This window comes from Protopterus annectens, chromosome 3.part0 (assembly GCF_019279795.1).
Source record: "Protopterus annectens isolate FY-2018-M chromosome 3.part0, PAN1.0, whole genome shotgun sequence".
Taxonomy (NCBI): Eukaryota; Metazoa; Chordata; order Ceratodontiformes; family Protopteridae; genus Protopterus; species Protopterus annectens.
The window spans coordinates 1,628,768,913-1,628,913,091 of NC_056731.1; positions in this window are offsets into that span (position 1 = coordinate 1,628,768,913).

A 144,179-nucleotide genomic window follows, 5' to 3' on the forward strand; every position below is an offset into this window, starting at 1 on the left:
CAAATATATCAAATTCTTATCATCACATGTAGCTAGAAAATGTGGTTCGAACTTAAAAGTTAGAGTGGGATGTTCAAATAATTGATCAGTCGTGATCATAATACATATACTGCATTTCATGCAGGGAAATGTATCTAATCTCTTGTCATTGTGGGCTCTAGATCTCTTATTTAAGCTAGATGGTTCAATGCATAATAACCTACTTAGATTTTTGCTGTTGCGATAAGTAAACGAAGGTGTAGGCCCTACTAGCTCTGCTATCCATGAATCTGTTAAAAGAATATGCCAATTCCTGAAAAAAACATCTCTAACGTGTTTTATATCACTGGTATATCTCAAGTTGAGTCTTACTATGGAATCGTCAAAAGTTCTTCTAGTGTACCTAGAGTGTTTGTTAGCATTGATACTTCTGCTTTCTGCTGCTCTGTCATATAAAATATTTTCTTTAATGTCATGTACCTTCACTGGGTCATAACTCCTGTTAATAAAACAGTCTTCCAAGAATTTACCCTGTTTGTAATTCATCATCTGTTTTACACAGTCTTCTAATTCTAATAAACTGACTTTTGACTATGCTGTCAAAAACAAACCTGGGGTGCATGCTATTATACTGGAGTAGTGTATTCCTCCAACATTCTTTCCTAAAAATAGTCGTTTCAATGATATGTCATACACCCTTGGAAATAGATATATCTAAAAAATCTATACTGTGAAGTGAATGGTTAACTGTAAATTTTAAAAAATCTGTGGTGGATTCCAAATACTGAACAAAGGAAAGGAGTTCATCTATGCTGCCATGCCAAAACAAAAGTACATCATCCACAAACCTTTTATAAAGACCGATTTTCTTAAAGCAGTCATGAGTAAAAAGAAAAGTCCTCTCCCAGTGTAACATTACTAAATTAGCATAAGTGTTGGCACAGGGGGTGCCCATGGCTACCCCCCACTGCTGTAAATATAACTTGTCTCTGAACATAAAAACGTTATTTGTAAGTACTAGCTCCATAATTGCACATAGCAGAGTTTCTTCACTTGTATTAAACTTGTGACTACTATTTATAACAAGCCTTAGAGCTTCTAATCCGAACGTGTTCGGTATAGAAGTAAACAAATTCTTCACATCTAGAGTCACAAAAACATACTCTTCAGTTATATCTTTGGAGAAATTGTCCAAACACTCTAAAAGTTCATACGTATCTTTCAAAATTGAGCCAGTTTCAGAGACCAAAGGTCTGAGTTTCTTCTCTAAAAATACAGATAGTGTTTCAGTAACCCATCCCTTGCCTACCACAATGGGTCTCATGGGAGGTGGAAAAAGGCCCTTGTGTATTTTAGGTAAGCCTTTAATATAGGGTATTCTGGGCTTCTCTATGAAAAAATACTGATATAGATTGTAATCTATCTGCCTACACATTACATAGTCATACAATTCTTGATGCACTGTATAAACAACCTTCTCAAATTCTGCATAATTAATTGGTTTGTAAGTGGCAGTTTCATTCAACAATTCTAGCATGCCATTAATGTAAACATCAGTATCTAGTAGAACTATGGCTCCTCCTTTATCAGCTGATTTTACAATTAAATCACCAGCTCGTTTCAAAGAATAAATACTGTCCCATTCTTTAGTATATGTGTTAAAAAACATCGCAGTGTGTTTATAGTCATAGTAATACTTGTAAAGTTCTCCTTCACAAATCTTTAAAAAACATTCCGCAACAGGCGGCGGTGCTGGCGTGAACACACTCTTCTTTTTAAAAACAGTGTTCACAGTATTCTTGGCAGAGTTATCAGTTCTGTTATTCTTAGTGAAAAACAATTTCAAGGATACATTGCGAATAAAAAGTCTCAAGTCTGTAAGAACTTTAGATAGATTACTGACCTTTGCAGGAATGTAATTGAGACCATGATTCAATAAATCGTTGTCTGTTTGTGTCAATGTGTAGTTAGAGAGATTGACTACTAGACTGCTCCATCCCTCATACGTCCTCTCCGGTCCTGTTGTTCCCCTGAATACTTCCTCTTTGCCCTCCCTCTGCTGTCGGACCTGCCTCTCATGACATGCTGATTGTGCACTGGAAGCAGTAAAAAACCCTCTATATTGCTTTGGGCTATCTTTGGTTTAGCTCCTGAATTTAACGTGGTAGAGCGTTGTAAGGCCAACTGATTAGGTGGTGGTGTATTGTCGGTTTCTTGTGTAGAGGAAAAAGCAACTCCTGCTGATGACGTGGAGGTACTCAATATTGTAGCTGATGGAATTAAAGGGGAAATGTCTTGTCTACTTGAAAGAGCATCGCGTGTATGAATGTTAGTTGAAGACACTGAGTCATTGTCCCTGTTATCTCTATGTCTGGGCCAATCGAAAACTTGGCTATTGGTAAAGTCAAAGTAGTCTCGTTGCAACTTGCGCAACTTAATCTGTTGTAATCTCTCCCCATAGGAAGAGGTCTGATTAAGTATAATATCAAGACGTTGTTCAAACATAGCCCATTTAAACTTTGAAATGATGTCATTGTATAAGGTTTCTGCTTTACTGTTAAGTTCATTCTCCATTGGAGTGAAGTAGTCTATTAGTAGCCTCATATAGTTGTAACTCAACTCAAGATTCATCTGCTGCCACCTTTTTAATAAGTCCGGGTGGCTGTTGCCATAGGTGGGCATGCAGAGAACCCTCATGCCCCTCGGCACGACTTTAAAATGTAGACACGCCTCTAAGTGTCTTCTCTGCCAGGTAAACCTTTGTAGTTTATAGAGCATATTTTCCAATTCTTTCAAAGACACGTTAAAATCATGTACATTTTCATTATTAGTATTAATGTTGTTTAAACCTGTTGTAGAGAGTTCCATCGATAAAAAAGGATTGTCTCTCTTATCCATAAGTGTCTCCCATCTCCTCTTTAGGTCTGTTTTCTCTGGTACGTAGTCTAACTCAACTGTAGTGTTATCCATCGTGTGGAAACAGCGACAAAAATAAGGCAATAAAACCAATGAAAACACAAAGTCGCTGTTACCCAAAGGTCTGCTCCAAAAAAACATGAAAAATAGCTGAATGAAGTAAAACACTGGAGTCTGACCACCACAATATGATTGTGGTGACCAGAACCAAATGATTTATTTCGGACAAGCGCTTTCACGTGTATCAAACACGCTTCTTCAGATCCTTAACAAATACATTCAAACAAGCTATACATATATATATGCTGAGTGACTTTTCTTTAATTAAACAATATAATCAAGCAATCAAACAATTTAAAACAATTTAAAGCAAAAACGACATTAAAACAAGACAAAACAAGACATTGTGTTGCACAGCGAGTTTGTGTGAAAGCATAACGTGGAACATCATAAAAAGCATCATGAAAAAGCTCATAGCTATGACTTGTAAATAAAACTATTTGTTTAATATAGACCAATGTAAAATAATATATGTATGATAATTCCAAGACCTGTGCGTAAAACCATATATCTTGGTCACTTAACATGAAAGCTACTGAGGCTTGCGGAAAAATTCACAAAGCACCAGTGCTGGCAGGTTATTCTTCATAAACACAATGTATCCAATAAAATGATCAGATAATGTATGTATGAACTAAAATAATATGTCTCATGCCAGTATAAAAAATCTGTAAAGCCTGGCGCTTGAAGAATGTAACCGTTGAAATAAAATGTCAACGATCATAAAATATAAAATGTTGAGACAGATATTGATATAAATATTGTGTAAAAACATATATCTTTAAAACCTCTTCAAACAGGAAGAACGATCTTCTCATTCTCCAATAAATAAAGTGCTTGTGCATATGGATAATGTGAAACGCAGCTGAAATAATACAAACAGTTAAAAATATGTATAAGTTAAAACTATATAAGTTAAAAATGAATTCGGAGCACATGATCCACTATATAATAGATGTTCCGTTGAATACGAACAAAAATGAAATAAGTATCTGGACAACAGACTACAGACACAAGCATTAATAAACATAAATATTAATAAATATGAAGGGAGCAGCAATGCAGAGCCATGAAAAATCAATATCAAAATATATATAAAAATGTATAAAATATGCAACATTACTCACATTGTGAAATAATGTATAAACATATTGATACCTAACAAATATGTGTATAAAAATACTCGTACTGTGTAGATGTGAATATATGTATAAAAACATGCTTGTATAAAATAACTATGAAAATAGCTATAAAAATCAGGACCTCAACATGATCTCCATAAATAAATAAATAGATAAATTAATCAATAAGGATGAACAGAAGTAACACAATCAACTAAGTGAGAAAATCCTTGTATTAGTCGACAAAATGTGATAAATGAATGAAATGTGTGAATATGTAAATGATCTGATGAAAATGTAAATGCAAGACGCAGATGCTCAAATCACTGTGAAATAAATATATATCTACATACATAAGCTGTATTACTAGCATCATATTAAATATCAAAGCACTCTTACGTGGAATGAAGGTAAAAATAAAATAAAATAATAAAAAAAAATGAAACTAAAGAATATGTGCATATCCAACACAAAAAGCAATTGATGTTCTATACTTAATGAAGATAGGTGAGCCACTATCATTGTTCACCAGAACATGCTTGACAATTAAAGGCACGCTACTGTTGAGGTGTCCTAACAGAAAGTATATTGTGCATTCAATATTATCACAATAAACCTTCATTTAGCACTGCGTGCTTTCAGTGGAGCCCTTACACTCACGTACTGATTTAAACCTGGGTCATATTGGGCCTTGAGCTTGAAAATCCAGGAAAGCTCAACTTGCTCTAGATCATTAAAAATGTCTCCCTCTCTAGTACAGGGTGTAACGACCTGTAGGACTCTGAAAACAAAGGAATGTCCTAAATTGTTCATGATATGTTTCGCCAAGGCGTTTTTAATGTCACATTTCTTAATATCATGGACGTGTTCCTGTATCCTTTCCTTCAGGGTCCTGGTTGTCATTCCTACATAAAAGGCTCTGCATGTTTGGCAGGTAGCCAAATATATCAAATTCTTATCATCACATGTAGCTAGAAAATGTGGTTCGAACTTAAAAGTTAGAGTGGGATGTTCAAATAATTGATCAGTCGTGATCATAATACATATACTGCATTTCATGCAGGGAAATGTATCTAATCTCTTGTCATTGTGGGCTCTAGATCTCTTATTTAAGCTAGATGGTTCAATGCATAATAACCTACTTAGATTTTTGCTGTTGCGATAAGTAAACGAAGGTGTAGGCCCTACTAGCTCTGCTATCCATGAATCTGTTAAAAGAATATGCCAATTCCTGAAAAAAACATCTCTAACGTGTTTTATATCACTGGTATATCTCAAGTTGAGTCTTACTATGGAATCGTCAAAAGTTCTTCTAGTGTACCTAGAGTGTTTGTTAGCATTGATACTTCTGCTTTCTGCTGCTCTGTCATATAAAATATTTTCTTTAATGTCATGTACCTTCACTGGGTCATAACTCCTGTTAATAAAACAGTCTTCCAAGAATTTACCCTGTTTGCGTAATTCATCATCTGTTTTACACAGTCTTCTAATTCTAATAAACTGACTTTTGACTATGCTGTCAAAAACAAACCTGGGGTGCATGCTATTATACTGGAGTAGTGTATTCCTCCAACATTCTTTCCTAAAAATAGTCGTTTCAATGATATGTCATACACCCTTGGAAATAGATATATCTAAAAAATCTATACTGTGAAGTGAATGGTTAACTGTAAATTTTAAAAAATCTGTGGTGGATTCCAAATACTGAACAAAGGAAAGGAGTTCATCTATGCTGCCATGCCAAAACAAAAGTACATCATCCACAAACCTTTTATAAAGACCGATTTTCTTAAAGCAGTCATGAGTAAAAAGAAAAGTCCTCTCCCAGTGTAACATTACTAAATTAGCATAAGTGTTGGCACAGGGGGTGCCCATGGCTACCCCCCACTGCTGTAAATATAACTTGTCACTGAACATAAAAACGTTATTTGTAAGTACTAGCTCCATAATTGCACATAGCAGAGTTTCTTCACTTGTATTAAACTTGTGACTACTATTTATAACAAGCCTTAGAGCTTCTAATCCGAACGTGTTCGATATTCTTGTTTTTCTTTGAACAGATACCTGGTATAATTTCTTACAAATGCTTCATATCCTCCCTTATATGTTCCCTTTCTATCTGTACATAAACTTCTTTTATGTTTGCTTTTGAAATGTACCCACCATTCTGTCCAGCATTCACTAATAAAGGCCTCATTGTAAAGTACTCTGTCCATAATCATATAATATTTTGATTCAAGTTTTCATTATCTACTATTTTTCCTGTCAGTTGCCTAATACCATCCTCTTTATTGGATATCTTCTGACATTATATAATCTATTTTTGTGCTTAATGGCAATGTAATATATATAGATACTATTGCTATATATAGATACTATTACTATTCAATAGACTTCAACAGAAATAGCACCCTGGCTAACTAATAATACTAGGCATAAAATCATTATTAGAAATAAATCTTGGTCTAAATGGCGAACCACTAAAAATCTAACTGACCGCCAAAACTTTAGAGAGCTTAGAAACAACACTAAAAGAGCTATCCTAACAGACAAAAAGAACTATTACCTTCAGCTACAGCATATCACTAATAAAGAACCTAAAAAATTCTGGGCCAGTATTAACAATCTTCTATCTCCAGGTCACTCCATTTCACCTAATCCCCAGAACTCTAACCCAGATAACCCTACACAAACAGCGAATGACTTCAACTTGTTCTTCACGAATACTATCAAAACACTTGCTAGTCATCTATCTCCTGACACATCTAAACTACTTCCACCTATATCGAATCCACCTCCTTCCCTCCACTTACAACCTGTCTCTACCTCCTTCATCACATCACTGCTCCAGAAATTAAAACCTACCACTCCCTCTGCAGACAAACTGCCTGCAGAATTCCTGCAGGTAGGTGCCAAAGCCTTAACCTACCCTATTTCCATCCTAATTAATAGATCTATAAAGGAAGGCATCTTCCCCTCTATCTGGAAGATATCTCATATCATCCCACTACATAAAGGGGGAAGCCCTAATGATTTTTCCAATTTTCGACCAATAGCTCTCCTCTCACCACTCGCAAAAATCATGGAAAAATGTATTCATAAACAAATACTAAATCACCTTCTTAACAACAACCTACTCTCTAACTGTCAGCATGGTTTCAGACCCTCACACAGTACCACTACAGCTTTACTCTCCTTCACTGACTCCATTAACACTAACCGTAACAACAACTACTTATCATCCTCAGTCTTCATCGACCTATCCAAAGCTTTTGATATGGTGAATCACAAACTTTTACTACATATCCTAAAATATCTTGCTCTTGACCATCTAGCCTTATCCTGGTTTGAATCTTACCTAGAAAATCGTCAGCAGGCAGTACTTTGGAAAAACTCACTTTCAAATCTTCTACCTATTTCCATAGGCGTACCCCAAGGCTCTATCCTAGGCCCTTTACTATTTTCAATTTTTATTAATGACCTTCAATCTGCTATTCCTTATGCTACCTGTATTCAATCATGAGCGATTCTACTATAATCTGTACTGCTAACTCTCTAACAGAACTTCAGTCACGTACTCAAAATGCTTTTAAAACTGTAGAACAATGGTTCTCTGACCGCTGTCTACTCCTTAACCCTAAGAAAACCAAATTGTTACTTTTTTCACCTACTCGCAAATTGACTCCACCACACTTTACTCTTACGTCCTCTGACAGAACACTCATTTCTCCTGACTTGACCACAAAACTATTAGGAATAACTATTGATAATAACCTCAACTTCGACTCTCACATCAACAACACCATAAAATTAGTAAATAAAAAAATAGGATCCCTTTACAGAATCAAACCTTTCCTAACACCTACAGCAAGATCCATCATTGCTAGGTCTCACCTAATTTCTACTCTTCTCTATGCTTGTCCCATTTACACTAATCTTTCCAAAACAACATGAAGAAACTAGAAACATCCTATCATAACATAGCTCGATTTGCTGTAGGATCTCCTTTTCGAACTCATCACTGCCAGAACCTAAAAGAATTAGGCTGGACTGAACTTCCTAACCAACTTGTTCTTCAACAAATCTTAATAGCTTATAAGATTCTATATCAGCCAACCAACACACCAATGCTCTCTAGCCTTATTTCTCCATACAAAAACCTGAAACAACTTCGCTCTTCTAACAAACTCCTGATTAATATTAGCAAACCTAACAATCATGCAGGTGACTGTTTATTCTCCAACTCTGTTGGAAAAACATGGAATAAACTACCCTCTGATATCACTTCTTTAACCTCTTTCCAACTTTTTAAAAATCAACTAAAAATTCATCTCAATAAACACTGGCTTTGCTCCCGCACTAATCCAGACTAATGCTCACTCAGAAAAAAAAAAAAAAAAATTTCTTATCTTATTTATCTTTTTAAATCATCTGTTTAAATTGCTATGTTTCTCATGTAACATTTTTTATGCCTTTTGTGAATTTGTACAACTTATGGAGCTTTTCTCCCCGGGCCTCTACTGAAAATGGACATATATCCAGTTGGACTAGCCCGGTCAACAAATGTAAAATAAATAAATAAATAAAAATATGTAAGCTCTTTCTTTACTCACCCATAACTGCCAACACTTCAACAATTCAGGTGTCTTTTTAACATCCTGTAACATCTTTTATTTCTGATCTCATAACTAGAAAGACAAACTATCAGTTACAGTTATAATCATATTGATCATAATGTAAGGTTTAATATAATCAAACAGTCGCTTCCTATTTTTCATTGAGGTGTGAGCATAAATGACACGATTGACTTTAAGGACCTTGTACCATTTTTGCACAGGTGTGGGCATATCTTCTGATGGACTAACACTTGCAGATCAACAACAATGTAAAGTCAGCCTGTTAGTTATGAATAATGGATGTGATATCATGCCATGTAACATAGAAGCCATGGAAATGGTAAGGCAAAAATACGTCTTATCATTTTTATAGATTATTGTTAGTAATGGCCAACTCTATATAGGGCCTGCTGCCTTCCTATATTCCGCACCATAGTCTAATAGTATAAAATGAATGACATTTAAGAAAAATATCGAAAAGAGGACATATGCTAACCATCCTTCCCCCCTAAAACTTAAACCAAAAAATAATGAAGCCAATGGTAGATGGCAATGTCATTAACAGTTTTATATAATTTACAACACTTGTTGTGAGAATGGGGTCAGGGGGAGCAGAAGCCTCTTTGATAGATACATTTAGTATTCTTTTACTAGCTTAACAAAAAATATATATAGCAGGAAAATATTTTGAATATGGGGCTGTACTCATTGTTTATACATATTCATAAAAATGTCATGACTGTAGGCGGGATCCATACTATTTATCTAACGACCGTTTCACCAAAAGTTAAATGGCTGAGCACACTTTTGCGAAAGTGCTTTTCAACGAAAAAGCACTTTTGTGACAGTGTGCTAAAAAAAAAAAAAAAAAAAAAAAAAAAAAGATAAATACATGGGGAAATGGCTGTTGCTGAGATTGTAACACAGTGGGGATAAAGGAATATTCCCTTTTTCACACTGTAGTGTGATATCGGAGTGAGAATATAAAAGTAGGGGGGTGTGGTGGCCCCACAAGTGCAGGGAGCTTGCACCCCTGCATAAACGTGAGAACTGTGGGTTTTTTTTTTAATTTTGTTGTTTATTAATTTTTTTGAACACTTTAGTGAAAGCGCTTTTTCGGTGAAAAGCACTTTCGCTAAAGTGCGTTCGGTCATTTACATTTCATGGATATGTGATTTTGTGCAATAGTCCTAGATCCCTGTGGGCATACCTCTCAACTGTTAAGATTTTCACAGAATGTCCAGATTTTTGCCTCTAATTTTTGGTTTGTTTCTCATAAAATTTCTGCTTTTTTGGCAAATCTCTGCAATGATCCAAGGACTGAAGTCACTAAATAATGACATACATTTACATTTCAGACTTTATATCCTTCAGAAAATGGATGCAATCTCAAATCCTATTACTCTAGCAACTTTCTAAGTTTATAAGTGCAATATTTAACATTTGTCCCTATTTTTGGACTCCCACCTCCCATTATTTCAGGCGTTGTCCAGATTTTTTGCAGTAACAAGTTGAGAGGTTTTACTATGGGTGTAACAAAGGAAGAATCCATCCATGAGGAGAGAGTATGGCAGGATTTTGTGGCGCCTCGACTATACAAGTTAACTAAGAAGTGTGAACTCTGCTTCTGCACCATTACAGTGATACAGAAAGCTATATTGTTGCTATTAGCATATCAAAATTTTCTGTAAATATCGAGCTGTTGATTCTTCTTCCTTTTTTGAATAAGAGCCTTATATAGACCTAACTTGTAATCAATAATAGTAATGCTTAATCTAATGAATAATCTGATGGCTTGAAATGGACTGCTTACAGATAGGAATGGGACTGATATTTTTCACTCCTGATAAATTTGTCCAGATCAGCATGAATACTTGTGTTCTCTTTTTTCTTTGAATAATTGTGGAGAAGACTGCTAATTTAATAATGTACTCAATAATATTTTAGGATTTGTAAGATAATGCAGTATCGTATCCTCTCTTACAAAGGAGAAGTGAGTTTTATTTTTCTTTACCATGTAGAGAAGTTCCTGAGACCCCCCCAAAAGTTCAGAAATATTCAACCAGTGGTGTATCCACCATGACAATTAGATACACGACTAAAATATAATATTTTAATATTTTAACTGCTTTATTTTTATTTTACAATTAAGATGGATTACTAGGTAATTTGGTCAGGATCTGTGTATATTACAATGAAAAAATAGAGTTTTAATTATTTTTTTTATGATGCTGATGCTAAAGGTGTCATGCTGTTTGATGTCTGTTTTATGCATATTTCAGTTGCATTTCTGGTCTTTCACATTAACAGGTATTATGAAAGGGCAGACATTTAGAATTATTCTGAAATAATCCCTAAATTAAGATGCATTGTGGTTCTACTGTTGCCTCAGTAATTTATTTCTAATAAATCCTGTTTATAATATGGAGCATATTACAACGTACAGGTTCTTTGCTTTTAAATAAATGACTATGGTTTATTGTGTTTCTTAAGACCCTTAGAGCAGTGTACTAGAGGAAGGACTTTACGTATGTTAGCTGTTCTTACTTTTTCTTTTCTTTTGTCTTCTAGCTAGCAAGTAGTGTAAGATTGTATGCATCTTAGTTTCATATATACAATACTATAACCTATCATTATCATGTGAAACATTTCCAAGTTTTAAGTAATTATATAATGATCAGGGAATCACAGTTATGCAATATAATCAATTACACATTTACTCATTTTTATAAGACATTTCACATTTCTACAGATCATCAGTGCTGGTGGTCATACTTTTGTTTTTTGTTTATTTATTTTTTGCCTTGTTTTTTTTTTTTTTTTTTTGTCTACTCATACCCAGTTTGGGCTGAAGAATAACGTTTTTTTCTAACAACATTAACTAGATTTTTGAACTGTGTCAGTTATGTGATTTCAGAAAAAGTATAGTCTACTCTGTTAGTCTGCCATTTTACTTCCATAGAATGTATTATACTCATACAGCAAGTAGTTAAGACTTCCTAGCTTGAATTATATTTAGTTTTTTTCATTACAATCATTATTTTAAGCTAGAAATGATACATGGATCTACCTTACCTCTTCATATTATTACTGGCCTTCACTCAACTAGTGATTGCTCACAACCTCAACCATACCCTTGACCCAATTGTCCAAGCCCAGCCTATCTTCCCCAGCAGTACACTCTAAATAGATTCCTCCATTCAGGAGACAAGCACCTACTCAGTGTAATTAGATCCAGCAACCTAGCAGGGAACTCTGTATTCTCAAGTCACATCTCAAAATTATGGAACTCCATCCTGCTCATAATAAGACAACAAAAAACAAATTTCAGCTCTTTAAAAATCAGCTAAATAACATATGACGGATAACTTTTCCTGCTCATGTACCATCCCTGGCTGAAACTTCCATATAGCCTCTCCCTATCTATATCAGGATAAAGTAAAAATGTCTGTGCATAAATATCTCCACTCCCTTTATTAAAAATCACCTCTCAAGACATTGTTAAAGATTTTTCTACCAGGATGCAAGAAGAAATGTACTGCAATGTTTTGTGCTTAATCTTTTTTTAACTATTGTTTAGACTAATGTTTAGAAATTCTTCTAATCTGTAAATAGTCTGAAATGTTTATTATTTTATATAATTTAGACCCAAGTTAAACCCATTCACTGTATCATTTCCAACTTTACAGTTTTCAACCTATGTCTATCATCATCATCATCATCATCATCATCATCATCAACCCCACTTTTCCCATGATCTCCATGGAGTCGGGGTGTTTCATCAAATGTCACCACCTATTGCAAGTCAAAGCAACTCTTCTACATTCTTCAAAAGAAATGCCTGACTGTTGTAAGTATTCTGTTTCATAACCCATCCATCTCTGTACAGGACATTCTCATTTATTCTTTTCTTCCTTCTGACTTTCCCAAATCTTCTTAACCAAATTATGCTCTGCTTTCCTATGCATGTGCCTGAACTACCATACTCTGTTCTATTTGACCTTCTCTGCAATTGGAGCTACTTCGGCTCCTGCTCTGATGTCATCATTTCTTCATATGTCCCACACTGTGTAACCAGTTTATCTCGGGCACTTCATCTGTATCACATCCACCATCCTCATCTGCTTTGCCTTCACTACCCAATTTCTGTACCATACAGTAGTACTAGTCATACCACTGTTTTATATACCTTATTTTTCAGCTTCTTTGGCATTCTTCTGTTCCATTCTTCCCCTGACCCTGACATTCTTTGCCAGTTGACTAAAACCCCACTGATTCTAGCTTTGACATCTTCATTCAGACTTCCCTTCTCCCCAACCACCACTTCCAGAATGAAACTGATAACCTGTTCCACTACTTTTCCTTCTGTCTTAGTTTTTAGCTTCTTCTGATTTCAGTGGCAACTGTTTTGTCTATATTCAGCTTCTTCCCATGTGCCTTCAGTTTTAGTTTCCATTCCACCATCATTTCCTTTTTTTAAAAACAACTTTATTGAATTTCAAATAAAAGAAATATCTTCATAATATGTTCACAAATATTTCAATTTGAATAAGTTAAAAACAAACTATGATGAACAAACATAACTAAACTATTTACAAAGACCTTCACAAATGTACATCAAATAAATATTGGTAAACATCATTGAATTTCTGGATTAATAGATTATTTTCCTAGTAAATTATGTAACTTATTCCACATATTATAAGAAGATGTATTCCTGAAATATCTTGCTTTAATGGTCAATAGTTCCAAATGACAGACTTCAATAAGAAGATTTTTAAATTCTTGGAAAGAGGGAGAAGTGTCATATTTCCAATTTCTTGTTATAATTTTCCTGGCAATGGCCAATATAGACCAAATAATAAGATATTTAATTTCCCTAATACATTCAGGTATCGGTCTGTTAAATAGAACAATAGATTTAGAAAGTGTAAAATTATCTGAAAATAAAGCTTGTAAAAAGATATTAATATCTTCCCAGTACTTTTTTAAGGCTATGCAATCAAAAAACATGTGTAACCAGTTAGCTGTCATTTAATTTCTACATCTCCAACATGTATTATTCTTGTTGTTAAATGTAGTTATAGTATAAGAAGTTAAAAATATCTATGCATATATTTCCATGTAAAGAGTCTCCATTTAATTGATGAAGTGGTCATATTAGCGAATTCTAATATGATTTGTTTGTCTTGGTCATTAGGAAGATAATTATTTGTAGTAAAAAAATAATTCCAATAACTCTCAGGATAGGAATCTGCATAATTTCTAGTTACTTTATATATGTATGACAGTTTATTTTTAATAGGAGCTTTATGTTGTGCGGATAGTATCAAATAATGAACAAGTTTAGGTATTGACTTTTTTATTGTAGGAGACATTAGATCAAATTTATTTGAAATATATTGTCTACAGGCATGTATGTCTAACCATAAATGTGTGTTTATTCCAAATTCAGCTGTCAAATAATCAATTGATTTTAATTAATCTGTTTCCACCATTTGATACCAGTATATTAAATTATTTTCCTTAAAGAATGACATTTGTGTATAATCAGAAGAGAAAATAACTCCTTCAGTAAAAGCTATAGGAAAAAGGAGAAAAAACAAGCCTTGTATACCGAGGATTTATATATATAATTTCTAAATGTTTTTAAGAGACGTAGTATATAATTGGATTTATGCACAAGAGGACTATACAAAGAAAAATAAACTTTTAATAACCAGATGAATGAATTATTCACAATAGATAATTTTTGGCAATTAGGGAAGTTATATGAATCACAAGATAATATTTCTAGGATTTTTTTCTATTTACAGTGCATTCTACATCTTTAAGAAGAGTCATAGACTTTATCACAGATGAAACTGAATATAGTTCCAAATTAGGCAAACCTATACCTCCATTAGCCCAATCTCTCATGTGATAAGATAATGCTATTCTGGGTTTATTTGGAAGCCATAACAATTTTTGAATTATTGGGTTGAATTTTTTTAATTATAGCCTTTGGCGGGAGGTAAAGATATTGACTGTATATTATATAGTATTTTAGGAAGTAAAATCATTTTTATAATTGAAAGTTTTTCTTCTATAGCAAAGGGGAGCTTTTTCCACTTACTTATAATATCTAATGTATTTATGCTATTATTATAGCTTTGCTGAATAATATCTTTGATATTAGTGATTAATGATATTCCCAAATATATTATTTGATCATCCTGTGATAAATATTTTATGTATTTATCATCAAATTTGCAATTTTTTGGATAAATAGGGATAATTTTTGTTTTATTATTGTTGAAAGTTAATCCAGACTTTTTAAAACATTTTTTCCATAGTGTTAAAAAGTGTTGAAATAGATGTATTATTTCCCCCTAAAGTTATATCATCTGTGAACAATTGTATTTTGGAAGACACATTAGAAGTTAACTCAAAACCTTCAATTTATCTATCCGTTCTAATTAAATTAGCCCAAGGTTCCATTATTAATGTAAAGAGAAGAGGGGAAAAGGTGCAGTCTTTTTTAGTTCCCTTGGTTATTGGTATTTTTTTTTTAAATACTAGTACCAATTTTAATATAAGCTTGGCTACTATTATATAGATATGCAATGAGATTTATGAAGTTATTTGAGAAATTTAAGTATTTTATTAATATGAATAGATAGTTCCAATTAACTGAATCAAAGGCACAGTTTATATCAAGACTTATTAATGTTAAGCTTTTGTTTAGGTTTTTGGCAGAGTCAATCAAAGTTATTGTTCTTTTTATATCATATGTATTTCTATTTACAATAAAACATGTCTGGTCAGCATCTACTAGAGCTGGAAGAAATGTTTTAGCCTATCTGCATATATGGACATAAACATTTTATAATCAATGTTTAGTAAAGAAATCGGCCTGAATGAAGAAAATGTTGTAGGATCTTTATTAGATTTCACTACAGGAGATACAAAAGTATATTTCCAAGAAGGTGGAGTAGTAATATTATTTTGAGAGATAATAGAAACTCTATGAAGTAAATTTAAAGCTGTTTTGGGCCAAATGTTATAAATTTACAGGATAATACCATCATTACCAAGTGTTTTATTTTGTTTTAGTTAACTAATTTGGTTTTGTAGATCAATAAAAGATATAAGTTTGTCTATAATGCTAGATTGTTCTTCTGCTAATCTATTTTTGGTGTATTTAGTGATGAAAGCTTTGATCTCTTCTTTTGTATCAATGACCATAGAATGCTGATTGATACTGAGAAAAAAAATCTCTAAATTCTATTATAATACTTTGTAGATCAGATACCATCTTTTTTAGGAGATAAAATGTCATTAATATGGCTAAGCTTAGTAAGTCTTTTGGTTTTATTGGCCAAAATATTAAGATGTCTGGGATTGTTAAAGAAGATTATAAATTTAAATATTTCTAAACTAATCCTAGTTTTATGATTTAAAATCTCCAGGTATTTATTACTTAATGAGATAATTTATTTTTCCTTTTAATTTTGTATCTTTATCTCCTCTATTGTTAAGTTTTAAGTTATCTAATTTAAATTGTATGTTTTGTAATTCTTTATCCCAAAGTTTCTTTTCCTTATTGTGCCAGACAATATTTAAAGTCTTTACATTTTGTAATATATGTAGGGATTCTCTTAATTTGAATATTATTGGTTGTGTTTATTAATAATTCAAAGGAAATGGAGTTGTGATCTATTAAGGGACAATAGATGACCTTTGTTTTAGATAAGTTGTCAGTTCTTTAGAAATAAAAACTATGTATATTCTAGAGTGGATATTATGTCTATGAAAATAGAAAGTAAAAAATAATGAATTTGAATCAGCACAATCATTAATATCTTTCAAAAGATATATGTCAATAAAATATTTTAACAATTTAGCAGATGCTGTAATGCTTCTTTACCCTCAGTATTGGTGTCTTTACTGTTTAATATACAGTTAAATTTCCCTGCTAGTATAATGTTGCCTTTAGATAAATGGACTATCTGATTTAAATGTTCTTTATCTGTATTCATCTCAATTTCTGGTAACCAACAAATATTTATAAGTGTGTATATTTTTGTTTAATTCAATTGTAACAGAGCAAAACATTCCTTTATCATCTTTATAGACTTATATTATCTTAGGGAGAGGCATTGCATTGTTCCATAATATAGCCACACCTCTTTTCTTTTGAGAATGTTCTAAGATTGATATCACAGTATATGACTTGGTAGTAAGTTTGGTAATATCTTTTATTATTAAATGTGTTTCTTACAGAAAAATTAGATGTGACTTATGTAGTTTAAGATATTTATTCAGGCTTCCCCTCTTGCAAGGGCTATGTAATCCATTAATACTGATTCAGAACCTTTTAAAAGAAACATATAAGATTATTCCTATGAGTTGAATATACATTGACCAATAATCTTTTAGTGGGAATAACATGCAAGGAATTATTCCATCATGTACTAAACAATTAGTAGGAAAAAGTAGTTTAAATGATGTCCATCTAGTAGTATTTTTTAAATATAAAGACAGCGTGAACATCCAAAAAGTATGTAATGAACAATGAACGTATAAAAGTGTAGAACTGAAATCACCCACACCCTTTCTGGAGTTAAAAACTTCTAATTTTTAACATTTACTACCCACATTAACCACTTTTCTAATAGCAACAGTTATTCATCTACTGCCTTTTTTCCTTTCCATTTTTTTAAACAATTAAAAAAAAGTTCTTATCAACTATGTATTAGGCTAAACTACCAGAAAACTAAGTTCAAGTGTAGAGATCTCATTCTGATTATCTCTCAAAATATTTAAAGAACTACATCAATGATTTTATGAGACATATTATTTCACATTGAAATCAAGAAAATAGGTAAGCTCAGTAAATAATATATCAATAGTATATCATTATGCAAGGCAATCTTAGTCATTCATATCAATTAAATGTATGTGCATGAATGCTCATGTGCGTGCGTGTGAAGAGGTTGTCTGAAATACAAATATTAATATTCGCTTTGCGAGAAAACATATCTAAATCAATTCTTGTCTTAAAAGAAATAAAAAAATAAATATCCAAGCAGTTTTTAAATCTCCATTGAATAATTAAGATTGATAGAAACAGAATCACTGCATGTCTGAGACTTGTGAGCAGAAACAAAGCCCTACAAATCCTATTCCTTGCCTAGATTCCCATTGCATACAACAGGCTTTACATATGAAGACTAAATATGTAAATGTTTTTTCCAAAATTGTACAGAGTAAGTAGTGCTGCAGTTGTAAATATAGTATATACCAAGGAACTTGTTGCTTAAGCATCATACTGCTGAAGTATGCCAAGCTCTAAATTCTTAAAGCAAAACATTCAATTAATACCAGATACCTCCTTGCAAGGGGATTCAATACATAAATAACATTTATATATTATTCTGAATATTCATTGCAATGAACCCTCAACAAAACTTTAGCACATGTCTAGAGAAATGGTATAAAATACAATGAATTGCTCTTTCAACTATTTAAATTAGATCAGATAGGATTTCATCGAATGAGAAGTCAAGTATCATACAATCAAATGTATGCCATATTATGTCCTGTCATTCACTAAGGATTAAAGATTGTGAGTTTTAGCTCAGATTCAGTATTGTTTATGTTTTATATAACAAGTTACTGTTAATAGGTATCTGATTTCCTGTGCAGCATTCTGAGCTTTTATTTAATATTTTTAGTTATTTTACTCATCTGCTCTTCAGTGTCTGTGTAACTTTCATTAAGTAATCTGTTTTTCCCCTTTTTTCAAAAATATGTTGGTATATTTGCTACTCTAAAGTGTAGATACATGTTTAATTTACCATTGTCATCACAGACTCAATTATGGATGAAAGGATCCATAATGGTTCATTCACTTATTCATTAAATAAATAGCTAAAGTAAGAATTTAGATTTGTAGCTGTAAATTTGACTTAAACATTTTTCAGTCATTCCAATATATAGAATTTCACTTAAGTGTTCCTATGAGCCAAACATGAACACACAAACACACACTTACTCATAGTATACACACAACAGACATGCTGAGTTTAAGTGCAATTCCAGTGAAAATATTAAAAAAGGCTTCACTGCAATCAAGACTTTTCTTCACATTAGATGTAATCTGCTTAAACATCTTAGGCCACATGTGCTCCCCCCACCCTCCAAACCTGAATAGTACTTTTGCTGAGTTTAAGTGCAATTCCAGGGAAAATATTAAAAATGCTTCACTGCAATCAAGACTTTTCTTCATATTAGAAGTAATGTATGTCTTAACTTTCAACATAAAGACTTACCCCTGGATTTTCAAAAGCTTGTACGGAGTGCATGATTACTGTTAGATGAAAATTTGCCGATATGGCGGCCGAGCGATCCACATATGTGCATGTCTGACGTGTGCGTGCACTGCAGCACTAGTGCTGCACGGCCCCAGCCCCCATATGCAAATCACCCCATTTGCAGGTGAAAACCATGCAAATGAGGTAAATTTGCCATCCAAGAAGCAGGAAACAGGGCGTGCAGGACTAGTGTAATATGCAGAAATGTACTCGGTTAGTAACCAAGTACGGTACTGCAAACTCCAAAGCAGAGCTATGACAGCTCCAAATAAAGGCTGCATAACACTGAGGAAGCATGCCAATGGCCAAGTAGAAGGACATTGGCATTACAAACAATGCCAAATGTACAAAATACAACTTCTGTGATATGTCCGCCAATCACGTCCATAGAAGCATAGGGCAGCAGCGCTCAAACGGGACCGGTGGGGAAACATGAAAAAACAGTCTAACTAAAATCAGTATTCCACTATGCAAGTCAATGGCAGGCAAAAGACAACCTGGCCAGTGAGCAGTGGTTGCTAAGTGGGGAGGCACAGTGTGACACATGTAACTATGCATTAGCAGGCAATTCTATGCAAATGAGGGGAAGGATAGTGAATCACAGTTTTCCCCAGCATGTGAGGCAGGTCCCAACAGTGTACGAGTATGAATAGCTGAGTGCAAGACTAGGAGGTAGGTGACATCATGTGTGGGAGTGTCAGGCATACTGTCAGCAGACTGGAGCCCTGTGGCTCAGGGTTGCATCCAGCTTAGCACAGCAAAGCCAGGAGGTATGTCTAAACCTGCCCAGAATGTACGACACAGTGTAAGCAGGTGTGCACCCTGTGCAACGGGATCTACAGGAAGATAAAGGAACTGAACCCAGAAAATAGCAGCAGTGTGCACATTGCAGTACACCGATTGTGTGGCGCACCCCTGGGATGAATCGGAAGGGAAAGCAGCAGTAGGAAGTTAATCAAGGGGTACTAGGTTCACTGCCAGGTGAAACGGATCAGAACCAGCCAATTACACAGGCAGCAGACCCACACCCTACACCACCGATGTAAACAAGTGGGGAAATTTTAACACTCACAACAACAAAATGTTAGGGGCTGCAATAGCTATCATACAACTTGTGGAAGAAGCTGAGGGTGGCGAGGATGGGAATGCTGCTGACCAACCCACAGTGAGGAGATGGAGAAGAGTGTACAGACCCAGGGTGACCTACCAAGGGCTACATGAGCTGAAGATAGTGGAGTGCTGTAGGGTGAACAGGGACCTCCTACAGCAGATTGTTAAGCTGTGCCAGCCACGCCTGACACACAGAACTAACAGAGGGGAACCCATCCCAGTGAAAATGAAGGTATATGTAGGCCTAAGAATACTAGCTACAGGTATCTTCCAAAGGCCAAATGGGGATATGATGGGGATCTCACAGGCATCAGCATCCAGAGTACTCCATCAGTTCCTGGATGCCATGGCAGCATATGTCGGTGAGCACGTATATTTCACCCTCACCCATGAGGCATTGGCCAACAGTATGCGTCTCTTCCACCAAATAGCAGAATACCCTGAGGTAGTCGGTGCAATAGACTGCATGTGGGAGGTGTGCACATCCCAGATGCAGTCCATGTCATGGACAAAGGAACACAGACATGGCAAGCGATGCACAGCAATGCCCACACACAGTAGTCACCCAGGTGACTGGATGGGGATAAAATACCCGCCTGTGTGGGCAAATGCAGATACTACATCCCTGAGCCACAATGCAGACCATCGTCATGTGGCCTGATGCCAAGGTACACCCATTGCCTAGCCATGGACAGCCATATGGCGCAGTTGAACATCACACACCTGTGCAGACATTGATGCCAAGGTACACCCATTGCCTAGCCATGGACAGCCATATGGCGCAGTTGAACATCACACACCTGTGCAGACATGCACACATGCATGTCAGTAGTGGCACCCTGTGTGTTTGTGTGTGTGTTGCATGCTGCAGATGTTCACAGCCACACTCCCTACAACCCCATGGGCATACTGCAGCATGCTGTCTGATGTCAGACACCTACCCATACCCTTCGCCCATACAGCCCCCATATGACCTGTGTGGTGCCTGGGATACCTGCACAGTGATGTGATGTGGCAATCCCACAACCAATGAGTTGTACACCTGGCCCTGCCATGTGTGACAATGTGTGTGTGTCTTTGTTAGAGTGTGGCTATGTTGACGCTGGCACATGTTCATGCTGACAGGCACGTGTATGTCACCTACCATACAGCTACCGTATCCTTGTTGCAGATGTCACTTACCATCAAATATATGTTCTGAGTGCTCCACAACAGGTAACCCATGTGGCGCATCGCAGCAAACTGTGCTAGCACTACATAGTCGTCAGGGGTTTGATACCCTGTGCTGCTAGGTGTGTGACACAACCATGCCTCAGTTTTACCCTCCCATCCCTCCCTGACATGTATTAGCCTCTGTCTGCATCCCCCACCCCCTCTCAGGTGGACGTGGAGACCTACACCTGCTTTGCTTAGGCAGCAGCATGTGTAATGTAAATAATGCTCATGACCAGCTGATGGCCTCTGCATGAATCGCAGCCCTCCCCTAGATGATTGCATGTGAAACAGCTGTGGTAACAGCCCCATCTCCAATTGTATGGAAACACACTCTAATACCCAGCAACATCATGGTGGTGTTTGCCCTTGTCACCCACTGTGAGCAGGAACTAGATCTGTTGTGTGCCAAACAGCATCTCAAATGGAATGCGGTGTACCTCTAACAACATACACTGTGGAAACAGTGCATCAAATGGGAGGTGGATGTGCCTGACCTGACTACAGCCTGTAAGTGCCGCTATACTGCATTTGGAGTAATGTTGCTTTCATAGTGTTTGTGTGGCTATGGCTGATGTACATGTCTCAGTGCCTGCCATGTCAGTTCCATGTTGATGGGGAATCTCCATCTGCAGGGTCATCTGCAGCCTGAGCAGTGTTGTGTCCGTGGCTGCATGTGTCATCCATGGAGCATCTAGCTGTCAACTGCTGAAGGTAGTGTGAGGATTGCAGTCATTAGATGGAGAAAGCTGTGGTAGTCACAGACGTCATATCCCTCAAAGGACATATGTTGCAACAACCCTGTAACAACAGTAAATGTCTGTGGTCATCACAGCAACATGCCAATATTGGCCTTGTGTATGTGCTCCCAGCCACACCTCTGTCAACCTTTGTACATATGTCATGCATGAAGTGGTGCATATGTGCTGTACACCATACTGTGTGGCATCATATCTGAGAACAAGCCACGGATATATCTGACTACTACACATGTTATGTACAGTAGGGGTTACATTATATTACATTACCTGCACATTCTGAGAATGTTCATACAGTACTGAGGTCTGTGTACCTATGGTGAATGTTGACTGTGTGTGTAGTGTTGATATGTACCTTAACCTGTGTACAGACTGTGGTAGATGATATTGTTCTAGTTCCCCTACTTTCAGATGTTACATGCTGCCCCACTGTATGGTACTAGAGTGGCGTATATGTTTGTAGGGCCATAAACACATGTATACCATACCACATTCAGCCACCAGACCAAACTGTGTAGCAAGCCAGTATATGTAGGACAATCTATGAGTGGCACATATGAGGATGGTGTTGAACACATAGTCCATATACTGTCATACCATGCTAGCTAACCATATGTGGCTGTGGCTGTGTTCACATTGGTTGTGGATATGCACTGTCACAGAGGTGTATCCTACCCTGTGCTGTGACATGCCTGTGGAGCCTGCTGTATATGCAGGTACATGTGCATTCCCCCTTGGGAGGTGTAGGCCAGTGTTGAGCCAGTCTGCCTGCAGCCTGCACAGTGCATTGTGACATGCCTAGCAGCTGAGTGTACCTACCCAGTGGGATGTCATGTGCAGATACTAGCCAGATGTCCCTCTGCTGGACCTCCCCTAACAGTCATGTATGTCAGACAGGGCAGTGAGATGCAGTGCAGATGTATGATAACACCTATTGTGTAGTAAGTGGCCATGACACCCCTGTACCAGTGGTCATACCATTACAGGCCAGGCAGGAGTGTGTGAATGCATGACCTATGGTGGACATTATATACCTGTCGTCATGTGTTATACCCATCTACATGGCCATCCACATCCATATTTTGAGGCATGGTACACATGTGTAGCACTAAGGGTGTATGTATATACCTCTGGAATGTACAGACTGTGTCAGACCCCCATATATATTGGCCAATATCTCTGCTGCAGTCCACAGTGGCATTACATGCTAGTAGCAGTACTGTACACTGATGTCATTTGGATGTAGTTCAGTAAACAATGGCACACATGTTATGAGCAGATGTGACCTGCCACACACACAATATCTGTGAAGACAATCCCAATGACAGTAGCAATAGCCTACTAGTATACCTGTTAGAGATGCCTGACAACCCCTGCAACTATGACATTGGGAACATACGTGCTGGGGTTGGCCTACACTTCATGTCCAGGAACTATGGTGGGAATATATGTACATTTACATATCCAGATAGACAGATATATGATTACATATGTGTACTACATCCATTTAACACTGTCATGGCAACCACGCACTATTGATCCCCACATCATGTGTGTGCGTGGTCTCATTACATCTCCTGTGTGATGGGCATCCATCCCGTGAGTGGGAAGCAGTGCTACTAACAGCATGCAGCAATACCCCATACAGGAGAACCGGCACACACAGGGCAGCCACATATTTGTAGGAGGATCAGGAAGTACAGACAGACTGCAAGTGAAGTTGTGTTATGCATTGTACAGTACTGGTGTTACAGGGTGTGGGTGTACATACTAGTTTGCCATGGAATGCAGTCCGTCTGCATAGCACACAACTGTGGGCCTATCCTCATGCTGGCCAGAGCTGTGCCTATCATGTCTGGTCTGTCACTCATACAGGTCTTGTGTCATATAATACACTGGCAGTGTGTGTGTTGTGTGTTACCGGTACCTGACTACATCCATGGCTGTCCAAACCAGCAATTCCCTAACTAAGGGTATGTTACAGACTATCCTGTAACACCTGCACCTTGCGTAGTGTATGGCAATAGTTGTCCACATATGTGCCTGTATTCCAGCCTCTGTGCACACATGTCATGTTGTTGGTGGTTGATCCATAGTGGGCTGGGAGTATAACACACTGCCATGTCTGCCATCAGTCCACTGCCATTGTAACCCCCACACATATGGTGGGGCTGGGGCCATATATGTGTAAGTGCCACCTACACAATATATGTGTGCCCTCATGCACTGCAGAGCCCAGTGTATGTAACAGTGGTATATGGCCCTGTATAATTGAGTCTAGGGGGGAGCATCAGAAAAGACCTAGGATGCTACAAAATGTGGGGTTATCAGGGCTGAGCTGCCTTAAGGTATCTGGATGTACAGTACCACATTCTTCACCTATATATAAATATATATATACATTACTATCATGGATCCAGGTACTGCAGGACTACTGCCCCCTGCCATACAAACTGTTCTGTGTGTTGGTGTGCATGTGATGGTGTCAGTTATACCAAGTTATGTAGCAGTTACAACCCATGTGGTAATAAGACGTCCATACCACCTACTGTGTTTGTACAGTGTGTAGATAAAGGCTGCTGAACTACACACCTGGAGTACATACTGTCAATTGTTAGGAATCCTGTGGCCCAGTGTGTCTTTCCTATTGTACAATGTGAATGGCTTGGCCTGGACAGCAACAGCTGTGAACCTTTCCAACCTAGTGTATGAGTGTAACTGGTCCACTGTAGCATCACTCCATTGATATAGTTGTCAGTGTCTGAACAGCTATATAGCATGGCATGTAGAACTGTAGTACTACACCATGACAGGTTACCATGTCAGCAAACCTGTGGGTGTTGTTTCACCTATGACTCCTCTGTGGGTGTATGTTGCAGGCAACGATTGTCATTTGTATGGGTGGCACATACAATGTCTAGTCATTCAGGAGTCAACTGTAGGCATAGTGGCTGTTCTATATTGTGTGCACCTACCGCTTATGTTTCATACTGTACATATAACTGCATGTGTATGTGTAGTCACATGTATATGTATATATATATATATATATATATATATATATATATATATATATATAAAATTATGTATATGTATACCTGTATCTGCATATTTGTGTCTGTGAATCTGAAGCCTGTTAATGTTGATGGCATCCACATAATACATTCCACTTGGGAGCCAGAACGTACTACATGATATGTTACCAATGACAGCCTGACATTATACAGGTAGGATGTAGTACAGGTAACACTGTGTGCCCATGTTGCCACTGGCCCTGGTTATCGGATCACCAACACTTGGTAGTGTACTGCAGGGTGGACGTGTTTGGCTGGGGGGGATGCCTATTCATATGACTCATATGGTGTGTAGTGCCTCTCAACCCCATTAACGTAACATGTAGCCTGTTACACTCCACTCCCTAACAGCTACATGTGTCTTGCAGTACCAGCACAACAGTGTTGCACCAATGGGACGGTAGGCATGGGAATCCCATTGAGGTCTGCCATGTGTGTGTATATGTGCATGTGTGCATATCTGTAGGGTACACTGGTGCACGTCCACATACTCCTATTATAATACTCATTGCCACATAGTAGTACGGATATTGTTGTTGTCACCCATAGGTGTGGCAATGCAACACCCTACTATGCCTGTGGCATGTGCATCACATGCATATCCCTGTGGTACCACTGTTGTGATATGCAATGGGTTGTTTTTGCATTATGGTCACTGAGTGAAAGTGGGTATGTCAGAATATCTAGATGGGTTCTAGTATATACAATATCTAGTGGAGTATGTGGGTGCTGTGTACACTGTCTTTACACCATGGTACACCTGGTATATGGCCCATGTACCACTATCTGGTGGCCAATGTCACCATCACCCATACAGGTAACAGATAACAGAATACAGCCCAGTTACAAATGTGCTGTGTGCAGCCTACCTGTAACACATTGGGCACATGGACTAGTTAGTTAGCAACTATACAACCAGATCTCTAAGATGTGTGTCTACCCATTATGTGTCGGTCAATGTGTATATGATGGTATGACACACTATGTATTCACCATATACAAAAATTACATTCCCCATTACCATATTGTATGTGTCTGTGGATGGTCTGCATGTAGCACTTGACCTGGTACACACCTCACCCTACAGATGGTGTCATGTGGGCAATGACAGTCACACAGTTTAGTAGCACTACATACCCAGGTTGGGGTCTAGACACAGTGTTGCCAAGTCAGGATGTGTGTGTATGTGGATGGGTTGACATAAGGGTGCAGATTATACCTGTACCAGCAGGCCACCAGTCACATTTGCACAGCCAATAGCTGTTATACATACCTGTGGCATGTGTGCAACTGTACACCACATATGTCACGGCCATGGTGTCACCACACTGACATACCCCTGTGGAATATGACTGCGGACCATCTTCCTGCTGACACATGTATGCCTACAGCACAAATGGATGACAGTATGGGGATATCAATTGGTGTTACCAACAGCTGAGATGCATCCTAGCTGCATGGCTGCACTACTTGACATGTATGCAGTACACATTACCCCTGACTACATTCTACACTGCAGTACATTGCGGCACTCTATCACAGTCACTGTGTGCATCAGAACCATGTTAGCCTGTCCATGCATCGATGTTATGGATGACAGGGATGTGGCATAGATATCATCATATGCACAGGGTGTGTGAATGTCATCCACTGCTGCATGGCTACTACCTGACATGTATGCAGTACAGATTACCCGTGATTACATTCTACACTGCAGTACATTGCAGCACTCTATCACAGTCACCATGTGCATCAGAACCTTGTCAGCCTGTCCATGCATCAATGTTATGGATGGCAGGGATGTGGCACAGGTATCATCATATGCACAGGGTGTGTGAATGTCATCCACTGCTGCATGGCTACACTACCTGACATGTATGAAGTACACATTATCCCTGACTACATTCTACACTGCAGTACATTGTGGCACTCTATCACAGTCACTGTGTGCATCAGAACTATGTTAGCCTGTCCCTGCATCAATGTTGTGGATGGCAGGGATGTGGCACAGGTATCATCATATGCAAAAGCGTGTGTGAATGTCATCCACTGCTGTTTGGCTGCACTACCTGACATGTATGCAGTACACATTACCCCTGACTACATTCTACACTGCAGAAATTTGCGGCACTCTATCACAATCACCGTGTGCATCAGAACCATGTTAGCCTGTCCCTGCATCGATGTTATGGATGGCAGAGATTTGGCACAGGTATCATCATATGCACAGGGTGTGTGAATGTCATCCCAGCTGCATGGCTACACTACCTGACATGTATGCTGCACACATTACCCCTGACTACATTCTACACTGCGGTACATTGCTGCACCCCATTACACTCACTGTGTGCATCAGAACCTTGTTAGCCTGTGCATGCATCAATGTTATGGATGATAGGGATGTGGCACAGGTATCATCATATGCACAGGGTGTGTTGCAGGTGTGCCAGTGGTCGAGGGAGGTCCAAACATGTGTCACTATGTGTGTGGATGAGGGGTGTGGTTCCTTGATTGGGGTGTGGTGATGTGGTGTATGCCAGTATGGGGACACCCTAGGTGTGGTTGCATAGTGTGTGGGTATGCATGCACACAGTTCCACCATGTGGCTGCCCCACATGGGTAATGTTGGACAGCTGCAGACCATACCTGGCAGGGTGTGCAGTCAGTGTAGGTGTGGGGTGTGTGTGTGTGGGTATGCATGCACACAGTTCCGCCATGTGGCTGCCCCACACAGGTAATGTTGGACAGTTGCAGACCATACCTGGCAGGGTGTGCAGTTCAGTGACTTCAGCCATGGACACCCCAGCTGTGCCTGCCCAGGTTTCCATGGGCACGTGCAGGTACAGACCTTGAGGTGCTACTCTCCCCTGATGATGACATATGTCCGCTGGAACCATGTCCCACCTGGGCCTGGCCAGGGCCATGTGCACATGGCCTGCTGTGATGTGGTGTGGACAGCAGCCCCTGTGGTGTGCTGGGGCTGGTACTGCCACTATGGTAGTGACTGTGCATCCTGGCACATCCACATTGACTGCCAGCTGCTGGTGTCTCTGGCCTACATCCATGCTGACATCGCACCACTCCCACCACACGTTCTAGCACAGACATACTACGGTCAAGGAGGCCAACCATCTCACCCCACCATCTATTCATGACCTCAGTATATTCACAGAAGGCAACAGCGAGTTCATGGAGATTGCCACTTACAGCTGTGAAAGCAGACCTCTGCAGCCTCAGGACCTGTTTGGAGTAGATTTCCATACATGCCTGTGCCTCCATTATGGCCTGAAACATGCTCCTGGTGGTACCAGTTGTGGCGCCTCTGCCAGGGACAGTATGACCTGCGGTCCACCCATGAGCACCATGGCACATCTGCCAATGTGGTGGCTTTCCAGACATCTGGTTATGGTGGCTGTGACCCAACACAGTTGGCATGGACACCACAATTTCCTGGCCATTGCCATCAAGCGCCAACTGTCCCTTTGCTATGGCCGCATGTAATGGGGTTTGTAGGGGCACTGTAACTGTGTGGGGGCTTGGAGTGGCTAGGAAGGTGATGACACATGTTGGCACAGTGTCTGCCTCTGACAACCCCACCTGTGCCTCACCTGTACCTTCATCATCATCGGTGTCTGTAGGGACACCTATCTCAATATGCATGCAGGAAGGACCCTGATCCACCTCGCCACCTGTGGGGGAAACAAATACACACGTTAAGACCTGTACAGCAGTGCCTAACATTACACATACTCACACACACTCATACTGACAGCCACCTTACTACCTCACCTTTCCTGAATTTGCAGACAGTCCCACAGTCAGTTACATATGTTCCCCTTCCTGCATGGCACTTGCTAATATACACGCATCACTACAACCCATTAACATATCATCCCTCTCCATGCCTACACGTGTGGTTACCACACCTGGCCTGTTACTCCATCGCCTCCCTGACCTGAGTGGAGTAGGTTGTACATGGCCTCACAGCTGTCACCCTGTATTACCCTGTATATGGGCAGTAATGGTGTACGAGGCCCCTATATGGTTGGGGCTTCTACATTCACTACATATGTCACACACCAGAGCCTTATACTACAGTCTTGCTCAGTCCATGCAACATCTGCTGCACAAGCATCCCATCATGTGGATGACAGTACTACCTGGATACACTCACTGATGTGCTGTGGCAATTCCCCATTGCATTCTTAGTGCTGCATATGTGGGTAGCCGGTTACCTGTCTGCTGCTGGCAATATGATGTGTATACCTGGTATGTACTGCACCTCCCAATGCATGCTCCATGATACAGACCTTGTTATGCTATCAGCTGTCCTGTGTTCACATACCTGACAGGTTGTCCTGGTGTCAAATGTCTCACTCCATGTACAGCACAATCCCAAGGGGAAGTACTGTCATGTGGTCATTCCCACTATCGCCTGTGCATACATGGACACACACACACACACACACACACACACACACACACACACACACACACACACACACACACAACATGCATCATCCACACTCCACTAGATTGCACTTACAAACACAACCGAGTTACACACACAGACCCCACACTCCTACATGTGGAGTTGCACAACATTTGTACACACAGTCCTTCCATTCACCTTCTGACAACATGCATTACACATGGAGCTCAACAGCATGCAGTGCAACTAGCAACTATAGTGACATCATGCTAGCTGCAGTATACACGTGTGTGAGGCATGGGCTTTGTTGGTAGGTGATGGCCCCTCCCTGTGTTAACACTGCACCCATGTGCAAAGTGTTACTGTGGATTGTTCTGCACCCTGCCTTGTACTGTGCACCATACCTTGCAAGTGTAGAAACCATTGATGCATTTGTAGTACTGTGTTGGTTATGTCAGCTCCAATGCTCACAGCCCCTGTGTGTTGTAGCAACACATACCTGGGATGGTATGTGAACAGCTATCAGTTGTGGATGCCTGATATCTGCATTACAGATCACAACATCAGCAATGCATGTATGATCAGTACATGACTATTACACTGACAACCAGCTGACCTTATCATGCTGTGAGGGGTGCCCTACACATGTCCCAGACCTCTGCATGGTTGCAAGGTCTACTCATGTGCACATCCCTTGGAGTGCACACACTGCTGTGACGAGTGCTGTGGAGTCAGAGTTACATCTGCAATGTTTACTTAACCTGCTTGTGTGCAGCTGCAGCCATGGTGGTGTTGAGTCACACATGTCCATAATGTAGGCCGTGTGTCCTGCCACATGTCGCATCCCTGTGGACACATTGCACATTGACAGGATGTCAGTTATCTTGCATGTGTCTGTTGTACCCTTCAGATACCCCAGCATGGTCTCTACTGTGATGCAGTGCATTTCTCAGCAATAAAATGTGAACATGTACAGCATGCAGTATGGGTAGTTGTGTTAGACGTGTGCATGGGGGATAGCCCATAGCTATTACATGCCCAGTTTATCATCATGCATGAACATTAACCATACTCACTGGCTATGGGCTGCTGCTGTGGTTGTATCCTGGAGGGACCTACATAGGAGTGCAAGAAAGCTGATGTCAGTGGCCACAGCTGTAGCATTCATAACAGGTGAGTGCAGCATTATGTTACATCAACAGTAGAATTGCACAGTATTACAGCTTCTACACAACAGTTTATTACTACTACACAGCAGCAGACAAAGTATATGAAATCTCAGTTTTGCATGATGTACCTGTACAGCTGCAGATGCATACATGAGTGGTGTACCGATGTGCCCTGGGGCCTTACCTGCACGCTCCTCAGCTGATGTTTCATTGGTACCCACCTCCAAGATGTGTCCTGCCAGGTGTTGATGTTGCAGGCAGACAGGTGCCACTAGGCTGTTGAGAAGCTCCTCCACATGGGTAAGGGGCAGATGGGAGGGTTGCCCCCCCATTGCAAGGTGGTCCCCCTTTATGGCAGCTGCACGCCGACATACATGGCAAAGCAGGTCGGTACAATGATGCCGGACCTGCTCATAGCTGTGGTTATGCAGTCTGACATCATTGACCCTGTGGACTAGCTCATTCCACAGGGCGGTCCTCTCCTGCTGGTCATGGGCTGTCTGGCCAAAAAGAAGTATGTAGTGCTATACCAGGTGGTCCATGATGATAGCCATTTCTGTAGCGCTGTACGCAGGAAGGCGACTATGTGACATGATTCCTGAAAGACATAAATATGGAAACAGGTCTGAGCCACTCATACAACAGGGTTACCATAGTTCTTAATACACATATATGTCTCCCCCCCCACCATATCAGCTACAACAATATGTTCACAGACTGCAGTTATATCAGCTGCTTACCTGCCATTGGGACATATGTTGTATTGTACCAAGCTTTGTGCTACGTGTATGTGCCATGCTTTGTGCTATGTGTTTGTAGCCATGCTCCCTGTGGGGACACTTATCTTTGCTGGCCTGTTACAGACTATTTCACCTGCATGCCATTGTCATTGCCACTATATATATATGTGTATAAATATACATCTATGTACATATATGTGTAGATATATGTTGTACTTTGTTGATATACCTATGTCTATATGAATGTCTGTATCTGTACACATACACATCACATTCCGTATCACACAGATATGTGGAGTGCATACAGACATCCGGTCTGCATTCTGTAACTGTCTTTCATTCACAGCTGCACTGTTCTGCCTTGCTGCAAAACAGACAGGTGCCACATGTGAACACAGCCTAACATTAGGGTGGTAACTATGGTGTGAGATTGCTGGTGCACCTATTACACACCTATGGCATTTGTGCATGCTACATTGCACATTCACATGACTGTCCTGCAAGTGGTGTGCACTGACACACATGTGTCTATCAAGACGGCCGTACATCCACCAAAAGCTATTCTCCACACTAACATAACATACACAGATATTATGGCTGACATCTTTGTCATTCATTGCTGATCTGCACAGTTGGCGGGTATGTCCCACTGCTTACAGGGACAGACAATATTGTCCAGAGCAGTTATTCAGCAGGACATCATTACAAGGACAACTACAGATGTCACATATCAAAACTTCTACATCATACATCCTATTAATCTATACCACATACTACATTAAATTACATGCAGTTGTGTTTTACATACCTTTTAGTGTTTGGACGGGTGTGACGCCTTCCCGGTTGTGGCCTGTAGTACTGTATTCCCCACTGTGTAAGTTCCGTGGTATATGTTTGTTTTCTATTTCCTTTTTTAATTTTTGTTGGTTTCCTCTTTTTTTTCTCTCTCTCTCCCTCTCCAGTAGAGCGAATGAGTTGGTTTGAATGGATTTCAGCATGGCTTTTGTAGGTGATGCACATGATCAGGTAATGGGCTCTGCACCAATCAGTGTGGTTGCTGACTGCATGCAGCCTGCTGTGTAGTGATTCTGTTAACCATTGTCATGGCAACCCAGTACTATAAAATGCTTACTCATGTGGGCATTGTCCCTTCACCTTTCCAGTATGGAGGACATCCTTCCTGTATGTGGGCAGCAGTGTTACAGATGACAGGTTGCAGTACCTGTTACAGTGGGGCTTGCAGACACAGGGCAACTACACAATCTTAGGTTGTTCCAGACCTACAGACAGAGTGAGTGGTGTTGCTATGTGCTTTGTATATTGCTGGTCTTGCAGTGTTTGCATGTACATAGTAGTTTAGGATGGAATGCAGTCTGTCTGCATAGCTTTCAGCAGTGGGCCTATCCACATGATGGCCAGTGGATTGTCTGTTTGCTCTTGCCTGTGCACCACACAGGGCTTGTCCTAGATATATCCCTGGCAATCTGTCCGTTGCATGCTATCAGCACATGGCTACTTCCACTTCTCTTCCTGATGTGTTATTTCTGCAAAAGGGTATGTTGCATCAAATCCTGTAACACCAGAAATGTGCAAGGTGTGTAACAACAATATTACGAGTATGGCCCTGTGTTCCTGCCTCTGTCCTCCACATATATGGCTGGCTTTGTCCTGCTGTGATACGGTTAGGGGTTGTTCGGTATTGGCCTATTATAATATACTGCTGGCATTCCTGCTATCATCCCATTCATATCATGGACTCCCACGACATTTGTAGGTCAGGGTCCATACATGTGACAGATACATAGACATTATCACAGGTAATTAATGTCCCCCTAGGCCTTGACTACAGGGTGTAACTGACGGTTGTTGAACTACATCTATTATTGCTTATTGTTACCTATCTTGATGGCAAATCCTTTGTCCACAGTTGTGCGAATTGACAGGCCTGTCCTGGACAGCATAGTATGTTATGTATCTGCACTGTCTGCATCTACTTTTCTGTGTGGCCCTTGCACTCCTCACTGATTACGTAAGTGCAGGTCTATGTGCTGTCGGTAATGGCATACATTATTGTAAAATACACCATTACAAGTTGTCTGTGTATACATATCTGTGTGTTGTCTCATGTCCTTTGAATAGTGAGTGGGCTATGTGTAATTCCATACTCCTGTTCAAGTGTAAATGTCATTTAGTAGGTTATACAGCAAAATTATTTTGTTATACCAATTTCACATGGGAAATAGAATGCGGTGGAGTGGGACCCAAACTGAGAATGTGTGTGCGGTAGGCGGATGCTCTGCCCACTACACTACTGCAGCTCTGCATAATTTGTATATTTCTACCTTAATGTCATACCCATGCTCCCTTTCCCCGGCCCCTGAGCTCCATGTACACAGCATCCATCCATTCTGTAGCTGCTAGCCCTGCCATACCACACCTCCACACATTACTCTCTGCACTTCTCGGTATTCCTCCATATTACTGTCCCATTGCAACCTTCTGCAAGCTCTTCATCAGTTTATTCCACATACACTTGAGCCTTCCCTTCATCCACCTCTGATACTGGTGGAAACATTACTGTGACCCATGACGTCTGGTGCGTCCTGGCAGGGATGGACCTGTTGTTGTGTCACGAGTACACTTTGCTGGTCTACAGTGTTTCTCCCACTGGTAGCATCCTGCCAGGGTTTTCAATTGCAGTGGTTTGTTCACACACCAGACCAGCCTCATCTCCCGCTTCCATGGATGAAACATGCCCCCACGCCGTGGCCCATTTTCCATTCCCCTCTTCAGTATTATACGAGACTACTGTTCTCACAGTATGCGTGGACAGGCACTGTTCACTGCTACTCATAGACTGCTTTGAATACTGTGACTGAGCACTGTGCACATGTTTGCTGGTATTAATGTACATACTTACACACATTTCTTATACTGTTGACTGACTGTGCCGAATGATATGTTTGTGATAACAGCAGCTGATTGTATATCTGCCATGCCTTTGTGGTAACTCACTTGGACTATAGTGTGCAGGGGGGAACCTGGGAATGCTGATTATGTTGTTACTGGCCACGATGAGGGCTGTGGGCTACAGCATGCCTAAGGCACTGCGGGGGAATTGTAGGAAGATATGTGCTGTTGTACGCTAGGCTCAGACCTGCTGACCTCCGGTTATGACTTCTTATACTGGTTGGCCTCCACATTGCTTAACCAGTGTGGGCATTGCTTACTGCCGCCCACACAGGCATACTCCCACTTGCTGCTGCATACCCCCATGCTACTTCATGTACATGTCGGTATTATACATGCTTAAGTGAGGTGTACATGTCAGGTATGACTGTTCATGAAGGTCAGTGTAAGGTTAAGTGGAATTCCAGTTTAGCATTTCTGGTTAGGCTACACTCAGGTATTTGGGTTAGGTTTAGTTATGCCATACCTGTGTTGTAGAGTAGATGTGAATAGTAAAGGTGTAGGCGATTAGGTGGAGGGGGGGCATTTTATCTGTATAGTAGGCCATTCAACTGATTGATGAGGGCGTGGTAGTGCAGGTTTGCAGGGTGTTGGGATATGTACGCAAGGCAGGACAGGAAGCGTCAGTGTCAGTAGTTGGTGTAGGGGTCTGGAGTGTTGGGGAGTGGCGGACTTCACCAGGTGGTGATCTAAGTGTGCTTGGGTTTTCCCTTCATGTGTTATTTACATGTGTAGTCTTGGACAGCTGCGGTAATATACCTGGGTTGAGGGGTTCCAGATTCTGCCAATATATTTGCATGGAGGGTGTCACCTACCTGTAACTGTGAACATTATTACGAATGCATCAGGGGTGGATAGGTAAGTGGTGTTATTGGGCCAGACAGAAGGACTGATAGTGGGGACATGTCCAGGGATGTGCAGGACAGCTGACAGAAAGGTCCACAGCTGGCCATTTCTTCTACAGTGACAGCTGTGTATATACCCTGCATTTGGGGGTAGGTCTGGACAATCACACCCCTGGGTGGGGGTGAGGACAGCAACATAGCTCTCAACCAATCAGAGACAAATCTCAACAGAATCAGGGACTAATCCTCAAATAATCAGGGACAATCAGGGACATTTTTTAAATATTTGTACTATTAACCTGAAACATTTGCAGAATATGAGAATGTGGATTAATATAGATTTTTTGATGTAAAAGTCTATAACTATGAATTACTATCATTATTTATTAAGGGCAATTGACCACCTTTTCTTCAGCAGTCACCAGTTCTAAGAGTGATTAAGAGGGACAGACCTACAATCGGAGTCTACACCAGGGATGTCCCTGAAGATCACGGACTGTTGAGAGGTCTGGACAGCAATAATACCTTGTGATGCCAATTAGTTCGGCTTACATGCCTACAGTGGGGTGTTGCAACCATGTGTTCTTTGGTGTCATTTAATGGGTTTGCAATGACACATCTGGTTATACCATCCTTTGCCATGTAAACTAGACTTTGCTGCAGTGGAACTCATACTGGGCGTGGCTGCTAGTTAGGCATCGGCTCTGCCCAATGGACACTATTGCTTACATCCCTGGGGTGGTCCACATAGAACTGTTCCAGCCAACACCTGCACAGCTAGGCCCATAATTTCATACCCATAGTTCCCAAACTGCACATCCTCTTCAGCAGTCTTCCTTACTCCGGGTGCAGGTTGGGTCTAAACACACCACTACACATTGCCCACTCTCCACTTCTTGGAAATCATCGCATAAGTTGTCTCGCCCCATGGGTCATCAGGGTTCCCCAACCTTGTAGTCCGGGAACATGCATGCCCTGCCGTAGGTTATCCGTGTAATGGCTGAAAGCCCGAATAGCCATAATATTTTGGGTTGTCCCGCAAGGGACATTCTTGTCTTTGTTTCAAGATTAGACGTGGCGGGTCTCTCCCACTGGTGGTATCCTGCCTGTAGTCTTGAAGCAGTGGTTTGTTTACTTTTATTGTGTGTTTGTATGTTTCACCTGTCTAGCTGGGGGGGGGGGTTGATCCTACATGTTACACGTTTGTTGATTGAGCCCCTCACCCCCATTGGCACGGCCTGTGAACATATGTAATTCTTAACTGCTGTATCATATCCTAGCTATATATATGTCCATAATTACACACATACACACATACACATTTATATATATATATATATATATATATATATATATATATATATATATATATATATAGATCTACATATATTTATATATATATATATATATATATATATATATATATATATATATATATATATATATATATATATATAGATATATAGATATATATATATTGCTGTACATATATATCTAATGGCATATGGATGTATGGGTGTCTGCAGATGTATATATCTATATGTGGGTATTTATATATATGTCTGTCTATGTATGTATGCATTTGTACCACAGTGAGGGAGAGGTATATCTCCATGCAGTTATGGGTATATATATATATATATATATATATATATATATATATATATATATATATATGTATACACACACACACACACACACACACACACACACACACACACACACACACACACACACACACACACCTCTACATATTTACATCTACATCTGGTTATACCATTCTTTGCCATGTAAAATAGACTGTGCTGCATTGGGACTCGTAGCGGGAGTGGCTGCCCATTGGGTGGCGGCTCTGCCCAGTGAACACTATTGCTTACATCCTTGGGGCAGTCCGAATAGACCCACTCCAGAAAACACCTGCATGCCTAGACCCATAAATACATACCCATAGTTCCCCCAACCACACCTCTTCTATAGCACTCATCCTTACTCTGGGTGCAAGTCGGGTCTAAACACACCACTACACACTGCCCACTCTCCACTTCACGGGACCCATCTCATACATTGTCTCGACCTATGGGTCATCTGGCTTTCCCACCCTTGTAGTCCGGGTATGTACACGCCCCATCTTGATAGGTAATCACATAGGCTTCCTCCTATAACAAGACAATTTTTGGGGTGTCTTGCAAGGGATGTCTCTGTTCTAAGATTAGACTTCTCGGGTCCACTGTGCCCCCCCCCCAGTTGTATCCTGCCTGTGGTCTGGGAGGAAGTGGATTGTTTACATTGTTTGTGGGTTTGTTTGTATATTTCCTCTGTCTGGCTGGGGGGGGGGCTCATGCTATGTGTTACATGTTTCTTGCTTGGGGCCCGCACCTCCATTGGCATGGCCTGTGAACATATGTCATTTTTAAGCGCTGTATCTTATCATAGCTATATATCTGTGTATATACACACACACACACACACACACACACACACACACACACACACACACACACACATACACACACACACACACACACACACACACACACACACACACACACACACACACACACACACACACACACACACACACACATATATATATATATATATATATATATATATATATATATATATATATTGCTGTATATATATCTAACGACATGTAGATGTATGGGTGTCTGCATATGTATATATGTATATGTGGGTATTTATTTATATGTCTATCTATGTATGTATACATTTGTACTACAGAGAGGGGGAGATATATATCTATTTAGTTATGGGTATTTATACTAACACATATACCTCTAAGTCATTAGCTACACATCCGGTAATGTTGACTGGTATTGCTGGATACTGTATTTCGTGTGCATACCGGCCAACCTTGTGTGCCACATATGCTTTGTGATACCTACATCTAAATCCATTGGTGTACACAGATTCACACGTGACATCTATTGTTAGTACCAGGATTACATTTGTCCCATGCAGGACAACCCAAATATTGGGTATTCAACCTTTGTCTACACCCAGGGTTACATAGCTACCCCAGCTATGTGAATGGTCTCCGGCGTGTGCCACACCTAGGATACTTGGGTCAGGACATCATACGGTATTGGTCCCAAGTGGGGGGGGGCAATGTGTGGAGGTGTGGTAGCTACAGGCCGGTAATCAGGGTAGGGGTGGTGGCTACGTGTGTGCTGCGGGTGGGGGGAAGCACAACTGTGGGTTATGCATGTATGGGTTGGGGAAGGCCTGGGTTGGATGGGCCTGTACTGCTCAGTCCGCCTAGTGGGTGGGGGAGAGAGCTATGTGATGTTGACATGTGCCACATAACAGAAGGCTGATTTACAATAGATGTACAATACTATGAGCTTGGTAGTGTATTGTAGGGCGGACGTGTTTGGCTGGGTGGGGGTATGCAAATTCGTTTGTGATGTATATTGTTTGGGGCCTCTCAGGCCCATTGACGGTGCATGTGGACATATATGTTTCTGTTCATCTACCATTGGTATCTACAGATGTCTGGCCATATATACCTCTGTGGGTATGTATAGTTGCTTACATATGTCTAACTTTGTTGGAATATACCTACAGGTACATATATCTGCATACATATATCACAATGTGTATATGTGGACATATAGATGTTGACATATATATGTGTAGTTGTCAGCATTTGCATGTATATCTGTTCATATATTTGTATATATATGTATATATCTCTGGATATCTATATACATATATATATATATATATATATATATATATATATATATATATATATATATGTGACTGCATCTATAGATATGTTGTATCCGTTTAGATAGTGATATATTTGCAGACACACGCCCATCTAGCTGTAGGTATACATTCTCTGTACTGTTGCATGACTGGGCTGGGATTATGTTTCTGACAACATACAATTTCTGTATATCTGGCATGGCTTAGTGGTAAATCATTTCATGTATGTTGTGCATGGTCCTAGGTTCCGGACTTCCAGAGGCTGTTTGTTTTGTTGCTGGGCAGAACACTGGCCATTGGATACGGTGTGCTTAAGGCACTTTCAAGTGGTTGTAACTGGGTTTGCACAGAAGTAAGCACTACTGACTTCCTGTCACAGTGTCTTACATGCAGTTAGCTTCTCCTTTGCTTAATCTGTGGCAGCGGTGCTTCAACATGCCCAAACACACTTGCACACGCTTATTAGTGCTTACATATGCTTACTACTGCTTATCTGTGCTTACGTCTGCTTACTGCTGACTTATTCAGTATGGTACTGACTCTTCACATGTGCATTTTATGCAGTACTCCAGTTCACATTTAAATGTTAGGTTATACAGCAATAAAATGTAAATAAATGTTCGTATATGGATTTCACATGGAAAATGGTATGTGATGCAGTGGGACTCAAACTAGGAATGCCTGCTCGTTAGGCAGATGCTCTGACCACTACACTATTGCTGTGCTGCTTAATTTGCATATATCTTCCTTGTTATCCTCTTCAGCCTTTTAAGCTGCTTTAACCATAGGTAAGCAATGGGCAAACCCACACACCTACGGTTAGCTGTACTTGGAGTTTTAAAATTAATTACAGGGGTTACTTCTTTTTATTTTTATGTCCTGTTGCTGTTGTACACATGGGGGACTGTTGGTGGGGATATGTGGACACCTATGTGCAGTCTCGCTCATTTATGTACAGTTTCTGCTGTTCTACTTTGCAGGGGCGTGTTTATTCTGAGACCTCTGCTCTCAGACACGATCCCTGCACTCGTCCACACTCCATGTATGATTACAAGGTCAGGCAGTGCTCCTTCATTAATATGCTTGGCGCACTGCCGTCCTCCTCCTAAATGGCCGCTTCTGTGCAGGACTAGACTAGTCCTGCATGGAAGATTAGTGAATCCGGGGGACAGTGATATTGTCTTTATATACTGAAGTTGTTTTGGTGTTTAAAGCATGCATACTTGCAGAGGCCTGTCTAGCTAGCCCAGTTTTCCTAACTCCAATCCTGTAAGACCCCATTTCAGACACTAGTTGATGACACACTGCTGGATACTGTACCACTCTCTGAGTTACAAGCCAACATTTTTATTTTTTATCGACGGCTTTTACATCCAGCTGTGCCTTTTTCCTCAGTTTCATCTGTGACCAGTCAATATTAGACTGCACTACCCCAGAATTAAGTAACACCAGAAATAATTAACTTGTGCTAGTTTTAATTCCCCCTTTGAACTGTACTGCCATTTACTTAACTGCAGTTCATCTATTCTATTGGTACTCTCGCCATATCACTTACTGCAGTTTGAGTCACTTGATTGATTGTTTTTGTTTGAATTGCCCATCCTCCAGAATCTGGCTGAGAGACCTGTCAATCACTCCCACAGGACTCCTCTTGCAATTAAGTCCCTCCCCTCCCCCACCACTAGGAATGCATAGGACAGAAGTTATATAAGGGCCTGATAACAACGGCACCATCTTTAAAACACACTAATACTTCTCTTCTGCAGTCATCTCCCCTCTCTGTGAAGTGTGCTCACTGTCAGTTTAGTGTTCTTTTTCTGTTTTTTGCAACAACTGATACCACTGTACTCTGGAATAATATTACAGCCATTTTGATTGAATTAATAACTGATTGTATGTAGACAGTTTTTAGAATGTAGTACTGGTGTTTTATTTGTTTTTGCTGTAGCCATTCTTTTGAAGTAATAACTGACTTTATGAAGGCAGCTGCTAGACTGTATTTTACAGCTTTTTATTGTTTATTTCTAACAGTAGGTTTTCTGCTTGATAAATTCTATATGCAAGAGTGCATTTTTTCTAGTTAGGCAGCTAGGACTTAACTTCAAAGCTACAAGTACTTTATTTAGAAATGGTTGTGGCCTTGTACTGTGTATGAATACAGTAGAAACAGTTATTTACTGCATTCTAGTATAATTGCATTTCTATGTTTTGGTACTCACTTTCTGTCTGTTCTTTCTCCCTGTAACTACTTACTTAACCTGTTCCTACCCCCAGCTGTCTGTTCTCTCACTAGCCTGTTAGCTGACTTATTCTCTGGCTACCATCTACCCCCCCCCACATACCCTTCCTGCCTGCTACTAACAGACTGTAATCCTCTATGCCTTGTAAACCTGTAGTCTCCTAATTATTTTTTTTCTCCATTACAGCTGCTTAAACATCTTAGACCGCAGGTGCACTCCCCCCCTCCAAACTTGAATAGTACTATTGCTGAGTTTAAGTGCAATTCTAGGGAAAATATTTAAAAGACTTCACTGCAATCAAGACTTTTTTTCATGTTAGAGGCAATGTATGTCTTAACTTTCAACATAAAGAGTGTTATTGCCTTTAAATACTGAAGTTTTTTGTTGTTTAAAGCATGCACACTTGCAGAGGCCTGTCTAGCTAGCCCAGTTTTCCTAACTCCAATCCTGTAATACCCCATTTCAGGCACTAGTTAATGACACACTGCTGGATCCTATACCTTTCTATGAGTTACAAGCCAAAATTTATTTTTATCTACGTCTTTTACATCCAACTGTGCCTTTTCCCCCAGTTTCATCTGTGACCAGTCAATATTAGACTATTTTTGTATGGCAATAGCTATCCACTTCCAAACTAAACTGCAATACCCCAGAATTAAGTAACACCAGAAATAATTAACTTGTGCTAGTTTTAGTTCCCCCCTTGAACTGTACTGCCATTTATTTAACTGCAATTTTCTATTCTGTTGGTACTCTCTCCATATCACTTACCTGCAGTTTGAGTCAATTGATTGTTTTTGGTTGAATTGCCAATCCTCCCGAATCTGGCTGAGAGATCTGTCAATCACTCCCACAGGACTTCTCCTGCAACTAGTCCCTTCCCTCCTCCCCCACTAGGAATGCATAGGACAGAAGTTACATAAGGGCCTGATAACAATGGTGCCATCTTTAAAACACACATACTTCTCTTCTGCAGTCATCTCCCCTCTATGTGAAGTGTGCTTGCTGTAAGTTAAGTGTTCTTTTTCTATTTTTCGCAAAAACTGATGCCACTGTACTCTGGAATAATGTTACAGCCATTTTGATTGAATTACTAATCTAATAGTCTCATTAACTATACTTCTACATTAAAAGACAAAAGAAAAAAGAAACAAATTAAAGTTACAAGAGAATTTGGTAGGGAACTTGTGATATACTTACACCCATTCATTTCTCATTCTCACTGTTCTGCCCAGACCCTGCATACAGATTGGCTCCACACTCTCACGGTTTGGTTGGCCCAGTTCCACTCCCCTACAGCTCATTCTGCTCCCCTACTCTGTCCCCAAATTTCACCCACCCCCACTACTTTTATTTTTATTCTAACCCTTCATCACCTAACCACACCTTAAACCAATCAGTAACCTCTACTCCTTAAAACAATCCACACCCACTATCTAGCTCCTTGCCTTTAACAATCACAAAGCAGCAACTAGCCATGCTTTCACATCTACCTCAACCTATAAACCATAGCAATGCTTACACTAAACTACTACTCCCACAAAAAACACAAATCACCTTAGGATTTATCTTCCTAACCCTCACAACACAAACACTCCTCTGTAAAACACTTTATTCAATACTACACATAGTTCCATAAAAACAGACTTGCACATAAACTTTCCTATCAGTCACACACTATTTAGAGACAGCTCTATACTATACATACATAAATTCCACATAACTACATCTTACACTACTAAAATATAATTCAGATCAAACTTAGAAATAGCACATACAATTAAACACATACTACTGATCACAAAGTGCCTACTTATATCAGGTGACATACACCCAAACCCATGTCCACTTAATACCCCACCCACAAACAAACAAAACTCTGACCCGCTAATTCTCAACATCAACATCAGAAACATATTCAATAAGCTTCCTGACCTATATGCATTTATAACCCACTACTCCTCAGGCATACTAACAATCACTGAGACCTGGCTAAAACCCAACACCCAAAATGAAGAAATCCTCCCACCAGGATACAATATTTTAAGACTAGATAGAGTAGGCAAGAAGGGATGTGGAATTGCAATTTTCTAAAAATAACTTAAAAATGAAACCTCTACAAATCCCACTTCCCAAATTTCAAAATGCCAAAATCTTAGGTACAATTCTATACTTTGAACAATAACAAAAAAAATAATGTTCTTTGCTATTATATTCCCCCAGGAAACAACTCCCCAACTATTGAGGAAATATTACAGTGGACCTCAGAGAATCTCCAACAAGAATCTATCTTACTAGGTGATCCAAACACTGACTGGATAGCCTGTAATTCTAACAACCACACTAATCATATTAATCTCTTTGATTTTTCACAACTCATTCAAAAACCTACTAGAGTTGATAAAAAACATAAATAATCCATTCTAGATTGGACATTAGTCAATTGCCCCAAACAAAACTACCAGACAGGTTGTCTACCAGATGGTCTCATTGACCATCTCCACACTTTTCTCCTGCACAAACACACCAACATACCCAAGCCCATAACCTTTAGACAAGTTAGAGATGACAGTAAACTAAACATACAGGAGCTAAACTCTACTCTAAAACAAACTAACTGGAAACCACTACTAACCCTAGGTTTAGACCAAGCCGTTAAATACTTTAATAGTATTCTCTTAAATGTCCTCAACAAAGTTGCACCCATTAGAATAATCAGAGTCAAGGCAAACCATGCACCATGGCTGAGTAGGGACACAAGAGCCTTGCTAAAGTCTAAAGATAAAGCTTGGAAAATGTGGAAAAGGGATAACACTAGCATAGTCAAACAAAATGTCCAGCAACTCAGAAATCAGGCCAAGAAACAAACCAAACTAGACAAAAACAACTATTTCCTCACGGTCCAAAACAAACACTCAAAAGACCCCCAAAGGTTTTGGCATGCTATCAACTCCCTTTTAAAACCAGGAAAAATTACAACGCCAGCCCCCTCATCAGACAATACCAAAGACATAGCATCCCAAGTTAATCACTGTTTTACAGAATCCATCCTAACTCTATTCTCCCAGCTATCCAATAACAACTATACACATATGCCCACCAAATGCACCAACAATATCCCCTCCTTTGCTCTCTCACCAGTTCCCACTTATACTATTAAAAAATTCCTCCTAAAACTAAAGCCAATCACCCTTGCAGCTGACAGTCTACCAGCCAACTTCCTAAAAAGTGCTGCTGAATCTCTATCTTACCCAGTTTCTATCCTCATCAACCACTCCATACAGGAAGCCTACATCCCACAACTTTGGAAAGTTTCATATATTATACCACTTCATAAAGGTGGCAAGTCTTATGAATTCTCAAACTACCATCCTATTACCATTCTATACGCCTTATCTAAACTGAATAAGAAATATATTCACCTGCAAGTCATGGGATTCCTAAACACACACAATCTTCTCACCTCCACACAACATGGCTTCTGGTAAAATCACAGCACAACAATTGCTGTCCTCCCTTTCACCAGCCAGGTCAACCTTCACAGAAATAACAATAATTTTGTTTCTGCAATATTTGTAGATCTCTCAAAAGTATTTGATATGGTCTCACACTTCAAACTTCTAGACCCCCTGGCCTCCCTATCCTTTGCCCCTTCCACTATTGCCTGGTTTAAAACCTATTTGTCACATAAACAACAATCAGTTCAATTGCAAGGCATACAATCTCCTTTACTCCCTGCTACAACAGGCTAACCACAAGGCTCAGTTTTAGGCCCACTACTCTTCTCCATGTTTACCAGCAATCTACACACCTCCTCCTAGCATGACTCCCTTATACAGTATGCTGATGATTTGACTCATCTGCTCTGCTCCATCACTTTCCACTCTACAACAACTTGCACAAGAATCCTTCACTTCTGTAGAAAGTTGGATTACTGATATCCAACTAATCCTAAACACCAATAAGACAAAATTGCTACTTTTCACCCCCAACAAATCTATACCTACCTCCCTATCTTTTTCTATCTCTTCCAAAAATGGTACCATCATATCTCCCTCTGACCATACCAAACTCCTCAGTGTAGAAATTGACAATAACCTACTCTTCAATGTCCGTATCTCACAAACCATAAAAAAGGTCCACAAAAAATGGGAACCCTATATAGGCATAAACAATTCCTCTCATAACAGGCACATATCACTCTAGCCCAAACTCATCTACTCTCCACTCTAATGTATGCCATGCCAATTCTTACCCAAGTCAGAAAACTTGATCTCACCAGACTTGAATCATGTTACAATAATATTGCCAAGTTTGCTAAAACCTGCACCTTCAGAACCCATCACTTTCAATCTCTTAAGGGAATTACGATGGTTAAAAGTTCCCCAGCTACTCAATTATCACCAGCTAGTCATTGATTTTAATATTGTTAGACATCCTGAAAAAAACCAGCACTAAGCCAGTTACTCTGTCCATACAGAACTAATTGTCCTCTCAGATCTTCTGAGAAATCCCTCCTCTGTATCTCTAAAGCTAACAATAACTCAGGGAAATCTCTTTTTTCCTCATGCCATAGCTAGATCCTAGAATAACCTCCCCCTTCTCTGATCTCTTCCCCCACTAACACACATTTCAAAAATGCTCTTAAATCACATCTTATGAATACATGGCTATGTCCATGCATTACATGAATCTCACAATCTCACCACACTTTACACCTTCCTTCCTGCTATCTCTACTGTAACATGTGCTACAGTTAGGTATCTTACTGTCAACTTGAAATTGCATAATATGTCATGTCCAATCATATGATTTTTTCTATTCTTTTATTCTGTCTCACTAATCAATGTTAAAGCTTTGATGTATGAGACTCTCTATCTTTGTAAATTTACTCACTTACTGCAGATGTATTGTTTATTGCTTAAACTGGGTTGTATGACACTTTTTATGTCTGTACCTATCTCAGTTATCACTACCATGATACCATGTTGATGTTAATCTTATTGTGGAGCTTTTCTCCCCGGGCCTCCACTGTAAATGGACCTGTGTCCAGTCGGACTATCCTGGTAAACTAATGTAAAATAAAATTTAAAATATATATATATATATATATATATATATATATATATATATATATATATATATATGGGTCTACTTCTATTCACTGACTCCCATTTCGTCGAACTCCCATTTCACCGAAATTTCATTACATCGACATGCATTTGCCCCCTTCCCCAATGTTGTACGACCCTGGAGTTGATATATAGTAGGGGGGGTGTGGGGGGCACAGCCCCCCACATTGGTGGGTGTGGGGGGCCAAGCCCCCCACCTAAAATGCTTGTCAATGTAATGAAATTTCAGTGAAATGGGAGTTCGATGAAATGGGAGTCAGTGAATAGAAGTAGACCCATATATACATATATATATATATATATATATATATATATATATATATATATATATATATACACACACATATATATAATATGTATATACATATACAGACATATACCTACATAAGCACACAACATACACATGCAAACACCCTTACACTCATATATACATAGCACATACACAGTCACATATGCATATGCATAATTAACTACCAGGAATTAGAATAAATTAAATTTAGATGGCTTAGATAGAAGTGAATAGTGACACTATTATGAAAGCATCATGAATGGTGCCCTCCACAGCAAAACAGTAATTCATTCTGTCAAGTTCAATTATGTCATACCAGCTAAACACAAAACCAGTCAGAAGCTTCTGTCTCTGATTTTATACACATATAATAATGTTTAAGTAACAAGGCTATGTAATAGCTTATCTCTCAGTGCATTTCCCTGCATGCCCGTTATTTATTTATTTATTTAGTTATTTATTTATTTATTTATTTATTTAAATAATAACAGCAGTGATAGATGCTGAAATATATCACTAAGGCTTTAACAGCTTCATTTTATCTCTTTAGATTATTTACATTTCTCCATTATGTTTGTTCCACAGCATAGGGAGTCTCTGGGTGATGAATCTGTCCCTCCAACACGTTCTATTTATAACCGTGTCAAGGTTTAAGTCTCCCGCCCTTGTGGTTCTGAGGGATCTAGATTTTTTGAGGTGAAGCATATTCATCAAATCTGGGTTTGACATGGCCTTATATGTCAGGCACAGGTCACCTCTGAGCAAGCGGTATGAGACTGAATAGAGCTGGAGTTCTTTCAGTCGGGCAGCATAAGACATATTTTTGAGACCCTTTATCCTTTTGGTGAGGAACTTTTGGGGCCTTTCAAGCTGCAGCAGGTGTCTGGTCAGATACATTCGAGCGGGGCATTGTACTCAATCATAGGTCTAATGAGTGATGAGTACAGGGGCGATGACCTCCCTTGATCTAGATGTGAATCCCTTCATGATCAGGTGGGTGATATAGAAGGTTTTCCTAACTACTTTAGCAACATGAGTGTCAAGCGAAGGCTAGGGTCAACCTGGGTCCCCAGATCTCTGAGGACTTTTTCTGTGCTCATTGGATTGCCACCTATATGGTAGCTAGGGGTAACCTTGTTTTCGAAGGGTATGACTATGCATTTTTGGCGTTTAACTTCAGGCCATGGCTCTGGCACCAGTTATCCATTTCTGTGAGGCCCTTCTGGAGGATATCTGTGTCAGATGTGTTTTCGACTATGGCGCCCAGTTTGCAGTCATCTGCAAACTTTGTCAGCCATAACCCTCCTGTGTTTGCTTGTACTTCAGAAAAGTAGATGTCAAAAAAGAGTGGACCCAGGACTGAGCCCTGTGGGACACCACTTGTGACAGGCTTTGAGTCTGACATGGCTCCAGCAACTCTGACCCTGTGGGTTCTGTCACTTAGCCAGTTTGCAACCCATCTTGTGATGTATGGGTTTACATTCAAGCTGATGAGTTTTTCGATGATACCTGAGTGGGGTATTGTGTCGAAGGCCTTTGTCAGGTCGAGGTAGGCTGTATGGACTGCCTTTCCCTCATCAATGGCCTTGGTGACTGTCTCGAAAAAGTCAACCAAGTTTAAGAGGCAGGATCTGCCTTTAACAAAGCCAAACTGGGTTGGATCCAAAGTCTGCAAGTTCCCTATGTCTTTATTTATGAGTTCCATTATGATCCTCTCCATGGCTTTGCAGATAAGGCTTGTCAAGCTAATGGGCGGTAATTTCCAGGGTCTGTGGAGGCACCGCCCTTATGAAGTGGGACCACAGTCGCCGTGCGCCACTCCTTGGGTACGTATCCTGAGGTGAGGCTAAGATTAAACAGCTGTCCTAACTGTGGGTTTAATTCCTCGTTGAGTTCATGAAGCACACAGCCGGGGACACCATCGGGTCCCATGGATGCTGTGTTTTTTGCCTTAGTGAGGGCAGTTCTCACCAGGGCGTTGGAGATGTTTGAGGGGCTACAATCCTCTGGAATAGATATCTCTCCTTTTGGGGATTTTAAGATTTAGTTCCAAACTGTTCTTAAACAGAAATACAGTGTAAGACTGGTATATAGAATGATGGAAAGAAAGCATATATATAAATACTGTGGATTTAGGATCATTACATTAAACAGTGTTATTGCTATTACCAGATTTTGACAGTCTTCTTTAAAGGTGCATATTATGTGCATCTTAGCAAATCTAGTCCATTTTTAAGACTCTTGAACTCCTCAGAGCTTCTGGTTGCATTTTAACATTCTTTCCTATTAGATAACATCATGGCAAAGTTCAGAGTTCATAGGACATCAGTCCACATGATGATGAAATCCAAACAACTTGTCCAGCATTTCAATGGCTCGAGACAAGGTCTCTCAAGCCCAAAATGAAGAAAAAGAAGATGCAGGAATTCCGGCGGGAAAGCTGAGAGTATATTGAACAACCCCAAAGACTGTAGTAGCTTGTGCATACAAGCAAAGCCCTCTAGAAAGTCTATGGCCTCCAAATCACAACAGCAGGCCAGACAACATCTACCCGCACAAATAAATGGACCCACAGCATATCCATATGGCAGTGTGCACAAATCAGTGAGTCAATTACAAATTTAACAAATCAGGTTAAATAAAATAATCGGAATGAGAAGCAGACATCCCAACACACTGCACCAGCAGATCTCTTTTTCAAAAAATATTAATTTCCAAAGAAGCAAAAAGTTATAATGTAAACAACAACACAAAACCATAGATTTCTCACCTGACTATCAAGTCCATTGATTCATCCCCATATCAAAGAATGAACAAAGCATTCACTTGATATACTCACTAAGCAGTTCAAATGTAGGGTATAATAAAACAGCAAGTAGTTATTCATTTTTTTTATTTTTTCAGTGGTTTTCCATGAACCATTGTCTGAAGATATTTTTAAATTTGCATTAGCCCATTCCATTTCTTCAATTTTGTCAAGAATTGTACCAGTCCTGATAAATGAGAGAGCAGTATCCAAGTCTTCAAATGTTTTTGGACCATCCTGCAGGAAAATTTTCAATTTAGCTGGGAAAAATAAATGGGTTTTTACTTGACATTTTTTAAGTTCTTTAACTAAAGTCAAAAAAAGCCTCCTTTTAGCTATAGTCAATGGAAAGTAGTCATTGCCAAAATGAATAATGTTATCTTTTATTTTAATAGGAGTCTTAGCCCAAACTGTCTTGAGAATCATTTCTTTATCATGTGAAGAGAGGAATCTTACAATCACAGATTTAGTTGAATTATTTGTACTTGTTTTGGATGATACTACTGATCTGTGAGCTCTTTCAATGCCATAAGATAGAGCTTCAGGAAGGTCAAGAACTTCATGTAGCCAAGACGTCAAAAAATTACTAGGTTGTTACCTTCAATGCTGTCTGGTAAGCCAAAGATTCTAATATTGTTTCTATGTGATCTGTTTATTAAGGTAATCTACTTTTGATTGAAGTAAAGAATTTTGTTTTAGTAAAAATTCAGTGTTATTTTTTTTTTCTCTTTCTTGTAGTCTGTTGTCCATATCATTAAGTGATTGTTCAGTTCCAGAGATTTGTGTTTTCTGTTGCTGAAGGTCATCATGTAAAATTTCTATTTGTTTAGAGCATTTTCTTTAAAGTTGTCAAATTTTAAGTCCATCTTATCAATTTTCGTAGATAAGTACTGAATGTTAGACAGCAGGGATTGTATTTCCTTTTTGAGAGATGTTTCTTGGTGGTTTGCTTTAGAGAAGCTTATTTTGAAATCCAGTGATGAGTGAAGAATTATCCAGTGTAATTTTGACAGGAAAAAAATCAGAAAATCATATAAGAATTTTATACTATCCTAGTATAAGTTTAAGATAATCTATTGGTGCTGAAAATATCTCTTAGGATAGTTTTAAACACAAAATCCTGTCATAAAAAAGTTGAAGTGACAGAGCTGAAAAAAACTGCTGCTATCCAGAGCACATCTTAGCCACTCCTCCCTCCACTATCATTTCCTTAAGTTCCTGTTCAGTCTGTTTGTAATACCATATGATCTGCATACAGCAGCTCTGTTAATACATCTCCTCTGTTCTGTTTCCTAATGTAGCCCATCATCAGCATGAACAGTAATAGACTCAGATCTGAACACTGATGCATACTCATTGCCACAGGGAACCCCTCTGTGTGTCTGAACACCGTTTGTACTTGTGTCGTTGCATCTTGTATGTAGCCTATACTAATTCTACCAGCATTTGCAGAATTTCAGACCATTGCATCTCTGCCCAAATCAGCTTTCTTGGGACCTTGTCATATGTTTCCTCCAATGACAGGAATGCCCATTTGGACTCCTTCCTCATCACTAGCTTTTTCTCTACTATATGCCTCACTGCAAACATTTGCTCATTTGTACTGCATTCTGATTTGAATCCATACTGCTTGTCTCCTATCTTACTTTCCACTAGTCTGCATATTTATCTATCAATCACCCTTTCGAAGACTTTTGTGAAGTGTGACAGGAGTTTGATACCTCTATACTACCCACAATTATGAATGCTCCCTTAGTTCTTGTACATTGGCACTAGAATGCTTATACTCCAGTCATCTGAATGCTTATACTCCAGTCATCTGTCATATGCCTTTCTCTCCACACTGTTATGACTACTCTCATGAACCATTTCTCCCCTAATTCACAAATCATCTTGATCATATCTGCCTTGACCTCATTTCAGGCTGTTGGTTTCCCTAACATTCTAGGCTGTGTATGAGACATTACAGCTTCTGTGAAATGTTCTTCATTTAGACATTACTGGAAGTTTTCCTTCTATCTGCCTTTGATGTATTTTGGGATGGTGAGCAAGTCATTGCTGGCATACCTTATGAATGGTGTCTGATGACTACCTTCCTTATCTTTTTGTCTTTGCCTTGCAACCTGATGAAGTTTTTTGTGTTATCTGCTGAGTCACTTCCCAGAAGGTGGTATAGTGCCTCTGAAGCTATCCCTTCTTAGCCTAGTCTGTCTTTTCTACAGTGCACTTTGTGATGCACTCCTTTCATTTGATAACTTCCTGGACTTCTGTATTCCACTGACAGCTTCTTTTATGTACCTTATTTCTATACCTGGCTTGGCTGCATATCTGTTCTATAGACTTCACATATGCTGTTTTGAAATGCTGCCGTTCCTCTTTGACTGCACTTATTTTGTCTTCTTTCTGAACCCTGACTATTTCCTTGAACTCTTGTGCTTTTCCTCCAGTCAACTTTCAGGCCTTCAGTCTAGTCTGTGTTGACTTTAGAGCCTTCTTTTGATAACTGCTTTCAGCTGATTGTGACTACCAGTGGTTTATGCTGTTGCTCAGCTATTTTGCTGGGGATGACTTTGCAATCTCTGATTCTACTCCAGTGTCCTTTCCTTACAACAGCATTATTGGCCACAACACTGTTTTGCAGTTCTGTAGCTAGGGAAGTTAGAAAGGGGTGACTGTCCCAGGCATACCTGTCAACTGTCTAGATTTTCACAGAATGTCCAGATTTTTGTCTCATGCTTTTGGTTTGTTCCTCATAAAATTTGTGGTTGTCTGGCAAATTACTGAGGATTGAAGTAACTAAATAATGCTAAATAATGACACATATTTGAGTTTCAGACTTCATATCCTTCAGTAAATGCAAAATAATTTTAAAAATCTGTTATTCTAGTAACTTTCTAAGTTTATAGGATCACTATTTAAAATCTCTCCCTATTTTTTGGCCTTTGCCCCCCATTATTTCTGGCTTTTGTCTGTATTACTTGCACTGAGAGTTATGCCCCAGGTGCAAAGAGTTGGAGGCATGATCAACTGATCCTGATCTCTCTTTAATGCAATACCAGCTTTTAAAAGCTGGTGTTGCATTTGTTGTCTAACCTGAGCACTGTAGCTCTCTGTGTGTGCCCCATGCAGGCAGTGTATAAACTGTAGGAACTGTTTGTTACATTCTATACACAGTTTAAAAAGAAGATTTTTTTTTAAATTAAAATAAGTTGAAAGAAGGTAGCGAGCAGGGAACAGACATAGGGCCTTAATGGGGGGGCATGCTGTGCATCTGGTCACCTGGCTAGTAGAAGGAATTTCCTTTTTTTGCACTTTAAATGAAGAGAGATTGAGTTGGAGGTGTACAACTAACTGTAATAAGCTGAACTTTATGAATGGCTTATTACAGTAAAGTACTGGTTGAACCAGCTACACTTCTGCTGTTTTGTACACCTTACTTTTAGGTTCATAGGTTTATACTAGGCTATCTGCCCTAAGGCATTTATAAGCCTAGCCCAAAGTTTTGTGGCTTACGCCACCCCTTATGTTAAAAAATACTGTGCCCATTAGTTTGTTGTGCCTCTGTCCAGCAGTGACACAGAGATGATTCCTGGGGTAAACCTACGATCTCCCATCCACCGGTCAAGATTTCTCTTGAACAGAGCCAGCGAGGTGCTCTGCCTCACATGGACTGGGATTTTATTCCACAGCATAGGGAGTCTCTGGGTGACAAAGCTATCCCTCCAGCATGTCCTATTTATATCCGTGCTAAGGTTTAAGTAAGCTTGCTCTAGTGGATCTGGTAGATTTGGATTTTTGAGGTGGAGCATGTCCATTAATTCCGGGTTGGACATGGCCTTGTATGTCAGGCACAGGTCACCTCTGAGCAGGCAGTATGTGACTGAATAGAGCTGGAGTTTCTTCAGTCTGGCAGCATATGACAGATTTTGGAGTCCCTTTATCCTTTTGGTGAGGAACTTTTGGGGTCTCTCCAATTGCTGCAGGTGTCGGGTGAGATACATCCCGAATGGGGCATTGTACTCGATCATTGGTCTGATAAGTGAAGAGTACAGGGGAACAATGACCTCACTTGATCTGGATGTGAATCCCTTCATGATCAGGTAGGCAATGTAGAAGGTCTTTCTAACCACTTTAGCAATGTGAGTGTCAAAAGAAAGGCCACTGTCAACCTGGGTCCCCAGGTCTCTGATAACCTCTTCTGTGCTTAATGGATTGCCACCTATATGGTAGCTTGGGGTTACCTTGTTTTTCCCAAAGGGTATGACTATACATTTTTTGTCATTTAACTTCAGGCCATGGCTCTGGCACCAGTTATCAGTTTCCGTGAGACCCCTCTGAAGGATATCTGTGTCCGATGTACTTTCCACTATGGCGCCCAGTTTGCAGTCATCTGCAAACTTTGTCAGCCATAGTCCTCCTATATTTGCCTGTACTTCTGAGAAGTAGATGCCGAACAACAGGGGGCCAAGGACTGAGCCCTGTGGGACCCCACTTGTGACCGGCTTGGAGTCTGACATGGCGCCAGTAACTCTAACCCTGTGGGTTCTGTCCTTTAGCCAGTTTGCAACCCATCTTGTGACATATGGGTTTACATTTAAGCTGGTAGGTTTCTCTATAATACCCGAGTGGGGTATTGTGTCGAAAGCTTTTGCAAGGTCAAGGTAGGCTGTATGGACTTCCTTTCCCTCATCAATGGCCTTGGTGACTGTTTTGAAGAAGTCGACCAAGTTCAAAAGGCATGATCTGCCCTTGACAAAACCAAACTGGGTCAGGTCCAATGTCTGCAAGTCCCCTATGTCTTTGTTTATGAGTTCCATTATGATCCTCTCCATAGCTTTGCAGACCAGGCTTGTTAAGCTTATGGGGCGGTAATTTCCAGGGTCCGTAGAGGTACCGCCTTTGTGGAGTGGGACCACAGTTGCCGTACGCCACTCCTTGGGCACATATCCTGTGGTAAGGCTAAGATTAAACAGCTACCTTATATGCGGGTTTAGTTCCTCGTTGAGTTCATGTAGCACACAGCTGGGGACACCATCCAGTCCCATTGATGCTGTGTTTTTAGCTTTAGAGAGCAGCTTTCACCTGCGCATTAGAGATGTCTGGGAGGCTACACTCCGCTGGGATAGTTATCTCTCCTTTTGGGGGGGAGAGGGGGGTGAAGTTTGCACTGAACCTGTCTGCCAGTATGTTGGCAATGTCTGTGGGTTCAGTGATTTTTGTATCATTTTGGACTAATTCTGCGCATATCTGGGAGTTTCCACCCAGGTTTCTAACATAGCTGAAGAAGGCCTTATGATTGTCTTTTGAATCTATTGCAATTTTTCTCTCAAATTTGGCCTTGGATGATTTTATGAGTGCTCGTATTTTTTTACTAATAATGATCAAGGGTGTCTTCTCTTTTATGGATTTTGCTCTATCATGTAACAGCTTTCTCCTCTTATTGTAAAGTTTGTTTATGGCTGGGGTCCACCAGACTGGACGTTTGCCCTTGATGGAAAGAGTCTTGGTTTTATTAGGGATTGCCTGATCCATGCAGTCCTGGACATGTTCATAGAAGGCATTTGTAAGGGCCGCTGCAGCTTGGGTTGTGGTTTCCACTGGCACGGGGGCCTTGAAGGATACCACACCAGTCTTGAGTAGTGTGAAGTTTGCTTTAGAGAAGTTCTTCACTGTGTTTTTTTTTGTTTGGGGTGGGGGCGGGATATGGATTTCCAGTGAGATAAGTTTGTGATCTGATCTCACCAATGAGGGATATACTTCCGGTGTGGAGCATTTTGTCCCCATGTTTGTGATGATGAGATCTAGTATATTTTCTCCTCTTGTGGGAACGGTGACTAGTTGTTCCATGGCATTTGAATTTATGAACTCCAGGAACCTTTGGGCTAGAAAGTTGGGGCTTGAGTAATGTTCCCAGTCTATATTCGGGTAGTTGAAATCACCCAATATAATGGTGTTTGGAGATACATTTATACCCTCCAGTGTCTTCAGGAAGGCTGTGTGGGGTTCCTGAGTTTGAGAGGGTGGCCTGTAGCATGCTACAAATTGTAGAGCAGTTTTGCCTATGGTTAATTGCACCATTTTCAGCAACATTGGCATTCTTCTTCTTTGATTTGAGTCTAGATATCCTCATTCAGACTTTCCTTCTCTTCAATCACCCCTCCTATATACCTGAAGTTGTTAACCTGTTCCATCAGTCTCCCTTCTAACTGAGTTTTCAGCTTCTTCTGATTTCCCATTTTTTGCCATTACAACTGTTTTCTTTGTACAGCCCATGTGCCTAGGAGGATGTCTACCTAAGCTACATGTTGGTCACTATTTTATGTGATCTTGTGACTGCTTCTCTTGCTGAACCATATGTTGGCCACCAACAGGCTATTTGCCAGGTTGAAGTCTAAAATGGTCACTCTTTCTTTATTCATGTTGCTCCACCGATGAGGACCCAGACAGTCTTCACATTCTGTTCTATCTGAACCAATATTAGCATTCAGGTCCCCCCATTGCCAACACTAACTCATGTTGTCTTGTTTTATATATTATCTCCTGTAACTGATGAATGATGAATTTATTTAGGTCAGATGAAGTCCATGGATATTTATGATGGAAGCAATAAGCGATTTTATTAAAAAGTAGTAATTCTTCTGGTTTGAAGCAATGTGAATCTTTTTGCCAAGGGAAAATAGTGGTTGTTTTGGTTCTTGGCCTACAGATAATGACCATATCATTAGGTTGTGCTCTCTGACTAGCAGAAAAAGCATGAAATACTACCACTGCATGAACCTGAAGCACTGTTTTAAACTGCTTAATATACAAGTCATCAATCAATATGAAAAAATGCAGCTTCACAAATATTTGAAGAGATATACTGGCAAAGATAACTGGACATGATAAATTTCCCAATATAAAATAAACAACTAAGATCAGAAAGGTGTAATGTAATTGAAAAAAAGAAGTTTACTGAGGCAGAAATTAAACAAGTAGAAATCAAAATTACATGTGAGGGATTTAGTGTGGAAACTCCAACACAGGCAATATCGAAACTTTATAGATCAATGAGTCCTCAGATGGAAGGCAGCAGATGGAGCTGGATATATTTGACGATGATATGCCACAGGGTAGTTTCTCTAACCTTCTGTCATAGACTCACATGAAAGTCTAGTTAGAATTGCACAGAAAGGGAAAGAGCAAGAAACAGTGTAAACTCTGGCACATAATGTGCCAAGGAGTCAACGGTTAGAGGAGCAGCAGATGGAGCAAGATGCATCTGAAGAAGATATGCCACAGGGTAAAGTTCTGGAACTTTCTTTAGGAGACTCTTATGAAAGTCTAGTTAGAATTTCACATCAAGGGAAAGAGCAGGAAACAGAGAGCACATCAGTCTAGACCACAAGGATCTAAAGTAAGATCTACTTGATTTAATACAAATGGACAGACATATTAAGGTAGATGAAAGAATGATTGCAGAAAGGAAATGATAAAATGTTAGAAGACTGATAAAACAGATGTATACAGTAACTGGGACTATTAATAGAAATAAAGAAAGAAAATAAAGTATATTATTATGCAGCTAAGTTGATAACAGATAAAGTGTTACCACAAAAATGTAGAGTAAGAAAGGAAAATAAAGGAATAATTAAAATGTTACCATGGAAGCAACACATAGAGAAAACTATAGAACAACAAAGACAGGAAGTATCACTATTGGAAGAATATAGCGAAGGGAACAGAGCATAAAAACCTTAGAATGATAGATGTGGTAAAAGTAACTCACAATATCAAAACATTTCAGGATTTATCATACACTGTTTCCAATAATAAAATAAAATAACAGTAATATCACAAGTGGAAAAACTTGGAAGGTACAAAACAAGCAACTCGTTGGTAACCCAAAATGGGTTTGCAAAGAGTTGGGAAACAAAAGCAATAGTACCACTGCCTAAAAAAGAGAAATTTGTATACTTTGGAGAAACATTTATGAAGAATCCATTAAACATGACAAAGAATTAAAAGAAACATGTTTAGCCAGGGTAGCATTTTGGATCAAGTGTTTGATTTTGCTAATGTCATCCATCCTTTCATTCCATTCTTTTTTGGAAAACTGAACATACATAAGAATGTTTATGATCTGCCACTTAGGCCAACAGTTGCAGCAAACAGGTAAAAAAAAGAACCCCTGGTGGCATATAGCGATCTCTGATGTAAACATTTATTGGAAAAGAAGACACATATTGAACAGGACTCTTGGAATTTGTTACAGGTGCTTAATAGTATTAATTTTAATGGTGACATTTTATGTGGAAAAATAAACATTATTAATTTGTTCTCTGTTATATCTCATGATGTGAGGCTGCAATGTTTTCTAGTATCTTGAATGATGATGTGACCATTGAGAATGTTGATGTGTCAGTGTTACCTGAATTTTTAGAAAACAGTTTTGTGTCTTTCAAAGGGGAATACTACCACCAGACATCAGGTGTTGGGAAGGAAGTGAAATGTGCTATCATATATTCCAATTTGGTGCTGGCTGAAAGGGAAGATAAGTTTGTGTTTGGTTCACTATTTTTTGGGATAGTATTCCATTATTTCAGGTTTTTATATGACATTCTTATTTTTGAGAGGGTGATGTAGCATCATTTTTGAGTTTTGTGGATTATTTACGTCAGACAACCATTTTTTTAAAATTCACTTACACTTTTGATATGGATAAAATCATTTGCCTTGATGTCACCCTCAGTAAGAACAAGAAGTGAATGAGATATTTATCTAATATTTTTTGTAAGGAGACTTGCTCCAATTCATTTTTGCATTATACTAGCTGCCACCCATTCTTTCAAAAAAGAAACAAAGTTAAAGGGCAGATGGTGTCACTTTCTGGACTGGTCACTGACAACCAAATCTTTTTTGAGGCATGAGACAAACTGATTGAAATTTATAAAGAAAGACATTACTCCATTTATTTGTTAATGGAAGTTAAAGATGAAATTGTTAAGGTAGTAGGTGGACTCCCATCCTTTGTGAAAATTAATCCATGATTTTTAAAAATGATGAAGACGATGATATTAAGATCAGTGAGAAATATAGTGATTAAAAAGGAGCAGTGGTTATACCATGCAATAAAGATGCCCTGGTGATGGTTAATATACTTAAAAGAACATGGAATTTGACAATCCTCCTGGAGTTAAGAAATATATTAGTTGACTCTTCATTGGTTACATATAGCAGGGGTAGAAAGTGGCCATGTCAGTCTGCATAATTATGCAAAGTCAAAAATGGGAAAAGGTTGGTGCTATAAATATTCTAAGTACATTAATGATGGACCCTATGCTAATGTGGAAGGGTATAACAGGACTTTAGGGTGTCTGGGAGGTACAATTGTAATACCATTAGGGTGGTGTATTTGGCCACCTGTATTTCATGACCAGCATTTTATGTAGAGAAAACAAACAGGAAATTAAAAGATAGAATTTACTAGCATTTTTATTACATTAAGAAGGTTAAACATAGTAATTCTCTTTACAGGCACTCAGTAAAATGTTCCAAATTCAAAAGGTGTGTTTTTCTTTGTGACTGACTGAGTCATTGCTATTGAAGGGGAGGGAGTTGACAATTTGCTGGAGCAAAAGTAATTGGTTTGGCAATTGCATCTCAGTGCTTGCAATGGACCTCATATAAATGATTCCCTTTCATTGCTTAGCATTCATAAGGATAGGGCTATAAAACATTGAAATATACTGTAAAATATGTGATTTTATTTAAGTGTTTTATATATATTTATTAGATATATTTTATTTTATGATTAGTCTTTGGTGATGTATTTACATATGTAGAAAAAAGTGACTGTTATACTAAATGTTATATCTATTATTGTTTTTTTAAAGTAACATAATGAATTTATTACATGAGATGGAACTGCTTTATTTGCATGTGTGATGAATTCTTCAGTTTGTCTGGTTGTTAGTACATATATATATATATATATAAAAAAAAAAATATATATATATATATATATATATATATATATATATATATATCCACGAACCAAAAATCCAGCACTATTATCACTACTTCAACCCAAATGGGTAAAATAAAATATAATTGAGAACCTCAATTCTATTTTAATTTACCCATTTGGGTTGAAGTAGTGATAACAGTGCTGGATTTTTGGTTTGTAGATGTATTTTTATATCGGGGTATATATATATATATATATTGCTATATAAGAATTGATTATTTTAACTCTGATGATGCCCCTGAAATTCTTATGAGAAGAAAGCGCTAAGTTCTAATTAAATATTACTCCTACCACATTTGGATTTTGGTGTGCTTTCTTTAAGATTTATACTTACTTATAATAGGCACACTACGGGCATGCAAAGAATTATAAATGAGTATTGCCATATCTTGGATGCTTTAGACAGAGTGAAAAAAGTATCACTAAATTCATGAGTTTATCAGAGATTAAACCAAACAGACTAAATAACATAAATTACAACATTTGTTACATCAAGTAATTATTAATAAGTTTTGCATAGATCTTATAACATGTACTAGGTAAAGGAAGAAAATTGTATTTTTTTCTTATTAGAAATAGTAAAAAATTAACATGCCAGTACGGGGTAAGCTGAGCTGAATACCTAAGTTTAGTCCTGGTGCCTTCATAGTTAGCAACTTTATATGTTCAGAAATTAGATTTGATGTGCTTAAGCAGTTTAATGTTTTCATTGGAAGCTTATATTTATTTATTTATTTATTTATTAATTAATTTGTTAACCATGTAAGTAGGGTAGTCCAAGTGAACATTTTCAGCCATAACCAAGGCAAAATACTATACACAATGATAGTCACTAATAAACAGCAGTTATATCAAGTACCAACATAAATGTATCCAGTAAAGTTGAAACTCTCTATATGTAACTTTATGTTAGTCAGTTTCTAAACAATAGTTAATATATCTGGTACAAGCATGCCTCATGAACATTAGCTACTAAAAAGAAAGATATGTCGTCTTCTTTTAAACAGGTATTAATAATAGAACAAGGTGTGCTGTGACTGAATTCTAAAATTAAGAAAAAAGACAACTTTGTTAAGCTCCTTTCTGAAGTAAGAAAGGTACTAAAGTTTTGTCAAGCATCATGCAGAGCTGTTTTGCTGAAATCTCAGGCTTAAACAGAACTAACATACTTTTTTGTATGTAGCATAACATTTCTAACAGATTTTAAAGCTGCCACCAGATAAGTCATACAAAGTCTCTAGCTGCTGCCTGTTAAGCAAAGCTGTTTCACACTTAACTGTCCGTGCACTGTTTTCACTTGATTCGTAACCAGCAGAACATAGAACAGGTAAAGCTCCATGTACTTCAAAGAACTGTGTTCGGAAAAGATTATGAGCAGCTTTCTGTGTTCATAACCAAGTAGTTATATATTCCCAAAATGGGCATCACAATTTACTTCTTGAACTTTGCTTCAGACTGCTCTGAAGGTGAATTTCTTTACATTTATTTCTTGAACATATATATATATATATATATATATATATATATATATATATATGTGTGTGTGTGTGTCTATATAAAACTCGTTGGTATTGATTAGAGATCTGATTATAATCCCCATATAAATGATATACATCATAACAAAGTGCTATCTATATGCAGCAGTGAGCTATGCCAACACTTGCATAACAGTTCAACCAAGCACAAGCCACATATCAAGCCCATGAAAAATACTGAACAGTCTAATCAGGAGCTGCAGCCACAAATGTGCTGAGTACCTTACAGTCAGTGCATGAGGTCACAAGCAGGGCTGAAGTAAGACCTTATAATGTATACCTTCAGCACAGTGTTATCATCCTACCTATTGCCACTGAGATAGTAGAAGGGCACAGCTAAAAGGTCTGCTTCTATTACATTGGGCTTCACAGGGCTGGTCGGGGAATGTAACTGTATCTGTTGGAAAATAAGCCCAGTCCTGCCCTATACCAACTCCAAGTATGGGGCAGAGGCTGGTTAAAGGCCATACCCCCAAAGAATGTGAATGTATTATGAGAAGCTAAAATTTCATAGTGTTTCTATAGCCATTATACCAAAACTTTAAAAAGATTGCACTAGTCCAAAGCATGCCAGGATGTAAAAGGCTGTAATTCCACTGGCAAGTGAAGAAAAAGCCACCTGTCAACACATGGTGAGGAGAAGCCATACCACCAGAGGCGCCTAATTATTAATGTTCACAGAATTATGGCTGCTTATTCCAACTTAGCCAAACTGTGTTTATGCTGGAACAGGCTTTGTATTCCACACCTCGCTCTGACTCAATCAATCCATTAGTTTTATGGTCATATGTACAGTCAAGGGGAGTCACTGTAGATTTTTGTTGAATTACTCAGCAACAGATTTATGAGGTATTAAGAACAGCATATCTAGCACTACATGTTCTAATGATGTAACTAGCATGTATGTTAATGGAACTGCTTCAACTCTTGCTAAACTTTTATTTGCTTTATTTAACAAAAGATTAACAGAAATGTGCATGCCTTATGTAGGAAATGTTGCTAACTTACCTTTTTTAAATCTGTTGAAAGACTGTATATAGTTACAGACCCATTAGTATGGCATATATAGTTTATAAATATTTTGATAAGTGTTTGCAGGTATTATGAAGAACAAGTTGTATTATTGAAGTGATGCATAGGTTACACATCATGATTTTTATGTCTGAAAGATCATGTGCTAGCAGGTTAAGAATTTTTAATGCTTCAGACCTTTAGTTTACCAGCAGTAAGTACCAGCTTAGTTTTATTAAACACTTTTGTTTCAGTTCCATATTAAAATATCATATACACCTCTGTAATTTTAAAAATGAATGCTTTTGTAATTATATGGAATCCTGAATTATTAAATAATAGGAGGCACAGGATACAGATTACAAGTTGCAATATTAGCTAAATCTACATTACAGTGGAAGTATCGCAGTGATATCTGGTTTGGTCTCTCCTTCCTTCCTTTCTTCCTTCCATCCAGCCATCCATCCATCCATTCATCCATCTATTTTTCTAATGGCTTGTTTCAGGAATAGTTACAATCATAGCAAGCTGAGCAGAGTAGATGAAACTTTCATGTTCCCAGCAAAGGTCTGCAGCTCATCCCATGGAATCTTCATACCTTCCCAAGTAAGTTGACTGTGTCCAGTGTGCCCTGGTTCTGCTCTAGAATCTTCTCCCAAAGTTCCTTGACTGCTACACTAAGAGGTGCCCAGTGCTCTCAGCCCATAGCGGTAGTGCCTGCACTCTGAGATTTCCCCAGATTACTAAGTTCCTTACATCTGATGTGGGAAGTGAGACCAGCTACCCTACAGAGGCATTTCTGCCACTTGCATCCATGATATTATTGTCTGTGTGTCACTACATAACTCTTGTGACCATAAGTTTGGGGACAAAAACTTACCAGTAACATCAGTGATTGATCCTACAACATTCCTGTTACTTCACCTAAAAGTGTTATACAATGCCTGTAATACTACTACTGTGGTATCCATCCACCAGTCAACCTCCCAATCCCCTTTACCGGCAGTCATAAATAAAACAGCAATATAGTCAAACTCCTCCATCTGAGTTAGTTGTTACTTGCAGAGAACCTTCAACTCTTATCTAGGAAAGAACCATGACCTCTGATTCAGAGATGCTAAACTGCATTACAACTGTACCACTGTCAGTATTTAATCTTTTTAATGCACAGTATTAGGCTAAGAGTAGAACATCATCTTCAAATAACAAAGATGCAACCCTCACATCCCAAACTGGATACTTTCCTGAACTTGGCTGCATCTTGATATCATATTTATAAAAATCACAGTTAGAGTATAGCCTTGGTGGAATCCCACACCCACCCTATGGGCTCTGTACTGGGTTCGCTCCTCTTTGTCATCTACTTCCCTGAAGTCAAGGCCAATGTCAGCAGCCTCTGGCTGACCAAGTTTGCAGACAATTGAAAACTGGGCATAGTCACAGAATGCCCCCAAAGAAACCAATATCCTGCAAGAAGTGTTGACAAAGACAAATAGCTTGTGTGTGTCAAAGCCATAGTCTAAAACTATTTGCCAAAAAATGCATAATAGTAACCTTTGGGAAGTTGGCTACTGCTGGAAACTAACACACTGATAACACGCCCCTAAAAGTAGAGCTAGTGTTCAAGGATTTGGAGATGCATATAGCCATTAACCTTGCCTTTGCCATGCATTGGCTTTAGTAGTAAGGTAAATAATTCTATGTTGCACAATTCATATGCAAGGGTATAGCATTCATACCCAAGGAAGTCATCATTCTGCTGTATTCTGCCCTTATCAGACCACTATTGAGTACAATACTTCCTTCAGTGTGTACCTGACCAGGCACATGCAACAACTGGAGTGTCCACACAGGTTCATCAGGAAAAGAATACAGGGCATAAACAACATGACCTACAGACTACTGAGGGGCAGTCTATGCCTTGTATACAAGGCACCCTCGGATCCCACTCTGATGGACTTTCTGATTATCTGCAAAACAAATAACATCAGATTTACCTAATGTAGGGATTTAAAACTTGGTTGAGACATAGGTAAAACATGTTGGAAGGACAGGTATGTATCTAGACCCTACCAACTCTCTGAAACAGACTTATCCATGTTTAGCAGAGGTCTTCCCTAACCCAGATCAAGCATAAACTGGACCAGTGTCTGGAGAATCAGAAATTACCCCTTGTCTAGCATATGTCTTTAATGGACAGAAGCAGCCTGTAAATGCTTGATTATCCAAATCTTGACCTACATATATCCCTTAAAATAACCTTAGGATACCAAAACGTGTCAGATGCATTTAGGATGCATGACTAGGCTTAACAAGTCCCCATGTTGTATTAGTCTAGTATACACACCTATGAACCTATTGAATGTATTGTACTTAACTCTGAAAATGTGGACACAACTCTAACTCCTGGAACACAGGGACTGGCTGTCACACTAAAGCAGCCTTGGGGCCCTGTATTGAAGTAGCTCCTCTCACGGAAGTATTGGTAAACTCCCATGACTATTCCAATACCTGTGCAAGGACAAAGACTTGATTTATCAATCCAGTTAGGACAGAAGCTATATTGCTTGTACTGAATCAGAGGCTAGATTCAGATAGCTTTGCTTGTTTATACCTCAAGATATAGCACTGGTTCTGAAATCAGACTTCCCAAGCATAGGTAATCACTTTCTTACTCTGGAGTTGGCCCTAGGTGAATATGAGGATACTCACAAACTACCTGCTCAGTTCTATTCAGCTGGAGTTTGTTTCAGTAAATGCTAAGGTTAGTTCAATGTGATTGTGTATCATAGAAAGGAAAACTGTCTGTATTTGTGCTTATGCACTCGACAGCCTTTCATACTTTTCAGTCTTCAAAGAGATCTGCAGGCTCAGTACTCAGTAGGGAACCACCTGCAAAAGATTTATTTCTACTGATGTAGAGACATAATTAGGAAGAAGGCTTGCCTGATACAATCCTGAGTGGTGAACTGCTTTTGTGCTTAGGTGCTCAGAATGGATTGTCCATAATAAACACCATGTCTGAACACAAGTGTGACAATAGGAGGTACTGCCAGCCATGCCAGAAGTAGGGCAGTGGATGTATGAATTGTGTCAACACAGCTAGCTGGAATTTTGTAAATAATTATGTCATGTTTACATCAACAGTGCACCCTGAGGGAATGAAAACAAATGCACGTGTATTATTGTAACTGAATTGAATGTATATGTTTTAAAAGAGGGCACTGGGACTGGAAAGGTTAACCAGCTAGCTTACTTTAAGAAAAATAAGGGAAATGTAAATGAGCTGTTAAACCATTAAAATGTTAACCCACAGTGCTGAATAGTACCAGAGACAGTGGGTCTGGAAGAAACCTTTGTTCATTAGCTCAGCAAAAACAGGGGAAGTCCCAGGCACTGCCATAAACATTTAGATATGTCTTGTAGCTGTCTATGCTAAATTCCTGTCTCAGCTTTAAAACAGAATAGTGTGAGAACCTATCAATGTTACTTTCAATATTCCATGTGATTTGAAATCTGTGGTTTACTGGGAATATATATTCAGTATTTTCATGCCCATTTATTATTTATTATTAACATTTAAAACTTTTATTGTGACTGGTCCTTGTAGAAAGTATTTAACCTTTGAGAGTGCTTATATTTATTTGGTGACACTGTGTGGGCCACTCCAGAAGTCCTAGCTGTCTTGGTCAACTACAACCATTTGTATTAGTATTAATATTACACAGTATAATTGGACACCCTTTGTTAAGGGCCTTAGAGTAGCTGATTGTGGAGTGTCTGGGGTGGTGATAAGTACCTTATACTCAGGGCAGAAGGTGACACAGCAGGTACATTTGTGCCAGCCTTTCCTGTGTGTGTGTGTGTGTGTGTGTGTGTGTGTGTGTGTGTGTGTGTGTGTGTGTGTGTGTGTGTGTGTGTGTGTGTGTGTGTGTGTGTGTGTGTGTGTGTGTGTGAAAAATCAAATCTCACAGTTTGCGTGTGTGGCAGCTACTTGGAGCAGGGACACCAAGCACTGTATTTACAGAGAGGGTGCAGGAGGACTTGGCTTGGACATTTGGCTGAGGTCCTAACCCTACAGTTGTACCAGTTGGGAGCCTTACTTGGGACCTGGAGGGAAATAGATATAGAGGAATCCAGACTCTGAACTGAGTATGTTCCCTCTGTGCTCTTAAGGGAAATTTTGCTTGATGCACACATGTCTGCATCTGGAAATAGTGTGTCCATTTATATTCCAAGTGCACATCCCACTCCAGTGCCAGTGGTGAGGATTCAGGCTCCTGGATTACTGGTCCAGCATGGGGAAGTCACAACAAGAATAGTCATAACTGTACTTCATACCAGAGCATCTTGGATCAAGGGTCAGTAACTGATTTTTTTAGTCATATCATTAAAGTTGAGATTGTATGTTTGATATACCAAAATCAAGAGAGGTGCTGAGCTCTCAGTTTAGAGCACCTGGTGGTGAGTTCTGTGATGCTCTGTGTGTGTGTGTGTGTGTGTGTGTGTGTGTGTGTGTGTGTGTGTGTGTGTGTGTGTGTGTGTGTGTGTGTGTGTGTGTGTGTGTGTGTGTGTGTGTGTGTGTGTTTGTGTGTGATTGGTGTTAAGCTTGTTCTCTGCCTTATTCCATGGATTCCTCTGGATGTCAACAGCCAGGGCCCTGGTAGGTATTCAGCATCATTACATACACAAGAGCTGTACGTGAATACTTTAATATTAGCCACAGTGCCTACCTTTACAAAGAAGTGGTATGTGGAAATTCAGTATGCAGGCAACGGTGATATAAGCTAAGATGAGTCACATACATGAATCATGAGAACTGCCTGGGTTGTTGTGTGAACACATTGCTCATGATTCCATGCATGTCACGCACTACCTGGTAGTTCATGTTCATGGAATGCTAGCCCTTCCTGTTCACAAACCTTTGTGACTTTTGGCCAGATTGGGCCATTATTGCTACATGTATGCAATCTTTTGCACTCAGTACATTAGGAGGGTGACCTATGTCATAGAAGGCACTCATGGTGCTAGCTGTCTTCTGTGGTTTGCTAGAAAACCGCACATGATTCTCCACATGTATAAGCATTATACTGTAAAACCTATTCAGTATTCTAGAGATGGAGGCTTGTGAAATACCCAGCATATCTCCAGTTGATATTTTAAAGGTTCCTGTAACTAGTATGGGCAGAACTACACATACCTCTTTCTCCACAGTTACAGGAAGGCCACATATTCCTGTAAATCCCTCATGCTGGTGACACATGTCAACCAAGACCAGTATCTCAATTGACTCTAAAGTGATAAATAACTTTTTGATCTGTGAAACCATTTACACTGGCACCAGATGGCATTATATGCATACTGGCAGCTATAGTTTTGTACTATGTGATGACTGCTGCAATGCCAAACATTTTTGCTATATATAGTGACAGAAATTTAACTGTGCATTGCCCTTTTATAGTCCAGTGCACACAGCTACATAATTTCTTCAAGATATATTTACCTTGCATGCTTTTAATCTCATTTAGGTTCCTAGGTTCATAGGTAGGTACTAGGCTATCTTCTCAAAGGCATTAATAAGCCTAGCTGGAATGTGTTGGCTTACGCCGCCCCCTTAGATTAGTTCCCTGTGCCTCTGTCCAGCTAAGCCATTAAAGTGATCCCTGGGGTATACCTTCTGTTTCCCATCCACTCATCAAGGTTTCTCTTGAAGAGGGTTAGCAAGGATCTCTGCTTAATGTAGATTGGAATCTTGTTCCAGAGCATGGGAAGTCTCTGGGACAGGAATCTATCCCTCCAGCACTTCCTGTTTATTGTTGTGGTGAGGTTTAGATCACTAGAGCATGTGGCTTTAGGGGATATGGTTTTCTTTAGGTGGAGCATGTCCATCAATTCTGGGTTGGACATGGCCTTGTATGTCAGGCAGAGATCACCTCTGAGTAGGCGGTATGCAACCGAGTACAGCTGGAGTTTCTTTAGTCGAGCTGCATAGGGCATTTGTTTGAGGCCAGTGATCCTGTTGGTGAGGTACTTCTGAGGTCTTTCCAGCTGTTGCAGGTGTCTTGTAAGGTACATCCCAAATAGGGTGTTGTACTCTATGATCGGTCTGATGAGTGATGCATAGAGGAGCACAATGACCTCTTTTGATCTGGATGCAAACCCTTTTGTGATTAGGTGGGCCACATAGAAGGATATTCTAACAACCTTGGCAATGTAATTGTCAAAGGAGACGTTACTATCTACTTGGGTCCCCAGATCCCTTATTACATCTTCCGTATGTAGGGGGCTACCACCTATGTGGTAGTTTGTGGGTACTCTGTTTTTTACAAAGGGGATGACTATGCACTTTTTGGTATTTAGCTTGATGCCATGGTTTTGACACCAGGTATCTGTCTCCGTGAGAGCCTTTTGGAGGATGTCAGTGTCAGCCGGCGAGTCAATTATAGCCCCTAGTTTGCAGTCGTCTGTGAACTTGGTCAGCCGTAGTCCTCCTGTGCTAGCCTGTACCTCTGAGAAGTATATGCCAAACAGGAGGGGTCCTAGGACTGAGCCCTGGGGAATGCCACTTGCAACTGGTTTAGAGTTAGACCTAGCTCCCACAACTCTTACCATGTGGGTTCTGTCCGTGTGCCAGTTGGCAACCCGTCTCATGGCATAGGGGTTTATGTTCAGGCTGGTGAGCTTGTCTATAATACCAGAATGGGGAATGGTGTTGAAGGCCTTTGCAAGGTCTAGATAAGCTGTGTGGACTACCTTTCCCTCTTCTATAGCTTTAGTAACTGTTCCAAAAATGTCCACCAGATTTAGGAGGCATGATCTGCTCTTAACAAAGCAGAACTGGGTGGGGTCCAGTGTTTGTAGGCTCCCAATGTCTCTGTTAATGAGATCCATGATGATGCACTCCATAGCCTTGCAGACCAAGCTAGTCAGTCTTATAGAGCAATAGTTCCCGGGTCTGTTGTGACACCACCTTTGTGGAGCGGAATAACTGTTGCTGCACACCACTCTATGGGCACGTAGCCTGTGGAGAGGCTGAGTTTGAACAGTGTGTTTAGGTGAGGGGTTAGTTCATCTTTGAGCTCATGTAGGACACAGCCTGGGACACTGTCCATTCCCATTGATCCTGTGTTTTTGGCTTTGGAGAGGGCTGTTTTAACCTGAGTGTCTGTGATTTCAGGGGCACTACATTCTTCTGGTATGGTTATGGGCCCTTTTGGGGGTGAGAGGGGGGTGAAGTTTGAACTGAACCTGTCTGCCAGAATGCTGGCGATATCAGTCAGTTCAGTGTATTTTGTGCCATTCAGCAGTAACTCTGAGCAGATCTGAGAATTGCCACTTAGATTCCTGACATAGCTAAAGAATGCCTTGTGGTTATCTTTGGAGTCCTTGTCAATTTTTCTTTCAAAGCTAGCCTTAGATGTTTTTATGAGGGATAGTAGTTTCCTGCTGATGCTGATCAGGGATGTCTTCCCTTCTTGGGATTTTACTCTTTTCTGTACTAGTTTCATCCTTCTATTGTACAGCTTGTTTATGGCAGGGGTCCACCATACTTGTTTCCTTTTCTTGAAGGAATGAGTCTTGGATTTGTTTGGGATAGCACGATCCATGCATTCATGTAGGTACCCGTACAGTGCATTTGTAAAGGATTTTGCAGCTTGGACAGAGTTACCCTTTAGCATGGGGGCTTTCAAACTTTCCACCTCAGTTTTACGTAAAGTGAAGTTTGCTTTTGAAAAGTTTTCATGGCGGGTTCTTTGACCGGGGGTGGGGGTGGAATGTGGATATCCAGAGTGATTAGTTTATGGTCAGATCTAACCAGCGAGGGGTTGACCTCCGGTGTGGAACACTGGTCGCCCATGTTGGTGATGACCAGGTCCAATATGTTGTCACCTCTGGTGGGGGTGATGACCAGTTGATCCAGGGCATTAGAGTTTATAAATTCTAGGAAATGTAAATGAAGTAAATGAAGTAACCAGCTGGGTGTAAGATGAGTAGCACAAAACAAAAGTAATAGCGTAGTCAAAAAGTTTAATATCCGCTTTCGTCAGTGGACTTCCTCAGAATACACAACTAACACAGTTTGAAACATTTAAATATCAAACAATTATCATACTCATTAATCAATCACACCTTAATTTAATAATTAAAACACATAAAAACGTAAAAAACAGGAATGTTGGTGTTCAAGAAAAGAAATTTAAAGGAACAAGTCCTTTATTAACCTGTAATTTCCTGTATTTTAAAAAGCATTTAATATTAATATAATCATTTAAGCCTGGAGACTTGTCAGCGTTGAGTCTAATTTGCCATATTGTTTCACGCTGCTCTAGAAAGTTTTTAAAGTCTCCAGCTCTAAGATCGGGATGTACCACCTCTAAGACAGAAAATAAAAATTTTTTGTACAAACTACAAATTCTAGTATGTTTATAAAGGGCATTGTTCTCATCATTAGTTTTAATACTATAAATGTGTTCTCTAATCCTGATGTTCAAACTTCGTGTGGTCATGCCAATGTAAAAGGCAGAACAACCAGAACATTGACTGATGTAAACCACCCCTCTGGTTTTGCAGTTAACATACCCAGGGACTTTAAACGTGTTGTCAATGTTTTCTATTGTTATATATGGCCCCTCTGAAATAAACCGACACATGTTACAACTGTGACAGCAATGCATCCCAGTTTGCTTAGTGTTAATATTTGAGTTCATCGTAGTTTTACTTTCTAAAGGTGTTGTGGTTCCTAAAGATGAAAGACGGAGTACTACCAAAAGTCCTTTTCATCTCCTCGTTCCCCTCAATGATTTTCCAATTCTCAGCAATCACCTGTCTAATTAAAGAACTATCAGAACTCGTCTCAAGTGAGCATATAAGTGATGTTTTTACATTATTTTTACTGTCACCTTCCCCAATATTGTTGGTAATAGAGATGGGGAAGTCAATGATAGATCTAAAACTACTGGAACGTTTCTGTAGAATTTCATTCATAGTTGTACATAAATTTTTCAATCCATACCCTCTGTCGTAAAACAATGAAACAATAGTGTGGAATTCCTCAAGTAGGTCTTCGTGTTTAGATGTCATCCTACTTGCTCTAATGAACTGTCCACGTGGGATGTTTTTAATAACATGCTGGGGATGATTACTGGAATGGTGTAAGTAACCATTGGTGAAGGTCTCTTAGATCTTACTATGTAACCGTCTGTCTTCACTGTCCCAGTATAAGAGGATGTCCAAAAGTTCACCCTCGTTCCTACAGCCCCGATGGTGAACTTCAAAAAATCTGAAGTGTTGTTGATATATGTAAACAACTCATTGACAACAGATGAATTGCCTTCAATGATAAAAAATAAATCATCAATGTATCGGCAAAAGAACTTGATGTTAAACTTAAGCTTCAAAATAGGTATCACCTCGTGTTCCCACGAGGCCATAACTAAATTGGCAAAAGCAGGTCTCCTCTGCCTGTAGTATTTTTTGTCAAAAAGAAAAACATTGTTTTCTAAAATTAATTCCAAAAACAATCTTGTTGTGGAAACAAAACTAGGCGTAAATCTGCCACCTTTCCTTGTTAAAAAATCACAAACTGCTTCTATTCCCTCATAATGTGGAATACAAGTGTAAAGGGAGATAACGTCAATTGTGAAAATGATGTGTTTAGAGGGATTAAATCCTTGTTCTTGAACATGACTTCCAAACTTACTTAAAAAATCCCATGAATCCCTAACATAGGAAAGTTCTTCACATAGAATAGGGCCCAATATTACATCTATAACCAAAGAAATGCCTTCGGTGACAGAATGAGGGCTAGACACGATAGGTCCATTATTGACATCAAGAAGTTCTCTAGAAAACTTAATGTAACTTATGTGTTGGATTTTTTAGCAAAAACAAATCAACAAAGTAAGTTTCTAAGTAAACCTTCTGTTTTCACTCCTCATTTACACCACACAATTAAGACATTTGAGGAACAATGTATAGCGGAAGTTAACAAGGCGTTATGCAAACACAGGTACACATTTGATAACCTTACAAAAGGAGAAAGACAAGCCTTGAGGAACCTGAAGTCAATGAATAGTGAATTCAGGTTCATGAAGAGCGATAAAGGGGGAAACATTGTGATAATGAATCAGAAAGTTTATCAGACCAAAATGTTAGAAATAATTAACAACCAAGACGAATATGAAACAATTAGTCTTTGGGATTTTAACAAAAGGGTCCGTTTCATACATTCTGAACTATATGCATTATTCATGACAGGGGAAATAACACCAGAAGTTTATGAATTTTGTGTAGTGGTTGAGCCACGTATAGGGGTAATCTTTGGGATACCCAAAACCCACAAGAACACCAATGATCCCCCTTTAAGACCTATCGTGTCTAGCCCTCATTCTGTCACCGAAGGCATTTCTTTGGTTATAGATGTAATATTGGGCCCTATTCTATGTGAAGAACTTTCCTATGTTAGGGATTCATGGGATTTTTTAAGTAAGTTTGGAAGTCATGTTCAAGAACAAGGATTTAATCCCTCTAAACACATCATTTTCACAATTGACGTTATCTCCCTTTACACCTGTATTCCACATTATGAGGGAATAGAAGCAGTTTGTGATTTTTTACCAAGGAAAGGTGGCAGATTTACGCCTAGTTTTGTTTCCACAACAAGATTGTTTTTGGAATTAATTTTAGAAAACAATGTTTTTCTTTTTGACAAAAAATACTACAGGCAGAGGAGAGGGGTGGCAATGGGGTCTCCAGCCGCCCCTGCTTTTGCCAATTTAGTTATGGCCTCGTGGGAACACGAGGTGATACCTATTTTGAAGCTTAAGTTTAACATCAAGTTCTTTTGCCGATACATTGATGATTTATTTTTTGTCATTGAAGGCAATTCATCTGTTGTCAATGAGTTGTTTACATATATCAACAACACTTCAGATTTTTTGAAGTTCACCATGGGGGCTGTAGGAACGAGGGTGAACTTTTTGGACATCCTCTTATACTGGGACAGTGAAGACAGACGGTTACATAGTAAGATCTACCGCAAAGAGACCTTCACCAATGGTTACTTACACCATTCCAGTAATCATCCCCAGCATGTTATTAAAAACATCCCACGTGGACAGTTCATTAGAGCAAGTAGGATGACATCTAAACACGAAGACCTACTTGAGGAATTCCACACTATTGTTTCATTGTTTCACGACAGAGGGTATGGATTGAAAAATTTATGTACAACTATGAATGAAATTCTACAGAAACGGTCCAGTAGTTTTAGATCTATCATTGACTTCCCCATCTCTATTACCAACAATATTGGGGAAGGTGACAGTAAAAATAATGTAAAAACATCACTTATATGCTCACTTGAGACGAGTTCTGATAGTTCTTTAATTAGACAGGTGATTGCTGAGAATTGGAAAATCATTGAGGGGAACGAGGAGATGAAAAGGACTTTTGGTAGTACTCCGTCTTTCATCTTTAGGAACCACAACACCTTAAAGGGGATTTTAGAAAGTCAAACTACGATGAACTCAAATATTAACACTAAGCAAACTGGGATGCATTGCTGTCACAGTTGTAACATGTGTCGGTTTATTTCAGAGGGGCCATATATAACAATAGAAAACATTGACAACACGTTTAAAGTCCCTGGGTATGTTAACTGCAAAACCAGAGGGGTGGTTTACATCAGTCAATGTTCTGGTTGTTCTGCCTTTTACATTGGCATGACCACCCGCAGTTTGAACATCAGGATTAGAGAACACATTTATAGTATTAAAACTAATGATGAGAACAATGCCCTTTATAAACATACTAGAATTTGTAGTTTGTACAAAAAATCTTTATTTTCTGTCTTAGAGGTGGTACATCCCGATCTTAGAGCTGGAGACTTTAAAAACTTTCTAGAGCAGCGTGAAACAATATGGCAAATTAGACTCAACGCTGACAAGTCTCCAGGCTTAAATGATTATATTAATATTAAATGCTTTTTAAAATACAGGAAATTACAGGTTAATAAAGGACTTGTTCCTTTAAATTTCTTTTCTTGAACACCAACATTCCTGTTTTTTACGTTTTTATGTGTTTTAATTATTAAATTAAGGTGTGATTGATTAATGAGTATGATAATTGTTTGATATTTAAATGTTTCAAACTGTGTTAGTTGTGTATTCTGAGGAAGTCCACTGACGAAAGCGGATATTAAACTTTTTGACTACGCTATTACTTTTGTTTTGTGCTGCTCATCTTACACCCAGCTGGTTACTTCATTTACTTCATTTACTTGGTCTATTTGGTTCCTGCATTTTTTGTTCGAAATTCTAGGAAATGTTGGGCAAGGGAGTTAGTACTTGAGTAGTTCTCCCAGTTAATGTTTGGGTAATTAAAATCACCCAATATCATGGTGTTTGGTAGGACCTTTATGCTTCCCAGTGTTTCCAGAAATGTGGAATGAGGGTCCTGGGACATGGTGGGTGATCTGTAGCAAGCTACAATTTGGATTGTAGTTTTGCCCGTTGTCAGTTGCACATGGATGATCTCTGAGGCATCATGCTGTGCCACTAACCTGGAGGTGTGGGTATCCCTGATGACTATGGATACGCCCCCACCTTTTGTATTTCAGTCCGGGTTTTGTGGCCGAAATGTATGGTATGAGTTGTAGCCTGGTAGTGCTGGGGTGCTCTCTGGATCCTTAAACCAGGTTTCTGTTACTGCACATATATTGATTTTCTCCATACTGAGGAGCACCTCAAGTGTGTGCATTTTAAGGTTTAGACTTCTGGCATTGAGTATAATTACCCTCAGTTTTTTGTTACTTGTGCTATTTATGGTGGTGGGTTTGTCTTTTGAGCCTTGTCTAAAAAAAGGCACTATGGGGTGGCAAGAGCCTTGGCCAGTATTCGAAAGCCTAAGGGTGACAGGTGCAAGCTGTCTCTAGTGAAGCAGCGTAGCTTGTCGAGCATGTCATCCCAGGCTGACAGACACTGGATCCCCTTTGAATGACACCAGAAGCTTAGCAAATTGTTGAAATTGATAATTTTTTTCTTTATACCATGGTATAATTTTTGGTGAGGGCAGAATGCTACTCAGGGTCAGGTTCATACCGGCCTGGGCTATGTGATCAGAGAGCTCCTCCATGTCTCTTTTCATGTAGTCCAGGGAGGTATGGCTCAGGTCATTCACAACAACGTGGAGAATGACAGAGTCATATTGTACTTGTTCTGGAGTGACTTGAGTGCTTGTGTTATGTGGAGGGTCCTGGCACCTGACATGCAGCTAACAGTAACCTTCTTCTTGTTCACCCTAGTGAGTGGGACGTCAGTGTGCTTGACTATCGAGTCACCTATTACTAGTGTATTGGGTATGTCATTTTGCCTTAAGGGCTGTGATTGCATGGCACACTGGTTTTGTGAAGTATGTGTTTCATGGTTTGTGTTGGGAGGTGGAGGTTACTTGGATGTCTGCTTTAGAGGTCTCTGTTGCTTTTGCAGATTTTTATTTAGAGCCTCTGAGTATGTTTTTGTGTATTTATATGTGTTTTTTGCCGCTGCTGATTTCATAGGTCTATGTGAGACTGGTGGTGTGGTGCAAGTAATTCCCTTCTCTTTTTGACTGCCTGGTCCAGTCTTGGGTTGAGAGAGCTTAGCCTCCAGTTTGGCTGTACAATTGCATCCCCCGCATGTATTAGTGTTTGGTGGTAGGAGGAAAGGGTTGTCTGTGTACATGAGGCAGTTGTAACATTGGCTCAAAATGCCCAGATTCACCAGATGGACCAGAGAGTACATCTGAAACTGCCCTTTGGACATACCTGGATAGGTACAGTGAACTGTTTTACTGATTGGCTGGTGAGGTCAAATAGAGAGCCTTGTCCTTCTCTACAGTATGGGGGGGGGGTCTAGTGCTAAGGTTTATTAGTGCTTGCTATGAGTTTAGACCAAGTGCTAGGCTAAGTGATTGGTTTGAGTGCTTAAGTTGAAAGTTTGTCTAATTGCAAGGGAAAAATTGAAGAGCAGACTTTGTGGAGCCGGAAATAGTTATACCCCAGCTAACCTGTGCTGCCCGACTTGCAAAACCACGCTAATGCGGATTTTATAGCAGGAAAAGAAAGAGATAGAAATTAGCCCAAAATGGCCAATAAATTACAAATTTCTGGGCTGAAACCACTCCTCCACGGACAGGTAGGCTGTTCAAAGCTCCCCTCTCTCACAGGTGAACAGAGAAACTTCCTTCTATCCAAGTAAGGTATGGACAAACACACAAACTGTAACACAGCCCTGAATTCAGCACTAACCTGAAAACTGGACTATACTAGCTTAGAAAGGCAGGAAAACAAGTATATATATTTTTTTCAGAAAATAAAGCAGATCTAATCAAGAAAACACTTTAAATACACAGAAATGGCTATCACACTTGAGTGTGTACCTACAACAGTTAAACAGGCAATTTAAACACAAAAATGACTTTGTTAAAGTGCAGACAGTAAAATAAGTACAATATGTAGCTGAAACAAGCTTTTTAAATCACAGAAACTCTAAAAAATAATCGGTGTTTTAGGTGGAATTAGCTAAAGGCAGCAAGAAAATGCAGAAAAATGATAATCACTCCAAAGTCTCTCTTTTGTATCTCTGCTGCTGTAGAACTCTACAGGGCACCAGACAGGAGCTTGCTGAGCTGTATACAAGCGCAAAAACCTCACAAATACAGGTTTTATAGCAAGGAAATGAAAGAGATAGAAATTAGGTCAAAACAGCCAATAAACTACTAATTTTTGAGCTGAAACCACTCCTCCAGGGACAGATAGGCTGCTCAAAGCTCCCCTCTTTCACAGGTGAACAGATAAACTTCTTTCTAACCAAGTAAGGTATGGGCGAACACAGAAACTTGTAACACAGCCCTGAATTTAGCACTAACCTGAAAACTGGACTATACTAGCTTAGAAAGGTGGGGAAACAAGTATCATTTTTTATTTTTATTTTTTTTTCAGGAAATAAAGCAGATAAAATAAAAAAAAAACTTTAAAATGCACAGAAATGGCTATCACACTTGAGTGTGTAGCCTACAACAGTTAAACAGGTAATTTAAACACAAAAATGACTTTGTTAAAGTGTAGGCAGTAAAAAAAAGTACAATATGTGGCTGAAGCAAGCTTTTTAAATCACAGAAACTCTAAAAAATAGGCATTTTAGGTGGAATTAGCTAAAGGCAGCAAGAAAATACAGAAAATTATTATCCAATTTTATTATTCAATTTCATTTTTACATCCTTACACAACTATTTGCATATCTTTGGTTGCACTTTCACAAAGATTGCACTGGGGCATAACATGGAACTATGAACTGGTATTAGGCTGTCCATGCATTGCCAGCTCTGATTCAAGTGCATACTAAATACTAAACAACTTGTCTGTGAATCCCATCCCTTGTTTAGTTACATGCAGCAAATGAGGAGGTGCAATGCATAGAGCAGGAACCAGAAGCAAAACTTCACTCAAAATATAATTTAATTTTAGCATGTTACTTTATCTTTTCAGCAAAAGCATATATAATTATCTTTGTAAAGATGTTTTTTTTTTCTGTTAAGGCACAGTGGCTTTTCATTGGAGATCTATGACAAAAGTGAGACTGACACAAATACAAATGCCATTTCTGACTAAAACCCTTAGTCAGTCTGAACAGCTAGTCACACAGACTACAAAAATGAGTTTTACAAAGGTTTTCTGTGGGGAGAAACCCCTGTTGATGCCTCCATCCAGGGGATGCATGTCACTTCAATCACAAACTTAATTTAAGCAATTCTGAGGATGGTTGTCACCTTTTCAAATGCCCTAAGTGGGACACCTTTTGTAGAAACGTTTTGCGGTACAATTCATATATATAAATACTACAAAGGAATATGTTTACCTTTGTCAAATAAATAAGGGCCCGTCATTGTAGAATTATAGTTGTTGCTATTGTGTCATGTCATATTAAGTCACATTATATGCAGAATCATAGCTTTCTGCAACATTTAGAGGAAAATTAGAAAGTATTTTGTGCCTTAAAATTATAAGTTATTTGTAATTTCCGTATCTCTTCGTTACAGGACACATTTGACCAAACAATAATGTCTTGTGAAGACAGGGACAGGTGGTGATAGTAACTCCAGGGTCACCATACCTTGTGGAAAGGAGATTTCCCATGCAGAGCACACAGTCTAACTGTACTATTCAGTAATGGTAAATTCATCCAACTGGTATCCGTCACAACACTGAAATTCATCCAGTTGGTATCTGTCACAGTACCAAAATCCATCAAGTTGGTATCTGTCACAGCAGTAATCCTATTTCCTTTTTTCAAGCGAGATAAATACACCCCAGAGACAGTTCATCACAGCCACATATAAAGTGCAAAGTTTTTCAGTACTGGCTAAACAAGGCATCTTTGTCACTGATTGTTACAAAGTGTCACTACTATGCAACAGAATAACAAACATTCAGCTTACTTCAGAGGTGGCCCCACAATATGTTAGGCAGAAGTGAGCTATTCAATGTTTTAGGAACTATAAAGAGGTGTGTTAATGTTAATGAAGTATTCTGTGTTAGAACTACTGGAAGAGCAGGTACAACTGTATCATCTACAGAATGCTCTCCACATTGTGTGTGTTCAAGGGACTGAGCTATCAAAGCGTCTGTTAGTTTCAAAGTGAACAGTGTGAACTGAAATGGATGCCTGAAGGGCTAAAGGGCAGCACTATAGCATCTATTTTTTTATTTTCTTTCTTTCATTTTTCTTCCAATTTGCATGATTAGGAACCATCTGGGACTTAATTTACATCACAGCTGCCTTTCTCCACCAATACCTAACAGCAAGCATTAATACTTCTGCATTTCTCTGAAAGATAATGTAAAGAAACACCTGCAGATTTTACATACATACATTGCAGGAAGGCATGTTTAAATGCTTACAATGAAAGCTCATACTTTACTGAAAGATGAACGTTTGTCTAAACTTAAATATTTTATCAGTCCTTGTTTAGAACATTTCTGATTTGCATCCTTATGATACCTATATGAAACAAGTCCACTTCCAAAAACTAGCACAATTCAATATGTCCTGGGTTACTAACACTTCCCTTGAACAAGTAATGTTTTGTGTTAAAAAAAAAGAGTATCTTGCTAATTTGAATAGTCTTTGCATGAAAAGGTAATTCCCCCAGGCCATTTCACTTGGAATTTAGAAAGGCTATTGAAGTGTGCAAAAAGTAAACATGCCCCTGTTTAGATTTAATCTTGTAGGTTCCCAAAAACTAAATGTGCATGGAGTATTGAAAGAAACCCATTACAGGTGCACTAGCAGTTCGATTACTCCTGAATGTGTTGCACAAATTGAACAACACTGAGTAGCAGTGAGTCTTACAATCGGATTAAGCAGATCCGTGTCGTCAGCTTTCTTTTTCTTCTTTTTCACATGTTGTTGTTATAATTGCTTCAGATTTCCTGATTGAATATGGTGGCTGCACTTTTGTTCATATTTGTAACAATTGTTTGTTATTGCTTAAGTCTTGTAGAAGATTCTGGAACAGTAATTCTTTTAGCTTAGAAAAGGCACCAAATCTAAAATATATTTTTAAAATAGAGAAACAGAGCATACTACAATACAAAATTATATAATTTTCATTGACATCTGATCTATAATAAGCTGTATCGAAACAAATGTGTGTGTCTGTGCATGTGCATACACATGCACATACAGGTGTGTGTGTGTGTGTGTGTGTGTGTGTGTGTGTGTGTGTGTGTGTGTGTGTGTGTGTCCATGTGCAAGTGTGTGTATATATATATATATATATATATATATATATATATATATATATATATATATATAGTGTGGTGGAATGTTTGTATAACTATAGATATATACATACATACACAAACATACTGTAAGATCTATTTTTTTCTTTTCTTTCTTTCACTTTTTATTTATATATATATGATGTTTCATTATCCTGTTTCATACAAACTACTCAGAGGTGATCTCTGCCTCGCATATAAGGCAATCTCTGACCCTGTTTGATTGGAAATGCTGCACATACGAAAGTCAAATGGCACACGGGTTACTCGCTCTAAAGACCTAAACCTGGTATGTGACATCAACAGAACCTGCTGGAGGGACAGATTTATCTCCCAGAAATTACCACACCTTTGGAGTAGACTCCTGCTTCACATCAAACAAAGCACCTCATTGGCCCTCTTCAAACATAATCTGGACGATTGGATGGGTAACCATAAATTCAATCCGGGGGTTCCACCTGGGTCCCTCTTGGACAGGTGCAATAGGTGCTGATCATGGTAACAAGGGTAAAATTTGGCTAGGTTTCTAAGGGCCCCTGGGCCATTAGTCTAGTAACTTCCTATAATCCTCTGTATGTGTGTGTGTGTGTGTGTGTGTGTGTGTGTGTGTGTGTGTGTGTGTGTGTGTGTGTGTGTGTGTGTGTGTGTGTGTGTGTGTGTGTGTGTGTGTGTGTGTGTGTGTGTGTGTGTGTGTGTGTGTGTGTGTGTGTGTGTGTGTGTGTGTGTGTGTGTGTGTGTGTGTGTGTGTGTGTGTGTGTGTGTGTGTGTGTGTGTGTGTGTGTGTGTGTGTGTGTGTGTGTGTGTGTGTGTGTGTGTGTCTCATACATTCATAGATTATTACTAAGCTAAAGACCCAGGTGACCTTTCTAAGCCTAGTCAAGCTTTTCTGGAAGAATAATTATGTCCTGTATCCAAATAAGACATTGAGAGCCAGGCATTTATAATCTACCTCTGTCCATAAGGTAAATGGATGCCAGGCTGGGTGTAAATTTCCTATTCCCCATCAACTGGTCTAGGTTGTGCTTAAATAGAAGAACCCAGCTTCACATGGATGGGAAGCATGTTCCATGGGCAGTCTCTGGGACACATATCTATCTCCCCAGCAGGTTCTGTTTAAGTCATAGACAAAATTCAGGTCCCCAGACCTTGTATTTCTGGTGCTGTTTGACTTAGAAATATGCAGGAGATTCATAAGTGTGGGGGTTGCAGATGCCTTGTAAGCCAGGTATAGATCACCCCTCAGCAATCTATAAGAGACTTGAGTTGAGAGAAAAGGCTTTAAGGTGCTACACATAAGGCAGGTTTGTTATGTCTTCTATTCTTTTAGTAAGGAACTTATGAGGTCACTCTAGTTGCTGCACATGCCTGGTCAGGTAAATACTGAAGGGAGCATTGTACTCCATGACTGGTCTGATAAGGGTGGAGTACAGTGGGATAATGACCTCTTTGGACCTAGATGCCATGTTGAGCAACATAAAAAGCTTTCCTCATCACTGTAGCTAAATGGTGGTCAAAGATAAGGCTACTGTATATGTGTGTACCCAGATCCCTAACCACTGGGTTGACTCTTTGGGGTGTATTATCAACATGGCAATTAGCTGGGATGGTTGTCTTACCAAGGGGCACAATTATGCATTTCTTAGCATTGAGTTTATGACCTTAGCTTTGGCAAAATCTGTTAGTCAGAGATAGGCATGAAGAATGATAGTGTCTGCAGAAGAGTCGATGGAAACTTCCAGATTGCAATCATCTGCAAACTCAGTCAGACATAAACCTTCAGCATTTGCTTCAATTTCAGAGAAATAGATGCCAAAAAGGAGCAGGCACAGTTCCGTACCATGGGGGACTCCATTAGTGACTGTCCTCTTGGTGGAAGTGGTCTCACCTATTTTAACCTCCTGGGCTGTATCAGTGAGCCAGTTGGCTATCCAGCAGGTGATACATGGGTTTATACCTAAATTAGTGAGTTTGTCTATAAGGCGTGAGTGGGGTACTGTATCAAAAGCCTTGATCAAGTCAAGGTAAGCTGTGTATACAGACTTGCCTTCATCCAGTGTTTTGGTGACCCTCTGAAAAAACTCCACCAGATTTAATGGACATGACCTTCCTTTAACAAAGTTGAACTGTGATGGGTCCAATTTTTGCAGGTTATCTATGTCCTCATTTATAATGTCCATGATGATTCTTTCCATGCAGTTACATATAAGGCTGGTCAGACTTATGGGCCTGTAGTTACCTGGATCAGTGGTTGGATCTCCTTTGTACAGGAAAATGAGTGTAGCCATTTTCCATTCTTTGGGCACAAAACCTGACTGTAGGTTCCAGATGAAAAGTGATTCAAGTGGTCTTGACAGGTCATATTTCATGCTATAGAATAAGCATCCCAGGATGTTATAGGATCCCATCGTTGCAGTGTTTTTGGCCTTGGAAAATGCATTGCTGACCTCTTCACTAGTAATGGCTGAGGGGATTGTGGCATGCAGTATTTATTTTGGACTATCAGAGGGAGTGAGGAAGGAAATTTGAGCTGAACCTGTCAGCCAAAAAGGTGACAATGGCTTCCAGTTCTCTCTCTCTCTTTGTGTGTGTGTGTATGTATATACATATATATACATATATATATATATATATATATATATATATATATATACACACACACACACACACACACACACACACACACACACACACACACACATAAATAGAATATAGGGTCTATATTAGATCACTGAAAAGGATAAATATCGAACGCTCACGTGAGTTAAAACACAGAAAGTTGACATTGTTATTTTGGGTAAATATATATTCCAACTCTGAGATCACACCATTGAGTTCCTGCATATTATCCTTTTGATCTAATATAGATGCTAGAATATATACCTATATATATATGTGTGTGTGTGTGTGTGTGTGTGTGTGTGTGTGTGTGTGTGTATATATATATATATATATATATATATATATATGCGAATGTCTCATGAAATGAAACCTCAAAAGAATGAATGTAAAAAGAGTGATCCTTTTACAGTGAATTCAGAATTATCAGAATCATAATGCTTGGTTCTGTGAAGCTTTCTGTATGAAGTGTAGATGTCTGTCTATGTGGGTTTCACAAAAACATCTGACTTCCTTCTAGATCCAGAAAGCATACCATAGTAAATTGACATTCCTCTACATTATTTGTAAATGTTTGTGTGTTTTGTTTGTGTGTCTGTGTGTCTGTATCCTGTGACATGTTAGCACCCCATTTAGGATGAGTTCCTATGCTTTGCCCCCCTGAGTGTCAAGATAGAGTCCAGCTCCTAACAGCCATGTATTGGATATTGGAGTATGCATTTATATGGATTATATATTTTTTTTATTTTACATATATGGATTATATATTTTTTGTCTTACATTTGTTGACTGGGTAAGAACACTGGTCCAAAGACCCTTTTCAGGCATAACCTAGACAGGGCCGGATTAAGGTGGGTGCTATTGATGCTGCAGTATTAGGCCCATTCCTGAAATAGGCCCAGATGAAAACAGACAAGAATTTTCCAGAAGCTGAACAGTTTTCCTTTGCTATATTAACCTCAAAATAATTCTTTGAATGAAATTTGGAGTCCGACTTTAGGAACGCCTATACACAGTGTTACTTATTATACAGTTTCTATTATTCTTTGCACTGTGACGTAACTATAACATCATTGTGTTTATTGTTAACCAAAGATTTCAAGTTAATTTTATCGATTTTATGTTAAACAGTTTACTCTGTGATAGCTTTCATACTGTTTCGCACACGCTTGCTATGGCGTCTCAACTCAGTGGATGGGATAAAGCGAAAAAGAAAAGGAAAGAAGCAGCAGAACAAGAAAAGCTTTTGGTGAAAATTCCAAAATTGAGTTCATTCTTCGGAGTATGAGCATCCTCGTCTCAATCATCTGCATCAGATGCGATTGTGAGTTCGAGTGCTCCTGAAGACCAGGCCAAGCAAGATGAACCTGTGGAGGCAAGAGAGAATAAAGAGCAGGAAAGTTCAGCGGAGAAAGAAGAGGTGAAAGGAGACGCTATCGCTGAAGCACTTACACTGACACTGGAGGCTTTCACCAGTGATTTGGGACAGTGTGGTGAAATCGATGCTGACACTCGAGAATACTGGGCCAAGAAAGGTCCAAAAGACTGCCAACACACTGAATCGAAGTTTGAAGAGAGTGCCAGATGATACCCAGGTGAGTCGTTCCAACGTTGATGCACAAATACCTTCTTCATGCATACACATCCACTCAATGGCAAAAAATCCTGTAGACAATGGTTGTGCTACTCGCCTTTGACAGGGAAGGTGTTCTGCTTTGCATGCAAGTTGTTCGGCGGCAGTGCTGTTCAAGCAACCAAGTTCATTTCTGGCAGTTTTGACAACTGGAGGGCAGGAGAATCCAGAATAAAAATGCATGAAAGCAGCAATGGTCATCACAAGGCTATGTTGTCCTTTGCAAGCCAACAGAGGGAGGCCAGTCGTGTTGACTACCTAGCCACCAAACAGGTCGAGGAAGAGCGGTGTTACTGGTGCCAGATTCTGAAGTGGCTCATCAACATTCTGATATTCCTAGCTGAGCGTGGTCTTACTATAAGGGGCGGGGATGAGATCATAGGTTCCGCTCATAATGGTAACTACCTTGGTATCATTGAGCTGTTGGCGGAGTATGATACTCTGCTGGCTGACCATATTAGAAAGCATGTAAACCGCGGGAAAGGTCACATTGCTTATTTGTCATCCACAATTTGTGAGGAACTGGTGAAGCTCATGGGACAAAAGGTGCAGGACACCATCCTGAAAGAAGCCAAGGAGGCGAAGTATTTCTCTGTCTCAACTGACTCAACACCTGACGTATCACTCCTCGATCAGCTAATGATTGTTATCCAGTACGTTTTGCCATCGGGCCCAGTTGAACGGTTCCTGACATTCATTTCTATGATGATGAGACATATGGCGGAGCAGATGGCTAGCATACTTCTCAACTTTCTGAAGGAAAAAGACTTAGATATTGCTAACTGCAGAGGCAAGTCATATGACAATGCGTCAAACATGTCAGGACGGTACAATGGTGTCCAGGCAATTGTTAAGCAGGAAAGTAAATACACCTCTTTTATTCCATGTTACAACCACAGCCTAAACCTGGAAGGAGATCAGGCTGTTGAAAGCTGTGGTGGCTGTACCAGGTTTTTTGATTTTTGTCAATGGACTATATGTATTCCTGTCTGACTCAACATATCTCTGGCAGTGACTAAAGAATCACTGCATGCTGACACTCAAGAGTTTGCCTGGAACCCAATGGTGTGAGCGTGCAGATGCTGTCAAAGCGCTGGTAGAAGGATGGAAGAGTATTCAGGAAGTCCTGGATGAGCTTGTGGCAGATAAGGAGCAGAAGGCAGATACAAGAAACCAGACCAAGGGATTTTTGAGCAGGATGGATGAACTTGAGACAGCAGTTATGGCGACTGCCTGGAACGATATCCTTGGCCATCTCAACAGTACGAGCATTAGCCTCCAAGATCCTACAGTCAGTCTAAATATGGCAACTGGCTTGATAGCATCACTGGTCGACACGGTTCAGTTTGCATGGGATAGATTTGATGTGTATGAGCAGATGGTGACCGAAAAGCTTCAACATGGCAAATACAAGGCTGAGCAACATCGAGGCCATAAGTGGAAGTGAATGCCTGACGAAGGAGCTGCAAATGAAGCAGACCTCAGCCCAAGGGAAATGTTCAAAACTCAGATGTATCTGGTCGTGATCGACAGTCTGTTAGCTGAACTGGAAAAGCGGATGAAGTTGTATGATGATATTTGTAAAACATTCGGATTTCTCTCGGAGCTAAAGTCATTGAGCATTGAGCAGATCGAGGACAAAGCAAAGAATCTCATTTCCTCATATCCAGATGACTTGGAAGACAAACTGGTGGCTGAGCTGATACAGTTTGCTCTATTTATGCACACTCAGAAACCGGTGACTGTGAACGAATCAGCAGAGCTGGAACGAATCAACAGAGCTTACCTTGTACAAACTTTTGTCATCGTTGAATCTTTCTCAGACATTTCCAAAAGTCGAGATTGGGTTGATGGTGTCCAATGCCTCCGGAGAGTGGAGCTTCTCAAAGTTGGGAATAGTCAAAGGAGAGCTGGGGTCCTCAATGGGGCAGGAAAGGCTAAGCATGCTGGCGCTTATGAGCATTGCTCCTGAGCTGCTGCGCAGCCTTGACTTCACTGACATGATCAAAGAATTTGCGCTTGCTAAGGCTCAAAAAACAGCAATATAAGTAAGCAGCACTAGAGCAGTAGTAAGACTGACAATATGCCTAGGTAGGCTAGGTTAAGTTGATCTGGTTTAGCCTTTTCTGCATTAAGTGCACTTTTCAGACAATTGCTATTGAATGTTGATGTTACATAGCTTGATGTTATTCTCGAGTTATGATAAAATGTCGACACGTTGTTATTATTATTCATGTTTAATAAAGGCTGGCTGGTTGCATCGCAAGCAATTAAGGCTTCTTGGTCGGTCTGAGTGTGCATGTACAGTGAGTGTCAAATGCACATGCACCAATGCCGAGAAAAAATAGGCCCTTTTTGCGCTGCAGCATCAGGCCCAATTTGGTCTTAATCCAGCCTTGAGCCTGGACCATGTAATACAAAGCAATTTTACCAAGAAAACTGTAAAATATGTCCACACACTGAAATGGAACTGTAAAATACATTCAACACACCCCTAAAATAGCACAATCAACATGTCCATAACAAAAAGAATCAAACCATTTCTTGAATTCCGTAGGAAATTCTGAATACTGCATTAAACCCATATTACTGCACACACACTCTCCTGGGCTCATATAGGGAATGTGGTGCTCACTAATCAATATACACCCCAGCATGTAATTTACTTCCATCTGTAATAGATACAATTATATACTGCCTTCTGTCATAAATGCAAGAGTAGGAACTGTCCTGTCTAAAACTATGAAAATATGATTTATACAAAAAAGAGCAATTATGAAAATGACTGCTAGACAGTTAAGGTACTTTTGCAGGGGAGTTGCTCCCATGTATCCCTTGACATTGACCCACTGAGGCCTCCCCCCACTTAGCCTCTTAAATACATATACTAACTCTGAGGTCAGTATACCTCTTAGTAGGGGAATACTCCAAGTTACTGAAACCTCAGTCTTAGTATAATCCTCTTCCATTCTGCGGGACACGATTAATCCCAGTTAAAGAACATGGAATTACAACGGGTACTCATTATATACAGACACGTTAATAAAGGTCATCACCAAGTTTATTTTCTCTAAACAAGTGTAGGTTTGGAAATTTAGAAGACTGATACAAGTCCAGGTATTTCAAAAAAGAAGACTTGTACTTGGGTAACAAAATACACATACATCAAAGAAACAAGTAATACAATTTCATGGTAAATTTGCTGTAAACATAGCATTTATCTTGTATCAGCAGCAGAATCTCATGTGATGATTCTTCTATATCAAGTACAAGTACACTTGGGTTTGTTATTTACATAAATTTGCTTTCACTCTTCCTTTTAAAGGTCTTATAAGCCTTACAGTTTCAGCAAACCTGCTGATCAAGATGTATCAGCACCCTATATCTTCTGACAAGGTGGACTTCTGACCAGATAAGTCAGTACAGAAGATAACTGCACCCTGCATCTTCTAACCAGATGGTCCCAAATAGCAAAAAACTGTATCCTTTATCTTCTGACCAGATAAGTCCATACATGGGATATCTGCACTCTGTATCTTCTAACAAAATAATTCCATAGGGCAAGAATTATCACCATATATCTTTTTACCAAAAAGGACTCTGGAAGATGTATCAGAACCATGTATCTTCTGACCAGATAGGTCAATGCAAGATGAATCATCCCCCCATAAGTCATGACTACATAGATCTATAAAAGAGGTATCAGCACCCTGCATCTTTTGACTAGATAGGTCTATACAAGTAGTGTCTGCATCCTGTATCTTTTGACCTGACCGGCTAAGTCTATGCAGGAGGTGTCAGTACTCTGTACCATCCCTTCAGATAGATTTGCACTGGGGAGTGTCAGAGTTGTGTCCCACAACTGCATACTAACTACAACTTAAACTGTTACAATGATCTTTCAGTTTCCCATATCTTCTGGCTAAATAGATTCATATAGGGGATATCGGGTCTATATTAGATCATCGAAATGGCAGAATTTTGAATGATCTAATATCTAACCCAATATCACGAATGCTGAAAACAATGAAGCTGCACAAAACCGAATTCTTTCCTAGGGAAAGAATTTGGTTGGCCGTTGTGGCTTTGCTGTTTTCAGTGATGTGGTGGAAAGTTACAGGTTGAGATAAGGTACGTGTGTGATTGTGCGGACGTTTGGGTTAGGGCACGGGTTGAGAGAGTTAGGGTTAGTGTACGGGTCAGGTAAGTGTGCGATTGTGACAGAATTTGGGGTTAGAGGCGGGTTAAGTGAGTTAGGGTTAGGGTGAGGTGAGTGTGCGATAGTGAGAATTTGGGGTTAGGGGCAAGTTAAGTGAGTTAGGGTTAGGGCGCGGGTGAGGTGAGTGTGCACTAGTGACGGACCTTAGGGTTAGGGTCTGGGTTAAGGTAAGTGGGTAGATAGTAATGTGCAGTGTAGTGTAGGGTTAGATGTAACTTTTAAATGTATGTGTATGGATTGCTGCTTTTTAGTGTGCTTGTGGTATGTGTGTGTTTCTCGGAACAGCAAATGTTTTCCCTGGGAAAAAAATTTAGCTGTTTTGTGGTTTTGATATTGTTAGGGTTCAGGTTTTGCAATTTGACATTACAGCATTCGATAATGAGCCGTTTCAATGATCTGATATAGACCCGGGGATATCTGCACTCTGTATCTTCTGGTCAGATAGGTCCATAGAGGAGGCATCAGCAGCTTGTATCTTCTGACCAAATAAGACTATGCAGGAAACTTAGAACCTTCTATCTTTTGACTAGGTAGATCCATGCAGGATGTATCTGCACTCTGTATCTTCTGACCAGACTGGTCCATTTTGGGGAATATCAATGTTCTGTTCCACAGTGCTATTCTGACTACCAGTTACAATACTGTATTGTTCTGTTTTGTTAAACTTTTGTAATGATAACACTATACAGTTTTATAAATGTAATTTTGCTGCTCAATATATTCTACATAACGAATGAGATGCATCTTGCTTTGGACAAACAGAAACTCTAACAAAATTAACCATATATGCTGACTTCCATTTTTTGGAGCACTTGGTGCTAATGTTACAGTATTTTGTAACAAGTAACACAAGCATATATTAACTTGTAAAAAAGAACTACATTTACATTGATATTGTGCAGTAGCCCATTAGTAACAACATATCTAGATGATTCTTTGAAACTTCAACTACATCTAAATTGGAAAAAAAAATCAGTTAAATATGGTATTGTCTTCTTTCCTTGCTCATCAAGAGCAGTTTATTTAGTTATTTATATTTTGTTGACTGGTTTAGTCCCACTAAGCTAGGGGAGCTCTTTTCAGGGGAGAACTATAGTGGTATTTATACTATTAGGGGAAATTTGGCCAGGGCATTGGGGAACTTCCACTACTCATTTCATATGAGCATAAAGGGACACAATTCCATTCCAGGTGCTTAGGCAGCTCAAAGAAGCAGGAAGCATGGAAAAGAAGGAAAACATTATAGTATGTATTAAAGAAAAAATGCTGTTAATCAAATAGCTAATGAGGCAAACGTAATAGAGAATGAATCAGATAATGTAAGGAAGGAGGAGAATAGCACAAAAAAAATGGAAATACGAGAAAAGTGAGTGAAGAGAAAGAAGAGAGGGAATGACTAGAAATGCTTGATTTGGAAGGCATGTTTCAACAAAATCTTTTCATCACAGACATTAATGCAGCTGAATGTGTTGTTACAACCCTCTAGTTGAGAGGGTTGCAGGATGTTTATTTAAAAGAATGTATAGATCAAAGTGAACCAGAGAGTGGAAAAGTGGCATTGTGGGGAGAGATAATGGATCGAATCCAGGAAAACGGACAACAAGAAGAGAAGAAGGAAGAAAAGAAATCATATGCACAGACAGTAAAACAGGGTGAAAGGAGAGAATCGAAAAAGGCAAAAGTAAAAAAAAAGGTATTGAGTGAGAATAAGCAGCAAAGCAGAAAAAGAACTAGACAGGTATGAGATATGGGACAGCATCATAACACCACAAGGTATAAAATCCAGACAGGTAAAAGTTTTTAAGGTTAGAGTTGCCGCCTCACAGAAGAGGTCCTCTGGTTCGATTCTCAGCTGGGGTGCCTTCTGTGTGGAGTATGCATGTCCTCCCTGTGGTTACATGGGTTTCCTCTGGGTGCTCCGGTTTCCTCCCACATCCCGAAGATATGCAGTAGGTGGATTGGACACTCTAAATTGGCCCTAGGTGTGAGTGTGTGCATGTGTGTGTGCCTTCTGGGGAAGGTTGGGTGCTGGTCTGGAAACTCAACACTGTAAAACTCCACTGCCGATCATGAGCGGACAGATGATCTGCTGTGGTGACCCCTAACCGGGAAAAGCCGAAAAAAGAAGAAGAAGAAGAATAAAGAGAAGTTTTGTGACATCTTTTTTGAGGCAGCACAATATATGGAAACATTCCTAGAACAATGCGACAAGAAAAAAGACATTAACACATAGAATTTGTATGTAATTCAGACATTCAATAGAGAAGCCAAGAAAAAAGTGTGTATACAATTTTGTATAGAAACTGAAAAAAATGAGTTAAAGGACTATTTAAAAATTGTATGTAGGGACATTATGCATGTTACAAAAATACATGATAACAGGGGTTTATGGACTGGAGGATGGGAATGTGGTGTAATATTGAAAATGCAAAATGGGGAAAATTGTGCATCTATCCAATATAATTAATGTGGAAGGAAGTAAAGGGATGACGAAATATCGGGTACAACCAAAAACATGTTTTTTATGTGGTAAAGATGATCACTTAATTAATAACTGTGATAAAATAAACTGTTTTATATGTGGTAAAGTTGGTCATGAAACAAGGAAATGTGAGCAAAGGGTCTATATTAGAATGACAACACCTCACTTATGCGAATCCCGAAATGTCAACACATAAACAACAAACCACATGAACACCAAAAGTCCTTAAGTGCGAAATTCAAAAATAACAAATCACCATAGTTGTCCACACCATGTTTAGTGAGGTAAAACGTCAGTAGGAGATTCCCTTATCTGGTATAGCTCCCTAATGTAAATGTGCAATAGTTACTTACATTAGGGTTAGGATGTGGGTTAAGGTAAGTGCATATATAGTAATACATTCATATTTATTTTGTTTGGGTAGGCAGTACATAGCGGGCGGTGGAGTTGCCCAACTATGGTAATTCGATATTTTGAATTTCACGCTTAAGGACATTCGGTGTTCTTGCAGTTCGCTGAGTATGTGTTGGCCTTTCGGGATACGCGTAAGTGAGATTTTGGCATTCTAATATAGACCAGTGAGCAAAGACATATAAAATGTGAAAAGATAGGTCACTCTTGGATGGATTGTACAATTTTAGAAAATAAAATACAAAAAATGATAGTAGAAAAGGACCAAGAAAAGGTTACATTAGATGCTATAGAGGAAACACAAAATGAAAACAAAATGGATGAAAAAATGTAAGAATGGATGTGAGAGAGGGCATGAATGAAACAAAAGGAAAAGAAGATGAGGAGGAAGAAGTTAGTAAATAGAGTGATGAAGGAGAGAGCAAATGGGTAAAAACAAGAAGTCAAAGAAGCTCTATATTTAAAAGAGTAAAATATAGAAAATGTAAATTTAAAAATGCAACCATAGGGGAATGCAAAAAAAGGGAAAGGATAAAAACAAAGACCTTTCTTTATAGTGAGAATCTTAGCTATAACTGTTATTAACATAAAGAATGTTCAGTGTAGACTACAAGTATTAGAACCGTATAAATAGTTAGACATGGATATTGTAGCACTAACAGACATTAGAATAGCAACAGCGGAAGAAAGAACACAAATCAATGGTTTATGTGATGATAACGTAATATGGAATCTAGGTAGTGAAAACTGTTCAGGTATAGCTGTCTTATGTAAAGAATGCATAGAAATTTTGGATTACACAATAGTGATGACTGGAAGAATAGTAATACTAGACATTAACTATAAGAATAAAATTTATAGAATAATCATGCTTTATGCATATACTTTACAGAAACAAAGAGAAATCATGTTTAAGAAAATATTAGATTACATAAGCATGAACATGCAAATAATAGTAATGGGAGACTTCAACTGTGATTTAAGACATAGACAAAAAGAAGGAGCAGAAGTTAAAGTTATCTCAGACATAATTAAAACCAATAAGATGTATCGATGGGAAAATAAAAAGTGGAAATGTAAAAGGAGTCATTTAAGAACTGAAATTGATTATTTTATAGTTTCAGACAGCTTAAGCATACTACATCAAGGAATTTCAGGGTTCTCAGATCACTTAGCCATATGGATAGAGATTCACGAGAAAATAAATTACATAAAAATACGTCGAGGAATAAAAAGAATTAATGAATCAGAAATGATTAAGGACATAAAGGATATAATACAACAATTATGCCAAGATCATATAGACATGAGAGAATTTTATAAAGACTGGACAAGTTGGTGGATTAGTTTAAAAGAAAAATACAGAAAAGAAGTACTAGAATAGCAGAAGTTTAAAAGAGTGCAAGATAGTGACAAATACAGGGAAACTAATAATCAAATATTTAAAAACATTGTAAATATTGGAAGAGCGTTGCACCACAAGTATTAGTATTTCATCTGAGTATTCAAAACTTGCTAAACAACCAAAATGGCGAAAAGACAGCTTCAAAACAACAGCTTCAATAACAGGCTTTAAAGCTCTATATTTCATATATTGTGGATTCAACATGGTAAAAGCCTGTTATTGAAGCTATTGTTTTGAAGCTGTCTTTTCACCATTTTGGTTGTTTAGCAAGTTTTGAATACTCAGATGAAATACTAATACTTGTGGTGCAACGCTCTTCCCATATTTACATTGTTTTTGTTCTGCTGGGCATTCTTTAGCGGAATTCACTTCTTTTTCTGGATATTTAAAAACATAACAGATAATAGAGAAAAGTTTACAGAAAAAGTAAGAAGGTTGTATGAAATGAATAAAAAAAAATAAACAAAAAGGTTATTTAAACAAAGAAATTTTGTATAAGGAAGGAAAGAAGTAGCACCATACTTAAATAAAATGGTTAAGGAAAAAATAAGGGCGATAAGAGAACTGAAAAATAAAAAGGGGTACAGTGAATACACAAAAAGAAATCATGGAAATAATCAAAGCACATACTGGAAATGTTTTAATATGTGACATTATAATAAAAGATAAATGGGAATTAAATATGCTAGAGAAAGTTACAATTGTAGATTTCGACAATGTTCTAAAACAATGAATGTCGAAGCAACTACTGGTATAAATGGACTCAATACTTAATGTATAAAATATGCAAGATCGGCAAAAAGAATATTTTCTAAAAGTAAAGAATGAATGGTTTGAAAATGGAATGCATGATGAAAAAATACATCTAGGTGTGATGAAATTTGTATGGAAAAAGGGAGAAAGGACAGATAAACAAAAACTGGAGACCATTAGTATTGAATAATGTAGAATCCAAGATTTTCATGGAAGTAATAGAAAAAAGAAAAGTAAGAAAGGCAAATAAACTACTATCTGAAACAATCTTTGGAACAAAAGATAAAGAAGGTCAAGAACTTTTGATAATAATAAGAGAACTTGTAGATGATGTAACAAATAGAAAAATGGAATTAGAATTATTAATAGGAGATGTAAAAAAAGCTTTTGATAAAATTCAACATAAAGCATTATAGAAGGTTTTAGAAGGATATAACATAACCAACAAAATAATAAATGTTTCGAAATCAGTATACAGGGAAAACAAAGCAAGGTTTGGTAGTTAATGGATGGTTAAGCAAAATAATAGAATTAAAAGTGATATTAAACAAGGATGTCCAACAGTAGCATTTTATTTGCCCTCATTATGAGTGCAGTAGTCACTCAAATCTGATAGTGGTGAAACAAAATCAAACACCAGAAGGAATTCAGATTCCAGTGATGTTTACATATGCAGATGACTTAGTATTAGCAGTTAAAAACAAAGAATGGATGAGTATAGCTATATAAAAGCTCAATAAAGAAATAAACTGCTAGGATCAACTATTAATAAAGAGAAAAGTAAAGGATTAGGTCTTTCAGAAGAAATAAAAGGCATTAAGTTTAATGAAGATGAACTAGAAATTCTAGGAATAACGTTTCGAACTGAACAACTAAGAGGAAAAACAATGGAAAGAAATGATAATTAGAATAAGAGGCATTTGTATATTTTGGAGAACATTCAAACTCCTATAGAGAAAGAAAAAAGAAATAGATACATTTTGGAGAAGTATTTAGGAAGATTCTTTGGAACATAACAAAGATGCTAAATGGACAGGAGAAGTAAAAGAAAAGAAAGAATAAGAAGTTTAAAGGTACATGATATGAAATGGGATGAAGTAACAGCCAGAGAGATTGAAAAAAAGTTAAGAAAAGCCTCTAATTGGAAAACCCCAGGTCCAGATGCAGTACTTAACTTCTGGTTAAAAGTATTAACATCTTTGAATGAAGATTTAGCTATGAGTAAGAACTATTTATATGCACACCCTGAACATACACCAACCTGCCTAACAACAGGAAAAACAATGCTCCTGCTTAAGAGTGAACCTGCAGACTACCCTGAAAACTAGAGACCAATAACTTGCCTTCCGATGATGTATAAACTATACACTGGAATTGATGCCAGTTGAGTTCATAGTCATTTAGAAGAAAACACAATTATGACAATAGAACATAGGGGGAATAAAAGAAAGTAAATTGGAACAAAGAATTGTTTGTCATTAAATAAAGTCATAGTGGAGAACTGTAAAAAGGGGAAGAATCTAAGTATGGCATGGATTGACTATAAAACAACATTTGATAGTATCCCACAATCATGGATAAAAGAGTGCTTAAAAATGTATAAGATACACCCTACAATAATCGACTACATTACAGTGACCATGAAACAGTGGCAGACCACTTTGCAATTAAGCCATGATAAAGGACAAATTATTATTCCAAGGATAAAAATTAAAAGGGGGATATTCCAGGGTGACTCTCTGTCACCACTGTTATTCTGTCTTGCCCTTAACCCAATAAGTTGTCTACTTAACAGCTTAGGTTATGGCTATAATTTGGCTCCTAGAAAAAAATGAAGTGTAAAGGCATCTCATCTTCTCTTTGGTGATGATTTAAAACTGTATAGCTCATCAGATGAGGAGCTGAAAGCACAACTGCAAGTTGTCAAAACTTTTTCAGATGATAGAAGAATGTCATTTGGTCTTGATAAATGTATTAAAGCAACCTTTAAAGCAGGAAAACTGCAGGACCAAGAACACATCTGTTTGGGACAAGAATGTGATATTAAAGAACTTGAGTAAGAGGGAGTGTATATACATATTTGGGAATTTATGAAGGATCAACAATAAAACATGAACAAATATAAATAAAACTTAGTAAGGAATACTTTAGAAGACTTAAATTAATCCTGAAAACAGCATTGACATTTAGGAAGAAAATCCAGGCTATGAACTAATTTGGTCTTCCTGTCCTAACTTACAGTTTTGGAGTGATTGACTGGCCCCAAAATGTGTTGGATAGATTAGGAAAACAAGAAGGATAGGTTCATAGGTAAGGACTAGGCTAACTACCCTTGTAGACCATTTTAAGCCTAGCCAGTTTCCCTTAGTGAGAATCAAACCCCTGACCCTCTGACTTGTGAAATAATCACATTAACCATTCTGCCAATTCCCAATCCAAATTGAAGACATCTTATCACTGCTACAGACTCAAACCCAGGACATACTAAGCATTAGGCTATATATGTACCCATTTAGCTACTTGGATATTAGGCTGCTTCATGCTCATCACATGATTTATAAAAAATCAATGCATACCAATATTATATATTTCTCATTCTGAAGGAGGAGTGGGCCTCCTTGAAACTGATTACATGTATAGATCTACAGTCGTGGGACTCCATACATATCTGCTGACCTCACAAAACCCAAACGTAGTGAAAGTTTTGAAACATGAGGAGAATAAATCTAAGATGACTTCTCTGCTTAATCTAGCAGAAACATATCTGCATTAAGCAGGAATGGAAATCAAACGAGAAGTTGATAAAATAAGGCAGCAACTAAATGTGCCAAAGAACAAAAGAAAGAATATAAGGTGAAGTACCAGATGAGAAGGCATAAAATGTGGAAAACACATAAATATAGTTGCAAGTATAGAAAACTTCTGGAAGAACCTCATGTTGATCAGGGATGAATGCAGGAATGGTTAAGGAGAGGTGAATTCAAACCAAGAGATGAGAGGTTAATATTAGCGGCCCAATACAGTGGACTACGTACACACTGGTTTACAAAGTCCATTGAACATGTGGGAGAAACAGAGAAATGTAGCTTTTGTAAAACCAAACTGGAAACAGTGGCACATCTCATTTCTGGTTGTGACATACTAATGACAGCAGGACAGTATACTGAGAGGCATAGTAACATGGCAAGACTGTTGCACTGGGGATTTTGCCAACATTATGGTATTGAAGTGGCTGCAAAACACTGGAAACATGAGCCACAAAGCATCATAGAAAATAATGAGGTCTACATTACATGGAAGCACCCATTACCAACAGCTCAAAAGATGGAAGAAACAAGTATCTAGAGTTATCGTGTATTCCTACACCATATGCAAGGAAAGGGAAAATATGTTCCAAAAAATTGCAATATATTAGTATATACATGGATATATTAATGACAGGAGATTTTAATTGTAATACAATAAAGAAAAAGAAGAAAAATAACAATGTCAAAAATATTAGAAATAATTAGGTGTGGGACTGCGGTGGTGGTGCTGCGGTAGCGTTGTCACCTCACAGTAAGATGTTGTCCTGTTCGATTCTCAGCTAGAGCGTCTTCTGTGTGGAGACGTGTGAATGGGCGTACCTTCGTTGAAGGTTGTGCATCAGGGCTGGCAACTCAGCACGTAAAAATCTACTGCCAATCATTAGCGGACCGGATTTCCACTGTGACAACCCCTAACCGGAAAAAGCCGAAAGACACAACAACAAAAGGTGTGGGAAATTAGTTATTCGGAAGATTAATAAATGGATATATATGAGAGGAAAACATGAAACTGAAACAGATTTTTTTGACTTCCAAAAGTATTGATATTGATTGTTAAAGAAGGGATAACAGAAACAATTTTTTTTAAATCTTTTGGCTGTTTGGATAGAAGTAAAAGGATAGGAAGGATATTGATGGATAGGAAAAGGAATAAAAAGATTAAATGAAAATGAATGGAGTGAAACAGGGAAATCTATGATAAATGACCTTTGGGATGATTATATACAAATGAAAGGATTGTACAGGTCTATATTATAACATTGAAGTCTAAAAACTTCGAATGTTATAATATCGAACCCAGTAGAGCAAACACTTGAAACAGTGAAGCTGCAGAACACTGAATACTTTCCTAGGGAAAGTATTCAGTGTGCCATTTCTGCAGCTTCGCTATTTCCTCAACTGTGGAGCAAAGGTTATGGACTGGGTTAAGGTATGTGTGCGAATGAAGGTGAGTGTGCGATTGGGCATGTGTTAGGTGAGTTAGGGCGCAGGTCAGGTAAATGTGCGATTGTGTGGAAATGAGGGTTAGGGTGGGGTAGGTGAATTAGGGTTAGGGAGCGGGTAAGGTGAGTGTGCGATAGTTAAGGACCTTAGGGTTAGGGTTTGGTTAAGGTAAGTGGATAGCTAGTGGTGTATGTCTGGTTTAGTGCAGGGTTTTGTGAAGTGTATGTGCGTGGATTATTTATTTTGGTGTGTTGAGTTCTGTGTATGTTTGTCAGAACAGCAAATTTTTTCCCTGGGAAAAAATTTGCTATTCTGACTGTTCGGTTTTCTTGTGTTTCGATTGAATGGGTTCAATATTATCACATTCAGTGTTTTTAGACTTTGATGTTATAATATAGACCCAGATTTTACACAGCTTGGTCAGAATGGTGGCTAGCATTTAAAGAAAAATATAAAAAAATGTTATATAGACACTCATGTAGTTAGTATGAAGCTAATGAAGAGAATGTATATGAATTTAGTTGAAGAAACATATAACATTTTGAAAATGAATAACATAATATTTTACTAGACAGAAGAAAATGTATGAGTTAAATAAAAATAATAAATAAAATGCATGAGATATAAACAGAGATATTTCTTGCAAGGTAATAAAAAAGAGGTGGCTCCCTATGTTAATCACATTATAAAAGAAGAAAACAGTATAACGAGAGAAATGCAATATGAATTAGGTTTAATAGGGACTAAACAAGAAGAAATGATGACTATAGTAAAGGACTATTCAAAGAAGATGTTTAGTAAAACATGCAAATAGAAAGGGGCATTGAAAGTTTAAACATTTGACAGAGCAAGCCAACAGAGATTTAGAAAAGGAAATAAGTTAGGAAGAATTAGACAAGACGCTATCTACGGTAAACATAAATTCAGCAGCAGGACCTGATGGAATAGATTACTTAATGTATAGATATATGGTAGTAGTGATGAAGAAATATTTTTTCAAGTACTTAATGAATGGTTAAATAAAGGATTCAGATATAAAGAATTATGTAAAAAGTAATTAGGTTTATATGGGAAAAAAAGAGATAAAAATGATATACAAAACTGGAGACAAATAGTTCTGAATAATACAGGTTATAATTTTTTAATGAAAATAATACAGAAAGGAATGGAAGCAAAAATAAATAATAAATAGATAATAAATAGAAATAAAGAAGTTAAAATTATGACAGGTGATATAAGTAAAGCATGACACTTTATGGAATATGTTAACATCTTATAAATTAAGTAATAAGATAAAAATGTATATGTTACAGCGTATGAAAAATATGAAATCCAAATGTTGGTGAATGGATGGTTAAGTGGGAGGATTCATAGGTTCATAGGTTCTTAGGTAAGTACTAGGCTATTGGTCCTAGGGCCTATATAAGCCTAGCCAAAGGTACCCTGGCTTTCGCCACCCAAGAAAATTATTTTCCTGTGCCACTGTCGAGCAGAGCCACAGAAGTAATCCCCGGGGTGAATTTCCTATCTCCCATCCAATCATTAAGATTTTTCTTGAACAGTGCTAATGAGGAGCTTTGTTTGATATAGATAGGTAGTTTGTTCCAGAGTATGGGAAGTCTCTGGGACAGGAATCTATCCCTCCAGCATGTTCTGTTTATTGTGGTGATGAGGTTTAGGTCCCTAGAGCATGTAGTTCATAGGGATTGGGATTTCTTTAAGTGGAGCATGTCTAAAAGCTATGGGTTTGACATAGCTTTGTGTGTTAGGCACAGATCGCCTCTGAGTAGGCGATATGCAATGGAGTAAAGCTGCAGTTTTTTGAGACGGTCTGCATAGGGCATCTCTTTGAGGCAGGTAATCCTCTTTGTGAGGTATTTCTGTGGCCTTTCCAGTTGTTGTAGATGTCTTGTGAGGTACATACCAAAAGGGGCATTGTACTCTATAATGGGTCTAATGAGTGGCAGTAGAGGGAACAATGGCCTCTTTTTCCTGGATGAGAAACCTTTTGTGATGAGGTGTGCCACATAGAAGGATTTCCTGACTACTGTGGCGATGTGATTATCAAAGGAGAGACTACTGTCCACCTGTGTCCCAAGGTCTCTTATCACACTTTCAGTGTTAAGTAGACTACCACCTATGTGGTAGTTCATGAGTACTGAGTTTTTACCAAAAGGAATGACAATGCACTTTTTGGCATTGAGCTTCAGGCCATGACTTTGACACCAGGCATCTGTCTCAGCAAGGCCCTTTTGTAGGATGTCCACATCTTTTGGAGTTTTGATTATGGCTCCTAGTTTGCAGTCATCTGCAAACTTCATTAGCCAAAGACCTTCTGTGTTGGCCTGTACTTCAGAGAAGTAGATACCAAACAGGAGAGGACCCAGGACTGAACCCTGTGGTACTCCACTTGTTACTGGTCTGAAACTGGATTTGGAGTCTGCTACTTTCACAGTGTGGGTTCTGACAGTGAGCCAGTTGGCAACCCATCTTGTGACATAGAGATTTATACCTAGTTTAGTGAGTTTATCTATAATTCCAGAGTGGGGGATGGTGTCAAAAGCCTTGGCGAGATCTAAATAGGCTGTGTGAACCACCTTACCCTCATCTATGGCTTTGGTGACTGCTTCAAAGAAGTCTATCAGGTTTAGGAGACATGATCTGCCTTTTACAAACCTGAACTGGGTGGGGTCCTGAGTTTGGAGATTACCAATGTCATTGTTTATAAGTTCCATGATGATACGCTCCATAGCCTTGCAGACCAGGCTTGTTAGGCTAATGGGGCGGTAGTTTCTGAGGTCTGTGGTGGCTCTCCCTTTGTGGAGTGGGATAACTGTCGCTGTGCGCCATTCAGTGGGCACATAGCCTGAGGTGAGGCTATGATTGAACATGGTACTTAGGTGGGGTGCCAGTTCGTTCTGTAGTTCATGTAGAACACAGCCTGGGATGTCGTCAGGTCCCATACCTGTGCAGCCATGATTACAGGAACTTTGCATTCTTCTGGTATAGAGATGGGCCCTTTAGGGGATGACAGAGGGGTAAATTTAGCACTGAACCTGTCTGCCAGAATGTTGGCAATATCCGTTGGTTCTGTATATTTAGTGCCATGGTGCTGTAACTCAGAGCAGATCCGAGTGTTGCCATTGAGATTCTTGACATAGCTATAGAATGCTTTGTGGTTGTCTTTAGAGTCAGTGGCGATTTTGTTTTCATAACTAGCTTTGGAGGATTTTATGAGGGATCTCAGCTTCTTACTGAAGCTGACCAGGGAGTTTCTCCAATCATGGGATTTTACTCTTTTTTGCAACAGTTTCTTTCTTCTGTTGTAGAGTTTGTTTATGGCAGGGGACCACCAGATTGGCTTCCTTTTTTGGAGGATAGCATCTTGGTTCTGTTAGGGATTGCACGATCCATGCACTCATGTAAGTGCTTATAAAGTGCATTTGTGTAGGATTCAGCAGTCATACCTCTATTGTCCGTCAGCATGGGTGTCGTGAAGTTTGCCACTTTTGTCTTAAGAAGCGTGAAGTTGGCTTTGGAGACATTTTTTACTGTGGTTTCCCTAATGGGGTGGATGTCTAGGGTGATTAGCTTATGATCGGATCTGACCAATGAGGAATTGACCTCTGGTGTGGAGCACTGGTTGCCCATGTTGGTAATAACCAGGTCTAGGATATTGCTGCCCCTGGTGGGGGTGTGGATAAGTTGATCCATGGCATTGGAATTTATGAATTCCAGAAAACGTTGAGCACAAGAGTTGGTACATGAGTAGTTTTCCCAGTTAATGGTAGGGTAGTTGAAATCGCCCATTATTAGGGTGTTAGGTTGTACCCTAATATTTTCCAGTGTATTAAGAAATGAGGAGTGGGGATCCTGGGGTATGATGGGAGATCTGTAGCAAGCTACAATTTGGATTGCGGTCTTACCCAGAGTTAGTTGCACTTGGATAATCTCTGATGCATTATGCTGAGCAACTAGCCTGGAGGTGTGGATATCCTTAATGAATATGGACATGCCTCTACCTTTAGTGTTTCAGTCCAGGTTAGGTGGCCGAAAGGTGTGGTATGAATTATAGCCTGGTAATGCAGAGTTACTCTCTGGAGCCTTGAACCAGGTCTCTGTCACTGCACAGATGTCGATGTTCTCCATTTTAATGAGTGCCTCGAGAGTGTGCATTTTGAGGTTTAGACTTCTAGTATTGAGTAGCAATACCCTCAGATTCTTCTTGCCTGTACCTGTTAGGGTGGTGAATTTGTCATTTGAACCTTGCCTAAAAAAGGCACTATAGGGGTGGCTAGAGCCTTAGCCAGTATCCGGAATCCCAGGGGCGACAGGGCAGGCCATCTCTGGCAATGCATCGTGGCCTGTCGATCATGTCATCCCAGGCAGACAGATACTGGATCCCCTTAGAATGACACCAGAAGCTTAGCCAATTGTTGAAGTCAATTATTTTATCCTTGTACTGTGGTATCATTCTGGGTGATGGCAGGATGCTACTCAGGGCTAGGGTCATACCTGCCTGGGCTACAAGATCGGACAGCTCCTCCATGTCCCTTTTCATGTAGTCCAAGGAGGTACATCTCAGGTCATTCACACCAACATGGACAATGACAGAGTCATATTTGTACTTGTTATGGAGTGACCTGAGTGCATGCGTTATGTGGCGGATCCTGGCACCCGACAGGCAGCTGACAGTAACTTTCTCCTTGTTTAGCCTGGTGAGTGGAACATCAGTGTGCCTGACTATAGAGTCACCTATGACTAGAGTGTTAGGTACATTTTTATGCCTTATGGGTTGTGGTTGAGTGGCACACTGAGTTTGTGGGCTATGTGTCATTTGGGTTGTGTTGGGGGGTGGAGGTTGCTTGTGTTTCTGCTTTGGAGGTCCCTGTTGCTTGGGCAGGTTTTTACTGAGAGCCTCAGTGAATGTAGGTGTGTATTTTGTGTTTCTGTGTGTGTGTTTTGGTGGTGTAGGTTTTGAGGGACTATGTGCTGAGTGTGGTGTGGTGCAAGTGTTTACCTTCTCCTCTTGATTGTCTAGTCCAGTCTTGGGTGAAGAGAGCTTTGCTTCCAGTTTGGCTATATAAGTGCATCTCTCACAGGTTGTAGTGTTGGGTGGTAGGAGATGAGGGTTGTCTGTGTACATGAGGCAATTACTGCATTGCCCCAAGATGCCCAGATTCATCAGGTAGACAGGAGAAAACACCAGGGGCTGACCCTCAGACATGCCTGGATAGGTGCTTATTTGTTAAGTACTAGAAACTGTTTTCCTCTAGACAGTGAGGAAAGTTGAGTGCTGTAGTAATCTGTAGCTAATTTAGTGCTTACAATAAGTTCTGAACAAGTGCTGAAACAAAAAACTGGCTAGTTCTAAGAAACAAAATTAAGCTAGAAGGCTTCCCTCCAACACAGAAAGGCTTTGGCCCTAGAAGCCTACAAATAGCCCTGGACACAGCAAATCTATATCCAGGCTAGACTACCCACAGGAAAGGCAGGAAACAAGCTTAGAAAAAGTTTTTTTTTAGTGGAAAGAGAGAAAGGAGTAGCAGAAACTAAGCTGATTGGCCTTCTCAAATATTCTCCCTGTACTGGGTAGAATGAGGTAATGACACTAGACTGGGAGGAGGGTCCCAGATCAAATTTACACTAGGGGTTAAAGGAATAAAATGGAAAGAGGAATAAGACAAGGAAGCCCAATAAGTAGTACAATGTTTACTTTAGTAATGAATGTCATATCAAGTCTTATGAATAGGCAAAAAAAAATTAGGTTATGTTCTGAAGGAATTAAGTTTCCTGTCATGTCATCTTATGCTGATGATATTATAATAGTTGCAAAAATACAGAGGGAATGAAGAGAGCTTTACCCCATGTGAATGAATATCTGGGAAAAATAGGTTTATAATTGAATAAAGAGATGAGTAAAGGTTTAGGATATAATGGTATAATAGGAGATATTATGTTTAGTAATGAGACTATTTCTGTTTCGGGTTTACAATGTGGTAAATTAGACATAAAGGAACAATAATGGGAAAAAACAGAAAAATGAAACTTACATGTAATATTTAGAAAATGTCTAAGTTAGCTTATTCAAAGAAACTGTAATTATTAATTTCAATATTAGTAGTGAGAATGACTTAGTAGGGATATTCAGTCTACCTCTGAAACATGGAAAACAAATGTATGATATTTAAGCAATAACCAATGACATGGTGTACTATACTGAAGATTTACCCACGGCTGGCATGATTTAATCACGAGGGCGAAACCCAAGTGATTAAACCACGCCAACCTGGGTAAAGTTCAGTATACCACAACCACGGAGTCAGTTATTGCTATTATACAATGACATTATTTAAGAAAAAAAATACTTACTTTTCTTAAATAATGTCTTTGTATAATGGCACATTACTGTTCTTCCACCGGTGGTGGTATACTGCTTCCTTGTGTTGATGTACTGCACATGCATATGGGACTTGCATTTCTATGCATACCCAGTACATCAATGCTTTGAAACATAAAAAACGGAGAAAAGAAAGTCTCCGTTGCTCCGTTTATTTCTTTTTCTTTTTTTATTTATTAAAAAAAAGGTTTTGGACACTTTATACCAACGGAAAAAAGTCTGGGCGACCAAACCATTTTCCGTTGATATATTGTAGGATTTACAATGGGCATGCTGGCCAATCAGCATGCAAATTTTGGAATATCAATGGGGGGGGGTCATTGTATAATATATTCACTTTTATATGGGGATCTCGTTTGAACCCATAAAAAGGTATACTGTATGTTTCTAAAGAGGAAGGAGGACTAGGATTCATGAATCCTATAGTACTTCTATCATCTCTACATTAGTATAAGATAATTAAATGGATGAAAGAAAATTATAAGGGATTAATTACTAACATATTTAGACTAAAATATAAAAAGGAATGGCAATGTTTCAAAGATTTAAAAGAGTTAGAGGATGTAGAGAAGAAGAAAAGAAGATATATTAAGAAAAAATATAATTAAGGAAAATCAATGCTGATACAACGGAAAGAAAGAGAAAGTTGTGGTATAAAAATATTGTGTGGAACATTTATAATAGTTATCCATGGAAAAATTTGTTGGTAGAAAAGTTAAGGCTATAAAATGAAGAATGAAAATATGTAAAAACAATGTCTGAATGTCAAACCTTTCTGTTTAGACTAATGATAAAAAAATTACTGTAAAAGATAATATGCTTATAAAAAGAAGGAAGACAAAAGAGTATTTTTGTGAAGCAGTTGAAACTGTTGAATATGTTTTTTTGAAAAGTAAGAGAATAGGCAAATTATGGGAGAAATTAATAGAACCAGACATGCCTCTATACAAGAGTTATAAGATATCTGCAGATATGTACTTTTTTGCCCCTCTTTTTTGCACAGGAATGCAGACTGGGTAGTGCTTTCAGGGCTTTATGTGTGCTTTTTCAAGTGAGTGTAGAATAGATACTCTTGCTTAGTGAACTGACCCCCTGCTCCCAGCAGTGGTCTTAGTCCCTTGCCCCCCATCCTAGGAAAATGGGACTACTGCATCTCTTCTGAATGGCCAGCAAGTTTTTTTGAATAATCAGAATTCTCAAACTAAAGTCATAGGCAGAAATGTAATCATGATGCTCATGTAATGGTAGTAATGTTCTTTGCAAACAAACTGAAATGGTTTATTTAAAGTGAAAACAGCAAGTGTTAATAAGATGAACTAAATGTGTGGATGGTATAGCAATTCATCAAATTCTGTAAATTCTATATAGAATGAAATTCAGGGCTATAAACTACATTTTTTGTGAATATTACACACTACACTTTCACAGAACCTACAGAAAAATAAGTGATGTACATGAACCAAGAAAACATATTTTTCAGTTTGTCTACTGATGATTTTCAATTCTGTGCAGCATTCAGAAAAAAAATCTAGTAAACTCATAAAATGTAGAAATACAGTTCTGAAAAATGCCACTGAAGGTATTTCCAACTGGATGCAGTCATGCACAACAAGAAGCCTAAGACCATCATCCTTGTCTAAACTATGAGAAGTTTTCAGAGGACAAGTTAAACTGGATTGAACAGATCACATAGAACTAAATGGAAAAAAGATAAGGGTGCACGTTCAGATAAGAAGAACGTGAAAATCAGTTGCAAGAGTTCTGTGCTTGCAGTTTGCTTAACTAAGGGGAATGCAGAGATGACACTATCCTGTCCAGCTCTTCCAATGCCTAAGCTGCTAATTCAACTCTGGTCGCAGTCATGGCTTTATTTCTCACAGATCCAGATTCAACTGCAGCCACTTTTAACTGGTTTTAATTGCATTTGGTGTATTATGGTCATAAATTTAAAAATACAATAGCATACCAATTAGAAGACACATTAAAAAGGAAAAATAAAACAGATAAAAAGGCTCCACATAAAGAAAGTACTCTCTCACACACACACACACACACACACACACACACACACACACACACACACACACACACACATAAAGGGAAGAAAAGATGGTGGAAAAATCATTAGAAGGAGTAATCAGTGACAAATAATTCTGACTCAGTGGTACAAATTTACTGAATGTTAAAAAGGAGTATATTTACTACAACAATATTCAACAAGAGTTATTTTTTTCTACACTCAGCGGGTTGAACCAATAATCAAACTCAGGAAGGATCAGTTATAACACAAAGTCATAATATTATAAGTAACAAAATGTAAGAATTAAATGAAGAACAAAATAATGCAAATCAAAGTGTAATAATTATGGAATCAGAAACAAAAATACCTCTACAAATAAATTTCAGAGACAAAAAATCATGTTTAGTATGAAAGTAGCATAAATGCAGCAAGTTAAATTAAAATTAAAACTGGTTAATATTTAAGTCAAAATCAGGGGCTGAGTTCTGTAAAGTTCGTGGAATCCAGTGCATTATGCCGATATCAAGAAAGTTGAGGAGAACAAGGTAATATGTAAATATGCCACATGCAACTCAGAATATCTTGGACCACAATGGAGTATCTCAGTAGTAACGGCATATCATATAACACTCATAGGTAATCAGTAAGTAATGAAAAATCACTGCCAAAATGTGATTTACATTAACAAAATTACATAAAGAATACCACTATCTAAGCAGCCTGGCAGTCATAAATGCATATCTATAACAGAATCTCTCCACTAAGCTTAAAGACAACTATGGAATACCACCATAAGTCCATTATTACTGAAATTTGCTAGCTATCACTTACAGATTCCAATAGAATCTGTACATTTTCTAATAAACAAAATTAATAAAGGCAAAGGGCAATCATGACCCCATTGGGACAGCTAACATTAGCTAACAATGGGTGCAGGACATGTGTGGGGAACACAGGTAACGCACACACCCAGGGGAAATAGGTCAATATAAATAAAGATGTCAGGTATGGGTAAAGAAGAGGGACACAGAAAAGGTATATCGGAATAGGGAAATTTGAGGGAAAGTTAGAGCGGAATGGGCAATTTTTTTTTTTTTGGTTGGGCTAGGCCCCATTTTATTTTTATTTTTTTTTTAAGAATAGAAGGAAAGGTAACAATAGGGAATGAGGAGGAGAAGGCCATCACAGCAGGTATACCCATAGAACAAATATCATAACACATGACAGACAAAGGTTGGAAAAAACAGTAAGGACAGGTAAGTTACGCAGACAGCACACTGTACAACAAAGACAGAGGAAAGTTGACAAACAGAGTGGGGATGGATACCAGCCATGGTGAAATACAGAAAAACATATCCATCTCTGCACTATCACATTACAACATGTTGCAAACTGTGTGGCAGTCATACCTGGATGTGTAAGATCAACGGTAGATGTATGTTGTAGAGTAATAACAAGGATCACAGAACACCTTGGATAAATAAGCACATATCCAAGTAGTCTGTCAGCGCTGCAAGTGTAAGCAAAGCAACATCACAGATGAGTAAATGCAGGTCTAGGAATGTTAGAAAATTCCAGCAGAGGAAAGAGCAGAACCTCTGACCATGCATGTGAAAAGCAAATAACTAAACAGAATGCCAAACAGCAATACTGCAGCAAAGCAACAAAATGGCTGCAAAATACATAAGTAGGTGTGCCCAGCCCAAACAAATGTGTAATGGAACCCATATATGTGATACACGTATGTCATGTCAAAGACAACACACAGGTGTAGGTGTACATGTCTCTCAGTTGCCTAAATGGAACGTATATGAAAACAAAGTCAATACACATACACACAGCAATGAAATGTAAGAATATTTGCACAAATCTAACACTGTAGCTCAAAAACAAATATCAGGGAGTGCATATGAATTTCAACAACATACAGTGGTTAACACACAAGTGTAATGGCAATAAGAATGTATGGTAAGCAGTAGCTAGCGACTTGTGTGCAGATGTCCTGCATCTGTATAATGGCCATAGAGTTGGGGCATATTGACCTCAACAACAGTGTAATACATGACAATGGACAATAATTGCAACAAAGGCAAACATGTCTGCAAAATATATTATGTAACTATGAAGGTGGAAGGGAGGTGGACAACCTGGGCCTACATCAAGGAAGACAACGATAAAGCAGGACAACAAGGTAAGGTTACACATTGCAAATGTATGGGTACACCACACAGGGTGCTGCTGAAGCCAACTTGAAACACATTTAAGCAAATAGCAAATGTATGTCACATGGGTAGACTGCACTGCTGATGTCAACAAAAATAGGTATGTATAAGTGACACATACACAGTAATATGCAATCATGTAACATCAACAGGCATAGATAAGCAAGCTAAGAATTATCATCACATACACATATACTATCATGCCAATGTGAAATAAACAACTGCAGTTATATGTCACAGACCCTGCTTGTTACTGAGCAGAGGATTGTGAGTATCATTGCAGCATATCACTGATAAGTCAGTGAATGTTCACATGTCAAAGGCACAAGGGTGTTTCAGTATGAATCAAAATATATGCAGAGACACGTACACATATCTGTACAACTATTGCCAGAAGGTGTGACTTTGTGTGAATAAATAATGGCTGTGGAAATGTAACATACACCAAATATGGCATACGTACTGTACTGTTACTGAATAAATTATTATTACCATGGTGTATACATGAATGTTAAACTGAGGTTCTATGCAATCAGAAAATATGGACTGCCTATATGGATGACATACCTTTATATGACCCTACATGGAATCAGCATTGCCAACACATGGCACACAATACACAAATTGTAAGCATATCACTGTGGTAGTGCTGGACTATGACCAACATGTGGTGTCTGCAAGTTTCTCTTACTGAAACACAAGTCTCCAGGGTAACTGTGGCAGCAGCAGCTGCATGTTAACTGCCATAATGCATGGACAGCTGAATGTGGAAGAAAAGTGTAATGAGTTAGTGTGTGTCATGCACACACTGAAACATAATTAAAGGTCACACAATGATATCTGTATTGTATGTTTGCACATGTAATACATAAGCAGTTAAATAGTATGCATGTACAAAAGTGCTTATACAGTCCATTCAGCTATATGGCAAACCCTATGGTGGCAGCATTACACAATTGGAGTGCACAGACAATATTTACGGACCTGAGGCACCACTCTAATGGGAATGAACATCTTGAATATTCTCTCAAGCTATCTCCCTGACTGCATCATGCATAGCCTGTGGTACATCCTGAAAAAAATCCCCCATCATGCCTTCATCTGTGTAAGTCCAAGATGAAATGGTGCAAACATTAGCAAGTACCACAATTATAATTAACAATGTTACTGCTAGTGAATGGCTCTTCATGCACACAACACCTTCCTTATTTCACATTATCTACACTTATGGGTATGTCCAATAACAAAACATGTCAGGGACATTGTATCCATCACACAGTGTGAGCAGCTTAATCAAGACTATGCAATGGCATGCATAACACAGCTTAACAATGGAAATCCTGACATGACCTGAACAGTTGTTTATTGGACAACATTAAGTATTGCAAGCATACGCAAAGCAAGCACATGTAATATATCCTGACTTTTTAATGGAACCATACCTTGACACTGCCTCATGCAACATTCTCATAACTGAAATTTTACAAATGAAAAGCTTGTAAATGACAAAACATTATTATTGGGACCCATACTGTTTAATAGTGATGTCTGCCTCAGTAAACTGTCCAGGTGAGTGTCTGATAGGATATCAGTATTTCAAATCTTTTTTCCTTGCATGCATTCCCTGAGCAGTTATGTCTGTGTGTGACTGTAAATTGTAGTCTGTGCATCTAATGAGTCATATAAACAGCCAGCAATTAACACTGTTAAAATGTAGAAAAAAATGAGATGACGGTTTGTGTCTTTTGGCTTTTCCTGGTTAGGGGTCGCCACAGCGGAACTCCGGTCCACTAATGATTGGTAGTGGATTTTTACGTACCGGGTTACCAGCCCTGATGCACAACCTTCAATGAAGGCACGCCCCATTCACGTATGCCTCCACACAGAAGACGCTCCAGCTGAGAATCGAACTGGACAACGTCTTGCTATGAGGCGACAATGCTACCGCATCACCACCACCGCAGTAAAATATGCAAGCCATATGACAACATTAACAGATAGTAATAATGTTCAGTCATAAACACAGTCACAGCCTGTTACACATGAGAGTCTAGTATATGTTGTAAAAACAGTACTGACTGTCTAAACGTGTATGCATGACGTACCTGCATTGATTAGTAATCACTGACCTACAAAATGCAAACATCCTGATGATGTTTGTTGATTATGAAATGGTGCAAAGAATTCCCTATGTGCACAAGTATCCCCAAACACAAGATAAAAGTATGTGTAATAAAAACATCCAAGGTGTTGTAAGAAGCTGCAATACCAATGTTGAAACTGAAGTGGCATGCCACACAGTCTGCCCATGATAGTATAAACACTGTCCGGGATTCAATAACACCTTCAATAAGTGCACGCTAAGTGTACACCATTCTGAGTGAACGGACAACACAGACAGAACACACCTTCTTCCTCTTAATTTTAGTTTTCCTACTGATTTTCTTGCAGCTTTAAATATTGACAGGGATTCATAAAGGTTACCACAAAGTATATACTACACGTACACTTGGTGTAATCTTTCTGAGTGACTAGAAAGCCCATAAAATGTGGTAGGGATGTTCTTGAATACATATTGTGTACACTTAGTGTAGGTGTTATTGAATCACAGAAGACACCCATTCAGTATACAAACTGGCAAGCAACACACAACAGATCAGTCACTGGGAACCACATCCACACATGCAAGTGTGCCAAAACATGCATTATAAACAGCAGGCAAAGCATTATAGACTAGTACATAAAAAATACACCTCAAAATCTGTCTGACAGACACAAATCTGACTGTCATTTAGGTTGTGTCTTACATTTCAAAAGCTATTTACAGAAAACATTGCTTGTTGCTAAATTATATTTAATCCTATTTGTTTTCAGTCTGACTTTTAAGCACATGTATAGTATAATTATTACACTCACTATACTGATGTATGATTGGTATTCCAGAATTATATACAATATACATGGTAATATAATTAATACAGGCCTGTAACAAGGATCATATACATTTTATTTAACAGAACGGACATTAGAAGCAGCATACCTCTCTCCTTCTGCTCAATGCATGAGACACAATTACGGATCCTGTTTTCATCACCTGCAAAAAGAAAATAGCAACTATGAATGGTGTAGTCCTCAAATAGCAGTAATAAACATTACTTGGAGCAGGTTCTAAAAACTTTTCTTTTGAGGAATATCAGAGAATCATCACACACACTTTGCAATGTTGCACAAACAGTCCTTTACATCTCTGAATAGAGTTAAACATAGAATGGAGGACTGAGATGCAAACCTGCAAATGTAAGCTACGTCCATGCAACCCTGACACCTACCTGCCTACTCAATCCATATTATCCAAGAGTGTGTGTTTTGAATGCATTAAAAAGACTCAGAACATGAATGCACAGGGATGGGGTTACTAATATGGATCACGGTTTAGAATTTACAAAAAGGACAACATGCTATGCATTGAGGAAAATAATTTGCAAGAATGAATTTGTCAGCACAGTGGTCACAACCAGTAATAGCAAGTGAAAACCTTCATCCCTCAGACAGTGGGACAGTGTCTTGTATCACATAGCTTCTGTTAACAGTGAAATACAAGGTGCTGTACATCAGGGACACAGTAAAGCATGCAGGAGGACTACGTGTGAAGATATTCCTTGGCCAAGTGCACATCACAAATCAGATGCATACCTCACTGCAGCTCCCTGTTCTGCATTTCATCTGTATGTCTGACCATCTGACTCCCTCCAAAGTTAAGGATGAGGTGGCTAGTGAAGTGAATTTAATAATGAATAACAAACTTACACTTGATAGGACCTTTGCAAATCTATTCCACAAAACTTTTGGAAGGAATATAACAGTCTGTTCCAAGCTTTACACACAACCCTGACTAAAAGACATGCTGTTCACAGAACATTATGGATTACAGAGACATTCATAGAGGTTCAGGGAATTAATGAGTGTTCTGTAAGCATTCACAAAACAACTGTTAATAACAATAAATAGGTATGTACAGCAGAATTTTGAACAATTTGTGAAAGACACAAAGATCAAAATACAGTGATATGTTTCCCTATGTGTAGATGAACCCTCGGCATACAAACATATATGCGGTCTGTTTCTTTACAGGTCAAGCTACCAGGTAGCACATATTTCTTCTTAACAAACAGTTACTGTGTGTGTATCCATATTCCTGTGGATAATGGATGGATACGGAACTATCCGACACATAAATGCTATTGGCCATCATAATCTACACAAATAACAGCTATCAACACATATTACAAATGAATCACAGCCCTTAAGGCAAAATAACATATCCAACACACTAGTAATAGGTGACTCTATAGTCAGGCACACTGACGTCCCACTCACTAGGCTGAACAAGGAGAAGGTTACTGTTAGCTGCCTGTCGGGTGCCAAGATCCGCCACATAACACAAGCACTCAGGTCACTCCAGAACAAGTACAGATATGAGTCTGTCATTGTCCATGCTGGTGTGAATGACCTGAGCCATACCTCCCTGGACTATATGAAAAAAGACATGGAGGAGCTCTCTGATTACGTAGTCCAGGCCGGTATGACCCTGACCCTGAGTAGCATCCTGCCCTCACCAAGAATGATACCATGGTATAGAGAAAAAAATATCAATTTCAACAATTAGCTAAGCTTCTGTTGTCATTCAAAGGGGATCTAGTGCCTGTCAGCCTGAGATGACATACTCGACAAGCCACACTGCTTTGTTAGAGACGGCTTGCACCTGTCACCCTTAGGCTTTCGAATACTGGCCAAGGCTCTTGCCACCCCCATAGTGCCTTTTTTAGGCAAGGCTCAAAAGACAAACCCACAGCTATAAATAGCTCAAGTAACAAAAACAATGCCAGAAGTCTAAACCTCAAAATGCACGCACTCGAGGCACTCCTCAGTATTGAGAAAATCGATATATGTGCAGTAACAGAAACCTGGTTTAAGGCTTCAGAGAACACCCCAGCACTACCAGGCTACAACTCATACCATACATTTCAGCCACAAAACCCAGACCAAAATACAAAAGGTGTGAGAGTATCCATATTCATCAAGGATACCCACACCTCCAGGTTAGTGGCACAGCACAATGCTTCAGAGATCATCCACGTGCAACTAACAATGGGTAAAACTGCTATTCAAATTATAGCTTGCTACAGATCACCCACCATGTCCCAGGACCCCCACTCTGCATTCCTGGAAATGCTGGGAAACATAAAGGTCCTACCAAACACCCTGATATTGGGTGATTTCAATTACCCAAACATTAACTGGGAGAACTACTCAAGTACCAACTCCCTTGCTCAACATTTCCTAGAATTTATAAACTCAAATGCCCTGGATCAACTGGTCAACACTCCCACCAGAGGTGACAACATATTGGACCTGGTCATCACCAATGTGGGTGACCGATGTTCCACACCGGAGGTCAACTCCTCGCTGGTTAGATCTGACCATAAACTAATTACTCTGGATATCCACATTCCACCACCACCCCTGGTCAAAGAAACCACCGTGAAAAACTTTTCAAAAGCAAACTTCACATTACTTAAGACCGAGGTGGGATTTTTCAAAGTCCCCATGCTAAAGGATAACGCTGTCCAAGCTGCAAAATCCTTTGCTAATGCACTCTACGGGCACCTACACGAATGCATGGATTGTGCTATCCCAAACAAAACCAAGACTCACTCCCACAAGAAAAGGAAACCAGTCTGGCAGACCCCTGCCATAAACAAGCTATACAACAGAAGGAGGAAAGTAGTACAGAAAAGAGTAAAATCCCAAGAAGGGAAGACATCCCTGATCAGTATCAACAAGAAACTACATTCCCTCATAAAATCATCCAAGGCTAGCTTTGAAAGAAAAATTGCCATGGACTCCAAAGATAACCACAAGGCATTCTTTAGCTATGTCAAGAATCTAAGTGGCAATTCTCAGATCTGCTCAGAGTTAGTACAGAATGGCAAAAAATGCACTGAACTGACCAATATAGCCAACATCCTGGCAGACAGGTTCAGTGCAAACTTCATCCCCCTCTCACCCCCAAAAGGGCCCATAACTATACCAGAAGAATGTAGAGCCCCTGAAATCACAGACACTCAGGTTAAAACAGCCCTTTCCAAAGCCAAAAACACAGCATCAATGGGACCGGACAGTGTCTCAGGCTGCATCTTACACAAGCTCAAAGATGAACTAACCCCTCACCTAAACACACTGTTTAAACTCAGCCTCTCCACAGGCTACGTGCCCACAGAGTGGTGCACATCAATGGTTATTCTGCTCCACAAAGGTGGAGCCACAACGGACCCCGGGAACTATCGCCCTATAAGCCTGACTAGTTTGGTCTGCAAAGCTATGGAGTGCATCATTATGGATCTCATTAACAGAGACATTGGGAACTTCCAAACACTGGATCCTACCCAGTTCAGCTTTGTTAAGGGCAGATCATGCCTCCTTAACCTGATGTCCTTCTTTGAAACAGTTACCAAGGCTATAGACGAGGGAAAGGTGGTCCACACAGCCTACCTAGACCTCGCAAAGGCCTTCGACACCATTCCCCACTCAGGTATTATAGACAAGCTCACCAACCTAAACATAAACCCCTGTGTCATGAGATGGGTTGCCAACTGGCTCATGGACAGAACCCACCCACATGGTAAGAGTTGCAGTAGCTAGGTCTGACTCTAAACAGGTTACAAGTGGCATTCCCCAGGGCTCATTTCTAGGACCCCTCCTGTTCGGCAAATACTTCTCAGAGGTACAGGCAAGCACAGGAGGACTATGGCTGACCAGGTTCGCAGACGACTGCAAACTAGGGGCTATAATTGACTCTCCGGCTGTCACAGACATCCTCCAAAAGGATCTCACTGAGATAGATACATGGTGTCAAAACCATGGCCTCAAGCTAAATGTCAAAAGTGCATAGTCATCCCCTTTATAAAAAACAAAGTACCCACAAATTACCACATAGGTGGTTGCCCCCTAAATACGGAAGATGTAATAAGGGATCTGGGGACCCAAGTAGATAGTAACCTCTCCTTTGATAATCACATTGCCAAAGAGGTTAGGAAAATCCTTCTATGTGGCTCACTAATCATAAAAGGGTTTGCATCCAGATCGAAAGAGGTCATTGGGCCCCTCTACGCATCACTCATCAGACCCATCATAGATTACAATGACTCATTTGGGATGTACCTTACAAGACACCTGCAACAACTGGAAAGACCACAGAAGTACCTCACCAAGAGGATCACTGGCCTCAAGCAGATACCCGATGCAGCTCGACTGAAGAAACTCCAGCTGTACTTGGTTGCATACTGCCTACTCAGAGGTGATCTCTGCCTGACATACAAGGCCATGTCTGACCCAGAATTGATGGACATGCTCCACCGAAAGAAAACCATATCCCCTCGAGCCAGACACTCCAGGGATCTAAACCTCACCACAACAATAAATAGAACATGCTGGAGGGGTAGATTCCTGTTCCAGAGACTTCCCATGCTCAGGAACAAGATTCCAATCTACATTAGGCAGAGCTCCTCGCTAACCCTCTTCAAGAGAAACCTTGATGAGTGGATGGGAAACAGAAAGTTTACCCCAGGGATCATTTCAATGGCTCTGCTGGACAGAGGGATAGGGAACTAATCTAAGGGGGTGGCGAAAGCCAGCACATTCCAGATAGGCTTATAAATGCCTTCAGGCAGATAGCCTAGTACTTACCTATGAACCTATAAAAGATATATGTAGACTACCGGACAGGCATTCTTCTTGACACAAACAAATGGGAGTGTAATAAGAATGTTCACTTTATTAAGAGGGAAGAAGTTATTTATGAATTAGTATTCATGCATGTGCATGTGGACCAGATGATACTGTTGTAATATTACAGATAACTACAAAATGCATAGCTATCAGTGGCCTAGACGCTATAGTCATCAGTGATACATGACTATAGTGGATTTGTGAAATGATGTCCTTGTATGTTGGAAAACAGATATGCATCTACAATACGCAGCATGTACATTATAAATATTACTAAAAACAAACTCCATAGGAATAGAAGCCATACATATATATGGAAAAACAGTCACCATGTCTACTTAATTGTCTAGATGAGCTAATTGTCAGAACAGCTAATTAATGTTTTTTTAAAAGGCATGTATATGATTACTGCGGACACAGTTATATCTGTAAATTCTGTAGGAATGCTTAGGTATACATACTATTATAGCACTTAATGTAGTACCCCTCGAGCTCTTGATGCACCTCTGTGACCCTCTGATGAAGCTCCTCTGCATCCCTCTGATGCAGGTCATCTTAGCAGTGTTAAACCTGCACCCCAGTCCAGTAGGTCCCCATATTTCATTGAAGCTCCCTCACAATCTGGTTCCAAATGTTGATCATCATGAAGTTTCATGGCCTGACTGTCATGAAGTGCTCAACTTCATCTTAGACAGTCAGCATCTGGGTGGTCTCCTCCTCGGTCCAAATGGGCACCCAGAAAATTGCTCCCTGAGGTCCCACTCAGTTTGCTGGCAGCAATGGTCTATCTATAAATGTATTCAAATCAATATTTAAAAATGGTGCTTATGCCATGTTATCAGGTCAATGGAAGACAACAGGCATGTGCTATATATGGTCACGTTTAATGATACAGTACAATTGTGTACACTTACCATAAATGTAGATGTTCGAGTGTATTCACTGTTGCAGTCATCACACTTGGGTTATCTGCCTGCAGGTAGCCCTCAGTTGGCCCAAATACCAGAGTCTTAGGATTTCTGCGTTGGATGCTGTCACTTCTTCCATGACATCAGGTCGTCAGGGGTATAAAACAGGCAGCTGATGCTATTACATCAGTTTTTCTTGCCCCAAATGTCAGGAGTCCCCAAACAGGAAGCTAGTATATGGTGGGGAACACCACCAGTAAAAAGTAAATACCAATGCCATTAGGAATGGCCATAGAGAGGAGAGGTAGAAAGATATAGAAAGCCAGGGGGCTGGAGGGAGGGAAACCAGGACTGCAACAGTGAATACACTCGAACATCTACATTTATGGTAAGTGTACACAACTGTACTATGTTCTTCGTGTTTCACTGTTGCAGTCATCACACTTGGATTGATTCCCAAAGCTGAGGAAGGGTGGAGGCAGTCAAGAAGTGTTAGGGCTGGCTAGTAGACCTTGCAAGACTGCTGTAGAAAATCCAGCTCTGGATTTAGAAAAGATTGGTAAGTGGTCATGCTTGGTGAAGGTGTGTACTGAACTCCAGGTTGCAGCTTCCAGAATGTTCCTGGTAGGGACTCCCCGGAGAAATGCTGTAGAGGTGGACATAGCCGTAGTGGAATATGGTCTGATCCCCTGTGGGGTAGGTTTTCCATGGTGCTTGTAGCAGAAATGGATGCAGTGTGCTATCCATTTGGAAATAATTTGCTTTGAAATGGCCTTCCCCTCTGCCCCTCTAGCAAAGCTGACTAGCAGCTGGTTAGATTTTCTGAAAGGTTTAGTCCTGTCAAGGTAGAACCTGAGCTGTCTGTACACATCCAAGGAGTGCAAGATCCTTTCCCCTTTATTCTGAAGGTTAGGGAAGAAGGTTGGCGAATGGATGGATTGGTTTCGAGCCACACTAGACACCACCTTAGGCGTAAAGGAAGGGTTAGTCTTGAGGGAAACCCTGTCAGCATGGAAAATAATGAAGGGTTCCACAGCCATTAGTGCCTGTAACTCAGACACTCTTCTTGCTGTAGTTATGGCTAAAAGCAAGGTTGTTTTCCAAGAGAGGAATTTTCGTCCTCACTCAAGGCAAGCAGACAAGATCAGTACAAATTGTTAGCGAGAGCAGTCCATGCACCAGTGACCTGATCACAGACTAAAACACACACACACCACACAAGAGGCATTACTGAGACGCGGTGACTCACAGACCAGGCACACTGCATCCCCTGACCAAGAGGGTGAGACACAGCCCTCTAGCGAAAGTGAAATAAAAGGAGCTCGGAGCTCTCTGAGCATGTAGCCCAGGGCCTGAAACAGTACACCTGAATTCATTGGGGGCTTTAATGTGACAAAATGACCTGAGATATGACTCCAGAAGCAATGATGACAAGTAGAAAGGAGCGGTGAGGTGTCAATGCTAGGGCCGGTGCCCACCAGTCCCTTGAGAGATCAGATCAAGCCAAAGCAAATACCACCACCTGTCAGTCCTGGACCAAGCAATAAGGGCGGCTATATACTGCTACCACTAGGGAGGCTAATGGTGCCTGTGCTCTTGCGACCCCAATGCCCTTAGCTCGATGCATCGACAATTATGACTTAGAAGAAACCTTCAGTATGCAGAAGTCATGCCAGGCAACCTCTCTGTTGATGCTTAGTCAACTCATGCTAGCATACCAAACTCTAAACCCACCTTAATAGGAGGGACTAAGAAAGGAGTAGCTCCGATATTCACAACCTGCACACACAAGCAACAGTCATGCTTTCAACTAAAACCCACAAACTATCCATATTGGATAACAGCCAGGAAAGACCTCAGAACATACACCCCAACAGAAAGCACACACCCCCCCAACTACCACACCTCACCATGCCATGCAAGGCCAACCCAAAACACCAGGAGTGTCTCCACTTGCTTCCAAAATACCCCCCACTCCCCAGAGCCCCCACACCTGGGAGCCACAAGCTGAAAGCCCTGAGAGAACTCCCAACATTCACACTATCCAACAACTTAGCCCAGCCAAACCTAGATTTCTAGCTCCACATAGAACCCAAGAAAGGTAGCCCGCCTTCCTGACTCAAAGAAAAAACCAAGACATTTAACACTCACAAGATATTGGAACAACCCACTGACTCCACAACATGACCTCTCTGTCAAGTGACCCCCCCACCCTCACCCCATACCATAAAGACACTGGTCTCTCAAAGACCAGACAACAACTTAAAAAACCTACTGGACCACTTCAAAGCCCAACCCCCACCCAATGCTCCAAAACCCACAAATCTAAAGCAAAAGCAACGAAGTGTAAAAAACCTGGAAAATTCCGACCATAACCCCAATCACTAAATATTCACCAAACCCCTTCAGACCCCTTTATAAACGTCCAAGTGAAAAAATAAAAGCAAAACATCACTCCTCAAATCTGACATAAAATCAGAGAGCAAAATCCAAAAAATAAACCAACCACTCATGGCAGATAGAGGATAACTAAAAATTATAAACAAAAAGACTAAATGCAAACATAAAAAGAAAGCAAAAAAAAACAAAAGCCCAACAAAAAAAAGGTCTTAAGGCCAGTTGGGAAAAAACAAGGAAAAGAAACTATACATAGGAAGGAGGAGCTTTCTTTAGTTATAAACACGAACAAGGAGGGAATGCCAGACTGATCTTAATTTACAAAAAATACGAAAAACATCCCCCACATCCAAGTCAGAACAAAGAAAAAATTGCGCAAGACAAAACTGACATCTCAAGTGCAAGGCAAGTCCTGGATATCCCAACCTGGTGCTCACCAGCTCAGATATGGCAAATATCTATCCCAGCTCCTCCAAAGCAAAACACTCTCAAGATGAAACAACATCCTAGCTGGGCGGCCCAGAAATAAACTTCGAGCAAGAGACTAATGAACATCTGCAGACTGCTCACTCTCACATCTCAGCGCCTAAATGAGTCAAAACCAAAACGATCGCAGCAAAGGAACACCGTCTCCATAAAGGTGGTGCCTCAGATAAAGGTGATAAACAACCCTACATAAACTACATAAACCGGTCTCCCTATGGACCTAAGGCCATAGGATCTCATAAGGAGGGAAAGTTGGGGCTGACAAACAACCATAGTCCTAGTCTACCCACAAGCTATAAAGGACCCTCCACCCTGCCTTTGTTTGATCCAGATTCACAAAACACTTGATAAGGGCATTGTGCCTCTGAAGACCTCCAGCAGGCCTTTGAAACCTTACAAAAAGCTATTGATACCGACAATAACTCACATTGAATAGATCACCAGCTTAAATATATAGACATGTCAGCTTCATGGCATTATAGATAAGCTCAGGACTCAAATAAAAACCCTCAAGTCATGGGATGGAAAACTGCTCAAGCTCAACACCACATGTAGTAGAACGGCGCTCCAACCATGCCAGACAGACTCCCGCTTGTATATAGGTCTCCAGGTCGGAGGCCCAGTCGGGGTGATTGTGGCTGATAATAGCCCAACAGGCCAAAGCATCCTCCACGAGAAGCTGCACCGACACAAGATGAATCCAAACTTTGCCAGAGCCATGGCCGACACAGCGATGCCAAGAAGCCATGGCCTCAAGCTAAATGCAAAAAGTGTATAGTCATTCCCTTTGGCAAAAACAAAGTGCCCACAAATTAAAACATAGGTCCCTTTGGCTTACACATAGAAGAAGTAATTAGGGACCTGGGGATACAGTTGATAGAAATCTCTCATTTGACAATCTCGTCAAGTTGAGTGCAATCTCTCACATTTATATAGCCCACCCCAATCATGAGAAAATTCACATCTAGATCAGGGGTAATCATGGAGGCTCATCCTTTACTCATCCTCATCAGGCCCTTTCTCTCATCATCCCCAGCTGCCCCTTTGGTACCATGCCCTTTGGAACACTGAACACCAAAGAAAACCTGCAAAAAGTAAAAAACCCAAGAGAAAGAGGATCAAAGGGCTCAATTAGATGCCAATGCTGCCCGGTTAAAGACTCCAGCTCTACTCAGTGGCATAGATCTTCAGAGGAGGAGATCTAAAGCCATAAAGCCATGTCTAACCTGGAATTAATGGACATGCTGCACCTCAGAAATCAAATCCCAGCCACGCTACCCTTTCGAGAGACTTGAACCTCAGCAATAAAATAAATAGGACATGCTGGAGGGACAGATTCATAACAGAGGCTCCCTTTGGAATAAAATCCCAGTCCAGGGCAGAGTCCCTCCCTCCTGACTCTCTTCTCTTCAGGGAATGAGTGGATGTGGATGGGGAGAGAGTAGGTTGGGTATCATCACTGTCTGTGTCACTGTTAGATAGAGGCACAGTATACCACCCGAAAAAAGACATATCAAAATAAATTTAAAATGGGTGTGAGAAGCCAAACACACATTCTGGCTAGGCTTATAAATGCCCTAGGGCAGATAGCCTAGTATGAACCTATGAACCTATGAACCTATGAACTCTGATGAAGCTGCAGGGTCAAAAGGGGGAAGCGTGAGCTTTTACAGTACAAAGTTAAGGTCCCAGGCAGGGGTAGGTGCTCTGCTATGGGACCTTAAGTTGTTAGCCCCTCTCAGGAATAGTTTGATGAAAGGGTGAGAAAATAGAGGTGGCTCAGTATTATAATACGCTGAGATGGCAGAGGCATGAATCTTAATGGAGGAGAAGGATGGGCCTCTGTGGAGTAGCTCTGCTAGGTAATCCAGGATTAGAGGTAAGGAGGGCATGGCTGTGTGCTTCCCTTGAGACTGATTCCAAGAACAATATCTTTTCCACTTTTCAGCATAGGATTTCCTAGTACTAGGCCTTCTGGCTTCAAGAATGACATCCAGCACCTGTTTGCTGAGGGTTGCTGGTGGTGTATTCAAGGGATAAGCCGGGCTGCAAGGTTTAGGGATTGCAATTGTGGATGCAAAATCTGTCCCTCCTGCTGAGACAACAGGGTAGGAGTCTGGTGAAGGTGCCAGGGTGGCACTGTTGTCAGACTGCACAAGAGTGGGTACCAGTGCTGGCGTGGCCAGTCTGGGCCAATAAGAATTGACCTTGGTCTGTCCTGTTTTATCTTGAGTAGTACTTTTGAGAGGAGGGGGAGAGGGGGAAAGGCATAAATTGAGAGGTTTTCCCATTGAAAGGATAGGGCATCCACCTTCCAGGCTCTGCTGTGAGGGTTCCTGGTGCAGAATTTGCTCAACTGGTGGTTCTCAGGGGAGGCAAATAGGTCCACCTCCGGTGTCCCCCACCTCTGGATCAGAAGGTTGAAGGTGTTGGGCTCCAATTTCCACTCATGTGGGTCTAGAGGATTTCTGCTTAAGTTGTCTGCCAGTGAATTTTGTTTGCCTTGCAGGAATTGAGCTTGTAGATGCACTTGGTTGCTCAAGGTTGTGTTCCACAGGGCCATGGCTAACCTGCAGAGCAGGTAAGAATGGGTTCCTCCCGCTAGTTTATGTATCACATAACTGTGGTGTTGTCTGTTTTTATAAGCAGTTGTCCTGGAAGGCTTAGGTATTTGAAGGCTATCAAAGCATTCTGTACAGCTAGCACCTCTTTTTGATTGATGCGCAGGAGAATATGGGCTGGGCTAGCCAGTGGGTCTGAATGCATTTGCCTGCCATATGAGCCCCTCATGCATAGTCTGATGCATCTGTTGTCAGGGTTTGAGCGGTGAGGGGTTGAGTGAAATGCAGTCCCTTGTTGTGGTTGCATGCTTCTGCCCACCAAAAAAACTCTGCCCTCAGACAAGGTATGATTGGAATGACTGTTTCCAGGTCCTGAGAATGCTGGCACCAAAGACTTTTTAAGTACCACTGAAGTTTCCTCATATACAGTCTAGCATAGGGAATTAGCAGAATACATGAGGCCATGAACCTTAGGGCTTGCAGTATTTTTCTTGCAGATAGCTGGGTTCTGATGGCCATTTGCTTGAAGTAGTTTGTCAAATAGACCTGTTTTTTTCTGAAGTGAGAAAAACCATCTGGGAAGTTGTGTCCAAGTTTGCTCCCAGGAATACAATTTTTTCACTGGGCACCAGTTATGATTTCTTTTCATTGATGGTGTACCCTAATGAAGTGAGGAGGCTTTTTACAAATGCCAGGTGATGAAGTAGCAATTCCTGACTGTCTGCCTGAGTCAGGCAATTGTCCAAGTATGGGAAAATGTGGATATTGCTCTGCCTACAGTATGCAATGGCTGGAGCCAGGCACTTTGTGAATACTCTGGTGCAGTAGATAAGCCAAAGGGAAGTGCAGAGAACTGATAGTGCATGATAGTGCATAGAGCCTGCCCTGAAGTGTAGATATTTTCTCCATGACTCCCTTATAGGGATGGGCAGATAAGCTTCTTTTAAGTCTAGAGTGACTAGCCAGGCAACCTTGGCTAGCATAGGGAGAAGCTGTTGCAGGGTAAGCATCTTGAATTTTGGGACCACCAGAAAGGTGTTGAGAGTGGATAGATCCAGGATTGGGCACCAAGAGCCCTCTTTTCTGGGCACCAGGAAAAGTCTGGAGTATAAACCCTGTCCCCTTTGTTCTACTGGAACAGGTTGAATAGCTCTGATATTGAGCAGAGAAAGTACTTGCTTTTGAGCCTCTGCTCACTGGTTTGGAGGAAGGTCTGGAAACCCGATTGGGGTTGGCAGTGTATGGAAGTAGAATCTGTACCCCTGGGATACAATGTTTAGGACCCATCTGTCCTGAGTAATAGACATCCAGTTTTTTGCATGAAGGGCAAGTTTTCCTCCTTGGGGCACAAGTAATTGGGCAGGGCTGGGAAGGATAATTGAAAAGTCATAGTGAATTATTTCCATAAGGGGCGGCTTACCACTCCCTGTTTGTGAGGTGGGGGCACTCCATTGTTTAGATCTCTGCATACCCTGAGACTGTAGTCTGGGTGGCCTGTTTGCCCTGGGCTTGGTCTGAGAAGGCCTGGAAGGGGCTGGAAAGGACCAATTTTTTGAAGGCCAATGCCTACAGAATCTAGGTGGTTGCACTTATAAGAATTCTTTGACAGTTTGCATAGATTTAGCTTTTTCTTCCGTCTTTTTAAGAACCTCTTTTGCTTTGGTGCCAAATAAGCAGTCCTTATTTAAAGGAGCATCTAGTAATTTAGATTTGACATGATCTGGCAAGGTTTGTGCCTTCAGCCAACCATGCCTTCTCAGTACACACCCAGTGACTGCAGCCCTGCAAGATGCTTCTAGGGCATCAAAGCCACACTGCAAAGTATGCTTACTAACTTGGTTTACAGAATGCATTAACTCTTGTAAATCTTTATTTTCTGAACAATCTGGGAGTAACACCATTTTTTGTTTAATTAGTTCCATAATATGCTGCTGGTACTTCGACATGTGAAACTGGCAATTCAAAGCCCTTATGGCAAGAGTTGGAGAGGTATATACCTTCTTACCCCATCTGTCCAAAGCTCTGGAATCCCTGTCTGCAGGGGAAGGATTTTTGGCTGTAGTAGCCTTAATACCTTTAGGTCCCTGGGAAATGGTCTCTGGATCCACAGTAGGATTCTTGAAGAGAAATTTGTGGGAATCAGGTACTCTGTAGTACCTGTCAGGTTTCCTAGGGGCCAGGGGTAAAGTATCTGGAGTAAGACTGGATTCCATAAAAACATCATCTACAACATCCAGGACAGGGGGTATAGCTAGAGGCCTGTGCTGAGGCAATTCTAAAAATTCTCTGAGTCTCTTTTTGGACTGAGGGTAGACCTGGCATTCCCAGTGGAAATGATCTCTTAAAGTATGCAAGGTTTCACCAAAAGAAAAATCCTCTGGAGTGGAGGCAGAGGCAATGGATTCTTCTGCATCTGAATCCCCATAGGTAGTTAAGGCCATGTCCTGATAATCAGAAAGGTCAGAGTCATCGGAATCCTGGTCTGTAGAATCAGAATGAAACTCAATTCTTTGTCTCTTAGCAGGGGAAGGCTGGCTTCCTCTAATTAGGGTAATATGGTCTTCAGCCATTCTAAGAATTTGTTTTTGTGGTATGGGAGCTTGAGCATGCACTTTGGTCATCGGTTTTCTAGGTGTAGTGCGTACTCTGGGCCTCAGAAAATCGGTAGTTTTAGCTAAAAACGAAGTCAGTTTAATTCAAACATTGGTAGGTGGTATACACCCTCAGAAGCCAGTGCCTGCACAGTGGCTTCAGACCCATCCAGGGTAGAGACATCATCAGGTTCCATAGTCGAAGAAGCAACTCCCGGCATACTGGACTCCGAATGGGTCTCAGCAGAGGCCTGCGAATCTATAGAGGCGGGCATCAGGAGCCGCAAAGGTGCCTCACTGAGTACCGGTGGACAGGCGACTAGCTTAACGGAAGTGTTGTCAGCAGTTTTGGACCTATGCAGTCTGTCTCTGTAGTCAGATGGCTTATCAAAGCCATTTCAGAATACAGAGAATGACAGCAAAAAAACTTAGCAAAAAGATAGCCCGACGACAAATGGTTCGGGCATTAAAGAAGGCACAAAACTGATAGCGAGGGACGTCGTGGTCTGGGCTTAAACAGTTGACGCAGTAAGAATGAAAATCTCTGTGAGGTACTTGCTTTCCACAGGCAAGACAATTGTTAACTTTTTCTGACATTGGTTAGAGCAAGAAAAAAGGATCCCCAACGGAGATTAGAAGACTTCAGGATTACAAACTCAAAAATGAAAATTTCAGGTAGTGGCTGACCAGCACTTGTGAACTGATTCTGGCTCCTCCTCTGCAAGAAAGACTGATGTAATGGCATTGGCTGCCAGTTTTATACCCCTGATGACCTGACGTCATGGAAGAAGTGACAGCATCTGACACAGAAATCCTAAGACTGGTATTCGGGCTGACTGAGGGCTACCTGCAGGCAGATAACCCAAGTGTGATGACTGCAACAGAGAAACATGAAGAACATCTATTGGATACTTGCATGGAGACCTTTCCTGTTACATTGAGCTGTTGGTTAATGCATCAAATTTCCAAGAACTTACACTGATGTGCGCAAAAGGGATTTCAAAACCTGGAATTTTAATGAACATCATTAATTATGTATGGCGCAAATGGTACTTAAAAGATGTATCCACATAGCAGCTCTTACTTTCAGGTATACCTGACTCATAGGTAGCTGCTAAGGTAAATTTGCATCTGTTAGCATTTCTGTTTTGGGGAATATTAGTTCATTACACACCTATGTTAACATTACTCATTCTCAACTGTATCTCTTCAGATTTATGCATTTATGGAAAATGAGTGCATTATGAAAAATTTTTGCAACTTACTGGAATGGTGTGCGATTTACCTGTGTGTATACGGATTTTGACATCTACATTAAGGACATGCAGTAATTTCCCATATGTAGTCACACAGGCAGAATTACATGGTAAAACTGAGCAGTACATAAAGATAGATTTACAGATTATCCATATATGTTGAGGGTAACTCCATACAGTCTGTGTTGTATCTATGGAAAACAAAGGATTCTGACAGTATCCATATGTCACTATGTACTATGTATTCCTCTGCTTGTTATGGATATTTATTAATTGATAGTTCATAAAAATAATCTAAGAACTACTGGGTCAATACAAACAGGATCAGTACTATTTGTAGCCTGCTTATGGATCCTGTGGTTTTTCCAACATTTTCCATAAGTTAATGCAAGAAATTGAAGCAGGCAAAGGACACGCATGGCATAAAACCAAACAGTGCTTTCCATAAGTTGTTCAACTGATAATTTGCAGATACTTTGTGCTGATGTTTACAGCATTCATTCATCAGTAACACTTGTGTTAATCTGAGGTCATCATGTGTAACATATTAGAGATTGATTCTGAATACTTGTCGGGTTAGGCTGCAATTGCATTACAGCTACAGTCATCACACATTTCTGTTTTATACATATGTTAATGTGAAATGCATGCAGACCGTAGATCCAGTGGCATGATCTTGTGTTTGGATCTCCCTTCTATGGATATCGATTGTAAGGGGTTTGAATTTCAAAGATAGTCTTTACAGATATAACAAGTTATGTTGCTTTTACAATTGTTATGCATGCAGGCATTGTTATATGTTTTTATATGTCACATTATTATACGTCACAGTTAGTATGTCATATAATTTTGCATTGTTTATAGTGGCATAAGCTGTTCGCATAATCATCTCCATAAGTGGGCCCTCACATGAATCTGAACATGTGCATATCACTGTCTTTCAGATGGCAAACAGACCTAGGAGCAAAAATTTCTCACTCCGGGAAAAACAAGATTATAAGAGATGCACTGCAACAACATGGACAGAGACTCCCTGGATGGGCAGGTAATACAGTATGGAGGAATGAAGTCTGGGCTGACCTCATGATTAATGTGGTGGGAGGTCCCAATAGATCCCATGAGGCCAGTCACTGACACTGCTCTGACATGATTCTCCATACAGCAAACAGATGAGGTGGTATGAGAGATTGAGGGATGCCACCATTGACCCCCCCATGAGATCACAATGTTTCTTGCATCCCTTCATACTGCAAGTGGGGAGTGATGCATACCCAAGGTGGGATAGAAGCAGATGTTCTCTAGGCCACTCATGTATGTGTTACTTTGCATAGCATTGATACCTATAGAGTAAATCAATGCATATTGTTACATGCATATTTATCTATTGTCATTTTATTTGTTTTAAGAGTGGAATTGAGTGATGCACAGAAATCCATACAGGCTGTTGATGATCAACATAAGTGCAATGACATGTAGCCATACAGACAGAACAGTGCAACCAACATATGTAATGCTGCTGCATTAATGTTCACAGGTCCATCTACTTCTGCACAACACCAGGAAGGGGCAGGTGAGTGTTTCCATACAGTGTGACTGTGACCACTATCTGTTATTGCCGCAACCTCTTGTCATGACATTGTTGTTTACTGTCAAACTGACATTTCCCTAACTTTGTACAGTACAGGTACATACACTGGAGACACAAGCCATGCATGTGCAAGTACAGACAGACCAGGTATGCTACCACAATAGGTTGCAGCAATGTATAGCAGACCTGTGTTACATGACATTAATGTCATTGTTTTTCAACACAGGGACATCTGGTCAACAGGTGCACCATATCACACATGAGTATCCACAGCCCCTGCAACTGTGTCATATATCCCATCATGTCACAATTTCATTGCCTGCATACATGACTGTGCTGTTTTTATTTTTTTTGTATTTTACCAGTGCAGGACCCAGAGGACAACACACGAGCTCACAACATCGGGAGTCTCACAGTAATATGGTATGACCTATCTGATACATGTCATTGTTGTTATTCCTGCTATTGTCCTCTATTAATACTGTGCCCTTCTACCCATCAATAGGACGGACTACATTAGCATCAAGTGCACACACAAATGATATGGCCATGTAATACCTTTTGTAGGTTTTAACGCTGTTGGAAAGGTCCATGCTGGCAATAATGTTATTATTAATGCTGACTTTGTTTCCCTACAACAATTACAGTTCATTTCTCTCTTCCCACACCAACTTCCCATGAGGACTTGTTGTCAGGTGTGTGTTATGGTTGTATTCTTCACATATGTCAGGCATGTTCGATATGTAACATGCTTGTCAATTCCCTGTTATGCTGATTCCATGACCCATAGACAGACAAGACCTAATGCTAAGTCATTATTATCTGTAACATTCCAGTGAAATATATGTGTCAATGATAAAAGGCATGTGATGTAAGCATGTTGTTCTGATCTGTATCATTTGACTGTTTTTAACACATCAACTGCCTTTATCTTCCATTAACCCACTCACTGACCCCAGTGTAGGATCTGATATGTCTCCGTATCATAGCATGGCTCCTGGCACACTGGACACTGACATGGTGATACAGTCCATTTCAGATGGTGAAAGTCGTATGGATATAGCTGTAGCCTCATATATGGAGGAAACCTTGTCCAGTCATTCTGACAATGAGGGGACATTGAATGGTGGACAGAATGAGGCTTGTGGACAACAGACCCATGTTGAGACTGCTGTTGATGTTGACAGTTCCCTAAAACACATTGATACTGCCTATCACATTAGATATAGGAATGCAGCTGGTGTGCATGGGCATGTGTCAAAAGGTGTCCACCTACTTCTACAGGCAAATGAATGTTCCCAGTGATGTCATGGATCTGGCATCCATGTACTTGCCCATGCCACAGATTGTGTTGCACACCAACTGGATGTACTGCATGAAGGACAGGAGCACAGACATGGTAAGGTAATGGTGTCATTGGCTGCACAGAATTAAATTATGTTATCTGTGGCAAGATGCATAGAATGCCTGGCTTCTACAGTACTCCAGCAGTGTCATAGTACAAGCAGGGTTCTGCGAGCCCTGACTGTGCTTAGCCAATTGTCACATGGGAAACAGGCCATCTCTCAGTAGAACAGATATTGCTGGTGTCATCCCATCAGTCTTTTCTGTGGAGCAACCAAGGCCAAGTGTTTCCATATGTCATGGGGCAGACCAGACCGTGGTGTGAGCCATCAGAGTGGGCACCCTAGACTGCATTAGAATAACAATGACAGCTGATCCACTCTGTCCAGTAGTGTCAGTTTCACTCCATGGTGATGATGATTGCTTTGCAGAACACTGACAATGTTATCTATCTGTCTCTGTTCATTGACAAGTCTGATGCCATGGGAGTCCAACAGTTTTGCTAAACATGGCTGACATCATTTATTGCATTACTTTTTCCATACTTACATTGATATGCTTTGCAAGTAATATTAGCAACAGTTCTGCATTATGCCCTGAGTTTTTTCCCTGTTTGCATCTTTTTATACTGGACAGATAGGAATGAGTTTCACAGATATGTGCCCCTTATTGTCTGCCATACACAGATATACAAATATAAGTCTGTATGCATACCTGTGTGAGTTGTGCCCTGAGCTGTCAATCCCTGTTGTAATAGATTTGTATATGTTCATACTGTTATATGTTATAGTGATGACCCCACATTGGTCCAGTAATCAAGCAGCCTCATTCCTCACCACTAGCATCAGTGAGGGATTTACACATTGGGGAAGATGACAAGTACACACATACTGTAAAGTACAGTTTCACTTAAGAGCGCACAGAGATCACAGTCAGTCTGGGGCTTTCTCCCTCTTTATCTAGATCCCCAATAAGACTCCCCACTGGCACAGCTATAGGGTTAAGATCTCAGCCGAGTAGCCAAGCTAAGACCTCCAGCGCCCTCTCTGTCCAACCAGTGCTTTGTGTCCTTGCCCAAGTAGCTGACACACACATACTTTGAGATTTGACTTATATACAAACCTACAGACACTCCTGGGGAAGGCTGGCACAGGTTTACTAGCTATGCCCTCTTCTGCCCAGACTATAAGGTAGTTATCACTGCCACCAGCCAGCTCTTATCAACTGCTTTTAAAGCCCTCACTAAAGGGTGCCTAATCTTACTGTGTAATGTTACTATTATCCAAATGTTATGTGTGACCAAGACTTTCAAGGCTATTGGAGTGGCCTATACAGTGTCACCAAATACATATGCAAGTACTCTAAGAGCTTAAATATCTCTAAACAAACCAGCCACAATTAAAATGTTTAAATAATGAATAATAAATAAATAAAATAATAATAAATAATAAAAGAACAAGACAATCCTCAATCAACACAATAACTGCAGAGTTCAGAGTCACAGGAAATATTTTAAAACAACATTGCAGGACAGTCTCAAATGAATATAGAAAACATCTAACCAAATATTTATTATATTCCTATCTATCTCTAAAAGAAATACTATACCTAAATCTTACTTACAGAGAAACACATTGGCAGAAGTACCGAATGAATGTTTCTAGGTCCAAGACAAGATACAAAATGCAAAATCTGCCTTTGAGAGAGTTCTTAAATTACATAAATATTACTGCTGGGTCAGCTTTGGATGACATAGCTCTTTGTCACCTGCCTTCAGATCCCAGGCTAACAGAAACTTAACAAAATTTTAACAACTCTGTATGAGAAGTACATATCTCTCACACATTTGCATAGAACTGAAAATCGTAAAACAGTTAAAACTTTTACATTTTAAACCTAGTAATTATTTCTGTTTCAAGACAACAGGAAAACCTCTAGCTCCAGACATTGTGCCTGCTTGCTGCACTGAAACTAACTTTTTTATACCACATGGTAAAGCACCTCATTTCAACTTATTTTCTTTACATTGTATATGTTAACTCTGCATGTTCCAGCCTCTACTATCAGAACATATATTTGCACAGGTATATAGTTCATACATTTCTGTTCTTTTCCAGTAGGGTACACTGTGGTTACATTCCTAAACCTTAGTACATAACATACAGTTCAACACACACTTCTGCGCCAGTAGTTTAATATCCACATAATATATAGTTCTCTTACATTTGAAAAACAAGTATATCGATCATATTACTATTCACAAATGACATATGATTATTTACAAAATTCTAGAGAGCTGGGCTGGCAGTGTCACAGTTATAATTATGTTGTTATGTCTGATGCTCAGTGTATACATTTACTGGATAATTGCCATTAGATGTAACCTGTGCTGCTGTGGCAACACCTGAACATCAATGTTTAATCTGTGTACTTCTATATGTGTGGCTTATCATGATTCAAAGTTGTGGGTCAGATGCTGCCATGTTGCCTGGGACTGCACTTGTGTTTGCAACCCATTGCCCATGGTTGTGTCCTCCACCCCCCATGTTCCCCTGATACCTGTAGGATGTCATCTTCAGACATCTGGGGTTCTTGGGGTAGTTCACACACACCTGCAGCTGGAAAACTGCCATCTGATATTGTTAGCATGCTGTATAGCATGGAACACACAGTTATCATCTGTGCTGCCTTCTCAGGTGTGTATTTCAGTGCACCCCCAGATGTATCCAGAGGTCCTAACCTAGCTTTCAGTACACCAGGCACATGCTCAATACTATTGATTGCTGTTGTATGCCCTCTATTGTAGGTTTCCTCTGCAGGGTTTGATGGCTCTCTGTATGGGAACATTATCCATGGGTCAAATGGATCACTACAGTCATCTGTTGTTGGAGGAAACATACATGTTGGGAGGATGGATATTGTTGGGATGGATGTCCTTAGCTTACATTCTTGCAGCATTCCAGTACTTACCCAGTAGTAATTCCTCAGGTATCTCACCTTGCTGGAATGTGGCCTTCAGCCCACTTTCCCTCCATATGGTACTATCGTGGGCACTTTCAGAGTGTGTTGCTATGATATTTTTTATGTCAGAAACCAAAAAACAAACAAGCGAAAGAAGCTTCAGATGAACAGGAACACCAAGCCCAAGAATGTCTTCCTTAACGCGTTTTTATTAAGTACACAAGAAAAATAGCGTTTTCGCCACAGAACAATGTAGCTTCTTCAGAGGAATTTAAAATACATACATAAAAGACTCCTTTTATACAAAAATGCCAATGCTTAATTAGTTAAAAAGCCCGCTCAAAAGACAATTGATTATACAATTGCATATTTAAAAGGGCAAAGCAAATAAAAAATGCTGATGCTTTTCTAATGCAGAAATCTTTTCTTCTGCTGAATAAATCTAAATGAAATAAATTTAAAAATATATGTATATTATACAAACATAAAAAATATACATATAAATATATATATATATATATATATATATAACTGTATTAATCAGTTGTCATCAAATAAATCATAATAAACAAGCACACAAACTCAGTAATGATGGTAACAGAAACTTCCTTTAACTAAAATACGTTCTTGAATATAACCAACGTACTGTGATAGTATGAGTGAGTACAGTAATAACACCCCCCATGTATATAGTGTGTATATAAACTAAGTATACACACAAAAGAGCCTGTATCATGAGTGTTTATAAATGTGATAATAAACACAAGATAAGTAACAATGATCAAACAAGTAAATAATGAATAAATTAAACTGTAAACCCCAAAAAATGTTTTTTTTTAAATCTTGGGACTCACCTAAGATATGATTTATATTTTAACACTGGGGCTATATTACAACTTTCGTTGAGCCCGGTGTATTAAAAGTCTAACTTTAACTGCCATAAAAGCTCACGTATTTCAAGTAAAAGAGAGGTAGGGCCACCCCTAATAGAAGGAGCCACATGGTCTATACCCATAAACAGAAATGCATGACCAGGATTATTAAATACATGCTTAGCTAATGCGTTTCGCATTTCTTGTTTTAATTGCATAGCAATGTTGATATATCGCTCCTTAAATTTTCTATCCGTCTTACCGGCGTAGAAAGCAGGGCAGCATGTGCAAAGGCCAGGTAAATAATAGATTTAGTCTACTTGGTAAATCCTATACTTGATAAGATATTTCCTGTCTGAAATGTCAAAGAACTGCCTGACTTAATAAGATTACACCAGTTGCATAAGCCACAAGGGAATGACCCTTAATCCAGTTGAAAGAATCACCTAGGGAGCGCTTTGCAATAAATCCTTCATGTTCCTGCCTCTCCTAAAAATAATACGGGTTTGACACCTAGTTTGTCAGATAATAAAGAATGTGTAGAAATAAAATACCAATTCTTGGTTAAAATACCAAGAATAGCATCAGAGTTTAAATTAAATGTGTGACAAAACTACGTGAACTCCTCGATGATTTCACAGAATCAGAGTTTGTAACACAGCCTTGTGATAAGGGTAGGATATCCCTGGCAGCTTGTTCAGCATCCAACTCCGCTATAGGTAACACAGTAAGAAGGGGTTTATAAAAAACATCCCTTCTCTTAGTGGACACTTCATTAATAAGATCGTCCACAAAGCACAGTGGGTAACCACGCTGTAAGAAGAACTCCTTCAGGCATGCAACTTCCGAAAAGAATTCGCTAAACTCACTACACATTCTTGCCGCCCTCACCAGTTGCCCTTTTACTATAGCTCTTTTTTGTTTTGAGTGTAGTGAGTTTAGCGAATTCTTTTCGGAAGTTGCATGCCTGAAGGAGTTCTTCTTACAGCGTGGTTACCCACTGTGCTTTGTGGACGATCTTATTAATGAAGTGCCCACTAAGAGAAGGGATGGTTTTTATAAACCCCTTCTTACTGTGTTACCTATAGCGGAGTTGGATGCTGAACAAGCTGCCAGGGATATCCTACCCTTATCACAAGGCTGTGTTACAAACTCTGATTCTGTGAAATCATCGCAGGAGTTCACGTGTAGTTTTGTCACGACATTTAATTTAAACTCTGATGCTATTCTTGGTATTTTAACCAAGAATTGGTATTTTATTTCTACACATTCTTTATTATCTGACAAACTAGGTGTCAAACCCCGTATTATTTTTAGGAGAGGCAGGAACATGAAGGATTTATTGCAAAGCGCTCCCTTAGGTGATTCTTTCAACCGGATTAAGGGGTCATTCCCTTGTGGCTTATGCAACTGGTGTAATCTTATTAAGTCAGGCAGTTCTTTTGACATTTCAGACAGGAAATATCTTATCAAGTATAGGATTTGCTGTAGACTAAATCTATTATTTACCTGGCCTTTTGCACATGCTGCCCTGCTTTCTACGTCGGTAAGACGGATAGAAAATTTAAGGAGCGCATATATCAACATTGCTATGCAATTAAAAACAAGAAATGCGAAAACGCATTAGCTAAGCATGTATTTAATAATCCTGGTCATGCATTTCTGTTTATGGGTATAGACCATGTGGCTCCTTCTATTAGGGGTGGCCCTACCTCTCTTTTACTTGAAATACGTGAGCTTTTATGGCAGTTAAAGTTAGACTCTTTTAATACACCGGGGCTCAACGAAAGTTGTAATATAGCCCCAGTGTTAAAATATAAATCATATCTTAGGTGAGTCCCAAGATTTAAAAAAAACATTTTTTGGGGTTTACAGTTTAATTTATTCATTATTTACTGGTTTGATCATTGTTACTTATCTTGTGTTTATTATCACATTTATAAACACTCATGATACAGGCTCTTTTGTGTGTATACTTAGTTTATATACACACTATATACATGGGGGGTGTTATTACTGTACTCACTCATACTATCACAGTACGTTGGTTATATTCAAGAACGTATTTTAGTTAAAGGAAGTTTCTGTTACCATCATTACTGAGTTTGTGTGCTTGTTTATTATGATTTATTTGATGACAACTGATTAATACAGTTTTATATATATATATATATTTATATATATATTTTTTTATGTTTGTATAATATACATATATTTTTAAATTTATTTCATTTAGATTTATTCAGCAGAAGAAAAGATTTCTACATTAGAAAAGCATCAGCATTTTTTATTTGCTTTGCCCTTTTAAATATGCAATTGTATAATCAATTGCCTTTTGAGCGGGCTTTTTAACTAATTAAGTATTGGCATTTTTGTATAAAAGGAGTCTTTTATGTATGTATTTTAAATTCCTCTGAAGAAGCTACATTGTTCTGTGGCGAAAACGCTATTTTTCTTGTGTACTTAATAAAAACGCGTTAAGGAAGACATTCTTGGGCTTGGTGTTCCTGTTCGTCTGAAGCTTCTTTCGCTTGTATGATATTTTTTATGGTACCATTTACTGCAAATCAGAAAAAAATAAGCCAGCAAAACATGACCCAGTAAAAAGACTGAAGTTTAATTGTTAAATCCAAAGGACAGCAATAAAATTGCACAGACCGGTTTCGGCTGGTGTCACATACACAGCCTTCATCAGTGTAACACAAGCAAAGTCAAAGCTGTCATATAAATACACTCCACACAGTTGTGATTGGTCAATCCTAAAATTTGTCATTCAATCCTGGTGGGAAAAGACCACCTAGTTTGATAATCCACTTTTTTTCTTTTGAATTTAACAGAGAATGCCAACCAGTTTTGTTAGATTTTTTGCCACGGATAATATCAATAACAGTAAAGAGAAATTGTGCAGATGGATGTGTGAGTTGATGTTTATATAGTGCATTATTTAGTCTGCCTTTTTTGATATTACTAGTGTGCTCAGAGATTCTCAACCTTAGTGGCCTGGAAGTTTGGCCTACATAAATAGCCCCATATGTACACGTGGCAAAATAAATTAGCCAATCAGAACTACAGTTTGCAAAGAACTTTATGTCATATACAATAGGGGAATTCCTACTTGTGAATTCCTTGGTTTTAGATATTTTGGGGCAATTAGTGCAGTGTCCACAGGGATAACATCCTACAGGAATTGTACCAGTAATAGTAGTTTGAATAGGTTCTAATCCTCCAATATCATGGGAATGTTTATAATGACTAAAGGTACTCCCTAAATTTCTGCCTTTCCTAAAAGAGAACAAACATTTGGTAGGAACAATTGAAGATAAATCATTATCATATAATAGAAGATTCCAGTGTCTATGAATACTCTGAATCAGAACATCAGAATTTCTTCCATAAGTGGTAGTAAATCTGATGGGATGAACAGTTGAAACAGTATCAGGTTTATAAGTGAGTAAATCCTCCCTATTCATATGTCCAACTTTGTGTATTGCATCAAAAACATGACCCATCTTGTATCCCCTGGTCCTGAAACGGCTAGTCAAATCATTACTTTGTTCATGGTAGGATGTTTCATCAGAACAAATATGTTTAAGTCTGATGAACTGAGATTTTGGAATGTTTTTAGATATATGTGGAGGGTGAAAGCTGGAAGCATGTAAAATGGTGTTGTATTCCGGGTGTTTCCTGTATACTTTGGTACCTAGAGTGTCATCAGGTAATCTATTGATCAAGACATCAAGAAAAGTGATGTTATCATGATCATAGTGCAGAGTAAACTCAATACCCCATTGATTGTTGTTGAGATATGCCAGGAAATCATACAACTCATCTAGTTCACCCCTCCATACTGCCCAGCAATCATCAAGGTATCTTCTCCAAATATCAAGATGTTCTAAATAGATATTGTGTTCGGAGTTATAGATCAAATCTTTCTCCACATAAGCCATAAAAAGGTCCGCATAAATGGGCGCAAATGATGAGCCCATAGTGGTACCCTTAGTTTGTCAATAGCAAACATCTTGATAGAAAAAAACATTATTATTCAAAACATATGAAACCATATCCAAAAGAAATTCATTAAATTCATATGAGTATAATCCAGAGACATCCAACCAATAAGATAGAGCTTCTAAGCCACCAGAGTGAGGAATATTTGTATATAGTGCACTAACGTCAAAAGTGCACATCCACCAATCAGGATCCAGTTGTGTATCCGTGATGATCTGTAGAAAATTGGTAGTGTCACGTAATCGTGAACGAATAAATGATAAAAGAGGTTTTAGTTTGTCAGTCAGAAAAACGGACAGGAGTTCGGTGATATAACCCCTGCCTGAAACAATAGGTCTTCCCGGGGGGATGTGTGGGATCTTTGTGTATCTTTGGTAAAAAGTAAATATATTGATTAGAGGAATCATGAACTAACAATTGGTGCATAAGATTGGTATCAATAATACAAGCATCTTTGGCATGAGAAAGAAATTGTTCGATTTCATTTTGAAAACTGGAAGTAGGATTAATAACCATTTTAACATAATATTTTTCATTGGACAGTTGCCTAAGAGCTTCCTGGTTATAATAATTACAATCTAAAACAACAGCACCCCCTTTGTCTGCTGAGATAACAACAATATCACAATTGTATTGAATATTTCTGATGGCTTGTTGTTCTTGAATAGTGATGTTGTTAGGTCGACAATCAGAAACAGATCGCACATAGTGAAGATCCTTAAGAATATTATTCTGAAATTGTGAGACAACAGGGTGCATAGGTGGATTAAATTGTGATTTGTGATATGTGAATTTATCTGAAACACCAAAATCGTTAGTAGAACCAAAATACATTCTTAGATTCAATAATTTACAAAAAGATACAACATCCTCTGCAAATGAATCTTCACTGACAAAAAAAACAGGGACAAATGTAAGACCTTTATTAAGAATAGCGACTTCAGTAGGTGATAAAACATAGCTTGACAAATTTAAAACATTGTTATGTAATGTTAGGTCTACTTGGTCATGACATGGTGTAGTAAACCTTGAATGTCTGTTATGGCCTTTGTGTTTCCTCCCCCCTCTTTTATACCTGCTCCTAAAGGGGCACCAATAGGTGTTCTCTTGGGTGTGGGTGACCCGGAAGCAGTCAGCAACTCACTCTCACGGCCTGAGGAAAGTTCCTCCGTGGAGGAACCAGTATCTGAAATGTAGTTATGCTTTAGAATAGATTTGGGTCTTTTCCTTTTCGAAGGACGGTTATGTTGAATATTAAATTTAACATGTTTAGTTACATTGAATGGATTATTGCCTTGATAGTCCACCAAATCCCTAATGTATTTTTGAATTTTCTTTGTTTTGAGTTGGGTCTCCAAGTTATTTAAATCAGAAGTCACCCTGTCAAGTTGTTTAACAAAGAAAGGTTCTTTTTCAAAAGATTTAACGTCATTGGCAAGGCCAAGGACTGTATTGACCTCCTTGTCAATTGTGCGTTCATAATAATTATTGAGTGCCTTAACAAAGGACATACTTGCTTTATGTTGGATTCCTGCCCATTCTTGTGATAATTCTTCATCTATGTCTGACACTAATGGCTGAATCCTTACCCTCAAACCCCGTGGGGTGATATTTTTTGTAATATAAGCTTTAAACAACTTAGCGTGCCAGACGTTCAATCTCAATATACGCAAATGTTTGTGAAGTTTATCAAATGCAAGGCTGCAAGTGGTTTCGGACCCTATAGCTGTACCAGAATTTGTATCATCATTAATAGAGCCCAGACCAAATACACTCAAATCTTCTCTGTCAGAAGATAATCCGGATACTAGACTTATCAAATCCATTTTAAAGAGTGCTAGGGCAACCGAAAAAAAGACAATAATAGCAACAAGGCTACGTCAATCAATGAGACAATAATAGACCCAAATATGGGCTATGTCTCCACACACAAATAGGTCAAGATCCAAAAGAGAGCAAAATATCAATTGGCAAGTGAGGACAAAACTATATATATCAAATTGGCAAAGGTGACTGATTAAAAAAGTAAATCTGAGACCACTAAAAAACAAAGAATGGCAATAACCCATAAAATATGGGAAAAAAAGGCTAGACCATCAATGGCAATACCCAAAGGTCCTTCGATAGGAAAAGAAACCCCCAAACCTTATATGAAAATGGTAAGGTGTCAATGTCATACACAAACTGGATGAAATAAATAATATATACAAAGGAGGACAATAATACAAGAAATATACAATGTTGAATGGAACAACTGAAAAAGCCCATATGAATATATAAGCATACGTCAACAGCGATGTGTGTCTATAGAAGAAAAAAGAACTTGAGACACCAATTCTGAGTTTGCAAAATATTATACTATGACTACAAAAAAATATAATATATAGTGAAAATATATATATATATATATATATATATATATATATATATATATATATATAAGAAAAAAATGCAGCCAGATAATTATTTCAGCCACATAAATAATAATCTAGTATGAATGTCAAGAAATGCATATTAGTGCCCAAAATGTATAAGAGAAAAGGAATACCTCCCCTAACATCTAAATGGTATTAAACAATCCTTACAACATGCTAATGGAACTAAAGAACTGTCTCACCTATGCACTAGCAATAAATATAATTAGAACAGTCTATATAAGTCAGCAATGATGACAAAAAAATTGTATACCAAATAGGTCACAATGGTTGGTATAAATACTGTAATTATGGTCCCAAACGAGAGCTACCTTGAGTAGAAAATATTAAGTAGCAAATATAAAATAGCACCAGTTATATAGCTCTCATAGTAGATAATAATTGAGTGAACCATCAGCAAAGACCCAATACATGATGAACAAAAACTATGCACACAAAAAATATATATGTACACAAAATAGGAATAAAAAGTAAAATATATATACTAAATCATGAGCTAAGCTCCCTAATAATGGGCTAAGGATACAAAAAAATGTCTTGATATCTGATTAATCATTCCCAGTGTGTAAATCCAAAGGAACAATCCTGATAGCAAGGCAAAATAATATCAACAAGACAAAAAAACAAGAAACAGTGCACTAATATATATATTAATCAATACAATATGTATGGTACATAACAATATTATATACATATATCTTGAATTGAAAAACGTAGAAAAAAGTCTCTGGTAATAAATTCCGAACTATAAAATGCAGATTGAAAACCCAAAATGGCGCCAACTGTATATCACCGGACGTATGCCTGAGTTCGAAGAGGCAGTAGCAAAAAAACACAATGTCCCAAAAAAGAGACAACAATAATCAGGTTAAATAAAAGTCAAATGTTGAATGTCATCTGCAATTGCACATAACAAAATCTTAAATCAAATATTGGAGAAATTGTGCATTATTTCTATTGGTGGATTGATTTACTACAGGAAGTGCCGCCTCCTCTCTGCCTTTGAGTTTCCGGTTGTTCGGTGGTGTGACGACGGTGCAGTCTGCAGCTCACTCGCTTGGCCTGGCTTTGCTGTAATCTTCATGTTCGTTCGAACAAAGTTGGTTTTCTCCTGCGAACTACTCCTGCCTAGGATATTTACACCCAGCATGTATCGCTTTTGTTAATACGAGTGTTTCAAATAATTTATTGAGGCTTTTTGCTGCTGGCTCGTTTTTTTGAGGATATGTTTCACATCTATTTGGTGCGAGTCGAAACTGGCATACTTATTTGGAGAACATTACATGCGATTGGTGCTTCTGGTACTAGTATAGTTTGACTATTCCTTCATATATGCAATACTTTATATTTTTGTGATTATCTATATGCTGTTTTCATGCTGAGGACCACGGAAATGAACAATTTCTCCAATATGTGCCTTCTGTTGATTTAGGATTTTGTTATGTGCAATTGCAGATGACATTCAACATTTGACTTTTATTTAACCTGATTATTGTTGTCTCTTTTTTGGGACATTGTGTTTTTTTGCTACTGCCTCTTCGAACTCAGGCATACGTCCGGTGATATACAGTTGGCGCCATTTTGGGTTTTCAATCTGCATTTTATAGTTCGGAATTTATTACCAGAGACTTTTTTCTACGTTTTTCTATTCAAGATATATGTATATAATATTGTTATGTACCATACATATTGTATTGATTAATATATATATTAGTGCACTGTTTCTTGTTTTTTTGTCTTGTTGATATTATTTTGCCTTGCTATCAGGATTGTTCCTTTGGATTTACACACTGGGAATGATTAATCAGATATCAAGACATTTTTTGTATCCTTAGCCCATTATTAGGGAGCTTAGCTCATGATTTAGTATATATATTTTACTTTTTATTCCTATTTTGTGTACATATATATTTTTTGTGTGCATAGTTTTTGTTCATCATGTATTGGGTCTTTGCTGATGGTTCACTCAATTAGTATCTACTATGAGAGCTATATAACTGGCGCTATTTTATATTTGCTACTTAATATTTTCTACTCAAGGTAGCTCTCGTTTGGGACCATAATTACAGTATTTATACCAACCATTGTGACCTATTTGGTATACAATTTTTTTGTCATCATTGCTGACTTATATAGACTGTTCTAATTATATTTATTGCTAGTGCATAGGTGAGACAGTTCTTTAGTTCCATTAGCATGTTGTAAGGATTGTTTAATACCATTTAGATGTTAGGGGAGGTATTCCTTTTCTCTTATACATTTTGGGCACTAATATGCATTTCTTGACATTCATACTAGATTATTATTTATGTGGCTGAAATAATTATCTGGCTGCATTTTTTTTCTTATATATATATATCTTTTCACTATATATTATATTTTTTTGTATTCATAGTATACTATTTTGCAAACTCAGAACTGGTGTCTCAAGTTCTTTTTTCTTCTATAGACACACATCGCTGTTGACGTATGCTTATATATTCGTATGGGCTTTTACAGTTGTTCCATTCAACATTATATTTTTCTTGTATTATTATCCTCCTTTGTATATATTATTTATTTCATCCAGTTTGTGTATGACATTGACACCTTATCATTTTCATATAAGGTTTGGGGGTTTCTTTTCCTATCGAAGGACCTTTGGGTATTGCCATTGATGGTCTAGCCTTTTTTTCCCATATTTTATGGGTTATTGCCATTCTTTGTTTTTTAGTGGATCTCAGATTTACTTTTTTAATCAGTCACCTTTGCCAATTTGATATATATAGTTTTGTCCTCACTTGCCAATTGATATTTTGCTCTCTTTTGGATCTTGACCTATTTGTGTGTGGAGACGTAGTCCATATTTGGGTCTATTATTGTCTCATTGATTGACGTAGCCTTGTTGCTATTATTGTCTTTTTTTTGGTTGCCCTAGCACTCTTTAAAATGGATTTGATAAGTCTAGTATCCAGATTATCTTCTGACAGAGAAGATTTGAGTGTATTTGGTCTGGGCTCTATTAATGATGATACAAATTCTGGTACAGCTATAGGGTCCGAAACCACTTGCAGCCTTGCATTTGATAAACTTCACAAACATTTGCGTATATTGAGATCGAACGTCTGGCACGCTAAGTTGTTTAAAGCTTATATTACAAAAAATATCACCCCACGGGGTTTGAGGGTAAGGATTCAGCCATTAGTGTCAGACATAGATGAAGAATTATCACAAGAATGGGCAGGAATCCAACATCAAACAAGTATGTCCTTTGTTAAGGCACTCAATAATTATTATGAATGCACAATTGACAAGGAGGTCAATACAGTCCATGGCCTTGCCAATGACGTTAAATCTTTTGAAAAAGAACCTTTCTTTGTTAAACAACTTGACAGGGTGGCTTCTGATTTAAATAACTTGGAGACCCAACTCAAAACAAAGAAAATTCAAAAATACAATAGGGATTTGGCGGACTATCAAGGCAATAATCCATTCAATGTAACTAAACATGTTAAATTTAATATTCAACATAACCGTCCTTCGAAAAGGAAAAGACCCAAATCTATTCTAAAGCATAACTACATTTCAGATACTGGTTCCTCCACGGAGGAACTTTCCTCAGGCCGTGAGAGTGAGTTGCTGACTGCTTCCGGGTCACCCACGCCCAAGAGAACACCTATTGGTGCCCCTTTAGGAGCAGGTATAAAAGAGGGGGGAGGAAACACAAAGGCCATAACGGACATTCAAGGTTTACTACACCATGTCATGACCAAGTAGACCTAACATTACATAACAATGTTTTAAATTTGTCAAGCTATGTTTTATCACCTACTGAAGTCGCTATTCTTAATAAAGGTCTTACATTTGTCCCTGTTTTTTTTGTCAGTGAAGATTCATTTGCAGAGGATGTTGTATCTTTTGTAAATTATTGAATCTAAGAATGTATTTTGGTTCTACTAACGATTTTGGTGTTTCAGATAAATTCACATATCACAAATCACAATTTAATCCACCTATGCACCCTGTTGTCTCACAATTTCAGAATAATATTCTTAAGGATCTTCACTATGTGCGATCTGTTTCTGATTGTCGACCTAACAACATCACTATTCAAGAACAACAAGCCATCAGAAATATTCAATACAATCGTGATATTGTTGTTATCTCAGCAGACAAAGCGGGTGCTGTTGTTGTTTTAGATTGGAATTATTATAACCAGGAAGCTCTTAGGCAACTGTCCAATGAAAAATATTATGTTAAAATGGTTATTAATCCTACTTCCAGATTTCAAAATGAAATTGAACAATTTCTTTCTCATGCCAAAGATGCTTGTATTATTGATACCAGTCTTATGCACCAATTGTTAGTTCATGATTCCTCTAATCAATATATTTACTTTTTACCAAAGATACACAAAGATCCCACACATCCCCCAGGAAGTCCTATTGTTTCAGGCAGGGGTTATATCACCGAACCCCTGTCCCTTTTTCTGACTGACAAACTAAAACCTCTTTTATCATTTATTCGTTCACGATTACGTGACACTACCAATTTTCTACAGATCATCACGGATACACAACTGGATCCTGATTGGTGGATGTGCACTTTTGACGTTAGTGCACTATATACAAATATTCCTCACTCTGGTGGCTTAGA